General features: G+C 40.6%; 3 protein-coding genes across 7 annotated transcripts; 1 reads left to right on the top strand and 2 right to left on the bottom strand.

The window, feature by feature from the left end:
- Nucleotides 1-11,897: 11,897 nt before the first annotated feature.
- On the bottom strand, nt 11,898-26,487 carry MAPK1IP1L (mitogen-activated protein kinase 1 interacting protein 1 like). Of its 2 annotated transcripts, none has more exons than XM_004055201.5 (4): nt 26,319-26,487; nt 16,394-16,415; nt 14,773-15,480; nt 11,898-13,496 (listed from the first exon to the last, which is right to left on the bottom strand). In XM_004055201.5, the coding sequence occupies exons 2-4, from the start codon at nt 16,409-16,411 to the stop codon at nt 13,485-13,487; spliced, it is 738 nt and encodes a 245-aa protein (XP_004055249.1). In that variant the 5' UTR covers nt 16,412-16,415; nt 26,319-26,487; the 3' UTR covers nt 11,898-13,484. The 2 variants fall into 2 exon arrangements, with proteins under 2 accessions (XP_004055249.1, XP_063553922.1); XM_063697852.1 differs by lacking the exon at nt 26,319-26,487 and adding an exon at nt 16,922-17,652.
- A 2,146-nt stretch (nt 26,488-28,633) lies between these two features.
- Nucleotides 28,634-51,438, bottom strand: SOCS4 (suppressor of cytokine signaling 4). Of its 2 annotated transcripts, XM_019010144.3 has the most exons (3): nt 51,016-51,438; nt 46,493-46,621; nt 28,634-35,486 (listed from the first exon to the last, which is right to left on the bottom strand). In XM_019010144.3, exon 3 carries the CDS (start codon nt 35,394-35,396, stop codon nt 34,074-34,076), a length of 1,323 nt encoding a protein of 440 aa, XP_018865689.2. In that variant the 5' UTR covers nt 35,397-35,486; nt 46,493-46,621; nt 51,016-51,438; the 3' UTR covers nt 28,634-34,073. The 2 variants fall into 2 exon arrangements, with proteins under 2 accessions (XP_018865689.2, XP_018865688.2); XM_019010143.3 differs by lacking the exon at nt 46,493-46,621 and having other exon boundaries at nt 51,016-51,387.
- On the top strand, nt 51,373-141,034 carry WDHD1 (WD repeat and HMG-box DNA binding protein 1). Of its 3 annotated transcripts, none has more exons than XM_055361416.2 (26): nt 51,373-51,459; nt 51,686-51,778; nt 66,735-66,846; nt 70,059-70,210; nt 71,788-71,899; nt 72,142-72,192; nt 73,133-73,228; nt 78,311-78,403; nt 79,506-79,612; nt 79,854-79,995; nt 84,665-84,875; nt 88,954-89,141; nt 91,164-91,348; nt 92,999-93,240; nt 95,534-95,671; nt 98,702-98,858; nt 112,989-113,103; nt 113,777-113,908; nt 117,206-117,426; nt 117,524-117,639; nt 117,826-117,879; nt 122,742-122,779; nt 123,167-123,337; nt 124,674-124,807; nt 137,734-137,872; nt 140,513-141,034. In XM_055361416.2, the coding sequence occupies exons 2-26, from the start codon at nt 51,702-51,704 to the stop codon at nt 140,711-140,713; spliced, it is 3,384 nt and encodes a 1,127-aa protein (XP_055217391.1). In that variant the 5' UTR covers nt 51,373-51,459; nt 51,686-51,701; the 3' UTR covers nt 140,714-141,034. The 3 variants fall into 3 exon arrangements, with proteins under 3 accessions (XP_055217391.1, XP_004055246.1, XP_063553921.1); XM_004055198.4 differs by having other exon boundaries at nt 122,736-122,779; XM_063697851.1 differs by lacking the exons at nt 51,373-51,459; nt 51,686-51,778 and adding an exon at nt 52,765-52,989 and having other exon boundaries at nt 122,736-122,779.
- The last annotated feature ends 3,145 nt before the right edge of the window (nt 141,035-144,179 follow it).

The raw sequence follows: 144,179 nt of genomic DNA, 5'->3' as shown, positions 1-144,179 counted from the left end.
TTTATCTTAGGCCTATTCTATCTTTCTTTGTCCTAGGACAAAATTTTATCAACTCCTTTGTCCAAAGCTCAAATCCCTCGAGACTCATTCCAGGAAGCCTTCTCTTGCCGATTCCCCAGTCAGAGTAGTTGTTGGCCTTCGTGGACACAGGCTAATCTCTCATGTAATCCCAAATGAGCTGGGAAAAGCCGTGCTCTTTTAGAATATGAGGTATTCAGAGTTGCTAGTGGGCCTGAAACTCTGTAATGAATAGCTCATGTGTACTCCCAAAACCCAGCAAGAAGGAATAGTGCAGCTGTGGGCAGCCAGGAAGCAAGTCGTGTTCACAGGTATGTGGCTGACGTCAGTGCGGATAACTCATGAAAGCTGTTCCAGGGTGGAGCTGTTCTCTGGAATGTTGGGAACACAGCTACTCAGAGGTACAACTGTGACACTGGACTTCCTCCCCAGACGGGGCGCCTGCCTGCCCTTCATCTCTTGCCGAAACTCACTCACATACCCAGGCCTGGGGCTTGCGATTTTCCTAATCCATCCCCAAGGTGAGCTGCTTTCAAACAGGGTGTGGAATTGATTTGGAAATATGGCCAGGTGCAAAGTAGCGTGAGGTGAGGAGACAGATGTTCTTTTGGACTCTCTTTCTCCGAGACAGGTCTTTTTCTGAAGTGCCTTAAAATATTAATGGTGCCCTGCGTGATAAAGGGGAAAGAGCACGGCTCTGCACTCCACAGGCTGTGAATTTTTACCCCTTGCTTATGTTGTTGTGAGGACACAGTGAGTGTGAGTAAAGGCCTTGGGTAAGGGGCGGGGCTTATAGGGCATTGCTAAGGGAGAAAACAGAAAACAAAGCATGTGGGTGACTGTCTGAGACATCACTAGTGTTCAACAAATGGTAGCTGTTTCACTATTAGGTGCTCTTCGGGTGTACTCAGAGCAATCCGTGCCTCCTGCATCAGTAACATCACACCTGCCTATTTTTCTGTTTCTTCTGCTAAACTGTAACACTCTTGTAGGCCCAATACCTAGAAAAATGCCTTTCAGCTCCCATGATAAGCTCATATCTGATGTCGGGTGCCAACTGCTTCACATGGATGACTTCATTTAATTCTCGTAACCCTGTGGAGTTAGGCATGAGTGTAATACTCATTTTATTTTATTTTTTATTTTTTTGTGTGGAGTTTCATTCTTGTTGCCCAGGCTGGAGTGCAATGGCGTGATCGTGGCTCACTGCAACCTCCACCTCCTGGGTTTAAGTGATTCTCCCGCCTCAGCCTCCCGAGTAGCTGGGATTACAGGTGCCCACCACCACGCCTAGCTAATTTTTATATTTTTTAGCAGAGACGGGGTTGAAACCCCGTTGGCCAGACTGGTCTCAAACTCCTAACCTCAGGTGATCCGCCCGCCTTGGCCTCCCAAAATGCTGGGATTACAGGCGTGAGCCACCACGCCCGGCCCTCATTTTATAGCTGAATAAGCGAAGGCACCACAAGGTTAAGTAATTCAGCCAGTGTGATCTATGTAGTAAACAGTGGAGTCAGGATTTAAACACAGCTGGCCAGGTTCCAGAACCTGTGCTCTTTACCTCTGTTTTTGTTTGTTTGTTTGTTTTCTTTTGGTTTTTTTTTTTTTTTTTTTTGAGATGGAGTCTCGCTGTGTCGCCCAGGCTGGAGTGCAGTAGCACTATCTCGGCTCACTGCAACCTCCGCCTCCCAGGTTCAAGCAGTTCTTCTGTCTCAGCCTCCCAAGTAGCTGGCGCTACAGGCACGCACCACCACGCCCAGCTAATTTTTGTATTTTTAGTAGAGATGTGGTTTCACCACGTTGGCCAGGCTGATCTCAAACTCCTGACCTCAAGTGATCCTCCCACCTCAGCCTCCCAAAATGCTGGGATTACAGGCGTGAGACACCACGCCCAGCCTGCTCTCTACCTCTATACTACGCTGCCTCTGTCCTCACTCTAATTATGTTTTTCTCATTTTTCTCCCTAATAGCACAGTGAAAAATACCATCCCTATTGTCTTCCGTATTTGTGGGGCTATCTTTATTCTGTGATTCTCGTTGTACTGGCTCAACATAATGCTTTACACAATCGAATGCTTGACAATCGCCTCCCCATTGGTGCAGAGCTGGGTCTGGCATGCTGGGTTTATGACCCAGTTATGCTCTTTCACAAAAACATTTCTGGATGCCATTGTCAGACAGGACACTAGACTGAGTGGACTACTGGGAAGACCCTTTTATGCTCTTGTGTTCTAAATGACAGCCCTGTTTCCTAAAGTAATTGAGATTTTCAGTTATCAGCATAAAAGGAAACCATGGATGCTAGGCACAGCCTCGTGCTACTGTTACATGCCTCAGACATCAGTCACCACTGAAGTTAGGCTTGTCTGCCTCTCTCAAAGACAGTCTGAGTGAAACTGGAGTTTTCTTTCAATATTAGGTTCTCAGGTCCCATATGCTTTTAAAAACATGTACATTATATATGCAAGAGAATGACATATATTTGGAGTTAAATAAGTCAAATGAATACTCATGTATAGCCACCATCCCACTCAACTCAATAGAATATTACCAGAATCTCAGGCTAAGCGTGGTGGCTCACGCCTGCAATATCCCAGCACTTTGGGAGGCCGAGGTGGGTGGATTGCTTGAGCCCAGGAGTTTGAGAGTCCCAGCTACCAGAGAGGCTGAGGTGGGAGGATTGCTTGAGGGGAGGTCAAGCCTGCAGTAAGCCGTGATTGCGCCACAGCACTCCAGCCTGGGCAACAGGGCAAGACTCTTACCTCAAAAAAAAAAAAAAAGTGTGTGTTTGTGTGTGTGTATATATATGTGTGTGTGGGTGTATATATGTGTGTGTGTGTGTATGTATATCCAGAATCTATCCTCTCCCCACTGCGTCCTTCTCCCACTCCTCCCCCTGGCAATTCTAACATGCTTTTCATTATAAAGTATTAGCTGTTTGAAAGCGATAATTTTTCTGATGACTACTGTATATCAGATGTGATTCCTAAGTACTTTGTGTTATAAAAGGTGCTAGCAGCAAAAGAATATTCAAACTTGTATTTTGAAGTTTCATTTTCAGCGTGAACTGATACTGTCAGTGAGCTGCTTTCTATTCTAACTTTACAACCACAGTTCTGCAGCATAATAGTGTGCTGAGAACACGTGTCATTAAAATGTGGATGTGCAAAATTTTGCCACAAATTGGGGACATGTACTTCTGTGGCAGTGACTACCAGAATGTTAAGATGACCGGTGCTGCAGATGGGGAAGAGCAGATGCAAACAGCAGGAGTGAAGAGGTGACTGTAACATGAAGCCAGGGCCACAGATAGATTGTTTCCTGCAACACGTAAGAACTTCGCTGTGTAACTATGTGAGAGAACTTGGCCATGGCAGCAGATGCTCTCCTCAAACACCCTGATGAATACTAGTGTGGTAACACCTGAAGCATTTAATCCTTACAGGAGAGCCACAAGTTCTAGTATTCAAAAATGCACCTCAAGCACCAAAAAGTTGACAACTCTTACCTGGCCACTAGATATTTCTGAAATGATTTAACAAGTTTTTGCTATTTCCCTGCCATTCAAGTATCGTATGAAATAATAATTTCACTGTTCCCTAGTCCCTCTTTACTGTGAATTAGAAAGAAAACGTGTATGTCACCCCAGGGTTGGAGGAAATGAAATGTAATTCTATTACATATTTGGTAATATTTGTATGTAGCAGCCAGAGACCCTCCAAAATTGGACATAAGCCAGGCGCAGTGGCTCCTGCCTGTAATCCCAGAACTTTGGGAGGCCGAGGCAGGAGGATTGCTTGAACCCAGGAGTTCAAGACAAGCCTGGGAAACATAGCAAGACCCCATCTCTAAAATACAATAAAATGGACATAATTTTTGGAACTACTCAGTTTGTAAGGGGATTAAGTTGGGGGAAAAACTTAGGACTTTAAGGGCTTTCTGACTTGGGAGGGAAAAAGACATAATTGTGGCTGTGTGGCAGAAACCTTTGGAGAGATGCCCAGAAAAGTAGAAAGCCCTGTTCCAACCCTCTTTCTCTATCTAGCTCCTCTATCTTAGAAGACATGACTCCCTGTTCCAAGACTGGAACGTGCTTGCTTCTTGCCGTTGGGACTTACTGAAGATAATGTAGCTACAATTCAGTGACTTGGATATGGTTCTTCACCTTTATAAGATGCAGTATGAGTAGCAACCTAAATAATATAGTCATCTCTCAGTATCCACAGGGGATTGGTTCCAGGACCCTCCTGGGATACCAAAATCCACAGATGCTTGGGTTGCTGATATTAAATGGTGTCGTATTTGCCTGTAAACTACGCACATCCTCCCTTATACTTTAAATCATATCTAGATTACTTAGAATACCTAATACAATGTAAATGCTAGCACATAGTTGCTATATTGTATTTTACATTCTGTATTACTTATTGTTGTTTTCCTTCGAAATATTTTCCACCTGAGGTTGGTTGAATCCCCAGATGCAGAACCCACAGATACAAGCGGCCGACTGTATGTGAATGAAGGGGTAACTTCTACAGTAAAACATGTTTTTTAGGACAAGTTTTTTCTCTGAGGAAATAAAATCTTCACTGGTACTCTTTTTTTGTTATATTTAGGACAACCATGTGACTTATCACAAACACCAGGACACTTTTGTGGATGCAAGGGAGGTGCTTTAATAATTATACCTGGAGTCCGGGCGTGGTGGCTCACGCCTGTAGTCCCAACACTTTGGGAGGCCAAGGTGGGGTGGGTGGATCACCTGAGGTCAGGAGTTCGAGACCAGCCTGACCAACATGGTGAAACCCCGTCTCTATTAAAAATACAAAAACCAGCTGGGTGTGGTGGCGGGCGCTTGTAATCCCAGCTACTTGGGAGGCTGAGGCAGGAGAATTGCTTGAACCCAGGAGGCGGAGGTTGCAGTGAGCCGAGATCATGCCATTGCATTTCAGCCTGGGGGGCAAAAGCAAAACTCTGTCTCAAAAAAAAAAAAAAAAATTATACCTGGCAAACAGAAACCAGAATGATTCCAGGCCATATATCCAACTGGGACATATAACCACTTGCTTAGAGCACAAGGTTGGTGGTTAATAAATATTAGGATCACATTGTGTACTCCCTGCTCCCCCCGGCATGTGAGGTAAGAGCTAATCACATTGTGTAACATTTAATCCTTGATGTTGATCACCTAATTTTTATTTTTTTTTGAGACAGGGTCTTACTCTGTCACTCAGGCGTGGTGCCATCATGGCTCACTGCTACCTCTGCTTCTTGGGCTCATGTGATCCTCCCACCTCAGCCTCCCAAGTAGCTGGGATTATAGGCATGAGCCACCAAGCCTGGGTGATAATCTGATTTTTAAAAAAGGAATATTCATATAGAGCTACTATATTAGATGTGCATTGTTTGGGGTATGCTAACATACCTAGTGGATCTCTAGCTAGAGGGAATGAAGAATGTTTTTTCCCTCATGGTACTTTGAGCATTATTATGTTTATAGGTAAGGGAAGTGAGCACAGGAAGCTAATCAATTGCCGTAAATCACACACCAGAGCTGAGCTCAAAGCTCAAAATAAAAACTCTAAAAAACAAATTCGTGACCCAACACTGGTTTAAAAAGAAAAGTAAAAAATAAAAATACCAACTCTGCCCTGTGAATCCCCAGCAATTGTGTTGCTCGCTGAACCATGAAGGGCTGCCCTTTAGAATTTGATCACAGAGGCATCGGAGGTGGAGACTTATTACCACCTTTCAGACGAGAAATCTTATGCTGGGAAGCTGCTTTTCCTAGTTCGCACAAGTCCTCTTCATTCCACTTCTATAAAAAGCCCAAGTAAGAGTCCTAATCGTTAGTCATGCAGTTTAGTCTTTTTGTAGATTTGAGCATTCAAGAAAGGACGCAGGTGATTCATTAAGCTTAGTACTTGGGGTTTTTGTGTGTTGCAGTAACTAAGCAACAGTTAAGATATTTTAACTTAGCATGTCCTGCATTGGCACGTTTAAAAAAAGAACTGTCACGCCGTGCTTGGCAGAACCTCACTCTGACTCTTCCACACTCTGTGCAGTTCCTGTACATCTTGGCTGCCCATCCACTGCTAACAGAGACCTCTTCTGTCTCAGCTGCTCTGACAGCCTTGGCCTAGTGTGTGCCACTGCAGGGTAGCTGGATATCCATGTCTCCAATGACTGGTAACTGCAAAGGCTGGACCTGGAACTAGTGGTTTGATCATCCACTACCTTAATTCTCTCATTCACATTTTAAACCCACTCTTAACTGCTATACCGTTGAACATTAGCCTTTATGAAAACACAACTCAAGTTCTAGGTTAGCACTTGAAGAACTGTGATTATTCACAAAACCACGCATTTCAAACATAACCATTAGCTTTTTTTTTTTAACTGAATATCCGATGCAACTCACTAAATGAAGTGTGAGAGGTCTGCTACATAACATTCAATTTAGATAGATTTGATTGTCCAGATAGTTTTGGAAGAACTGCAGTACTAGATGCCTGAACAAAAAAAATAGAACCTAGTGGATAAACTCTAAGCCTTGATAACAGAAGCACTGGTTCATTATTTATGTGGTATGACTCTGGGAATTTAACCTCTAGACAGGATCTTGCTCTGTCATCCAGGCTGGAGTGCAGTGTAGCCTCTAACTCCGGGGCTCAAGTGATCCTGCCACCTTGGCCTCCTGAGTAGCTGGGACTAGAGGCACATGCCACCACACCTGGCTAATTCTTCAATTTTGGCTTGTGGAGATGGGGTCTTGCTATGTTGTCCAGGCTGGTCTCAAACTCCTGGCTTCAAATGATCCTCCTGCCCTGGCCTTTCAGTGTTGGGATTACACAGGCATGAGTCACTGCATATCTCTTTTAAACTTGGTTTCCTTATCTCTAAAGTGGCTTTTAAATCTACGTATCTTTAAGGAAAGCTAGACTATATGACCATTAAATAAAACGACAAGCTCTGACATAAAACATAATCAGAGCAAAACTTAAAATGTTCTATTTCCTCTTTTCTTACGTGAAACTAAGTATGGCTTAGAATCCCATATGACCCAATTCTATTATACTTGGGAACCTCTGACTATGATCTAAATAAACCTCAAGTAGCAGACATGGTCATTTATAATGGTAGTTTTTTAAAATTTAAAAGCAGCAAATCTGTCCCCTTCCTGAAGCAACTTATCAGTAAGGAAAATACACGAAGTGCAGAGTGGAACTGCTCTAGGGAAAGCAGGGAGAGACTAAGCGTTATAAGCTCTACTTGGTCCTCTCCTCAGGACTGGGAAAATCAATTTTCCCAAATGAGAGAAAAAAGTTTAAGTGCCACGAGGGCCAGGCATGGTGGCTCAAGACTGTAATCCCAGCACTTTGGGAAGCTGAGGCAGGCGAATCACCTGAGGTCAGGAGTTTGAGACCAGCCTGGTCAACATGGCAAAACCCCATTTCTAGTAAAAATACAAAAACTAGCTAGGACTGGTGGTGTGCACCTGTAATTCCAACCACTCGGGAGGCTGAGGCAGGAGAATCGCTTGAACTCGGGAGGCGGAGGTTGCAGTGAGCAGAGATTGCATCACTGCACTCCAGCCTGGGCGACAGAGCGAGACTGTCTCAAAAATAAGTAAAAGCCACAGGAATAAGCTCTATGAGATGACCCAAATCCTCTCCTGGCACTAGAATTCTATTGCATGCCTTATTTAAAATAAGTGAGCTAATATTTAGAATTCTATTTTGCTTTGGAGATCAGCTGCAAAAGGATTGGTGCTAAGAGTATTAATACGGTGATAAAAAAGGACTTGCCTGGGTCAGGTAACCCACGATAGCATGTTTGTCAGAGCAATGTCATCTCACAACAGGAAAAAAAGAAACTGGCCCTGCTCCAGAATGGTCTTATTATTTCACCATCCATTTCATAACTCCACTTTAGGTGAATACTTTCATGGGATATTGAATAACATATCAAAAACAATTTAAAATTTTACAGCTGCATTTTGTCCAATCCTAAGGCAAAAAGCAGAAATTCCTTCCAAAAGTAGCACTGCAAAGTATTCATTCATTCATTGCCCTACTGAAATTGGGAGTTCCAAGGAATGCCAGAGAAATCTCCTGTGGGAAAATGGTAAACTCCAAGTTTAATAATGTGACCCTCACTAAATGCGTAGCAGTTAATGATAAAAGTAGAACTATCTTTCATAACAGAAAGTGGGGGAGTGAGGGGAGTAGGGACAGACAGAGAAAGTTCCCTGACTTCATATTATCACATATGCAGATAATCTGGTTACCAAGAGTAGCCTAGCCTTGAAAGAAGAGAAAATCACCACAATGGACACCATGTTGCTGAGAGGGTTTGCGGAAGAAGGGTGGTTTTCAGACATCCTTAGTGAATGCAGGTCACATGCAAAGAGGTGTCTCAGGCCCTTTTTTCTTCGTTTTTGACAACAAATTTACAGTTAATTAGGCTCTGGACTTGCTCAGAGAAGCCCAGAATTGGGCCTAAAGAATAAAATAACATGAAAAATCTGTGAAACCATGAAAATACATTTTTTAAAAAAAGTTTCCAGGTATAATACACAAAAGCAAACAAGTTTATCTTAAAAAATATCAAGTATCACATCCATAGCCTATTCCTAATTATAATTACTTCTTAAAGCAACATTTGTCTTTGTTTACAAATACAGCAGCAGGTGATAAAACCTAGTATCTCAAACTGATTGCTTACAATTTATAATACAAACATATGTATATGTCTCAAATCACATTTTAGGCAGTTTAACTTAAAATGCATAGACAATTACATACATTAAATTTGTCATTACTGTCAGTGAAAAATCACAATTTCAAGAAGAAAATTACAACAAACTTTCATAGAGCACACATAAGAAGTCAAGTTCACTTAATGGCAACAAGTCAGTATCTGCTGATCAGTGACAGGCAGTGAAAGTGCCTTTATCCAGGGGTAAAGTGAAGAGGCAAACTATCCTGTTACTTTGCACACTTGAATTGTTGCGCTGATCAACACTACAATCTTGAAAAACATTAAATTCTTAAAAAAAAAAAAAAGGTATGCCACATGTCGCCCTTTAAGATGCCCAAAGGCTGGTTACAATTTCCACCAGTAGTGATCCTAACACGTTTATCTAGGTAAAACTAATAATGAATGGGTGTGCTAACAAATTCTGTAATGTTACTTATAGACTATGAGCCTCTCAAGGACAGGGATTCCCTCATAGCTGGCAAAGAACCTGGATCAAGGACATATTGTCTACTGAATAAATGACTCAGACGTTTTCGACAGCCAGAAGCTTGCCTGGCATTTACAAAATACTGATTATTTTATTGGCAATTTCTGTTTTACTTGGCAGAATTCTGAAAATAAAAAGTGTGTGTCTTCAATACTAAATATTGCTTTATTAAAATCAAATAGTCTTCCCTGAACGCCACCTACAACTTTCTATGCATAGTACAATATATCAGTGTGATTTATCTGAATTTAGGCTTATGCTTTTCAAAAACTTGAATGTCTGTGCTTAAGTTTTATTTCCAGGCTTTCTAACCTTGGCATTTGATAAAGCTAGCTTCTATCATTCAGGGTGAGAAAATTGAGACATTGGCACTTATTGTTTAGAACTGCAGGCAATTGACTGATATTCAACCCAGGCACAGTCTTGACAAAAACTGAGTAGAGCTTTTTTCAGCTACACAGTTTCAAAAGCTGTATATTTGAGAGTACCACAGGTAGCACTAATTATTTGTGGGGTAATCATGGGCAAATTGATTGGTTTTTTAGAAAATATCCCAATAGTCCATTGTGGTGGTGGGACTGACTGAGGCAAAATATATACTTTTCTCTGCCCTATTACTATTCTCTACTGAAGACAACCAACAGTAAAATGGACAAAGCAGTCAGTCCTTGGGTAATTAAAAAATGTATTGTCTATTTCTGAATAATCAATATATTACTTTACACAAAATAGGGCTGAGTCAGAGCTGTAAATGGTGTCTTCAAAAGCATGAAAAGATGAGAAAGCGGCAGGATGGGACAGACAAGCCAAGGTCTTTGAAGTGCTCCACTTGATTCTTGAGAACCGGGTGTGAATGAAGACCTAAGGTCTATGTTTTAATTTTTGTCTTTTTGGTTTCAACATTTCAAAACCTAAGATTCCAACTCCAAGAAACAGCATTCCTGAACACCTCAACTATTTCCATTAGATTTTATTTGAAAATTCTTCCTCTGAAGCCCAAATGTCAGCATATTCTATAATCTGTATCCCCCTCAAGACCAAATATACTTGCTAACAAGCAGTCTTTTCCATAAATCAATTTCAGCCTAGCACGTCTTGTTTTGAAAGCAACATTGTTCCCTTTTAAAAAGAAAAAAAGGTCACGCATGGTGGCTCACGCCTGTAATCTCAGCACTTTGGGAGGCTGAGGCAGGCGGATCACGAGGTCAGGAGTTTCAGACCACCCTGGCCAACATGGTGAAACCCCCGTCTCTACTAAAAATACAAAAATGGGTGTGGTGGCGGGCACCTGTAATCCCAGCTACTTGGGAGGCTGAGGCAGAAGAATCGTTTGAACCTGGAGGCAGAGGTTGCAGTGAGCCAAGATCACGCCATTGTACTCCAGCCTGGGTGACAGGGCAAGACTCTGTCTCCAAAAAAAAAAAGAAAAAAGGAAAAAAGCCTTTCTTGATGCTGTTCCCCATTTCTCCACTAAAACTCCTGCTTTTCTTAACTCCACACTGAACCAACCTGAAATATTTTGGCCCAGAATGCCAACAAGAATTGAAGAAAAGATGCTTTACAAAAATAACAATATAAAAGCAAATTCTATTATCCCTTTTATCTCCATTCTTACATTAAAAAAAAAAAAATCGGCCAGACGTGGTGGCTCACGCCTGTAATCCCAGCACTTTGGGAAGCCAAGGCGGGCAGATCACGAGGTCAGGAGATCGAGACCATCCTGGCTAACACAGTGAAACCCCATCTCTACTAAAAATACAAAAAAAAAAAAAAAAAAAAATTAGCCGGGCATGGTGGCGGGCACCTGTAGTCCCAGCTGCTTGGGAGGCTGAGGCAGGAGAATGGTGTGAACCTGGGAGGTGGAGCTTGCAGTGAACCAAGATAGCACCACTGCACTCCAGCATGGGCGACAGAGCGAGACTCCGTCTCAAAAAAAAAAAAAAAATCTCCCCCAAATACCAGTTGCAAAGTCCTTGAAAACAAAGGGAGTACAATAGCAGTATGATTTAGGGCACACTGGACAGTATGGGTCACTAGCAAAATTATTATACTTATAGGGAGTAGTAATCCCAAATTGTGTTCATGGCCCTTCAAATCCTTTAGCAACAGATTTTCTCCCAAAATCAATGGACTTCATAATTATAGATTCCCAAACCTGCTATCTCTTCTTCCTACTCAAATTATATTTGCTCCAGTGTTAAACTAAATACTGCTAATTTGTCAGCTTATCCCAATGTAGGACAGCCAAAATAACTGTAAGGAGAGCTATCTTTGTAGCCATCTCACTTTTCACATTACTTTATCCCTCCATGGTTAACTGACATTTTGATATCGATAATTCAAGCCAAAGCTACCTGCCTTGTAGACTGGGGGGGCTACTTCGACAACAGAGTTCAACAGTATTGTAGACAGCTAACACCTGTCCTTGAAGAGAAGTGAAAGAAAAAGCTAACAACATTCCGCAGTCTGAAAATATCTTAACAAATTAGTTTCTACTTTCTCATTTCTAAAAGCTTGAATCTATCATCTAGTTAACATAAGGGATGATTAAACACTGAATGTTCCTCTCAAAGGTAACCATTTTGCTTTCTTAGAAGGAGGTAGCTATCAAACCAAAAAACTGGCAGCATTTGGCATTCTTGACATTTTAATTAGAGCAGAAATAAACTACTAAATATTTTATTTCTAAGCAAAACAGAGCTCCAGCATAAATCCTGTTTGTCTGAGAAATTCACAATACATTTTAGAAATCCAATGGATACATTCAAAATGCTATCTAATAAATAACAAGGTCAGGTCTACTCCAAATCTAAGAATCTGATTTAAACATAAGGTGCCAAAAAACTACCAGGGCTTTTTTTTTGGTGGTTATAAACAATACTTGATATTTAAGCAACACAGTCACACTGCTTTAAACTTAGTTGCAGAGATCTACAATTTATTATTATTTTCAGTGTTAGAGCTAGAGGGTAATTTTTTCAAAGATGGCACTCAACTCCACTTATTTACCTGTCAACAAATACAGAACTGAACTGTTAGCCATAAGCACTTTACAAACAGACTCAGGAAACTATGCAGTAGACAATGACATAGCTTAACCAGACTCTGAAAAAGAGATACATATTTTGATTCACACTTGTACAAAGAGAACAGTCATGTCTGCATGACTTAAGGTTCCCTAAACACAACTGTTTTATGTTTTAGACCCCTGGAGTGTGCCAGTTTATCACATCAGGGAGGAATCAAGGGATGTGTGTGCTCCTTCTAAAGAACCAAGGGCAAGTGGGGTGGGGGTGGCTACAGGGAACGCTCTGGGCAAAAGAGCTGCCTCAGGTTTTTGTGGGAATGAAAATTACTTGTTGCAATTAAGCAATTCCTAGGGTTTATCTAGTTTGAGGTTCAAAACAAAGGAGAGAATTATTTCCTTCCTCGAGCTCTTCCCAAAGCAATATGCACATCTCATAATCAAATCTCAAGTAGTACAAAGAGATAAACAATTATCTAAAAATTTAATTTACATACATGTTGGCCTGGATTAAAAACAAAAAAGTTAGTTTCCATAAATAGCAGACTTTAGTGCTGTATGACCCAATGACTAAAAATAAAACCAGGAAGTTTTTACTAAAAGCTCAAGGATAAAAATGAACACTGGCTGGCTATTGAACTCCACATCTGACAATAATTACTGACAGTTTAAAAATGTATATCCAAAATACAACCTCAAGAGGACCAGGTTTATTTGTCCGACAGAGCAGCTCAAAATGTTGAGGCATCATTTGTTTGGATTATGATGGGTTATTCTCGAAGTTTATTTATTTAGAAGGGGAAAGTGATTATAGAAAAATACTTGAAATAATTTGCCAATGAAGTTGCAGATTCTAACAATAATCCACATCTTAGATTTTTAAGTGTGTAGTTTCATAGTTTAAACAAATTCTGTCAAAGAGCTATTCAATATACTTTATCACTTTAACTTTCCATGAAAACCAAATAAAAATCACATCTGAATGATTTACTTCTATGCTTTTATCTGATTGTATACATATGATGTACTACGCATCCAAGTACAAGAGGCAGTTATCTTCTCTGAGAGGTGCAAGAGTTGTTCTTTCATGAATGCCCTCTAATAGTGAAACCAGCAATTTTTATATATGCATTCATGTGCATATACATGTACTTCAAAAAGCAAAGCGTCATCTCTTCGTCCATTGTTAACTTAATGGTAAGACTGCAATAGAAAAAAGAAAAAGTCAACTTCTAGATTTTGCAAATGGAGTTTATTAACTCCTTACTGTGGCTTAAAGTAAATTTATTGCTTAATAAATCCAAACAGCGAGTCACATCATTTACTCTGGCATACACTTTGCAAAACAAGTATTTTTAGATAATATATATAGCAAGAAAGAAATTACACTAATGCAAGGAGGAAGTTTTAGGGGTACTTTAAAGATTTCTTTTCCTTTGTAGCTGGATTGGATGTTTGACTAATCTAATCAGAGATCTGACTAGTTATTTTCGTATTAAGAGTTAACATTTTTTTTTTTTTCCTGGCTGGGCATGGTGGCTCAGGCCTGTAATCCCAGCACTTTGGGAGGCTGAAGCAGGCGGATCACTTGAGGTCAGGAGTTCAAGACCAGCCTGGCCAACATGGTGAAACTCCATCTCTACTAAAAATACAAAAATGAGCCGGTGTGGTGGCACACACCTGTAATCCCAACTACTCAGGAGAATCGCTTGAACCTGAGAGGTAGAGATTGCAGCGAGCCGAGAGACTGCACTCTTGCCTGGGTGACAGAGCAAGACTGTCTCAAAAAAAAAAAAAGAGTTAACAGATTTTTTTTTTCCTAAGGAAAATTTTTACTCTGCGTTTGGATACTCTTTTGGCTTACCTCACAGGGGAAGTGGGGTACTTTTCCATTTGGTTATATGACCAAGGCAGGCTCCTCAACTAAGATGTTAACCCCACGCTGGCTTGTCTGACAGTAAAGCATAAAGCATTACATGTAACTGACAATAAAGAATAGGGGTGTAATCTTGAGCTCGAGAACTGCTTGAAAGATGAACATTACCTACTCATTGCCTTGGATTCTCTAAAAATCTACCTCTATCAAGCTAGACAGGTAGAGACTGCTTTTACTGAACTGTACTTTGGTGTGATGCTATAAAACAATACTGAGAAATAATAATAATAAAACAAAAAGCCCAATGAAATGAATCTCAGAGTTTACCTAAAGGGTGCTATTGAGGACACTGCTTACTACATTACAAAGTCTTTGGGGATCTTTGGAAAATTCTTCTTTTTAGCACAAGGAATACTTATAACAGTGCTTTCATCCTTTTAAATACTTTACCTGAAGGTTTGAAATTTACTCATTTAATATACACACACCCTCTTTTAAAAACTTAAAAGCCTTCTTAATCTTCCGTCCAAAACTGGGGAGAAACAATGTTTCAGTTGTGCTATGTACAATTAGTACACCTTAAATAACAAATTGAACACTCACATGGGGGCCACCAGGCATTGGTGGAGCACCAGAAGGTCCTGAAGGCACTTGGAAAGGATTACTGGGAGTAGGATAGAGTCCTGGTGTGGGATACGATCCTGTAGGGGCAGGATATGGTGCTGGTGGTCCCCAGGCTCCTGGTGGAACGGTGCCCCATGGAACAGGTGGTGCTGCCCCAGGGGCTTGGGGAGGAGGAGGAGCGGGATATGGGCCTGGAGATGGATATGGCATATTAGGGGTAGGATACTGCCCTCCCATTCCTGGCGCCCAAGGTCCAGAAGACATGGATCCCCATGGACCTAAAGGACCAGCTGCAGCTGGATCTGTGGGTGCACCATATGGTCTGGGTAGCTCTGGAAAGGGCATATTTGGTGTAGGATATGGCCCTGTGGGGCCAGGGCCTGGCACAGTTGGGGCTGGATAAGGACCACCAGGTGGGGGACATGATGGTCCGGAAGGAGGAAAGGGTGCTGGGGGTCCTGGAGGTGGTCCGGTGGGAGGCACGGAGGGATACATTCCTGTTGGTGCTGGTCCAAAAGGCACAGTGGAGGGTGTTGCACTTGGTGGGAGTCCAGATGGCACTGAAGATGGAGCACTCGGATTATTCCAAGGGTTGGAGCCTGGCCAGCCTTGAGGAGGTTGGCCAGGTTTTGTATTGCTCACAGCAGAGGTTTTGGCAGGGGAGTGTTCAGGTAGTGCATCTGCCAACTGAAATACAAAACAGATACGTCTTTCCTATCTAGGGAAAAGTTATATCAAACACCATTATAAACCCACAGAGAATAGTAACCTATAGGGCCAGGGATTATAAACCTCAAGAATATCTTCAAAAGCTAAGCTAGTCATTTAAAAAATACTCTATTTAACATAAACCTTGAGACGCTACTTTGCGTATCAACTTTACAGTGCAAATTCTTCAGAGAAACTCGTTTTCTAAATACAACTAATATTGTGCTTCACTTCTCTGCTGTATTAATATAACAAAATACAGTAATTAAGAAGATAGAACTAACAGTCAAGATATGGATTTGAATCCTGGCTTAACCTCAAAGGAGCTACATACTCTGAGATAGAGCCTCTTCAGTTTCAAAACTGTTTTAGGGTTAACTTGAGGCTTAAATATGACAGTTCATGTAGTACACTTTCACAGAGTGCCTGGTATATAATAATTTCTAATAAATGTTGGCTATTAATACTATGAGGGTAAAAGAGAACAATAGAAGTAACATCTTAAATTTTCATTTAAAGAAATACATATTTTCATAAATACAGGAAACATTTCCAAACATGCTATTATCTCAGTAAACTAAGGCAAATCACCTATCAAAATCTCTTTCCTACCCCCAAAGCCAAGAATCACAAAAAGCATCTCTTTTATTTATTTATAGACAGAGTCTCACTCTGTCGCCCAGGCAGGAGTGCAATGGCACGATCATGGCTCACTGCAGCCTGAAACTCTTGGGGTCAAGGGATCCTCCCAAGTAGCTAGGACTACAGGTGCACGCCATCATGCCTGGTTAAAGCATCTCTTTTAAGTGAAAAGATTTACGTAGCCCAGTTAGGACCATGTTGTTTTTCTTAAGAGATGAAAAACTTATCACAGATAAACTGATCAACTTACCGAAAATTCATCAGACATTTTCCTAAAAAAAGAAAAGAAATGAAGGAAGAAAGAAAAATTTCAAAATCAGTGTTCACCATTTCTTAAATATTCCTTAAGGAACTTTCTATGCATACATTATTATTACTTAAACGGAATCTTATTTATGTAATGTGTTTTTCTTTACATAGGAAAGTTTTCCATAATAGTTCATACAGCTCTATTAACTTCATCCCTTTTAATGGCTGCACATCATACAAAAATGATTTGCAATTTAATTTACATTCTTTTTGTAGCAGTATAAGTTGTTTTAAGTATGATACAGTGAACATCTCTCAACACTTCTTTGTTCGTGTGTGAGAATCTATCACCAGGAAAAAGCACTGGACATGGAATTTAGAGTCAACAGATAAATTTATCTAAAATCCATTTGAAAAGTCCATGCCAATTTACACTCATTTCTCTAACTCCTTTTACCACTGGATATTATTAAATTTATTGTTTATAATGACAATAGATATTAAAAATTAGTGTCTTATTTTAACTTACATTTCCTCGTCTTTTTTTTGGAGACAGGGTCTCATTCTGTCACCCAGGCTGGAGTGCAGTGGCGAGATAGATCACAGCTCACTGTAATCTTGACCTCCTGGGCTCAAGTCATCTTCTTGCCTCAGTCTCCCTAACAGCCGGTACTACAGGTGTGTGCCATCATGCCCAGCAAATTTCTTAAAATTTTAAAAATTTATTGCAGAGACAGGTGTCTCACTATGTTGCCCAGACCCGGTCTCAAACTCCTGGGATCAAGGGACCCTCCTGCCTCAACCTCCCAAAGTATTGGGATTATAGCCATGAGCCACTGTGTGTACTCCCAAATTTAAATTTGTTGATGTCCTGGAGTACTTTTACCAATTTTTAAATTGAAGTATAATTAGCACTCAACAAAATGCAGAGATCTTAAGTGTTCAGATTAACAAGCTCTGATAATTGTGTACGCCTCTATAACCACCCCAAGATACAGAACATTTCTCACTCCAGAAAGTTTACTCATGCTCTCTTCCAATCAACTGCCTTGCCTCATGGCAGTCAATTTTTGACTTAATTTTGCTTGTTCTTTGACTTTATATAAATAAAAGACTGTAGGTACTCTTTGCCTTTGATCATTTTATTACTCAGTAGCACATCTTTTTCTCTCACTGCTTTGTAAGATACTAAGCAGACTAGCTTTCATGTATGAGATTAAAATTTTTTGGCCGGGTGCAGTGGCTCACGCCTGTAATCCCAGCACTTTGGGAGGCCGAGGCAGGCGGATGACGAGGTCAAGAGATCGAGACCATCCTGGCTAACACGTTGAAACCCCGTCTCTACTAAAAATACAAAAAAACAATTAGCCCAGTGTGGTGGCGGGTGCCTGTAGTCCCAGCTACTTGGGAGGCTGAGGCAGGACAATGGCGTGAACCTGGGAGGCGGAGCTTGCAGTGAGCCGAGATTGCGCCACTGCACTCCAGCCTGGGCAACGGAGGGCTACTCCATATCAAAAAAAAAAAAAAAAAAAAAAAATTCTCCCAAATTCCTTTTATCTGTAGATCTCTTAAAGGGCATATTTTGGTTATACAAAAGTTTTAAATTTCATGTCATCAAATCTATCAATCTTTTCCCATACGTGGCTTCTGGATTTTGTGATATATTTACAAAGGCCTTCCCTACTCTGCCTTGCTTTCATATAGTATTTTTATGGTTTAACTTCTTGTTTAAAATCTTTAAATTCTTCCAAACAATAATTATCAACTATCTATCTTTTCTCAGCTAATTGGACAAGCTACCTTTACTACACTATACTGCTGCCATTTATAACTAGCATCTATCCAATATTTACCATGAAACATGGAACATGGTGGTGTACTGTGCACCACCTCACTTGGTAGCTCCAGAACCCAGATACAAATTTTATCTTCACCCCCAGTTTACAGCTGGAGAAGAGGAAGCTTGGCAAGTTAACTTGTTTAAGGTCCCAGAGCTAATGACAAAGAGAGAAGCAGTTCAAACCCAGTATGACTCCAGAGCTTAGGCTCTTAACAAGCAGGCTATAGAGCCTCCTTCATTTCCCACAGATATTGTGGACTTTATTCTTTTCTTTTTGAAACAGTCTTGCTTTGTTCCCTGGCCAGAGTGCAGTGGCACCATCATAAGCTCACTGCAGACTCGACCTTCTGGGCTCAATCGATCCTGCCCAGCTAGTTTTTTTGTAGAGATGGAGTTTCACCATGTTGCCCAGGCTGGTCTTGAACTCCGGAGCTCAAGTGATCTGCCTGCCTTGGCCTCCCAAAGTCTTGGGATTACAGGCGTGAGACACTGTGCCCAGCTGACTTTATTCTTTTCTACTGGTCTGCAACTGTACCATTCCATTTTAATTACAGAAGCTTTACAATATATTTTAAATAAACATTAATGTGAGTCACCCTACTGTCTTTTTTTTTTTTCAGATTTTCCTATGTATTTTTATTTTTTCCAGATCATTAAAAAAATTTAATGTGTTAGCATTCTGGTTGGAAATGTATTATATTTACAGATTAATCTAGGGGAACATCTATTTAAAATGTCAAATCATCTCGTTCAAGAACAAGGTATAGTACAGTCCCTCGGTACCTGAGGGAGATTGGTTCTAGGACCCCCATACTCAAATCCCAGGATGCTCAAGTACCTGATATAAAATGGTGTAGTATTTGCATATAACCTATGCACATCCTCCCGTATAAATCATCTCTATATTATTTATAATACTTAAAAGTGTGAATACTATATAATTATATTAGCTTATATTTTCTATTGTTATTTTTATTGTGTTTCCCCCAAGTATTTTTTTTTTTTTTTTGAGAAAGGGTCTCACTCTGTTGCCCAGGCTAGAGTGCAATAGCATGATGTCAGCTCACTGCAATCTCCATCTCCTGGGTTCAAGAGATTCTCCTGCCTCGGCCTCCTGAGTAACTGGGATTATAGGCACGCGCCGCCATGCCTGGCTAATTTTTTGTATTTTTAATAGAGACAGGGTTTCACCACGTTGGCCAGGCTGCTCTTGAACTCCTGGCCTCAAGTGATCCGCCCGCCTCAGCCTCCCAAAGTGCTGGGATTACAGGCATGAGCCACCGCACCCGGCTCCCTGAATATTTTCTACCCGCAAATGCAGACACAGAGGACTGTTTAGTTCCCGTCCTTTTCATGTAGTTTATTTTCTTTATCAGATCTCCTATATACATTTCTTTTAAGGGATTTCTGTTAAACTTTTCCCTGTGGTTGTAAATAGGCTCTTTTCTTCTATTGTATTTTCTAATTGTTCGTTCATATATGGGACAGGGTTTTAAAATTTTAGTCTACAGCAGGTCCTCGAAAGACGTTTCATTCAACTTTGTTTTGTTATAATGTTGATGAGAAGAAAAAACAAAAAGTCTCAGCTGAGGTCACTGTCTGTGTGAGGCTGGCTCATTCTCCCATCTTTATGGGTCTTCTCCAAGTACTCCAGTTTCCTCCCATATCCCAAAGATGCACATGAATGGATGTGTCTACACGGCCCAGTCTGTGAGTGTGGGTGTAGGTGAGAGCACCCTGTGCTGGGATGGCGTCCAGTTCAGGGCTGGTTCCCAACTTGGACTCTGAATTGCCAAGAAAGGCTCCAGCCATTGAGACCCTGAACTGGAATAGGGAGGCAAATAATTATCTTTTTATTAATCTTTCTTAAATGTATACACAGCTCACATTCATTCAATTTTTTTTTGAGACAGGGTCTTGCTCTGTCACCCAGGCTGGAGTGCAGTGGTGTGATCACAGCTCACTGCAACCTCGACCTCCCAGGCTCAAGTGGATCCTCCCACCTTAGCCTTTGAGTAGCTGGGACCACAGGCATGCTAATTTTTAAAATTTTTAGTAGAAATCATTTAAATTTTTTTTTTTTTTTTTTTGAGATGGAGTCTCGCTCTGTCGCCAGACTGGAGTGCAGTGGCGCGATCTTGGTTCACTGCAACCTCCGCCTCCTCAGTTTAAGCGATTCTCGTGCCTCAGTCTCCTGAGTAGCTGGGACTACAGGTGCGTGCCACTACACGAACTAATTTTTGTATTTTTAGTAGAGACGGGGTTTCACCATGTTGTCCAGGATGGTCTCCATCTCTTGACCTTGTGATCCGCCCACCTTGGCCTCCCAAAGTGCTGGGATTACAGGCGTGAGCCACTGCGCCCAGCTCATTTAAATGTTTAATACTAGAAGTGTTTTGGGTTTTATTTAAAAGTTTAGTGATGTTTTTGTTACCAGAAATATGCCATAGGAATTTAACTCTTCTTTATATTAATTAACCTAGGGTAGGAAGCATCATTACTGACTTATTTTATTTTTCAAAGTTTCTCACTTGATTCTCTGGGATTTCCAGATAAAAAATACGCCATTTGCAAAAAATAACTTTCCTTCTCTAATATTTATGCATCTTTTCTCTTTTGCACTTGCTAGGACTTAAATAATGAAATGTTGAGTGATAGCGGGCACAGAGGTCTTGCTCCAACTCTCCTGGGAATGCTAATGTTTAAGTATGATTCCCATTTTTAGTTTGAGATTTTAAAAAATTACATTATTTTTAATTTATGCCTATGCTATTATTTATTCCTATTCTGTTAATAAAGAAAGCAAGAAGACATTAAATTCCCTCAAAAGACTTTTCAGTATCTAATGAATTGATCTCATGCTTTTTCTCCTTTGACCTATCAATACAGTATTAACATAGAGCCACCTTTGTATTCTTAGCATCTTATTTCTAATTATGATTTGGTTATCATGAGGAAAGGACAAGAACATAAAGGACAAGAACCCAAGCCCATCCCAACTGCTATATCCTTTTTATTCAGAATATCAAAAAACATGGCCGGGCGCGGTGGCTCACGCCTGTAATCCCAGCACTTTGGGAGGCCGAGGAGGGCGGATCACGAAGTCAGGAGATTGAGACCATCCTGGCTAACACGGTGAAACCCTGTCTCTACTAAAAATACAAAAAATTAGCCGGGCGTAGTGGCGGGCACCTGTAGTCCCAGCTACTCGGGAGGCTGAGGCAAGAGAATGGCGTGAACCCAGGAGGCGGAGCTTGCAGTGAGCTGAGATCAAGCCACTGCACTCCAGCCTGGGTGACAGTGCAAACTCCGTCTCAAAAAAAAAAAAAAAAAAAAACAAAAAAACCCACATACAACCCATTCCCATGTTAAGGTTTAACGTCAATCACATCACACAATAAAATTTTTAGGACTAACAGTGTAGAAAATATACGGTAAGTTGTAAGGCTAACATGCTTTTTAAACAGGGTTAGCCTTTCTGAAATAGAAAATGATTCTGTATCAAAGTTCATATTAATTCTGGAGTTGAGAATCAAAGTAAACCAAATGGTCTTGACTGTTCAGGTTTTCAGAATTATACAGTTACCTAGTCATGGAATTACATAAATTATTCTACAAGTTAATAATACTCAACTGATTCACAACACTACTTCAAAATTTTAAAGTTCAAAATCCAAGTCTGGAAGATAGGGGAGGTGCTAGAATCTTGTGATTAAAAAACAAAGCCCTAAGCATAGGAATTAGTAACAAGTTCTGTTCTACAGCACTGTCTTAGTAAAGTGACCAGCCCTCCATTCCTAGAATAAACAGCATTCATGTTAGGGTGATCCCCCCTTATCCGTGGTTTTAATTACCTAAGGTCCGAACATATTAAATGAAAAATTCCAGAAATAAACAATTCGTAAGTTTTTTGTTTTGTTTTTGAGATGGAGTCTCGCTCTGCCACCCAGGCTAAAGTGCAGTGGTGTGATCTCGACTCACTGCAACCTCCGCCTCCCAGGTTTAAGTGATTCTCCTACCTGAGCCTCTCAAGTAGCTGGGATTATAGGCACGTGCCACCACGCCCGGCTAATTTTTAATTTTTGGTAGAGATGGGGTTTCACCATGTTGGCCAGGCTGGTCTCAAACTCCTGGCCTCAAGTAATCCGCCCACCTCAGTCTCCCAAAGTGCTGGTATTAGGCATGAACCACTGCACCTGGCCAATTCCTAAGTTTTAAATGGGGCAAGAGCATGTTCTGAGTAGCAAAATGAAAGTTTGCACCCTCCTGCCTAGGACGTGAATCATCCCTTTGTCCAGTGTATCCATGCTGTATACGCTATCAGCCCGTCTTGGTTATTAGATCTAAAACATGGTATACTTAGGTTTCGGCAGTGTATATAGACTTCAGTTTCAGGGATTCATTGGGGAGTCTTGCAATGTGTCCCCCTAGGATAAGGGGGAACAACTATAATTGGAAGCATTCCAATTTGTTCTTTGGAGAATACTTTCATTAGAAAAGGTGAAAAACAGTTGGACATGAACGTTTCAATATGAGGAGAGTTGCAGAACATAAAAAGTTTAGGTTTTCTAAAAAGCTATTCTAAGCCGCGCTTGGTAGTGTGCACCTGTAATCCCAGCTTCTCAGGAGGCTGAGGTGGGAAGACCGCTTGAGGTCAGTAGTTAAGAGACCAGCCTGGGCAATATAGTGGCACTCTGTCTCAAAAAGAAAAATAAATAAAAATATAAAGCTATTCCAAAATATCTGAATCATCGCTAATTATTAAGATGAGGCCAATGTAACCTTGAACTCATAAAAACAATTTATACTCAAGAAAGGCTTTCTTTTTTATTCTTTTTGGAATAATCTAAAGCTATTATTTCCAAAACTTTGTTACCATTTTATAGCATGATCCACCCATCATCTGAAAAACAATACTTTTTATTCTTTGAATAGCAAGAATAGTAATTTTAAAACAGTACAAAATGTCTTTTGACACACATTAGAAAAGTAAAACATAACATTTTTGGAAACTCTCATGGCAGGGTAAAAATCATGGGTCAGGGAGGAGGGTGGTTAAGAAGAGTTGAACTCCATGAATTACCAGTGGAGTTCATGGATATTTCAGACAGCCTTCAAATTGTGATGGAGTGATAAACAGTATGGGACTACACAGTGATGAAATCCGGACATCAATCCTTTTGACGGTATCTTTTGACAAAAAACTTCTCAATAAGAGACCATTTTCCATCTGTAGAAGTTATAATTCCTGCCCACTGCACAGAAAATAGTAACACACTTAATCTATAAAGTGCTATATACATGTTAGATATTTGTTAGGCGAAATTAAGCGAAATCAAAATTTTTGGGTTGATTTGTTTAGTATGGGGGGATGATATGTATCGTACTGAAAATATAAATTAATGGCCGGGTGCGGCGGCTCAAGCCTGTAATCGCAGCATTTTGGGAGGCCGAGGTGGGTGGATTACTTGAGGCCAGGAATTCAAGACCAGCCTGGCCAACATGGTAAAACCCTATCTCAACTAAAAATACAGAAAATTAGCTGGGCGTGGTGGAAGGCACCTGTAATCCCAGCTACTTCGCTTCGGTAGGCTGAGGCAGGAGAATCGCTCGAACCTGGGAGGCGGAGCTTGCAGTAAGCGACTCCGTCTCCAAAAAAAAAAATATATATATATATATAAAAATTATAAATTAGAATACATGCTAGTTTTTAGTATTGGCTCATTTATCTGATTATGTTCCATTTTTTACATTTGGGCAACTCAAAAACGGGGGTTTTGAAATGCTCAAAAATCTGAAACTTTTTGAGTGCCACCATGCCGCTCAAAGGAAATGCTCATTAGAGCATTCTGGATTTTGGATGCTCAACTGGTGTAATATAAAAAAAATCCAAAATCTGAAACACTTCTGGTCCCAAGCATTTGGGATAAGGGATATGCAACCTGCAATATTTCTTGGCATTTAGTTATATACTTATTGGAACATATGTGCCAAACAATGTGTTGGCCTTTAGAGAAATTATAGTATTACATGGAGATTCCTGAGATGTGCTGTCTTTTGCAGTCCATAAGGACCATAAGGAAAGAGCCGGGAGTAGAGGGCGGTGAAATGGGCCCTAGGGAAAGAAGAGCAGTTAGTGTAAAAACTGGGAGAATCTCTGGGGAGGTATAAGCAGTACAGCTGGGTTAGAATACAGCGAGAAAGGGAAGGGGTATGAAAGTCTTAGCAGAGCGACCTTAGACGAGGGTTTGAATTATTTCACTAAGAGTCGGCTCATCTGAATGAACCCGAACTATAAAGAACAGGCCATACTATTTGTAAAAAGCACACAGTTTAAAAAACAAAACAAAACAAAACAAAACTAGGCCAGTAATGTTGCGAGGAACTAAATGGGACTCTGTCCAATCAAGTGCCTAAAAAAATAGTGCTTGGGTGGAAAACAAATACCAAATTCTCTTTTCTTTGTATGTGGACATCTAGCTTATAGGTAAAAGAGTAAACGCAAAAGTATGATTATCTAGCTATAACTGCAGCTCTTCACTGGTTGGTTCGGCCAGAGTTGACAAGTCCAACTCTCCAAACTTGAGGCAAAGGAAGATCGGAATCGTACCCACATCACAGATTTGCTGTAAAACTTTTAATAAACAAATCTCTTAGTCGCTGCCTGGAATATAGCAAAACCTCAACAAATATTAGCTTTTATGATGCCTACTTTTAGGTCCATAAATCTTTATCTGCCCTTCTCAATCCAGAGACCTCTGAAAAACTAAACTTTCCCAAGTTTGGCACAAAACTTACATGGTGGCAAAATGTGACCTGAAGCTATTTATAGTTTCTATTCGCCCCCACTTAGAATGAATGTTCACATCTATTGCTGCAAATATTAATGTTGGATTATGGGGTGCCCCACTCTGCTGGGGGTGTTATCTCTCGTCTAACGTTGTCTTTCTAAAAAGATGAAGATAAAATCCAAGTATTTTTGAATTCAAAACAGACTAGCTTCAAAAGTTTCAGTTAAGAGACTGGGGATGGATTTTACCCATTCCGCCTGGAGTGAGGAAAAGAACATTCCAATATTTGCAATTCACTCCAAGTTTCTGAAGCAAACTCGCTTTGCATTGTGGGCTCAGAGATGCCAGCATGAAAAATTTCTATTCTTCCCCCAAAGAACACCAGTGAACAAAGAACTTATGAAATGTTTCTGAAGGCTACCTTTGCCTGTAATGAGGGTTCGTTTTCAAAACAGACCTTTACAACCCCCAGGTGTGTATTTCTCTAGTAGTAAAACTAAAAAAAATTCTTGCGGTCGAGTGAGCCTGGCTTCATGCTTTAACAATGGAATCTTTACCTATTAAAAGCTGTACTCTTGCTTTTCAAGGTAAAGAGGAAAACGGTCCAGCTATGCATACGCTATCGCAGGTATGTGCTCCTCAGTCCTAAAAAAGGAGATCACTGAATTCTGCCCTTCTCGTGGTTTGCCCTGGGTATTCATCTAATGTATCCGTGAGCAATTCCTCTAGTAAGTCATAACCAGAACGTTGTCACACTGCGGATTAACAAGCGCCCGAGACTCTTGTAAGAATCTTTTCAGGCCTTTCCCTTTTTATTAAAAATTAATGAATGAGTGTAATAGGGTGGGGGTAGAGGGGAAATCGGGGCCAAGGGGCGCGAGGCCGGCAGCCGTTTAGGGACGCACGAACAAAGGGAGTCCGGGATCAACCGGAGCGAACCGGCCTCCGAGCGGGTCGCGCCCGCCGGGAAGGGGTGGGGGAGGGGCCGGCCCGCGCCCGCCCCGCCCCGCAGCCAGGCCTGACGTCAGGCGCCCAGAAACCCGTCGGGCGCGACGTCAGCGGCCTCCGACACCTTCTCCCTGGGGGGCGATCCCCAGGCAGCCCGCAGCGTGGAAGGCGACCGATAGAAACGCTTACTCCCGGTGCCAGGCAGGCGACCACGGCCCGAGCACTGGACGTGACTCGATGCACCTCGGTCACCGCGCCCGCTTCCCGCTTGGCCGCGCCCGCGGGCTCCGCAACCCCAGCTCCCCGATTCCCCTTCACGACTCCCACTAGTACCGAAGCAGCCTCACCCGGCAATATCCGAGACCGCAGTAGGGTCTAGAAGCGGCGATGGGTCCGAGGGACTGGGCCCTGAAGACGCGGGCGCAGCCTGACTGACGGCAGCTAGAGCAGCGGCGGCAACAGCACCAGCAGCGCGCGGCTCCTCCTGGCGCCGGAACAGGAAGCGCCGAGCGCACCGCCTCCGCCCGCTCTCCCCCTCCCCTCAGGCCGCGCCGCGTGCGCCTCCCGCAGGCCCCTGGCGGTACTGCGGCCCGCCAGGCCTAGGGGGATGGGCTCCGCCTGGCGCCGGCCCCGGGCCGCTTTCCCCTGGTGGGCGGGCTGAAAGCTCCCAGAGTTTCCGGAGTTCCGAGGACTCGGAGGAAACGCCAGTGGCCGCCGATGTTCACGGCTTCCCGGCGGAAATTGCTAACTTGTCTTGAGTTGCTTGAGGGCTGATTCTGGATTCCTTTTGCTCAGCGGTTTTTACAGCTAGGCCTCGAAGGAGGCTGGGTATGGACGCGGTCTGATTTCGGCCTGACCCGAGGACTCAGATCCTCGGGCCAAAAGTGGGGAGAGGGAAAATATTAATACAGGAAACGGAAGACGTTTGCAAATAGCTTGACAAATTGATATTTGCTTTCTTTGTAGATTTTTCCTCATCAATGCCTCTTCTCCCATGTTCTTTTTTGTTGTTTTTGAGACAGGGCCTCTGTCACACACGCTGGAGTGCAGTGGCGCGATCTCGGCTCACTGCAACCTCTGCCTGCTGGTCTCAAGCAATCCTCCCATCTTAGCCTCCGAGTAGCTGAGACTGCAGGCATGTGCCACCACATCCGGCTTATTTTTGTGTTTTTGATAGAGATGGGGTCTCACCCTGCTAGCCTCAAGCGATCTGCCCGCTTCGGCCTCCCAAAGAGCTGGTATTACAGGTGTGAGCCACCGTGCCCAGCCGCCATCTTCATTTCTGAATAAACATTACCTCCTGTGTCAGGCACAGATGACATGACCCCAGTCAAGGAACCTACTAACTAGCAATAAAGATGTCGTGATAATTATATGGTGTGCAAAATATATACATATATGCAATATACTTTTTTTTTTTTTTTTTGAGACGGAGTCTTGCTCTGTTGCCAGGCTGGAGTGCAGTGGCGCGGCGCGATCTCGGCTCACTGCAACCTCCGCCTTCCGGGTTCAAGCGATTCTCCTGCCTCAGCCTCCCAAGTAGCCGGAACTACAGGCGCGCGCTACCTTGCCCAGCTAATTTTTGTATTTAGAAACGAGGTTTCACCGTGTTGGCCAGGATGGTCTCGATCTCTTGATCTTGTGATCCGCCCTCCTCGGCAAAGTGCTGGGATTACAGGCGTGAGCCACTGTGCCCGGCCAATATACATTTTTTAAGATATAAAAATGTCCTAAAAGTATGTGGTACACTTGCATCTTGCTTTGTGTAAGGCATGAGTGAGTGGGTGGCCATTTAACTATGAACTTGTTTAAAGGAAGACATCCCTGGATGTTTTCCACAGCACACACAATTCTCACACTGAAAAAGGGGCAACAGAGGAACTTCAAATACCTAAGCCAAGAGTCTTATTTTTGGGTAAGGGCACACAGGCCTATGGAAAATTACACGACTTGGTGTGGACCTAGCCTGTCCTCACTGGTGACAGTGACTCAGCAGTGCCTTGAGCCATGCTGAAACCTGAAGCAACAAGAAATCAGTAATCTGGTCAGGTTTGATTTGAAATTTGGTATCTTGCTCATCATAGGCTTTTTTGCATCAATTCAGATATTACAATATTGCACCGAAACATTGTCTTCCTTAGTCGTATAGTCAAATATTTGTCCCTAAGTGCCTCACCATACCCTAGTCCTGGCGCTGTGTACCAGTAATGGATAGCCTCCAACTTTTCCTTGCCTGCAATCAGCCAGGAACGCTGAGCACGTTGGAGGGGTCTAGATCTAGGCCATTCCTGTCCCTGTGGGCTTGTCTACAGGCAACCTTTGCTTGGGAACCAAGTCCTCATCTAGCGGTCTGAAGATGCACTTAAGTCCGAAGCTCCCCTACTCAATCCTTCCTTCTAGGTGTCAGACTTTCAGTGTGGTATGAAGAATTCCCCACCTTCTGCTCCCTTCTCTATCTTTCTAGGTGTTTCACTCCAAATAAATCTCTTGCACTTCTAATCACATTTTGGCACCTGCTTCTGGAAGTCCCAAACACAAAAAAACTAAAAGGAGTGTATTATAAATTAGAAAATATGTAAGAATATGGGTTTCTCTATCTTTTTCAGATTCTAAGTTGAATGTGTGAAGTAAAGACTATGTTTTTAAAATAAAACACAAAGCCTTTGGATTTTACATAGGAAGTTTTAATTAAGTAGAAATGAAAATTTATCCAGATCAATTTATTTGAACTTACATCCAAGAAGAAACATTCAACTTAAGGATTAGAAATAAAAGTGGCAATTGTCTACTTCTTTTGTGGTAAGGAATAGATCATACAAGCCTGACTGACGAGAGTAATAGCTTTGTGAAAACTGTATATTCGAGTACATGTGAACTCATACTTGGCTTATACAGAATTTATCCAATTCTAGCAAAGTCAGCATAATTTAAATAAACCTCGAGTTTTACACCATGGCTCTCAAGTCTGAAAGCTTAGATTTGATTATAACCATGGCAAATGTGATTATCTTTATTTTCTGAAAACGTAATCAACTTTTAAAATAAGTTAAGCAAACATCAGTTTTACACAGACCATATGAAGGGTAGGAGGAAACTGCAATTGTTCCTCTAATTGCAGAGCCTAAACCATAAATTCAAATTGTACTGCTATCTCTACTGTTAAAACAAGTCAAGAAAGTCTTTTACAGTCTAAGAGAAGTGAATGTAATTATGCAGCATCCACTACAAAGAGATTTTGAAAACCTATCATCACGTTAGTACTCAATGGCTGTACAGCAATTATTTTAAAGTATGCTCCCAGGGTCACCTCTTGCTGAAGAATTAACCTCCAGGAAGTCGAGTTACAAGTATCACCTGGGCCGGGCGCGGTGGCTCACGCCTGTAATCCCAGCACTTTGGGAGGCCGAGGCGGGCGGATCACGAGGTCAAGAGATCGAGACCATCCTGGCTAACACAGTGAAACCCCGTCTCTACTAAAAATACAAAAAATTAGCCGGGCGTGGTGGCGGGCGCCTATAGTCCCAGCTACTCGGGAGGCTGAGGCAGGAGAATGGCGTGAACCTGGGAGGAGGAGCTTGCAGTGAGCCGAGATTGCGCCACTGCACTCCAGCCTGGGTGACAAAGCAAGACTCCGTCTCAAAAAAAAAAAAAACAAAAAACAAAAATACAAGTATCACCTACATTTTATAGGAAATAAAGGCAAAGATTTAGGACTGAGTCATCTGTTCAAAATTAGAAAGTAAATAAAAAAATAGACTTTGGTTTTATTTGAAAATCCCTTTCTATTGGGTTATATCCATTAATCTACATTTCAACTTCCAAGCCAATCTATTTTAAAAAGTTACCTCCATTTTGTGTCCAATATCTTACTGTATTAGAATAGTACAGGTAGACTCTTGCACTGCTCATTTCTAGTAGGCCATTAATAAAGAAAAGAAAAACCTTTGTGCTTTCTGTTCTTTCCTTAAATTAAAATGTAAAACTGACTTTTTTCCCCAAAGTAGAAACAGTAGTTTGCTTGACGAAAAATCTTTTATTCACTTGGGCATTACATTACCTAACATTACACAGGCTATTTTGCTTTTAAACATTGTTTTCCTTGTGTTGTCTCCAGGAATCTCTTATAATTTTGTCTATTTTCCTGTGAAATTTGCTTTACCAAAATGAATGCGTAAGCTGTTTATTGGATTCTGACAATAGCTAAAAGTGACAAGAAATATTTTAATGAAAAGTAAGCGTAAGAGTTAGATCTTGGCCGGGCACAGTGGCTCATGCCTGTAATCCCAGCACTTTGGGAGGCCGAGGCGGGTGGTCACCTGAGGTCAGGAGTTCGAGACCAGCCTGGCCAATATAGTGAAACACCATCTCTACTAAAAATACAAAAATTAGCTGGGCGTGGTGGCACACGCCTGTCATCTCAGCTACTTGGGAGCTGAGGTAGGAGAATTGCTGGAACCTGGAAGGCAGAGGTTGCAGTGAACCGAGATTGCGCCATTGCACTCCAGCCTGGGCTGACAACGGCGAGACTCTTGTCTCAAAAAAAGAGATCTCAAGGTTTTTGTTTCATAGGAAGGAAGCTCTCTATTGCGTGGATCTATAAAATGATCCAAACTTCAGAGACAGGAAGCTGATAACTGGATTTATCTTCTTAATGGCTTTGGCTCATGAATAAATGATAATGGTTTATGTGTTTTTCTTATAAAAAGAAATGGAATTTGTATACCGATAGGAGTCCTACTTGCCACATTTGTTCTACTTATTAAGGGATTTCTAATTACTGAGACATTCTTTATATTATTTATAATAAGAGGTCAAAACTTTAACTGAAAGCCATTCTTTGACCACAGTTGGCCATTAGCTGAAATTCAGGAAATAGCACAGGTTTGATCACCAAATCAATAAATCTAGCCACAGGCTGACTAAAAGCTTCCTTTAATCTTCTTCCTATTAGGTCTTCCTTTAAATTAAACCATTCCCTTCATGAATTATTTAAGTGAATGGCATGGTTATAGAAAGATCACATATAACTCTATACAAAAATGCTAAAGGAACCTTAAAAAGTCCATTCAGCATACTTCAGGAATTATACTATGAATCAAGATGCTGTAGGCTTAGAAAAAAATGGGAGTGGGAGTATGTCCTGTAAAGCTTCAGAGAAAAATAGAAAAGTCAAGTTTATTTCCTGATTAGCCCAGGATGATTCCCAAAGCGCAGTTAAGTGTCTGGTCCAGACTAGCTATTAGCGATTAAGTAGTTTCTTTTCACTGTCAAGGCTTTTCCCTGAGGTAATGCCTAAATTCCTAATTTTAATATTTGATCTTATTTCTCTTAGCTCCATCCTCTCACCAATAAGCTCTCCACATTTCCACCATGCTAAATGCTTTCTCAACTCTGGAATTTACACTGTTCAAATCTTCCCTTTGTTCAACAGTTACAAAATTTTACACAAATTTATACATTCCCACATTGTTCCTCTCAAAATTTACTCATTTATATAGTGCAATCAATATATTGTTTACATTTTATATAGGTTAGTTTCTGAATACTGTATGTTCTTCCAAATGTATCCTTACAAAGACACAGAGGAAGGGGGTAACCTTTCTGAATTCCAATTCCTTAATGTTTTAAAAAAAATTATTACTCTTTTCTTTTCCCTTAAACAATTCCCTTCTCAAGTCTTTATGTATCTACTTTCCAAACTTCTTTTCACTGTAGCAAATACCAAAGGAAAAATAAAAATCATTTCAGAGTCAATGAATCTCCTCCCTGCTCTCATTTATTAGATCAACTACTTCAAGGCTACATATGTGGCAGTACTTTTTAAGTGTTAACAGCTGTTAATACTTTGAAGTTGAAAAAATAAAAAAGCCAGAGAAAACATATCACAAGCAATCAGTTTGAATTATATGAAAAGGTACTTAGATCTTGACTTTCATATAAATACTAATTTTAACACTATAAAAGACAACATAATTATATATCATTTTTCTTTATAAAACTACCCCTTAACAGAATATTTGTAAGCTAGTCATCCCTTAGGTTTTTCTGTACTGATAAAAAGTTATTTTTAAAAGAAAAAATATTTAAAATAATTGTTTCACAGAAACAGAAAATCTTATCAAATTCTGATAAAAAACTATAATCATGGGTACTCTTACCACACTATTTTCTTTCACCAAAGATGGATATTTAGGAAGTGGTATATTGGTTAATAAGATAAGCTTCTCAGTGATCTACAAAAGCGCCACAATAAAGATGAGGTAGTATGAGACTTTTCTAACCCTGTAAAAGGTAAATATCGTCTTTAGAAGAGATATTTATCCTGACATTGGTGTTATGATATCCTGAGCCTCATCACTGCTAAGAGGTGCCATTTTTGTAGCTACATCTCATTGAGACTAAGACAATCTTGAGATCACTGAGAAAAAAAAATGCTAAAAGATAACGGTAATAGAGATTTTCCTTAATTTTGTAATAATTACTAAAAAATTATTTTAAAGCTATTATGGAAAAATGCCATTTTCATGTTAACAGAACTGCAAGATAGGGAAATGCTACTCACATAAAAGCAACAATAATGAAGAAATATTTGTTCTAACTTGGAAGTTTATGAGTCAAATTTCTTTCAATCTAGGTAGAAGCAGTTTCCTAATATAGCTAAACTAGCATCAAGAAATCAGTTACGATATTAAAAATGTCAATGTGTACAAAGGGTTAGACAGCTCACCAGAAGAAAATTGTCTATCTACCTTTATTATTCATTGATTCCTTAAAAAAAGAAGATAGGATACCACTCCATTTATTTTTACTAGTTACCTTGGGCTAAAGATGTTTCTAAAAACGTTGCCCTGTTTCTGGGACAGTAAATTTAAAATATCACCCCTTTTGTCCAGTACTGTTCTGTATGGTGTAAGTCATGTAGCTGTCAAAAGGCTTTCTTTTTTTGAAGCCACATTAAAGACTAAGTTAATTCTGAAAATAGGGATAATTATTTGGATCTTGTAGATCAAAAACAATATTAAGCTTCCTGAATACTGAGCTCCGTGTTTATTTCTTGAATCTTTATTCAAATTCAACTTAAAGTAATGAAAAACTACTTAGGTACTCTTTGGTTACCAGTGGAAATTTGTGGCTGCTAATACATTGTGGAATTTCCCCAAAGTAACAGCTCAGAGTTTCTATAAAAGGGCTAAGTAGAAGCAACAGTTCATAAGCTAATACAGAAAAACCCCACAATTACTTTAGCACTTTAGTAACTACTAGCTACTAATAGTGTTATCATTATTTTCAAAGCTTCCAATGAGAAAGGAACAAGATTTATGTTTTGAAGATGGTTTAGCTCTTACAGGTTGAGAGAAAGACCTATTCAGGAATGACAGATGATCCGGCCACATTGTAGAAGAGTAAGTGCACCTCCAGAATGATATGTTTCCATTTGATTCTCATTGACCAGATTAATCAAATGTAGTAATCCTGCTTTAGAGTTAATATTTAAAATAAAAATACACCAAGTTTGACTTGGTTTTGTTACCTTTAACATCCCTATTAGTAAGTTACAAAAGTCAATAACATTAGTATGAATGGTGAATTACAACATTCAGCTTTACTGAAGAATATCAAACTCAATGAAAAGGGGGACAGGGGACTATATTTTATATATAATACTACTAATGGCATAGATTAACAAAATATTTTACATGTAGGAAAGGACAAAAGATTACTTTTAAAGAATAGTATGAAATACACAATATTCAAATGTGTTTGCAATGCCTACCAAATTTCAAATGTGCCTGGATCATGTATAAATTAAGGAAAGAAAAAAGGATCATGTATAAATTAAGGAAAGAAAAAATGTAAGTATACAACCTACACGGTAAAAACAAAAACCAAACACCTGGTTAAAAATACCTATTTAAGCTCTAGTGTATAACCTTAAACAATTTGTGTATCACTAAAAAAATGGATTTATTAGTAAAATTTAGGGCAGAGATTTTATTTTGGACACCACTGCCTTTGTAGAAAAATCCAAAGTGGCATAAAAAGAAAAATAAAATATTAAAAGAAAAAATATATATTATCATTCCCATGTTCCTATCCTGTTATTAGCATTGCTGTTCTGGTGCATCAATCCTGAGTACTCTAACTTTTGATTTATAATGATATTCCTTCAGATATAATTTCATAGAAGAAGGAATTGGAAGGGCATCGATGCCATCGTAAGTTGTACAGTTACAAATAACTGTTCTGCATATATGCTGCAGGGAAAAAGGGAAAGTCCGAATTAAGGGAGTGGATAGAAGTGGTTCAAAGAACATACAGGCGCTTGGGTCCTTATAATGTTCTAGGAGCCCAGTAATGTCAGGAGAATGGAAGACACAGGGGTCATGTGCATCAAAGCTAAAGTTGTGATTCCACTGTTCAATTCTAGCATGAAGAGAACGACTATAGCGTCTAAAACTAACAGAGAATAAATAGTCTTCCTGTGCTGAGTCTCGAAGTAAAAAGGTACCCTCTGGTTTTCCTTCCAGTAGTGCTTCGGCTGCATATTTATCCATCACTCCCCAGTAACATGGGTTGTTATTGATCTGAAGGAGGTCTGGTACAAGACAGTGGACATAATCAATCTGCGTGTGGTATTTAGGAGGTGTTTCCAACTGCAGGATTTCATCATCCAATTCCCATTTGGGTTTGTTTCTTTTTCTGGAACTTGTGCAAAGTGTTAGAATTTCATCATCGGAATCCATATCACTATCTTCTATACTGTTATTTGAAACCAGGTTCATCACAGAGCCAGTCATAGGACCTTCTCTACACAAAGCACTGTCGGTGGTTATGACACAGGGCTGAACATTAGTATGTGAGAAACAGTTTATATTTTCTTCCATATTTCTTCGTTTTAGCTGACCATCCCTCAATTCAGTCTGAGACAAGTCTGTGCTTACCCATTCATCTGACTTGGAATTTATAGGAGCAGTGTGTCGTTTAATAAAATGCCACCTAAAGGCTAAATCTGATCGTGGTGGGAAAGGACACTTATCTAACATGAGTTCACTGATATGAATTTTCCTTTTAGACGGAAGCCCTGAAGAGTGCCGACTACTACAATTCTTTATTGGAAAACACTGCCCCACGGCATCTTGCAGTTTCTGTTTCAGAGATCGGCCTAAAAATCGATGCCCACAGGAATGATCTAAGTCCAACTCAATGGATGAACAGCTGTGCTTCCTTTCTTGGTTCCTTAAAGACACTTCGGTTTTCTCTATACCATTCACTGTCTCAGCATCTGAATAACTCTCACTCTTTTTTGACCAAGATAACTTCTTTCCACTCCACACATAACCGTCTTTTCTGTCGGCACTTCTGCTCCGACTAGTTTTGGGCCTTACATCTACATTTTTACTAATATTTTCATTATTTTCTGCCATGTTAACAAATTATCCAGATTCTAATGTTATAAATACTGCTTTTTCAATTTTTCCAGCAGGAAGTGTCTTCTGGGTACTTTCTGGATGTATCTAAAGAAAACAAAAAAAAGTCATTAACCATTTGTCATCTACCTTGTCTAGTTTACATATTAAGCTTCAATTAGACACAAGAGGGAAAAGCACAGTTAGTACATGAAAAAGAGATGTTGGAAGGGAGTCCCAAGACACTTTGTTCCCACTTAAATAACATGCTATATATTATATAATATACATGATAATTTAATAGTGCCATAGAGTGAAGAGTGAGTTCCTTTCTCATAGCTAATTTTCAGTGTGGATAAGAAAAAGCCAAGCCTCCTCTATCAACCATAATAAATGCTCAAATGTGAATAGTTTCTAGTCTTGAAGTATATCTTATGCTCATCTCTCCTTACCATAGTTTTCTTATTTCACAGCAGACCAGTGAATTATTTGTAGGAGACAGACACAAATCTATGAGCTGGTATTTGAGAACTACTACCCTACATAGTTCCTTCACCTTCTTCTCCCTATTTCCTTTCCTACTGATTAAAATATGAACAATTTTAAGTTGTAAAGCTGTAAGAATTTATTAAATAAACAATCACCATTGAACAGCAAAAATGCCCAGTAAGCATTCCCAATACAGTGTTTTAAACTCACTTCAATAATTAGTCAACTTTACCATTAGTCTAGGCAATTTTTAGAAAATACAAAATTGATAAAAATTAGCCATTTTAAACACATACTCCTTTGTATTCTTGATAATTTGAAAACAAGCAAATAAATTTCTATAAGGCACTGCCTTTCCTCTGAAGTTGGTAAAACATACTAGAATTTGCAATGTAAAATACCGAGTTTCATGAAGACTAATGATAATGATTGTTTGTAAATGGAATTTACTTAAGTATTCTTATGCGGAATAAGATTTAGGGTTGCCAGGTGAGGTGGCTAACGACTGTAATACTAGCACTTTGAGAGACTGAGGCGGGCGGATTACCTGAGGTCAGGAGTTCATGACCACCCAGCCTGGCCAACACAGTGAAACCCCATCTCTACTAAAAATACAAAAAATTAGCCAGGTGCAATGGCGCATGCCTGTAATCCCAGCTACTCGGGAGGCTGAGGCAGGAGAATCGCTTGAACCCAGGAGGTGGAGGTTGTGGTGAACCGAGACTGCGCCACGGCACTCCAGCCTGGGGGACAGAGCGAGACTTCATCTCAAAAAAAAAAAAAAAATAGATTTAGGGTTGGCTGGGCATGGTGGCTCACACCTGTAATCCCAGCTCTTTGGGAGGCTGAGGCAGGTGGATCATGAGGTCAGGAGTTCGAGACCAGCCCGGCCAACATGGTGACACCCTGTCTCTATTAAAAATACAAAAATTAGCCAGGCACAGTGACGGGTGCCTGTAATCCCAGCTACTCGGGAGGCTGAGGAGAACTGCTTGAACCCGGGAGGCAGAGGTTGCAGTGGGGTGAGATCGCACCTCTGCACTCCAGCCTGGGTGACAGAGCAAGACTCTGTCTTGGAGAAAAAAAAAAAAAGATTTACGCCAGGAACTTGGGGAAGGGGTCCTATAATCTCAAATATTTTACAAATGAAAAATAAATTTTGCAACAACAAAAAAAATCAGTCATACTCAACAGTCTGATATGATTGTCTGATTATGTCACAGGAAAATTTAAAAATCCCAACAATCAAGTAAATGTCTACAGACACTTGAATCCATTTTCAAAGTAGTGGATTTGAAATAAGTATCTATATTAGAAAATATGACTGTCAAGTGTTTAAAAGTGTGAACTAATAATAAAGACTTGCCATATAAAGAACTCCATTTCTAAGGCCAGGTGCAGTGGCTCATGCCTGTAATCTCAGCACTTTGGGAGGCCAAGGTGAGTGGATCACCTGAGCTGACTTTGGGACCAGCCTGGGCAACATGGCAAAACCCTGTCTGTAACAAAAATACAAAAAATTAGCTGGGTGTGGTGGCGCACGCCTGTGGTCTCGGCTACACAGGAGCCTGGGAGGATCGTATGAGCCTGGGAGGCAGAGGTTGCAGTGAGCCATGATCGTGTCACTGCACTCCAGTCTGAGTGACAGAGTGAGACCCCAGTTCCAAAAAAAAAAAACCATCTGGTGATTATAGTTATTATGGTCAGCCCTCCATATCCATGGGTTCTCCATCCTCAGATTCAACCAATTGTAGATTGAAAATATTCGAGGAAAAAATCCCCAATAAATTAAAAGCAATACAGTATAATAACTCTTCTTTTTTTGAGATGGAGTCTCGCCCTGTCGCCCAGGCTGGAGTGCAGTGGCACGATCTCGACTCACTGCAAGCTCTGCCTCCCGGGTACATGCAATCCTCCTGCCTCAGCCTCCCGAGTAGCTGGGACTACAGGCGCCCACCACCACGCCCGGCTAATTTTTTGTATTTTTAGAAGAGACGGGGTTTCACCGTGTTAGCCAGGATGGTCTCGATCTCCTGACCTTGTGATCTGCCTGCCTCGACCTCCCAAAGTGCTGGGATTACAGGCGTGAGCCACTGCGCCCAGCCTATAATAACTCTATATAGCATTTACATTGTAGTATTATAAGTAATCTAGAAATGATTAAAAGTGTTTGGGAGGACATATGTAGGTTATGTGCTAATATCACTCCATTTTATTTTAAGGGATTTGAACATCCATGGACTTTGGTATCTGCAGAGGTCCTAGAACCAATCTCCCTTGGATACGCAGAGACAACTGTATTTTGATTTAGTGTGCTCAATGATATATAACCATTTAAGATCTTTAAGGAAAAGTATTTCTTATCTAATTTTGAAAGAAACTTCATCACTTAGCACAGCCAAAATTGTATTCAACTGCCTGCTTTGGCTGTTCATTGACTAAATTCCATTGAACAAAAATTAGAAGCAACAAGATGGGCTGAAGAATATGAAGAGTCACTTATTAATAAGGTTTGAAATGCTTGGCACTTTTATTTACTAAATGAACTTCACTTATGAGTGTGACCTCTAGTCTTGTCTCCTTGCTACCTCTAAATTGTGGCATTTCTTCCTTCACTTCCATATGAGAGCTAAGCTCTCTACCTGTGTTCTTTTTTTCTTTTTCTTTTTTGAGACGGAGTCTTGCTCTGTTGCCTGGGCTGGAGTGCAGTGGCACGATCTCGGCTCACTGCAAGCTCCACCTCCTGGGTTCACGCCATTCTCCTGCCTCAGCCTCCAGAGTAGCTGGGACTACAGGTGTCCACCACCATGCCCGGCTAATTTTTTTTTGTATTTTTAGTAGAGACGAGGTTTCACCATGTTAGCCAGGATGGTCTCGATCTCCTGACTTCGTGGTCCGCCCACCTCGGCCTCCTAAAGTGGTGGGATTACAGGCATGAGCCATCGCGCCTGGCCTCTACCTGTGTTCTTGATGACATTCTCACCTTTACCAAGGCCCTACTTCAATTTCTCTCTCAAACTTCTTGCTACCTTCAAAAACAACTAAGTCTGCTTATAAAATGTTTCAGTGATTATTATAATGCTTTCTTGGTCGTAACTGTTCCCATTTCTACTAAATTCATTTTATTTTTTTAAGACAAGGTCTCTATTGCCCAGGCTGGAGTGCAGTGGTGCAATCATGGCTTGCTGCAGCCTCGACCTCCCAGGCTCAAGTGACTCTCCTGCCTCAGCCTCTGGAGTAGCAGGGAATACAGGCACGTGCCACCATGCCAGACTAATTTTTAAAATTTTTTTGTAGAGACAGAGTCTCCCTAGGTTGCCCAGGCTGGTCTTGAACTCCCGGGCTCAAGTGAAAGTGCTGGGATTACAAGCATGAGCCACTGAGCCCAGCCCTAAATTTCTCAATGAGTAGTGTAACTTAATTTCCCCTCAAGATGAAGACAGCTTTTTGGTTTTTTCTCATTATAAAACAAAAATTACTCCAGTCAGAAAATGGCTGAGTAAAAATCTTTTTGCCCCACCCTTCTCTCAGAAGTCAGTCCAAACAACAAGAAAATATGAGAAATAAAATCACAAACCTCTTCTTCAATGAAATGAACAGATATCTATAACCTGAGTCATAAAATAGAAGTACAGAAAACGAATGAACAATAACTGACTCAGCAGCAGAGATGCAGGTGACAGACATCAGGCACAGAGGTAACACAGATAAGACACAAGCCAACAGAGCAGGTACAATTCAGGACCCACAGGCACTGGGTGCTACAGAAAGTCTGGGTGGAGAACAGGGTGGAACATGGGGAGATAAGTTGAAATTCTGCCTAAGAGCAGGTAGATTTCTCAGTTTCTTATCCACATTTAGAGGAGATGGGACATTTATTATTTGGAGAAACTGAACTAGGTGGGCTCAGGACTTTAAATACCAGACACAGCAGAGGTGAGGGGAAGACTGGGCCTAAAAAACAGAAACAAAGTAAAAGTTCCTTGTTCTCTTCTGCCATCCAGCTCCCAGAACTCCAGCAGCTAGATTTATACCTCCCTAACAGAAGAGTGGCAGATACTTTCCTGGAGAAAGAGAATGGCCAAAGAGAAAAGATCTGTCAAAGCTGATAGCTGGGAATCCTCCAATAAAAAGCTAGAAGACCACCCAAGCATACAGTGAAGCACACATATCCATAGGCCCTGGCTACTCACACACAGCTTCCAGGCAACATAGCTGTACACTCTAAACTATGAAAGAACACTCCTGGGTTATCAGACTTGATATGGTTTGCCTGTGTCCCACCCAAATTTCACTTTGAATTGCAATAATCCCTATGTGTCAACGGTGCAGCCAGGTGGAGATAATTGAATCATGAGGGCAGTTTCCCCCATACTGTTCTCATGGTAATAAGTCTCTTGAGATCTGATGGTTTTATAAATGGGAGTTCCCCTGCACAAGCTCTCTTGCTTGCCACCATGTAAGATGTGACTTTGCTCCTCATTCACCTTCTGCCATGATTATGAGGCCTCCCCAGCCATGTGGAACTGTGAGTCAATTAAATCTCTTTCCTTTATAAATTACCCAGTCTTGGGTATGTCTTTAATAGCGTGAGAACAGACTAATATAAGACTTTTGAGGAAAGCTTCTAACATATATGAAATAACAAAATATACAGAATTTGGAGAAAGCAATAACCATGGAAAGAGTAGAAACTAAAATTGACTTACTTCAAGTCAAGAAAAGATATTACAACTATGAATAAGTAAGATGGTATAAAAAGGAGGTGGGGGCCGGGCACAGTGGCTCATGCCTGTAACCGCAGCACTTTGGGAGGCCGAGGCGGGAGGATCACCTGAGATCAGGAGTTTGAGACCAGCTTGGCCAACACGGTGAAACCCTGTCTCTACTAAAAATACAAAAGTTAGCTGGGTGTGGTGGCAGGCGCCTGTAATCCCAGCTACTTGGGTGGCTGAGGCAGGAGAATCGCTTGAATCCGGGAAGCGGAGGTTGCAGTGAGCCGAGATTGCACCCCTGCACTCCAGCCTGGGTGACAAGAGTGAAACTCCTTCTAAAAAAAAAAATAAAAAAAATAAGAAAAAAAGAGGTGGAGACAACTAGAATAAGAATTTTTTTGGAAATTAAAAATATGATTGTTAGGCCAGGCACGGTGGCTCATGCCTGTAATCCCAGGACTTTGGGAGGCAGGTGGATCATCAGGTCAGGAGTTCAAGACCAGCCTGGCCAAGATGGTGAAACCCTGTCTCTACTAAAACTACAAAAATTAGCTGGGCACAGTGGTAGGCACCTGTAGTCCCAGCTACTCGGGAGGCTGAGGCAGGAGAATTGCTTGAACCCGGGTGGTGGAGGCTGTGGTGAGCCGAGATCATGCCACTGCACTCCAGCCTGGGCGACAGAGTGAGACTCTGTCTCAAAAAAAAAAAAAAATATGATTGCTAAAATATTTTTTTTTTTTTTATTGAGACAGGGTCTCACTTTGTCACCCAGGCTGGAGTACAGTGGCATTGATCTCAGCTCACTGCAACCTCTGTTTCCCAGGGCTCAAGTGATCCTCCTGCCTCAGCCTCCCAAATAACTGGGACTACAGGTGCATGCCACCATGCCTGGCTAATTTTTGTATTTTTTTGTAGAGATGGGGTCCTGCCATGTTATCTAGGCTGGTCTTGAACTCCTGGGCTCAAGTGATCTGCCCACCTTGGCTCCCAAAGTGCTTGGATTTTCAGGTGTAAGCCACTGCACCTGGCCTGAAATAAAATATTCAATAGAAAAGTTCGTGGGTATGCTTAGGAACTAATACAGCAAATAGGAAAAAATGGTTAACTACACAGAAAAGACAAGAAAATTAGAGATTAATATAGGCATTTCACAGAAAACAACAACAAAATGGACGGGAGAAATTATTAAAGAAACTATATTAGAAAATTTCCCAGGAATGGCCAGGTGTGGTGGCTCAAGCCTGTAATCCCAGCACTTTGGGAGGCCGAGGCGGGTGGATCACCTGACGTCAGGAGTTCTAGACCAGCCTGGCGAACATGGTAAAACCCCGTCTCTACTAAAAATACAAAAATTAGCTGGGTGTGGTGGCAGGCACCTGTAATCCCAGCTACTCGGGGGGCTGAGTCAGGAGAATCACTTGAACCCTGGAGGCAGAGGTTGCAGTGAGCCAAGATCATGCCATCGCACTCCACCCTGGGGGACCAAGATCATGCCATCGCACTCCACCCTGGGGGACAAGAGTGAGACTTCATCTCAAAAAAAAAAAAGGTTAGAAAATGTCCCAGGACTAAAGGACAGGCACCTCCATATTGAAAGAGCCCACTCAACATCAAAGTACATTATTCTAATTTTAGAAGCCTAGAGATAAAGAGGAGATACTAAGTCTTTCTGAGAAGGAAAATTCATGCTCACCATGGAAAACCCAAACTAGGCATAAAGTTATAAGGAAAAAGTAAATATATCCATAATCCCACCACCCAGCAGTAACCACTTTAACATTCTCAGTATCTCTATATATGTATATGGATGGCAAGGATGCATTCCCACAGCATAGCGGCGGCAGGCATTAGAAACATGGTTTGAGTCCATAAGAAGGCACGTGACTTTAATATTTTGCTAATGTGCTCGTGTCCGCATTTTTTTCTTTAAATCATAGCCATATGGTAAATTTTCTATTTTGTTATGTTTCTCTTTTATTCATGGGCATGCAGTGGGTGTTTCTTGGAAATGGCCAATTTTTATTAAAATATTTCTGGAAGGAAAAAAAAAAAGAAACATGATTTGAGTCCAGTTTCTGTTTTGTGCTAGCCATATAACCTTGAAACATCAGTGCATTCACATGTAAAATGGAGGTACTAATGCTATCTATTTCACTGGGCTGTTGGGGATAAAATAATGCATGTATTCAGCTCAGGTCCTAAATGTATTAATTACTCAATATATGTTAACATATATGTTTATTTTTTTCTTTTTGTTTTAAAAAGAAACAAAGATTACATATGTTGTTTTGTTAAAGCACCCAAGCCAGTCTTATTGGCTTTACAGTTTTCTTCATAATGAAGAAATCACAGAATACCTCTGTCTCTAGTGCAGTGTTACTACAAGGTAAAGAGATTTTCATGAGCAAATATAATTTTCAGGAGGAAAACTAATGTTTCAAAGTGAAAAAGGATCCATATGTCAGATACAGGTGAAACTCATAGACCATGAAGTTACAGAACAATTTGACGTCTTCCCCCAAAGAACAAGTGTACACGCTAACAAAACAGGTTTTCTTTTGCAAGACTCCCAACTTGTATGTTACAGGTACCAGTCAATCAAGTGTATTTGGATTTTAGATTAACTGTTTTTACGTGTGCTAATGCTGTAGATGTCCATAAAATAAAGTGAAAAATATCACTGCCCTAGTTGAGTTTTCCACACGTTCACCTGTACTTAAAGAGCTAATGCAGGCCAGGCGCGGTGGCTCATGTCTGTAATCCCAGTACTTTGGGAGGCCGAGGTGGGTGGATCATCTGAGGTCAGGAGTTCGAGACCAGCCTCGCCAACATGGCAAAATCTCCTCTCTACTAAAAACACAAAAATTAGCCAGGTGTGGTGGCGTGCACCTGTAGTCCCAGCTACTTGGGAGGCTGAGGCAGGAGAATGGCTTGAACCTGGGAGGCGGCGGTTGCAGTGAGCCAAGATTGCGCCATTGCACTCCAGCCTGGGCGACAGAGCAAGATTCCATGTCAAGGAAAAAAAAAAAAAAAAAAAAGAGAGAGAGAGAGTTAATGCAATGAAAACTTTTTTTTTTTTTTTGAGGTGAAGTCTCACTCTGTCGCCCAGGCTGGAGTGCAGTGGCGCAACCTCTGCTGCCTGGGTACAAGTGATTCTCCTGCCTCAGCCTCCCAAGTAGCTGGGATTACAGGCACCTGCCACCGCGCCTGGCTAATTTTTGTAGTTTTTTTTAGTAGAGACGGGGTTTCACCATCTTGGCCAGGCTGGTCTTGAACTCCTGACCTCGTGATCCACCTGCCTCGGCCTCCCAAAGTGCTAAGATTACAGGCATGAGTCACCGCGACTGGCCTGAAAACTTTCTGATTAGTTACTGTTTTGTATCTATCTCAGAATTAGAGCTTTATATAAATTTTGCGTAGCTATTCTTTTGCTAGAGAACTGTTAAGTTCATGCTCAAGAAGTCCTACTTTTATAAAATGTTATCTTTTGCCCCATCAATATATGATCCAGAATGTCATCAGATATTTTAGTCTTCAAAGTCGGAAGAAAATTTTTCTATTTATATTTGTCTAAAACATACAAAAACTAATATTAGTACTAAATATGGTTGATAATGTTACCATCATGCATTGTCAGATGGTCATTTGTCTGTGCTGTTCCTAAGAGAAGAATGGGAGTTCCAAAAAGCTGACAAGTTATGGCAGCCAGCCCTCTCCATTTCTTTATTAACTTTCAGTGTACTGTTTATATCTTTTTGTTTGTTTGTTTTTGAGACAGGGTCTCACTGTCACCCAGGGTGGAGTGCAGCAGTGCGATCTCGGCTCACTGCAACCTCCACCTCCCAGGTTCAAGTGATTCTCCTGCCTCAGCCTCCCCAGTAGCTGGGATTACTGACATGTGCCACCACGCCCAGCTAATTTTTGTATTTTTAGCAGAGACAGGGTTTCACCATGTTGGCCTGGCTGGTGTTGAATTCCTCGACCTCAAATGATCCACCCACCTCAGCCACCCAAAGTGCTGGAATTACAGGCATGAGCCACCATGCCCAGCTTTACTGTTTATATCTTACTAGAATATTTCGTGGATTGTATTATTTTAAATAAGAGAATCTTTAAAATATTTTGTAATGAGACATGACCATAGAAGTTTTATAACATGCAAGGTCTGCTAATTATCTCAAGACAAACTACTTACATAAGTTGTTGAACTTTTAAGAGGAGTTGTGCATTTTTCTTTTACAAAATAACAAGTGTTCTAAATTTCATAACCATTACTGAAATAACAAGTGGCTCTCAGAAGCTACTTAGCAGATAGATATATTTTTTAAAAACACATACATTTAATCATTCACTTTTCGGCATAGGTAACATCTTAACAATTACTGAGAAAGTAACTGCTTAAAAAATAACTGTGTGCTATGGAGAGATCTTATTAGAAAAAAGATGTTTAGAATTTCTTTCACCATTATTTGATTCTGTTACAAAAAAATGAGAGAAGTCTATCAAACTTTCATATCTTTATACTTAAACACATATAAAGAGAATTTTCTAATCTCTTCCAGAAGCTTCTTTGAACCAAAATTCTAAAATATAAAAAAAAATCATATTGCTTTCAATAAAAATAACTTAATTTTAGTGAGAGAAAAATTATTTTTAGTTATGAAGACTAAAGATTAGTTTTTTGAAATTGTGCTTTCGTATCTTGTCCATACATGTAAAATCTGAATGTAAAAAAAAAGTGTAGGGTTCTGAATCCGAACAAGTTGTTCCAGATAGCCTATCATTAATTCTTAAAATTTTATAAAAACTTTGTATAGGGCCGGGCGCGGTGGCTCACGCCTGTAATCCCAGCACTTTGGGAGGCCGAGGTGGGTGGATCACGAGGTCAGGAGATCGAGACCCTCCTGGCTAACACGGTGAAACCCCATCTCTACTAAAAATACAAAAAATTAGCCGGGTGTGGTGGTGGGCGCCTCTAGTCCCAGCTACTCGAGAGGCTGAGGCAGGAGAATGGCATGAATCCAGGAGGCGGACCTTGCAGTGAGCTGAGATCGTGCCACTGCACTCTAACCTGGGTGAGACTCCGTCTCAAAAGAAAAAAAAAAAACTTTGTATAAATGATGTAGAAGAAGAATAATAAGGTGGCTTTACCAACAATTTTATGTGACACAGAAATCAAAGATGATAGTTTGAAAGATGGTGACAAATCAAAGATCTTTGACTGTAGCTGCAAAAAAGCTTTTTAAAAAGAAGGTGAAAGAATCACTTGGGAAAAGGCTGCTTTGGCTCTTGATTCAATAATTAATTTTTTACGAAGGCAGCTATGTTACATTGCCCTGGGGAGTACAGAATGACATCTTTTTTTTTTAAGTCATATTTCTTAATGAGCAAAAAGCAAATGTTTAAAAAGCAAGTTTATATAAAAGCCTTCTCAAGAAAACAAGTACCCAGATTCTGCCACTATTTGGTCCCAGGTTCTACCACAAATTACAATGACAACAATAACAGAATGAGTGCCCATTATGTCAGTTTTCATTAAAAAATATTTAAATAACATTTAGTAATACTGACTAAGGCTGAGAAGGTGATTTTAATTCAAAATTTCTACAGGAAACAATTCAAATCCAATAATTAAAAGGATAAGCTTCATTTATCTGGAAATTAATTAGTATCCTCTATGATGTAGGATAACAGCATTATTGCATACGTTAATTATTCATTGAACTACTTATGTCTACGATGCTGACATACATCTAACACCACAAGTAATGTAAATACTAAATTGAAATAAATTTGATCCTATAAAGAATAATTCAGTATACTACATTAATAATTCACAAATATATTATTATTCTGGTAGTAATTAAGCCTGGGGACTTTCCCTACGAAATTCATGATTCCAAAGTTTACCTGCCATCATGTGCCCAAAAACTCCTTGAAAGCATTCTGATCATAGTCCTTGATATTTGAGTTGGATTCTGTAGAAATACTTAGGTTCCACAAACGGAAGTCACTGGAGAGCAGACAACAGATGAACTCCTTGGAATGTTAAGAAAAAAATCTGAAAACAGGTTTGTTTGTATGGGAAAATATCTGACCTAAAAAACAAATGTTTTCTCATTACAGAAGCAATACAGGTTCATTTTCCAGTAAATATTTTAAAGTATCTCCTTTTTTCATGCTACTGAGCCAGGGCTCATGGGACTTAATGGCAATTTTCTAAAAAAGAATCATTGATTTGGTAGCACTACACCCTCCTTTCCCTTTCTCCCCACTTTTTCCATGCTTTCCTAATTATAGTTTGCTTATGTCACTTTTCCCCACTCTGTACTCTAGTGGACACTAGTTCTGAAAGATGTTAACACATATTCTGGAGAAAAAAAGGTTCTCTTGTCAAATAAGTTTGGGAAATGCTTCTTCTCTCAAAGATTACAGTGCATATTTAGCAAACGTTCCCAGGAGATCCTTCAGTAAAGAAATCTGCAGAAACCATAGCTTCCTGTCTTTACTTTGCCACAAATCCTTTTGTGGAAGAAAGTTTGGGGAAACATTAATGGGCTAATCTGTTAACATCAGTGTACATTCCCTAAGCTTATTAGCTAAAGATAAGGAGAGAGGTCTAGGAACCCATCACTGAAGAGGCTAATCTAGAGTTAAGAAAGCAGAAACTATGAGCTGGCAGTACCTGAACTTCTAAAAGCAGAAGGAAGATTAACAGAATTTAAGAAACAGAATATTTAAGATATAATACTGAACCATTTTATGGAATAAATTAGATTGAACAGATTTATTTTTTTTTCCAATCTGTAATTTGTTATGATAAAAACAATATATGCTCATTGTATAATACATGGACCATTCAGAAAAGTTTAAAAAGGAGGGGGAAAAAAGCTATAATTCCATTATTTAAAAGCAAGCAATTTTGACATTTTGGCTTATTTCCTTGAATTCTTTTTTCTTGTGAGACCAATTAAGCATAAAGAGAAAATTTTAAAGTTTTAAAGATCTGTAAAAAATTAACAACCTACACTGTTTTTCACTATACCATATTTGAAAATAAACATGGTGAAGATGAAATAGCATGAGCTGCTGAACTGTCAAATGTGGGCTACAATTCAGACTTTGCCACTTACTAGGTATGTTACCTGGTTTAAAAAAATCTAATTTAGCTTAAGTTCTCCCACTGTAAAATCTGGATAATGCCAGCTACCTCATGTTTTTACTGCCAGGAGTAAAAGGTATGAAAACAACATACACTGAACTTAATGAAAAGAAATATTAACTGCTTCCTGGTATTACTCAGAACTTTTCATGTTAGAAGAAGTACATTTCTAAAAATGAGAGGTGGGAACACTTTTTTTAAAGAACACTTTTTTTTTAAGAAAAAGGGGAGAGGAAACAAAGGCTATATGTAAGGCTAGAAAATCTGCACAAAAACGTGCCTCAGAAATCTGAAGTCAAGGAGGCTCTTCCATTTCTGAAATATCACAAAGCACTTTATATTATTCCTGATGTTAAATATATTATTTTTAAAAAGTTTTAAATTCTTTAAAACAAAAAATTGTAGTTTTTTAGAAGCTAACTTAGTAAATAGATTTAAGTAGAAACAGGCAAAGATTTTTATAAGATTGTATTATATTTTCTTCACTGCTTTATAACAATTACATATGCTTACAATTAAGGTTGGGTAACAAGTTTTACATACAAATTAGTAAAAGGTGACTCTAGACTTTATGTTTTACTAAATTCTAAGTTTTGTGGCAACAGCTATGATTTGGAGAATCAGTGTGGTAGACTACCTTGGACTAGGTGAAAGACCTGGGTTCTATTTCTAGCTCTGACATTTTGCAGGTGTGTGACTAGATAAAGACTAGATAAATCACAACTTTTCTGTTTTTCTATCTATATAACACTGATTATCTCATCTTGCTGTAGTAAGGATCTAGTGTTAATGTAATACAAGAATCAAATACTCGCTGTCTTTAGCCAGGGGAACTGGATGGCTGGGAGTATGAGTAGGAGGACAACTTTTACTGTATTGCCTTTTATATCATATTAAGTATACAAACAGACAAGTACTATTTACTCCAAAATTATTAAATAGGCTAGTAAGTTTCAGGACACATTTGGAAATATAAAAATCTTCACATTTCTAAAGTGCCTTCAATGTTTCTTTTTTCAATACTTTGGTCTCCTCGGCTATTGTTACACTCTTCTAGCCTTACCTTTCACAAGATTAATCATTTTTACACCAAGTACATATTTTACTAGAAAATAATTTTTTAAACTCCTTCCATAAGCCAATACTGATATACCCTCTTAGATAAATCCTGTAAGATCACATGATTTTATATAGGTAATACCATCATTGGTAGAATGGCAATGTACCCGTTTTCTCACCCAATTGCCCTTGGGAGCAAAAATATTTGTGAGTCTAAGGGTAGTATGAGTGGTTACAACACAGCAAAGCTAACTAACCATCACTGCAATTGAATCTGTGACTTTGGCATCATTTTCAGTCAGTTCATTTAGCCACCCACACCTATGAGATAAGCACTGTTAATGACAAATAACTACATTTGGAAAATTTTTGATACTCATATCAGTGACACAGCTACACTGATTTCTTTTTAAAAAACTATGTTATTTTAACTAACTAGACAATTTTGCTAATATTTAAGTTATACATCTTTCATTACTGCACTATCATCTTGATCATATTGTTTGAATGTCTATTTCCCTCAGCAAGACCATAAACTCACTGAAGGTATTACAATTTGTAGCCATTTGACTGAAACAAATGGAATTGTGAAAACATGATACTAGCAAAAACAAGAATACATTTTTTAATATTTGAAAAATTTACTGGATAATTATTTAAACAAATCCTACTTTAAACAAAAAACACTAAATACCCACCCAAAGTACCCCTTTAATAACATGAGATATTAATAACAATTACTTTTATACATCCATGAGTATCTCCTATATACTCTAACAATGCGACGGAGGTAGGTGTCATCTCCATTTTAGAGATGAGGAATTCGATTTTCAGTAAAGGAACATATTCAAGGTCACACAATGTGTCAGTTAGAATTAAAACCCAGGACTGTTGAACTCGGAGGCTCAAGCTTTTACCATACATGCAAAATCTGCAAAGAAAATTCTTCTTTAACCTACGAATCAAATGGCTTGATTGATAAGAGAAAATGACAGATGTGTGGACACCAATCATAGTCTCATGGGTATTACAGATATTATAGTGAAGGCATTTTGTAGCTATAACTTGTTCCAATTTGCAGATTCTTCTTATGCTGAGCTCTGAATAGTACTAACCAGAAATCTCACCACGCTTTATTCAACATAGAGACGAATATTATGAGAGTTCATCTTGAACTCTATGTACTGTAGCCAATGAAATATATTGTTACTTGAACGAAAAAATTTATAAGCCAGTCTATCCAAAAAACAAATGATCTCCAAAAAAAAAATTAGGTCACTCAGAAAGCATCATCTCTGGTACCACTGCTCTTTCGGGAGATCAACAGTGGGTTATTTTTCCACAAATCCCAAGTTGTTTTTAAGCCAATCATTCTTCCTCTTCATTCATATACAAACCTCAGCGTCTAGCAAGGCTATCTGGAGCTCTAGTACTAAAAACAACGCCTCACACAATGCCACCCACGGTAAGAACACGACGGTTTGCCTGTGTGTTTGCAACTTTTCACAATGGAACTAGATTGAAAAAAACAATAGGGAAACCTCTTCAACAGAAAAACGTCTCAGGTAATAAAATAAATGTGATTGATACTGGAAGGTATCACAGAAACGCAGAAAAATTCTCAAAAATAAGTACAAATGAAAGAATATCATTCTGAAGGTTTTCATCACAGGCTGCTGTACCAATATGGAGAATGAAGATACAAGAAAAGCATAAACTTAAACTTAGTGGCCAAGACTTTAGCAGATATTGCATGGATCAAATGTAAGTACTCAAGGCTACTAAGTTATAACTCTTCTTTTGGTTCTAAATATTCACTTCAGTAAACTTTAGGTGGGATCTGAATAGAGAACACAAGTTACTTTCTTCATAACGGATATATAGAGTCGCAAAGAATAAGCATTAATTGAGCATTAATTAATTATACCTCCAGGTACCAAGAGAACCAACCGGAACAGAAATTAAGTCATTCCTCCTTTATCTCTACAGAAGCGACAAGGTGAGGGCACGAAGGATGCCAAGATTAGAGGCTCAGAAGATCTCGCCTTCTTTTCCAGAGAAGATGCTCAAAGATCTGTCTGCTAACTGGGCCCCAAGAAGAGACCGGATCCTTTTAGGGATCCGGATATTGTTTCCTCGGAGGAGAGCCTGGAGGGCAGGAACAAGACCCCGGCCTTCGAGGCCAGGCAGCGGCCACCCTTCCCCCACTCACCTCCCGGAGCGCAGCTTAACTGGGGTTGTCCGAGTAACTGCTGCCATCACCATCGCCATCAGTCTGGGCGCTTGCTTAAGTGGAGAGGGGAGGCCCAACCACTCCTGCACCTCATGTAGGTCTTACAAAGCAGATGCTTTTCTGCCACCCCCAACCCCGCTTCGGCGTTCCGGTCCCAACCCAGCCGTCACGGTCATCGCCTCCGCCGGTTCCCTGGGCGCCGCCACCACTTCCGTGTTCAGCTCCCTCCCTTCCTCCCTCACTTGCCCGGGCAACCGGCTAATTTCCACGCGGAGGGCGCCGCAGCTGACGCCACCACCCGGCGACCTCTGTCGGGACCTGCGCTGGGCGTGGGCGGGTCGGCGCAGGCGCAATGTGGTGAGCGAGCCGAAGCGCGGGAAGCGGCCCTTGTGGATCCTCAGTGGCGGAGGCTCGGTCACCCGGGTGAGTCCCCACTCCGGCTGCCCGCGTCCACCAAGGAGATGCGTGTTCCCTTTCCGGCTTATTGTCTGACAGACCCTCTGCCTTATCCCGCTGGTGTCACTCGGGTGGGGGAAACCGGGCTGCGGAGAACGGGCCCTGGAGGAGACTAAGCTCTCTTCCTATCCCTAGCCTCGCTGCTTTTCTCTCTTTTGAAATAATAAGACTGGCTTTTATAAAACATTTTCAGGTGGGTAAAGGAAAAGATGCCTGCCACACGGAAGCCAATGAGATATGGGCATACAGAGGGACACACGGAGGTCTGTTTTGATGATTCTGGGAGGTAAGGTTCTTTGAGAAACAGAACGTTTTAGGTGCAAATGTTAAAACATTTATCCTTAAACTTTATATGTGCAGTCAGCTGAAAATGACTCATGCGGATAGAGGAATAATGTTGAAATCTAAAATGGCACACATATTTCTTTAGATTTATTGTTTGATTCGGGCCGTCATGGTAGTTGTAGTATATCGACAAAGTTATCATCGTACTTCCAGAGGAGTTGGAAAGATGCGAGCTTCTCTCCATATATTTTCCCCTTCCCTGCATCTTACATTATTAATTTTGTCAGATCACTAGATAATGCCTACCTGTCAAATTCGGTGGCCTGTTCTGTTTGGAATGATATCCTTCCATGCCTTTAGCGATGCTATTTCCTTTTTTGCTTATTTTTTTTTAACTTTTTGACGGCTTAAAACAATTTTTTCCTCTGATTCCTAAACTATAATATTTTCCTACGGTTATTCTGGTCCCTTTTATCTTTCCAAGTCCCATTCTTATGCACTACTGCTCGATTGCACGGCTTCCACTGTCGCTTCTATGTTGATTGATTCATTGAAAAAATACTTGTGTGTCTCTTTTGCTGGGGACTAGAGATAGAATAGAGCGAACCAGACACAGTCTTTTCCTCCTTTGAGCTTAAGGTCTTTTTGGATTGACAGGCATTGAACACAAATTAATCACAAAAATAAATGTGTATTTACAAACAAGTAATATGTGCAGTCATAAACATGTATGAGGAGAAGCTCATCTAGTTAAAGGAGTCAGGGAAGGCTTCTTTGAACAAGTGTTTCTTGAGACGCCATCTGAAGACGGAGCAGGCATTAAGCAGTATAAAGAGATGAGTGGTGGTGGCGGTGGGGTGGTGATGTTGGCATGGTAAGCAGAGGCAATACTGTGTGTAAAGGCCCAATGGGGCCAGGGATCATGGTATGCTCAAAGAACTGAAGGAAAACTAGCCTTACTAAAATGTGGAGAGTGATGCAGAGTTTAGTGAGAGATGAATCTGTGAAGTTAGGCAATGGATGTCCTATCCAAGACCTTCTGGACTTTATTAAGGAATCTCGTTTTATCCTAAAAGCACTGAGAAGGTATTAAAGGCTTGAAGCAGAGAGATGTGATCAGATTTGTTTTTGAGAAAATGCATGGAGGATGAATTGGAAAAGGAGCACTCATGGATGCAGAAAGACTGTTAGAAGATACCTGTATTAGTTTGGGTAAGTGTGATAGAAGCTTGGACTAGAGTAAACATGGGTGTGTAGAAAAGAGGATACATTCAGGAAATATTTAAAAAGATAGTCAACAGGATGGATCAGATATTAAGGATGGAGAAAGAGGCAACAGGGATAACGTCTACATTTCTGAATGTTACAGTTGAGAAAGTGATGCTTCCACTTGCAAATAACAGGAACACTTGAAGAAGGGTGTATTTCAGAGGTAGAGCTGTGGGTGGAGATTGAGTTTGCGTTTGGATGTGATTATTGTAGGATTTCTTTGAGATATTCAACTAGAGGGATAAAGTAGACAGTTGGATAAATGTGTCTCAAGCTCAGAGAAAAATGTGAGCTAGAGATAGAAATATACAATTGACCCTTAACATGAATTTGAATTGTGTATGTCTACTTATACGTGGATTTTTTTCAATACACATATTAGAAAATTTTTGGCAGTTTCTAACCATTTGAAAAAACTAGCAGACAAACCATGTAGCCTAGAATTATGGAAAAATTAAGAAAAAGTATGTCATGAGTGCATAAAATCTATGTAGATACTAGCATATTTTATCATTTACTACCATAAAATACACACAAATCTATTATAAAAAGTTAAAATGTACTAAAACTTAACACACACAAACATTTCCAGACCATCCGTAGTCAAGAGAAATGTAAACAAACATAAAGATGCAGTGTTAAATCGTCACTACATAAAATTAACTGTAGTGTATACTGTATTACTGTAATAATTTCATAGCCACCTCCTGTTGCTATTTCGGTAAGCTTAAGTGTTGTATCTGCTTAAAACACTGTATGAGGTTGTATCTGCTTAAAACACTGTATGATGCTCATGAGCAGTTTGTCTCTCCAGTAAATTGCCTATCTCAGTAAAAAGACATCTCTGGTGGTTCTCATATATTTTTCATCATGTTTAGTCCAATGCCGTAAACCTTGAATAACACCATGGGAATCATATGAAGTGCCACTAGTGATGCTGGACATACTCCTAAGAAGCAGACAAAAGTCATGACATTAAGAGAGAAAAGTTGAATTGCCTGATATGTACTGTAGATTGAGGTCTGCAGTTGCGGTTGCTCACTATTTCAAGATAAATGAATCCAGTGTAAGGACCACTGTGAAAAGGAAATTTGAGACACTGTTACTGCAGCTATGCCAGCAGGCATGAAAACCTTGCACTTTTTGTGAAATAACTTTATCTTGTATTGAAAACGCAGCTTTTATGTGGGTATAGGATTGCAATAGAAAGGCATAGCTATAGACTCTAATGTGGTTCCAGAAAAAGTGAAGTCATTATCTGACAACTTAAAGTGAAAGGTAGGTGAAGGATCTAAAGCTGGAAAGTTTAATACCAGCAGAGGATAGTTTGATAATATCAGAAAGAGATTTGGCTTAGAAAATGTCAAGATGGCCGGGTGTGATGGCTCACACCTGTAATCCCAGCATTTTGGGAGGCCGAGGTGGGTGGATCACCTGAGGTCAGAGCATGCCCAACGTGTTGAAACCCTGTCTCTACTAAAAATGCAAAAAATTAGCCAGGCACAGTGGCAGGCACCTGTAATCCCAGCTACTCAGGAGGCTGAAGCAGGAGAATCACTTGAACCCGGGAGGTGGAGGTTGCAGTGAGCCAAGATTATGCCATTGCACTCCAGCCTGGGGATCAAGAGCAAAACTCCATCTCTTTTTTTTTTTTATTTTTTTTTTATTTATTTTTTTTTTTTTTCACTTTTGTTTTTTTTTTTTTTTATTGATCATTCTTGGGTGTTTCTCGCAGAGGGGGATTTGGCAGGGTTACAGGACAATAGTGGAGGGAAGGTCGGCAGATAAGCAAGTGAACAAAGTTCTCTGGTTTTCCTAGGCAGAGGACCCTGCGGCCTTCCGCAGTGTTTGTGTCCCTGGGTACTTGAGATTAGGGAGTGGTGATGGCTCTTAACGAGCATGCTGCCTTCAAGCATCTGTTTAACAAAGCACATCTTGCACCGCCCTTAATCCATTCAACCCTGAGTGGATACAGCACATGTTTCAGAGAGCACAGGGTTGGGGGTAGGGTCACAGATCAACAGGATCCCAAGGCAGAAGAATTTTTTCTTAGTACAGAACAAAATGAAAAGTCTCCCATGTCTACCTCTTTCCACACAGACACGGCAACCATCCAATTTCTCAATCTTTTCCCCACCTTTCCCCCCTTTCCATTCCACAAAACCGCCATTGTCATCATGACCCGTTCTCAATGAGCTGTTGGGTACACCTCCAAGCCGGGGTGGTGGCCGGGCAGAGGGGCTCCTCACTTCCCAGTAGGGGCGGCCGGGCAGAGGTGCCCCTCACCTCCCGGACGGGGCGGCTGGCCGGGCAGGGGGCTGACCACCCCCACCTCCCTCCTGGACGGGGCGGCTGGCCGGGCAGAGGGGCTCCTCACTTCCCAGTAGGGGCGGCCGGGCAGAGGCGCCCCTCACCTCCCGGATGGGGCGGCTGGCCAGGCGGGGGGCCGAACCCCCACCACCCTCCCGGACAGGGCGGCAGGCTGGGCGGTGGGCTGACCCCCCCACCTCCCTCCCGGACGGGGTGGCTGGCCAGGCGGGGGGCTGCCCCCCCACCTCCCTCCCGGACGGGGCGGCTGGCCGGGCGGGGGGCTGACCCCCCCACCTCCCTCCCGGACGGAGCGGCTGGCCGGGCAGAGGGGCTCCTCACTTCCCAGTAGGGGCTGCCGGGCAGAGGCGCCCCTCACCTCCCGGACGGGGTGGCTGGCCAGGTGGGGGGCTAACCCCCCACCTCCCTCCCGGACGGGGCGGCTGGCCGGGCGAGGGGGCTCCTCACTTCCCAGTAGGGGCGGCCGGGCAGAGGTGCCCCTCACCTCCCGGACGGGGCGGCTGGCCAGGTGGGGGGCTAACCCCCCCACCTCCCTCCCGGACGGGGCGGCTGGCGGGGTGGGGGGTTGACCCCCCCACCTCCCTTCCGGACGGGGTGGCTGGCCGGGCGGGGGGCTGACCCCCCCACCTCCCTCCCGGACGGAGCGGCTGGCGGATCAGAGGGGCTCCTCACTTCCCAGTAGGGGCGGGCAGAGGCGCCCCTCACCTCTCGGACCGGGTGGCCGGCCAGGCGGGGGTCCGAACCCCCACCTCCCTCCTGGACAGGGCGGCAGGCTGGGCGGTGGGCTAACCCCCCCACCTCCCTCCCGGACGGGGCGGCTGGCCGGACGGGGCGGCTTGCCGGGCGGGGGGGCTGGCCCCCCCACCTCCCTCCCGGACGGGGCGGCTGGCCGGGTGGGGGGCTGACCCCCCCACCTCCCTCCCGGACGAGGTGGCTGCCGGGCGGAGATGCTCCTCACTTCCCAGACGGGGTGGCTGCCGGGCGGAGGGGCTCCTCACTTCTCAGGCGGGGCGGTTGCCGGGCGGAGGGGCTCCTCACTTCTCGGGCGGGGCGGTTGCCAGGCAGAGGGTCTCCTCACTTCTCAGACGGGGCGGCCGGGCAGAGACGCTCCTCACATCCTGGACGGGGCGGCAGGGCAGAGGTGCTCCCCACATCTCAGATGATGGGTGGCCGGGCAGAGCCGCTCCTCACTTCCCAGATGTGATGGCGGCCGGGAAGAGGCGCTCCTTGTTTCCTAGATGGGATGGCGGCCGGGCAGAGAGGCTCCTCACTTTCCAGACTGGGCAGCCAGGCAGAGGGGCTCCTCACTTTCCAGACTGGGCAGCCAGGCAGAGGGGCTCCTCACATCCCGGATGATGGGCGGCCAGGCGGAGACGCTCCTCTCTTCCCAGACGGGGTGGCAGCGGGGCAGAGGCTGCAATCTCGGCACTTTGGGAGGCCAAGGCAGGCGGCTGGGAGGTGGTTGTAGCGGGCCGAGATCACGCCACTGCGCTCCAGCCTGGGCACCATTGAGCACTGAGTTAACCAGACTCTGTCTGCAGTCCCGGCACCTCGGGAGGCCGAGGCTGGCAGATCACTCGCGGTTAGGAGCTGGAGACCAGCCCGGCCAACGCAGCGAAACCCCGTCTCCACCAAAAAAATACGAAAACCAGTCAGGCAGGGCGGCGCGTGCCTGCAATCGCAGGCACTCGGCAGGCTGAGGCAGGAGAATCAGGCAGGGAGGTTGCAGTGAGCTGAGATGGCAGCAGTACCTTCCAGCTTCGGCTCGGCATCAGAGGGAGACCGTGGAAAGAGGGGAGAGGGAGAGGGAGAGGGAGAGGGAGAGGGAGAGGGAGAGGGAGAGGGAGAGGGAGAGGGAGAGGGAGAGGGAGAGGGAGAGGGAGAGGGAGAGGGAGAGGGAGAGGGAGAGGGAGAGGGAGAGGGAGAGGGAGAGGGAGAGGGAGAGGGAGAGGGAGAGGGAGAGGGAGAGGGAGAGGGAGAGGGAGAGGGAGAGGGAGAGGGAGAGGGAGAGGGAGAGGGAGAGGGAGAGGGAGAGGGAGAGGGAGAGGGAGAGGGAGAGGGAGAGGGAGAGGGAGAGGGAGAGGGAGAGGGAGAGGGAGAGGGAGAGGGAGAGGGAGAGGGAGAGACTCCATCTCAAAAAAAAAAAAAGAAAGAGAAAAGGTCAAGATGGCAATAGAATCAGCTTCTGCTGACCAAGAGACAGCAGATTCCCAGACACCATTACGAAAATCATTGAGGAGAAAGGACATCTGCCTGGACAGGTTTTTTGTTTGTTTGTTTGTTTTGTTTTTTTGAGATGGAGTCTAGCTGTCTCCCCGGCTGGAGTGCAGTGGCGCGATCTTAGCTCACTGCAACCTCCACCTCCTGAGTTCAAGCGATTTTTCTACCTCAGCCTCCCGAGTAGCTGGGATTACAGGCGTACACCACCACACACAGCTAATTTTTATATTTTTAGTAGAGACGGGGTTTTGCCATGTTGGCCAGGCTGGTGAACAGGTTTTTAATGTAGACTAAAGTGCCCTATTCTGTGGAGGGAAAAATGCCACAAAGGACATTTATTAGTAAGGAAGGAAAGTGAGCACCAAGATTTAAGGCAGGAAGGCTAACTCTAATGTTTGGTGCAAATACAATCAGATTTGTGATCAGAACTGCCATTATTTATAAAGCTACTAACCCCCGGGCCTTGAAGGGAAAAGATAAACTCCAGTCTCTTAGTTGTATAACAAAAAGACCTAGACAATGAGAACCTTTTTTTCTGGATTGGTTTCACTGATGCTTTGTGCCTGAAGTCAGAAAGTATCTTGCTAGTAAGGGACTGCCTTTAAAATTCTTTTAATGTTGGGCAATGCCCCTGGCCACCCAGAATACCATAAGTTCAATACTGAAGGTGTCAAACTGGTATACTTGCCCCCAAACACAATGTCTCGAATTCAACCTCTAGATCAGGAGTTCATACAGGCCTTTACAGGCTCATTACATAAACTAATCTATGGAAAGGATTGTCATTGCTATGGAAGAGAACCCCAGTAGAGAGAACATCCTAAAAGTCTGGAAGGATTATACCATTGAAGATGCCATCATTGTTATAGAAAAAGCTCTAAAGGCCATCGAGCCCGAAACAAATTCCTGCTGGAGAAAACTGTGTCCAGACGTTGTGCATGACTTAAGATTGACAGCAGAGCCAGTCAAGGAAATCATGAAGGAGATTGTGGGTATGGCAAAAAAGATAGGGAGCGAAGTAATTTCAAGATATAGACCTTGGAGACATTCAAGAGGTAGCAGACATGGCTGGGCGCGGTGGCTCACACCTGTAATCCCAGCACTTTGGGAGGCCCAGGCAGATGGATCACTTGAGGTCAGGAGTTTGAGACCAGCCTGGCCAACATGATGAGACCCCAGTCTCTACCAAAAACATAAAAAATTGGCTGGGTATGGTGGCACACGTCTGTAATCCCACACTCCACCTTCTCTCAGGAGGTGGAGGTTGCAGTGAGCTGAGACTGTGCCGCTGCACATTCCAGGCTGGCCAACAAAGCAAAACTCTGTCTCCAAAAAAAAAAAAAAAAAAGGAACGCTAATAGACACTAAACTGAAGAGTTAGCAGAAGACAATTTGATAGAAATGAGTTCTTCCTAACTACTGCCAAGTGATAAGGAAGAAGATGTAGAAGAAGCAGTGCCAGAAAACAAATTGACTTTAGGCAATCTGGCAGAAGGGTTCTGATTATTCAAGACTGCTTTTGACTTATTTTACAACGTAGACCCTTCTATGTTATGAGCACTGAAACTAAAGGAAATGGTGGAAGAAGGATTGGTACTGTATAGAAACATTTTTAGAGAAATTAAAAAGGAAAAGAGTCAGACGGAAATTATGATGTGTTTTTATAAGGTCACACCAAGTATGCCTGCCTCTCCTGCCTCCTCCTCTACTTCCTCCCACTCTTCCACCTCTGAGACAGTAAGACCAGCTCCTCTTTGTGTTCCCCGTCAGCCTTCTCACTGAGAAGACGATAAGGATGAAGACCTTTATGATGATCTACTTCCACTTAATAAATAGTAAATATTTTTTCTCCTCTTTATGATTTTCCTGATATATTTTTTCTCTATATTACTGTATTGTACAGATACAGTATATAATACATAGACAAAATATGTGTTAATTGTTTATGTTATCAGTAAGGCTTCTACTCAACAGTAGGCTGTTAGTAAAGTTTTAGGATAATCAAAACTTCTATGTGGATTTTTGACTGTTTAGGGGTTGGAACCTGTAATGCCCATGTTGTTCAAGGGTCACCTTTACATCTTTAGCTGATACCTTCCAGAGTTCAGGATTGAGGTTCTGGCTAAGAATATAAATGTGAGAATTGTCCTTATAATATTTATTACTGTGAACTTGGATGAAGTCACCTAGGGAAGGAGTACATATAGGTAAGAAAAGAGGTTCAAGGGTACTCCAAAATATTCAGAGATCAAGTTAAAGAGGATCCAGCTAAGGAGACTAAGAAAGAGTAGCTAGAAAAGTAGAGAACGGAAAGACAAGAAGGGTGTTTAGAAGCCAAATGAAGTGTTTGAGGAACAGGAAATAATAGACTCTGTCAAATGATCCTGGTGAGTCAGGTTGAAGACTGAGAATTCACCATTAGATTTAGCAATGTGGAGGCCATTGGAAAGTTTTATGGAATGGTAAGAATGAAAACCTTGAAGTGGATTCAAGATAATGGAAGGGGAGGAATTTGAATTAGTGAGGTTGACACTACGTGGTTTTGATTTTGTCTCTAGTACCAGTGGGGTATAGAAAGTAATCAGTCACTACTTAAGAGGGCTGAAGAGGAAGCAGTGACCCCAGAAGAATGACCAGAAAGAAAGCTGAGTATATAGAGATTTTGCTGGTGCCTCACCATGAACCTCATGAGACTCAATGATTAAGAGTCAAGAAGAGGTGGTCAGATTAGGGAAGGAATGTTGCTCTCTGAGGATAGAGTCGAGGTAGTAAGAAATGCGTTGGTAATCATTGACTCCTTGAGGTTATGTCATAAAGTAGATGAAGTCTTGATATAATTAATCTTCATGCCCAGACACTGATAGCGGATTTCTTTTTTGTTGAGATGGAGTCTAGCTCTGTCGCCCAGGCTGGAGTGCAGTGGCACGATCTCGGCTCACTGTGACCCCTGCCTCCTGGGTTCAAGTGATTCTCTCTCCTCAGCCTCCCAAGTAGCTGGGATCACAGATGCCCTCCACAACAGCTGGCTAATTTTTGTATTTTTAGGAGAGACAAGGTTTCGTCATGTTGGCCAGGCTAGTCTTGAACTCCTGACCTCAATTGATCCACCGGCCTTGGCCTCCCAAAGTGCTGGGGTTACAGGCATGAGCCACCACACCCAGCCTTACTCTTTATTATTTTAAAGTAAATCCCATACATCTTATAACTAAAATCTAGTTTATTGGGGGTAGAACCTAGTAGAACAAAGCTTTAGCAAGAGTCATGAATCAAAAAAGAGAAGGCACAAATAAAATAATATTAGAGATAAAAAAGGTACAATATAGGCTTCAAAATACGTGAATACATTGACACCCTTATGCCAATAGTTTTGAAAATTTGAAACAAAGGTTTAATTTTCTAGGAATATGTAAATTAACAACTTACCCAGTTTACCTAAGAAAAAAATAAAAATATTTATTTACATTGATTATCCAAACATTAAACATATGATCTAAATGTTAACATATGTAGGATAATCATTTCTGGTACATATTTATGTGCTTTAATCAGTTTCTTAGCCTGTCTGTCCCATGGTATTGCTGATATTTTTCTGAAAAATATATTTTTAATACAGTGTTATTTTAATTTTTCTCATAAAAAATTAGCTGTAGCCTTGTTTAGAGTTGCATTTTATGCTGAATAAATTTGAAGTTAAACCTTCAATTCTTTTCTTTTTTTTATTTGTTTGAGTCAGAGTTTCACTCTTGTTGCCCAGGCTGGAGTGCAATGGCACCATCTCGGCCCACTGTAACCTCTGCCTCCCAGGTTCAAGCAATTCTCTTGCCTCAGCCTCCCAAGTAGCTGGGATTACAGGCATGTGCCACCATGCCTGGATAATTTAGTATTTTTAGTAGAGATGGGGTTTCTCCATTGTTGGTCAGGCTGGTCTCGCCTCCCAAAGTGCTGGGATTACAGGCGTGAGCCACCATGCCTGGCCTAGACTATAACATTTTTTAATGAGAAAAATGTTAGGTTCTAAGGTACTTGGCAGGCTCAGAGCAAATTCTACTAGCTGGGAGAGTCATAATTTTTAAGAATTTGTTTTAATTGAAATGGGTAAATACTTCAGCCTCAGTATTTTTATAGGTTCTGTCTTTTTATCTCCATTCAGGGTACGCTTCTTCAATAATAGGGTCTTCACTGTTTTTAAGGACAAAATTCATCAAGTTGTCTATGATTCTTTTGGATGTTTCACAGATTTTAAGCCTACTCTTTTATTTCATTCTGGCACAGAACATAAATTTATACAATTAAAAATAGGAGTTCTATCAAAAGATTCTTCCCACAAGTCAAGATATTCCAAAGTACAGTTACAGAATTTTAAAATGAAATCATTCACCATTTCAGCTTTTCATGTACAATTTGTTCAATTCTTATTTGCTTTTGTAGGGATAAATTTCAGTGTCTTCCTGTGCATAAGTTTTGTTTTCATGAATTGCATTTCACTAAAAGCTTCAAAAGCTTAAGTGTAATGCTTTGATTAAAGATGTCTGTTTTCAACTAAATGCAACTAAGATTTAGAGGACTTGTTTCTAATAATAATAATACCATTATTACAGTAGGACACTTAGGTTGTTTTACAGAGTCGCTCCTCAAAGGCTTAAAGATTTTAAAAACCTAATCACTCCAAGCAGAGGGAGAAAGTATGTCCTGCAATGCTAGTATTTTTTGTGTATTTAATTAACATTGGTTTGTGCGCTGCTGAGGTGGGAGGATTGCTTGAGGCCAGGAGGTCTAGTAGTTTTTCTGTATATCACATTGATTTGTGTGCAGCTGAGGTGGGAGGATTGCTTGAGCCCAGGTCAAGCTTGCAGTGAGCCGTGGTAGGGCCACTGCACTCCAGCCTGGGCAACAAAAACAGAAACAAAACATGTTTTTTTCAAAAATTCTGTTGTTCAGCAATTCTAGATATAAATAAAATCTGAAAATTTGACAAGTATGGCTTTTTTGTTGGTGTGTTATCTTGCAGCTCATTTGGATAGAATCATGAATTGTAATTCCAAATTCAAGTACTTTTGTGTTTCACAGATTTCCTAATATAGTAAGAACATTGATTTTTCTGGCTGGGTGCAGTGGCTTACGTCTGTAATTCCAGCACTTTGGAAAGCTGAGTTAGGCATATCACTTGAGGTCAGGAGTTCGAGACCAGGCTGGCCAACGTGGTGAAACCCCATCTCTATGAAAATACGAAATTTAGCCAGGTGTGGGTGGCGCGTACCTGTAATACTAGCTACTTGGGAGGCTGAGGCAGGAGAATCACTTGAACCTGGGAAGTGGAGGTTGCAGTGACCCGAGATGGTGCCACTGCACTCCAGCCTGAGCAACAGAGCAAGACCCTGTTTGAAAAAGAAAAAAAAGGAATATTGATTTTTCCTACAGCACTGTAGAAAACAATAAAATTAATATGTAGTTATTTGATACAATAAAGGATAAAACCATTTAGAAGAATGTTTAGACTACTCTAAAAGCACTTCTTTCACAGGACTGCTGAACTCTATTTCCTGCCAAAGTTTGTATTTGTATTACTGTAAAAATTAAGAATTTTATCATTAGTGTTAAACTTTTCAAATAAATTTAGATAGAATCCCCACTGATGTCAGATATTTCACTTTCAGCAGAATGAGCTTCCAGAAGATTTACTTTGTTTCCATGAACTGAAGAGTAAACTAAACTATTATTGGAATTAATACGGGTGATTTTCTATTTAAAACTCCTGATGACATTGATATAATACTTTTATCATTTAACTGTTTGAAAGTTCTTTTGCTGTCTATGGCCATACCACCCTGAACGCACCTGATCTCATCTGAAAGTTCTTTTGATAATGGAGACAATACATTAACAGTCACTTCGCTTTTTATGCTTGCACCAGAAAACTTGGAATGAAAAATGAACAAAATTATTTTAGAACAACTGACATTTCTTTTAATGCTGCACTGTCCAATACAGTAGCTACTAGCCACATGCAGCTATGTAGGTTTAAATCAATTAAGGTTAACTTCGTTAAAAAGTCAGTTTGTCTGTCACATTAGCCACATTTCAATTGCTCAGTACCAGGTATAGACCATTTTCATCACCTCAGAAAGTTGTTTTGGAGAGCACTGAGTTCTTAGCAAGAATCATGCTTCACAAGATATAAACTCACCTTCTGCAGGAGTAGAATCACAGTTTTTAGGCAGCCTTCTCAAGATAACTACTAACTTGAATAGATACTGATGCTTCTTCGGGACTTTTTTCTCGTCTAATTTTCCTGTGGTTGGTGTTATCACTATAGTATGACTGTAGCCCCGTGGTAAATGTCAACTAACATTTTATTCAAGTTATATTTTCATTATCAACTTTCCTGAGAAGAAGAAATTTAGTATTTAATCTTTTATTAAATACGTACTTGATATACTTTTTTAGCTCATTACCACTGAAAGGGTTGTGTTGGTTTTCATTTTTTTCCCAAAATTTCAAAAGTATAGCAATCAATAAAATTAATATGTAGTTAGTTATTTGATACAATAAAGGACAAAACCATCTAGAAAAACATTCAGACTACTCTAAAAGCTCTTTAGAAGACTGCTTAACTCTATTTTCTGCCTTTATTTCTTATTAATTCTACTATATTTCACTATAATTTTCCATTGGTCCCACCAACTGCCACCTGTAACTTTGTACATCTCCTCCAGTGCATCTGCTGATACACCAAGAAGCCCATCGGGGCTGGGTGCGGTGGCTCATGCCTATAATCCCAGCACTTTGAGAGGCCGAGGTGGGTGGATCACCTGAGGTCAGGAGTTCGAGACCAGCCTGGCCAACATGGTGGAACCCCGTCTCTACTAAAAACACAAAGATTAGCTGGGTGTGGTGGCGCACGCCTGCATTCCCAGCTACTTGGGAGGCTGAGGCAGGAGAATCACTTGAACCCAGGAGGCAGAGGTTGCAGTGAGCTGTGATAGCACCACTGCACTTCAGCCTAGGTGACAGAGTGAGACTCTGTCTCAAAAAAAAAAAAAAAAAAATTCCATCGGAACAAAAACGTGAAATACTTCTCTCATCACCATTGGGACTGAAAGAAGTAGCTATCCCTAGGGTTTTATGTCTGAATCCATTCCGTTTTTTATTGAATGCCTCACATGTCCCCGAAAGGATTTGTTAGTCACATTGCATCAGGAAAGGGTAGGAAAAGGGGAGATAGCTTATCACTAGTCATTTTACAGATTTAACCATGTGTTATGTATGTTATGTTACCAAATGAGACCATGGCAGAAGCTGGAAGTACAAAGAAGAGGTCTGCCAAACCCACCCTAGCCTTTTTTTTTTTTTTTTTTTTTTTTTGAGACAGTGTTGTGCTGTTTCCCAGGCTACAGTAGTACGATCTCGGCTCACTGCATCCTCTGCTTCCTGGGTTCAAATGATTCTCATGCCTCAGCCTCTGGAGTAGCTGGGATTACAGGTGTGCACAGCACTATGTCTGACTAATGTTTGTATTTTTAGTAGAGTCAGGGTTTTGCCATGTTGGTCAGGCCCCACCCTAGCCAATTTTGATGCAACTAATACTAATATGTTTTAAAGTGAAAATTCCTGGACAATGCCAGGCCAGTTGGACACATAAACCAGGAGTATCCCAGGCAAACTGAGACTTATGGTCCTCCTATCTACTCTCTATAGAAGGGAGCCTAACCACCTTACTCTGGCATTAAGATTATTCTAAATAGGTGACCTAGACTTCATTTTCCTTTTCCTTTCCTGGCTTGTCTGCTCCAGGTAAACTCCCCCGTGCTGTATTAACTATATTTTTTTTCATGTGGTTTTCTCTGGAACTGCCCTTGTCACCAGTCTTAGCATATCTAGTCCTGCTTGTTCTTTGACTTGCCAGTGTAAATACCATCTTTCTTATGAACCTTTTTGATTTTCCCAGGTGAGAATTAATCTTTTTCTTTTGAACATCCACAGCTGTTTATATAGATTTTTTTTTGCTGTTTATTATATGTTATTTTTGTATTTTATTATATACATTATATTTTGTGTTTTTATTTGCTTTTTTGTATGTGTGTAGATAGGGCACATACTAAATGAGTAAAAGCATTTGGAAGATAAGTTTAAAACAAGTTATGATAGATACAGATGGTTATTTGAAACACGTTTGGATAGTTGAGCTCATACATCTATTCATTTATTAATTCAACAAACATTTATTAAGGTTTCTGTCAGAGACTGGTTTGGTGCTAGGGATACAATGGTGGACAAGGAAGATACGGTCCCTATTGTTGCAGATTATATACCCATCTTTCTTACATTCTTACAAATAAATAATTTTATGCTGGCCAAGCATGGTGACTCATGTCTGTAATCCCTTGACTTTGGGAGGTCAAGACAGGCAGATCCCTTGAGCCCAGGAGCTCAAGACCAGCCTGGGCAATGTAGGGACACCCTGTCTCTATTAAAAATAAATTAGCCAGGCATGGTGGCATGCGCCTGTAGTCCCAGCGACCTGGGGAGCTGAAGTGGGTTGATCACTTGAGCCTGGGAGGCAGAGGGTTTAGAGAGCTATAATCATGATACTGCCTAGGCAACAGAATGAGACCCTGCCTCAAAATTTTATAATTTTATGCCAAAGAAGAACTAGAGTATTAAACTCATCTTTTATTTTATAGAAGGAAATTAGCACTTAATTTTTAAAGTTTAAGTGTATAAAATGAGAAAAAATACTGGCTAATGTCTTCATTTTATGAAAAAGCGGTAAATATAGAGGTAGCATTCCAAAAAACGAATGTATATGAAACTAGGTGACTTTTTTTTTCCTTGAGATAGAGTCTTGCTCTGTTGCCCAGGCTGGAGTGCAGTGGTGCCATCATGGTTCACTGCAGCCTTGACCTCCCAGGCTCAAGTTATCTTCCCACTGCAGCCTCCCAAGTAGCTGGTACTACAGGTACACGTAAGCATGCCTGGCTAATTTTTTAATTTTTTGTAGAGACTAGGTCTCTCTGTATTATCCAGGCTAGTCTTGAACTCCTGGCCTCAAGCAATCCTCCCACCTTGTACTCCCAAAGTGCTAGCGTTATAGGTATGAGACACCATGCCCGATGACTTTAATTTGTGTCTTTTCTTCACAGTTTTATTGTGACTTGTGGAAGTGATGGTGATGTGAGGATTTGGGAAGACTTGGATGATGATGATCCTAAGTTCATTAATGTTGGAGAAAAGGCATATTCATGTGCTTTGAAGGTAGTAAAAACAGTTATATCAATTGATATGAAATGATACTGGCATGTGATTTTTATGCTTGAGTGAAAAAATATTTTTGAATATAGATATACCTTTGTTTATCTCATGAAATAATATTTTAAAATGTATGATAATGCCATAACTTGCCCCACCAATTTTTTTTTTTTTTTTTTTTTTTTTGAAACAGGATCTTGCCATGTTGCTCAGACTGGTCTCAAACTCCTGGGCTCAAGCAGTCCTCCCAGTTCAGCCTCCCGGGCAGCTAGGACTGTAGGTGCATGCCACCATACCTGACCACCCCAAAATTTGTGGTTTATTAAAAGTGATTAATGGACATGAATGGTGAACCAATTAAAATAAATGCAGGAAAATAATACTTCCAAGAAAGGTTTAAATGTTCCCTTTTTTCCTTTAAGGGAAAACTCAGTGGTGTTTTTAGCTCACTGCTATGATTTGAATGTGTTCCCCTAAAAGCATGTGTTGGAAACTTAATCCCCGACATAACAGTGGTGGGAGGTGGGGTCTACTGAGAAGTAATGAGACCATGAGGGCTCTGGCCTCATGATTGGATTGATGCCACCATCTCAGGAGTGGGTTCATCATAAAAGGATGAGTTTGATCCTCTTGCTCTCCCTCTCGCCCTCTCTTTACCTTTCCAAGATGGGATGATGCAAGAAGAAGACCCTTGCCAGATGCCAACCCCTCAGTCTTGTAGTGTCCAGCCTTCAGAATCATGAGACAATAAATTTCTGTTCATTGTAAATTACCCAGTCTGTGGGATTCTTATAGCAGTACAGAACAGACTAAAACACCTACTGATTCAGATAACTTAAGGAATTGTTCTAGAAAACGGGAATGTTTCATTAACTTTCCCAATATATATTCATATGTGTTTCTGATGTTTTGTGTAACACAAATATGGGAATGAGATGTAGGTTACTTGGAGAAAGAAGACTTATTCAGAAGGACTTTGGAAATTAATTATCTATAAACCCCTAAGCTTTTTATTCGTGATGACTTTTAACTTGAGTGTATTGTGTTTAGGTAGAAAAATCTTTCCACAGAATTCATATTTTTTCCAAACCCAGGTGCATTTAAGGTAGATAAGATGATGTTTAGATATTCTTTTTAAAATGATCATATATAATTGGAAAATGCATTCCCAGAAGAAAAAATGTAAATGACCAACATACATTAAATGTAAGCTAAATCTTACTAGTAAGCAAAGAAATGCAAATTTTAAAATTGGATTTTTTTTTCCCGCATAAGATTGGCAAGGATGAAAAATATTGCTAATCCCAGTAATAGTGAGGGCTTTGAGAAGTAAGTATTATCATACACAGTGGCTGGATGCATAAGTGAGAAACTTTTTTTTTTTTTTTTTTTTTTTTTTTTGAGACGGAGTCTTGCTTTGTCGCCCAGGCTGGAGTGCAGTGGCGCGATCTCGGCTCACTGCAAGCTCCACCTCCCGGGTTCACGCCATTCTCCTGCCTCAGCCTCCCGAGTAGCTGGGACTACAGGCGCCTACTACCACGCCCGGCTAATTTTTTGTATTTTTAGTAGAGACGGGGTTTCACCGTGTTAGCCAGGATGGTCTCGATCTCCTGACCTCGTGATCCGCCCGCCTCGGCCTCCCAAAGTGCTGGGATTACAGGCGTGAGCCACCGCGCCCGGCCGAGAAACTTTTTTTTTTAGAGCAAATTGATACTGTGTATTAAAATTAGAATGTACACAGTCATTTCTGGCTATTTTCAAGTTTATGTGGAAAAGGATAGTAAAAGCACAATTCATAGCAATAGCAAATGTCAGAAACAATTGAAGGGTCTTTCAATTGAGAAGTTATTTTATAAATTTTGGTAGAGCCATATAATGGAATACTATGCAGCCATTATGAAAGTAGGGTATCTATTTTCATCAGAAAATATATTTATAATAAGTTGAAAATAAGTTTACAATAAGTCAAAAAAAACGAGATTCAGAACAGTTAATATAGTGTAGTCTTATGTTTGTGAAAATAAATAAATACATATATATACACACACACACGAATATAACAAAATTAAGAAGACTTAACCCCAAAATGTTAATGGAGATTAATTCATAAAATAAGGAACTCACCCTCTGCTCAGGATACTTTTTTTTTTTTTTGAGACAGAGTTTCACTCTTGTTGCCTAGGCTGGAGTGCAGTGGCACAGTCTCAGCTCACTGCAACCGCCGCCTCCTGGGTTCAGGTGATTCTTCTCCCTCAGCCTCCCAAACAGCTGTCTGCCCACCACCATGCCTGGCTAATTTTTTTGTAATTTTAGTAGAGATGGGGTTTCACCATGTTGGCTAGGCTGGTCTCGAACTCCTTACCTCACGTGATCCACCCGCCTCGGCCTCCCAAAGTGCTGGGATTACAGGTGTGAACCACCACACCCAGCCCCAATACTTTGATATTGTCATTTTTTTCTGTTCAGTGAGCATGTACTGCCTTTGTATATGAAGAAGACTGTAAAGGAGGAAAAAGTAAACATGGTCTTATATTAGTTTACTAAGGGTGCTATAACAAATTGCCACAAACTTGGTGGCTTAAAACAACAGAAAATTATCTCACAGTTCAGAAGGCAAGAAGTCTGAAATCAAGGTGTTGTCATGGTTGGCTCTTCCCAAGGCTCTGAGGGAGAATATGTTCCATTCCTGTCTTCTGGGTTCTGGTGGTGTGGCAATCCTCAACATTCCTTGCCTTGTAGGTATATCACTGCAGTCTCTGGCATGGATTCTGCATTTAGACTTTACTCTAAAAAGACATGTGATGTGTCTTTTGTTGTGGAAACATAGGGCAGTGGCCATCGTGGCCATGCCTTCTGATGCCTTCTTCTCATTTTGAGACTAGCTCTGTTTTCTCTGAAAAGCTCTCTTGAGTCTCCTTCCTTTTTATAACACTTAGGATCCATAGAAGTACTATTCAAACATTTTTCTTACCAGAAGTAAAAGAAAAATTAGAGGCTAAAAGATAGGCTGCTTAAGGTAGAATTAATTTTTCTAAAGCTAGCAAATTTTTCTTGCTAATGCACATTCCAGCAAAGTTGTACATTTAGTGATAATTTTTCTCTTGATATGAACTAGATTTTTACGGTTTTTTGTTTTTTACCAGATTTTTAACTATGGAGAGACTCCCAGTCATTTGGATTTGTTTTGCTAATGTTTCTTACCTTAATTTTTCTTTTAGAATGGAAAATTGGTCACTGCAGTTTCTAATAATACTATTCAAGTCCACACATTTCCTGAAGGAGTTCCAGATGGTATATTGACTCGCTTCACTACAAATGCAAACCATGTGGTCTTTAATGGGGATGGTACTAAAATTGCTGCTGGATCTAGGTAAGGCTCTTTGACATCAGAAAAGGAAATAATGTTAGAACAAAAGGCCTTGTTTATTTGTTTCAGGGTAGTGTTTTCAGGACTGTGACTTAATTTTTTGTTGTTTGTTGTTTCTTCATATATTCTTTTATCTAGTAAAGGTTTTTGAGGACAAACTTGGGCTTCTTTTTGAATTGAAATATATTGCTTTGGCCGGGTGTGGTGGCTCACGCCTGTAATCCTAGCACTTTGGGAGGCCAAGGCGGGCAGATCACCTGAGCTCAGGAGTTCAAGACCAGCCTGGCCAACATGGCAAAACCCCGTCTCTACTAATACAAAAAATTAGCTGGGTGTGGTGGCGGGTGCCTGTAATCCCAGCTACTCGGGAAGCTGAGGCAGGAGAATCACTTGAACCCAGGAGGCAGAGGTTGCAGTGAGCCAAGATGGTGCCACTGCACTCCAGCCTAGACGACAGAGTGAGACTCTGTCTCAAAAAAAGAAAAAAAGGAAGGAAATATACTGCTCTGCAGATGGGCAGATGGCCTATTTTATAATACTGAAAGCATAGCTTGATGGAAAATTAAAAAAAATTATTTTAGGGCTGGCGTGGTGGCTCATGCCTGTAATCCCAGCCCTTTGGGAGGCCAAGGTGGGCAGATCACCTGAGGTCAGGAGTTCAAGACCAGCCTGGCCAACACAGTGAAACCTCGTCTCTATTAAAAATACAAAAATGAGCTGGGCATAGTAGCGGGTGCCTGTAATCCCGGCTACTCGGGAGGCTGAGGCAGGAGAATTGCTTGAACCCGGGAGATAGAGGTTGCAGTAAGCTGAGATCACGCCATTGTGTTCCAGCCTGGGCGACAAGAGTGAAACTCTGTCTCAAAAAAAAAAAAAATTATTTTACTTAGAACTTGGGCTGTACAGTCAGAATATTTTTGAGTTTCTCTTGATGCTTCTTTGTCACAGGAAAACAATATAGTTGGTTGAATTGCTGAGGTGAAGTGAAAGGTATAGTACTTTTAAAAATGGTTGTAGCTATAATTAGATTAGCAAATAATAGAAGCTTAAGATGTAACTAAAGAAGCCATTTAGGAAGTGTTTGTATTTTAGCATAATGGGAAATCTTGACTTGTGTTTTCAGCATATTTATAGAGCAAAACTAAAAGGTAAGCCATTAAATTTGGGTGCCAAATTTTATAAGTTGCCATAAAGATTTTGTGATTTTGAAATACTTGGACAGGCGTAGTGGCTCATGCCTGTAATCCCAGCACTTTGGGAGGCTGAGGTGGGCGGATCACAAGGTCGGGAGTTCAAGACCAGCCTGACCAACATGGTGAAACCCCATCTGTACTAAAAATACAAAAATTAGCTGGGCATGGTGGTGCACACCTGTAATCCCAGCTACTCGGGAGGCTGAGGCAGGAGAATCGCTTGAACCTGGGAGGTGGAGGTTGCAGTTGAGATCGCACCACTGCACTCCAGCCTGGGTGACAGAGTGAGACTCCGTCTCAAAAAAAAAAGAAATATTTGGATCATAGCTTTTAGGAAAGGCCTTTGTGTTAGCATTTATTCATTTGAGTTACTCTTTTTGTTCTTAGTGATTTTCTAGTCAAAATTGTGGATGTGATGGATAGCAGCCAACAGAAAACATTTCGAGGACATGATGCCCCTGTTTTAAGTCTTTCCTTTGATCCTAAGGACATCTTTCTGGTAATTATTTTTTCCTTCTCTTTTTGTGTTTTTCCTGAATATGTTTAAAAATATATTTCCTACTAACTCTCTAAAAAATTTTCTGCTAACTCTAACTTTTCAACCTTTGTTTTATTCAGTAAGAGAGTTAGCAGGAAATTTCACCCAGTTGATAAAAGGGCTTTTTGATTTAATTAATTGAACCACTTTCCATGTAGTATTATGGCTATGACTATAGAGAAATGTGTTGTTTATTCCTGCAGGCATCAGCTAGTTGTGATGGATCTGTCAGAGTGTGGCAAATTTCAGATCAGGTAAACTCAGCAATTTAAATTTAAAGTTTTTTGCCCATTTCTGTAATAAATTGTTATATGTCGTATTACTGGGCCAAATTAATAATTGCTTTTCTTTGGAATTTGTTTCTTTGGTACCATTAAATACTGTTTTTGTGATCAAAGTCCACAGTATTCTAGTGCCAAATAAATACGTTGAAGACTAATTGCATTTTTACCTAATCACAAGGGGAATGATAATCTTATATTTAACTTTTTAAGTTTTGTAAATGAAGGGAATAAATTCAGTTATTTTATGTTTACAATGTAATGCCCATGCGTTGGGCCTTGGGTTAGATGGTTGGGGATAAAAAATTATGGGTCACATTTGATTTGGAGAGTCACATATACAATTTATTCAAATGCAGCCTAATAAAGGTTTTAAAGGAGATATGAAATAAGGTGTTCTCCAGATTGACAGAGGGAACAGTTAAGTCTGCCCAAGGCAATCCAAGATGGCTTGGCATTTCTAGAGAGAATATGAATGTAATTGACTAGAGAAATATCCTCCACAAATATGCCTTAATATCCACAGTTCCTTCCCTTCATTCTTGAGCTATTTAAAAGAAGCGACTTTGACACTTTAACATTTTATAGTAGACCATTGAAGTTTTATTTTTGTAGTCATTCTAAGAATTTCACATATTGGGGTTTTGTGTATGTGTGTATGATTATTCAGTGAGTATATCATTTGTTTATTCTGCACAGAAAATACTCTAGTTATTTAAGATTTGTACTCTTCATACCTTTGAAGGACTTAAAGCAGTTTAGGTATATCAGATATTATTATAATTAAGGTGCATTAAGTTGCATTTTTCTGAGATATATATTAATTTGAAGAACCTTTAAATATATTCAGTTCTGCATATATTTTGGGGGGGATTTTCATAAAGGAAAGAAATTTTCTTTTTTTACCAATTAGACATGTGCTATTAGTTGGCCACTGCTACAAAAATGCAACGATGTGATAAATGCAAAATCAATCTGCAGACTTGCTTGGCAGCCAAAAAGTGGGAAGGTAAGTGATTCTTATTTTTCTCTTCTTTTTTTTTTTTTATTAGAAACGGAGCCTCACTCTGTCTCCCATGCTGGAGTGCAGTGGCGCGATCTCGGCTCACTGCAACCTCTGCCTCCCAGGTTCTAGCAATTCTCCTGCCTCAGCCTCCCGAGTAGCTGGGATTACAGGTGCATGCTGCCATGCCCAGCTAATTTTTTGTATTTTTAGTAGAGAGGAGGTTTCATCGTGTTGCCCAGGCTGGTCTCGAACTCCTGAGCTCAGGCAATCCACACGCCTCAGCCTCCCAAAATGCTAGTATTACAGGCGTGAGCCACCGTGCCTGGCATGATTCTTATTTTTAACCTTTGTTTTATTCAGTCCTTTTCAACTTTGAGTGTAAGAATAGTTTTTTTAATTACTTTTTAAAAATTTGGATTATAAATTTTAGAGTACCAAGCCAAATAATTAGTATTGAAATGCTTTAAGAAACATTTGAACTTTTTCAAGATTTATTTTGAAGTATAAATTTTGCATGAATGAATTAATTTTATATTTTTGTTCACATTCATGCTTAATGGAACAACTCTGGAGACAGTCTTATTATGTCCATTCTCACCGTTAGTACCTAACATTTTGGAGGTACTAACTGATACAGTTAGACAACAGAAAGATATGAGAAATTTGAAAGAAAGAAAGAGAATGTTCATTATTTGCAAATGAAATGTTTGTATATGAGTAAATCCCAAGAAAATCTACTGGGGAAGAAAATCATTACTACTAATAAGAAAATTTAGTAAGGTAACTGGAAGCAAAATTGTTTGTATACAGGATTGTTATACAAATACAGGATTGTTATCCTGTATACAAACAATAGCTATTTAGAAAGCATGTAGGAAAAATAATGCATTTACTTTTAAATTGAAAAAGATACAGTAACAGGTTAAATGTACAAGAAATGTGAAAGATCTATATAAAGAAACTTTTAACATGCTACCAAGAGAAGTAAAAGAAGACTTGGATAAATAGAAACATATATTCTTAGAAAGGAATTATTTGATATGAATAAAGATGTCAGTTCTTCCCTAAATTAATCTATAGTTTTGATAACATTCACATATAAAACAACAGCCTGTGTGTGGTGGCTCACGCCTATAATCCCAGCACTTTGGGAGGCTGAGGCAGGAGGACCGCTTGAGCTCAGGAGTTTGACACCAGCCTGGGCAACATAGCAAGACCTCGTCTCCACAAAAAAATGAAAATTAGCCAGGTGTGGTGGCACATTCCTGTAGTCCCATCTACTTGGGAGGCTGAGGCAGGAGTATCACTTGAGCCCAGGAGATTAAAGCTGCAGTGGGCTATGATCCTGTCACTGTACTCCAGCCTAGGCAACAGAGCAAAACCTTGCCTTAAAAATAAAATGTCTCATCTGAAGCCTCTAAGGAAAAAAAAAAGAAAACAAAATAAAATAAAGTACCAATAAGATGTCTAGGAGGACCAAATTGAGCTGATTCTAAAGCCCATGAGGGCTTTCTGTACTACCCAGAGAAGGATCCTTATGATGTTGTTCTGGATTCCCATCGTAACTTAAAGGGAAACTTTCACAATGTCTAGAACCTCGATGTCCTGCAAATGAAGGAGGAGGATGTCCTTAAGTTCCTTGCAGGAGGAACCCACTTAGGTAGCACCAGCTTTGTCTTCCAGATGGAACAGTACATCTATAAAAGGAAAAGTGTTGGCATCTACATCATAAATCTGAAGAGGACCTGGGAGAAGCTTCTCCTGGGAGCTTGTGCCATTGTTGCTGTTGAAAACTCTGTCAATGTCAGTGTCATATCATCCAGGAATACTGGTCCGAAGGCCATGCTGAAGTTTGCTGCTGCCACTGGAGTCACTCCAATTGCTGGCTGTTTCACTCCTGGAACTTTCATTAACCAGATCCAGGCAGCCTTTTAGGAGCCACAGCTTCGTATGGTGACTAATCCCAGTGCTGATCACCAGCCTCTCACAGAGGCATCTTATGTTAACCTACCTACCATTGCTCTGTGTCACACAGATTTTCCTCTGTGCTACGTGGACACTACCATCCCATGCAACAACAAGGGAGCTCACTCAGTGGGATTGATGTGGTGGATGCCGATCCAGGAAGTTCGCATGCGTGGCACCATTTCCTGTGAGAGGTCATGCCTGATCTCTACTTCTACAGTGTTCCTGAAGAGATTGAAAAAGAAGAGCAGCCTGCTGCTGAAAAGGCTGTGACCAAGGAGGAATTTCAGGGTGAATGGACTGCTCCAGCTCCTGAGTTCGGTGCTCCTCAACCTGAGGTTGCAGACTGGTCTGATGGTGTGCAGGTGCCCTCTGTGCCTATTTAGCAGTTCCCTCCTGAAAACTGGAGTGCTCAGCCTGCCACAGAAGACTGGTCTGCGGCTCCCCACTGCTCAGACCACTGAATGCATAAGAACAACCACTGAGTGATCTTAAGCTGTTCTTGCACGGGCTCTTAAGCAACATGGAAATAAGGTTGATGAAAAATAAACATTGGGTCGGGCTCGCTGGCTCATGTCCATAATCCCAGCACTTTGGGAGGCTGAGACAGGTGGATCAGTTGAGGCCACGAGTTCAAGACCAGCCTGGGCAACATGGCGAAACCCTGTCTTTACTAAAAATATAGAAATTAGCTGGGCATGGTGGCACATGCCTGTAATCCCAGCTACTTGGGAGTCTCAGGCATAAGAATTGCTTGAACCCGGGAGGCGGAGGTTGCAGTGAGCCGAGATCGCAATACTGCACTCTAGCCCAGGTGATACAGCGAGACTCTATCTCAAAAAAAAGAAAATAAACGTTGGTTTCTAAAAAAAAGGGAAAGTCCATGTGGAAAATGAAAAGTTTTGAAAAAGAAAAGTGATGCAAATAATTCAGTCAGATAATAAAACAAAGTTATGAGAATTATAAGTTTGTTATTGAGTTATGAATAGACACATACCTGTTAAAGAGATAAATAGAACCAAATGTATATGGAAAGTTAGTGTACATAAAGGTAGAGAAAAGGAGATTTAGCAAATGTATTAGCACAAGGATATGAATACCAGGAAGTGGGAATCTTTGAGGACCATCTTGGAAGCTTGCTTCCACATGATGAGTCTATATATAGGTATTTACTATTTATTATTTCAACTTTTCTATTCTTTTGAAATTTTTCAGGAAATAAAATTAATAAAGTAGATTGTATAAAAAGTGAATAGTTTTGCATGATACAAAATATTAGTCACAGTACAAATGACAAACTGGGGAAGAAAATTTGAAACAATAAAACAGAGCTAATTTCCATAGTGTGCAAAGTATTCTTACAAATCAATAAAAACCCATTAGAAAGATGAGCGAAGACATGAGCAGACAGTGTACATAAAAAATATACAGTTGGTAGCTGGGCACAGTGGCTCACGCCTATAATCCCAGCACTTTGGGAGGCTGAGGCGAGTGGATCCCCTGAGGTCAGGAGTTCGAGACCAGCCTGGCCAACATGATAAGACCCCGTCTCTACTGAAAATACAAAAATTAGCCAGGCGTGGTGGTGTGCACCTGTAGTCCCAGCTGCTCGGGAGGCTGAGGCAGGAGAATTGCTTGAACCTGGGAGGCAGAGGTTGCAGTGAGCCGAGATGGCACTACCTCTCTCCAGCCTGGGCAACTATATATATATAGAGAGAGTTTGTTTTTCTTTCTTTTGTATACATATATACACAATTGGCTTTTAAAATTATTTTTTCTTTCCTTTTTCTTTGAGACATGGTCTCACTCTGTTGCCCAGGCTGGAGTGCAGTGGCATGATCACGATTCACTGCAACCTCTGCCTCCTGGACTCAGTTCATCCTCCCACCTCAGCCCCCAACCCGAGTAGCTGGGACTAGAGGCACGCGCCCACAATGGCTGGCTAATTTTTTTATTTTTTGTAGAGACAGGGTCTCATTATGTTGCTCAGGCTAGTCTCAAACTCCTGAGCTCTAGTGATCTGCCTGTCTCAGCCTCCCAAAGTGCTGAGATTATAGGCCTGAGCTACCACACCCAGCCCATGTGAACTTTTAACAATGTACATTCTAGATTAAAGTGATAATTGAGCTCAAGGAAATGTAGTATGTATTTTTTTCTTTGCTTGCAAAAAAACCTAATTTAAAAATTATTTAAAATAAAGTTTTTATTATATGTTACTAATCCTTTTTTGGATAATCATGGAAAGAATACACAGTTTTATTTTTTCTACTAATCAGTTTCTTTAGAATAATGCATAAGAAGATACATTTCTTGTTTTTCAAGATATTTGAAGGATTCTGTCTTTATTTTCCTCAAACAAATGGGAGGAATTTTTATATCAGAAGGACCTAGATTCCTTAAGAAGTAGTATTGAAGGTCAGGCATGGTGTCTCACGCTGTAATCTCAGCACTTTGGGAGGCTGAGGCAGGAGGATCACTTGAGGCCAGAGTTCAGTATCAGCTTGAGCAACACAGCGAGACCCCATCTCTACAAAAAAACAGGAAAAAAATTAGTTGGGCTGTAGTCCTAGCTATTTGGGAGGCTGAAGCAGGAGGATCCTTTGACCCCAGGAGTTTGAGGCTCAGTAAGCTATGATCACACCACTGCACTCCAGCCTGGGTGACAGAGCAAGACTGTCTCTTGGGGGAAAAAAAAGTAACCATATTAAAAGTACTAGTAATTACAAGTTCTCCATTTTTTGGGTGCAAGCAATAGAGTGATCGCCTTTATTTTTTTCTCTTCCCATGACAAATTATCACCTATTTTTTGCTTATTGAAGTTTTAAGTAATGTTCTGAGTTTCATTAGTTGCCAATTAAAATACAGATTTGTGCCTGGCACAGTGGTGTATGCCTGTAGTCCCAGCTACTTAGGAGGCTGAGCCAGGAAGATCCCTTGAACCCAGGAGTTAGAGACCAACCTGGGCAACATAGTGAGACACCGTCTCTTGAAAACAGAAACAATAAAAACTAATTTGCTTTTATGTCTTGTAAATATATCTGAATGAATTTTGTGCCTTTTTCCTTCTTCAAATTCAATTTAATGTAAACTTTTGTTTACGTTGTTTATGTTTTCTAATAGTTACTGGCAATTCCTGTGGAAAAATCTGTTAAGCTATATAGAAGAGAATCTTGGAGTCATCAATTTGATCTTTCAGATAATTTCATCTCTCAGGTAGGTTTTACAAAGTGACACTTTCAGTGGGCTATAAGGAGCAGTTAATGCGTAGTTTGCCTGAATACAGTTGCAGTTAAATATTATTGGAATGGAAAACAACTCCTGGCTGTTGTATGTGGTCCATCTTCTAACAGCTCATCCTTTCTTCATTTGATCAATAACTGGTTACTAAATAGGTCTTTGTTATAAGAAGTCAGATTTAACCCTTGCATAGTATTAGAACAAGTTGTTCTAAAATGGTCAGTAGTTAGCCTTTATTGTTAAGTGAGTTTCACTGAGACTTGTGATCATGGACTCTGAAATTTTAGAGGAAGAAAGGTTGTTGGTCTGTTTTCTCTGTCTCTTACATGCGTAGATATTTACAGTTAAGGAAATGTAAGCCCAGTAGGTCAGCAATGGCTTACTAAAGTTCACTTCACTTACTAGTTTTCTTCATCTTGATTGTGAATGCTAAGAGGATGTCTTGAATTGTCTCTCTTTCTAGGATAATAACATTTTTTAGGTTTTGCTTTGAAAATTGTGCCAGTGGCTGGGCAGAGTGGCTCATGCCTGTAATCCCAGCACTTTGAGAGGCTGAGGCAGGAGGATTGCTTGAGGCCAGGAATCCGAAACCAACCTGGGCAACAAAAGAAGACTCCATCTCTACAAAAAATACTAAAAAATTAGCTGTGTGTGGTGGTGCATGCCTGTAGCCCTAGCTACCTGGGAGGCTGAGGCAGGAGGATTGCTTGAGCTTAAGAGTTGAAAGTTGCAGTGAGTAATGATGGTGCCACTGCACTGCAGCCTAGGTGGCAGAGCAAGACCCTGACTCTAAAAATAAAATAAAATTGTGCCAGTATAATTTTTTTCATGATAAAGTAATAGCTGGTAGTGATACTTGAATGTTATTGAAAAGTGAGGTTAGAAAATAAGCAAACTTTGTCTTGTATCGAATATAATTAGAAATAATATAGAACAGGGATATAAAAATTTGAATTTGGTTGATTGCCCTCCAAATTCTTGAAAAAAAAAATGAAAAGAAAATTGAATTTGGTAATAAAATGAGTATTTAGTTTGAAATTTTACAAAATCATTATTTATTAACTGTTTTTCTTTACAGACCCTCAATATAGTAACCTGGTCTCCCTGTGGGCAATATTTAGCTGCAGGTAGTATTAATGGTCTAATCATAGTTTGGAATGTGGAGACCAAAGACTGCATGGAAAGGTATGATTTAGTGTATCTTTTGTCTCTTCTTTGCTCATCTCTATTAGTTTTGTATTTGTTTTATTTTGAAACATTTCAAATTTGCCATCAGATTGTCAGAATGAAAATATAATTAAATTTATATTATTTATAAATTATTGTCAAAAGTCATTTATTCTTTCCTAACTAAAATTTACCTAAAGAAATGTACAATTTATATTTTTCTTGACAGTATTTTTAGAACCTACTTTTTAATTTTTAGGGTGAAACATGAGAAAGGTTATGCAATTTGTGGTCTGGCATGGCATCCTACTTGTGGTCGAATATCGTATACTGATGCAGAAGGAAATCTAGGGCTTCTAGAGAATGTTTGTGACCCCAGTGGAAAGACATCAAGCAGTAAGGTAAAAGGGAGTATGGTACAACAGTTTCTTCAAAATGTTTCTGTGATCATATGGATTTGGAAGACACCACAAACTGCCTTACTTTCTTGGAAAATTACCTTTCATGTTACTATAGTAGATGCTGAGTAGTAATCTATAGTAAGAAAACTTCTTACTTGTTCAACCTGATGTCTCCCAAGTGTATTTTACTAAGAAACTTTTTTCTTTCCATATAATGCCTTTCCAAGGAATACCTTTCATTAAATACTATTTTGTATCAGGTCTCAGTTTGGCCTGCAAACTGTTTCTACTCTGAATTAGCCTTAACTCTTAGAACTACCTATACACCTCCTCTGCTTAGTCAAACAGCTTTACTGAGCAACTTTAAACAGGCACCTTGTTTTATACCTTCTTGCTTTTGTTCATTATTCACCCTGCCTGGCAGATGTACCTATTTATATTCAAGTCTTAGTTTAGACTTCTGGTTACAGATTGCAGACTTAATACATGCATTTATATCTGTCCCTCCTGAAACCCCCACAAAAACTATACTAAAGGCATTTTCTTAAATGCATAATCCCATAAGGTTAAAGAAGACAGTTGAAGGGATGATTATAAAAATAATTTTGAGCTCAGCTGCAGTGACTCACACCTGTAATCCCAACACTTTGGGAGGATTGCTTGAGCCCAGGAGTTTGAGATCAGCCTGGGCAACATGGTGGGACCCCATCTCTACAAAAAATTAAAAAATAAAAATTAGGCAAGTGTGGTGGTGTGTGCCTGTAGTTTCATGCTCCTACTCAGAAGGCTGAGGTGGGAGGATCACTAGAGCCCAGGAGGTTGAGGCTACAGCAAGCTGTGATTGTGCCACTGCACTCCAGCCTGGATGACAGTAAGACCGCATCTAAAAAATAAAAATAAAAAAGTGGAGGCTAGAAAATAGAAGGATGATGAGAAACTCACTTCAGCTTCTCAAAAAGTTGAATTCTAAAACTGTAGTTTCTGGAAGTTGAGGTGCTACTCAGTTTGCTTCACTGAATCCCCAGAGATTCAGAATTTGGTAGCACTAGGTGCTTCTAGAAGTGGGGCTGAAAACAGGAGAGGTGATTTAATAAGCACATAGAGTGTTCTAGTCTCAACATCTGTGTTCAAAGCAGGGTACCTGCCCTCCCCCATCTTCACATGCATTCTGGCAGAATGTTGGAGATTTGTTTTTTTAGAAAAGAGGAAATAGACTGTCCTTGGTCTAGGGACACTGGTTACAGTTGAGTGGTCTTGGGTAAGGGGGAAATACTGTACTGAAAACAGAGGATTAAATGAAAGATTAGATACTTGAATGTTGAAATGACCATCTCACTTCTACTAGGTTCCCAGAACATTGTCAGCCATTCTTATGCGTTTCAGGCAGGAGATTGGAAAAATCATCTTTGGGGAATTTGTCTAAGAGAAAAGACGTAAAGAGAGAGTTTCTTAACTCCAGGGAAAACAAAAAGTTGTAAAAGAAAGGAACAGTGATCATAATATACTGTATGTGTAAAAAGATAGGAATAATGCCAACCACTTGGGGTTATTGGGAGGATTAAGTGAATTATGTATAGTTAGAACAGTGTCTAGCACACTTCATAAGTTTGGCATACTTTATAAGTGTTGGCTATCATTTTTATTATTCAGCCATGAATAGCATTTACATGATCTTAATAACCTAAATACTGTATATTGATTGAACCACAAGGAGGATATATCTATCTATATTGGGAGAATTGGGGTTGGAGAATAGTGTACATGCAAGCATGGCGGTTGGGGTGGTTGTGAAAGGGTACCAGATCCTCATCTGCCATAGATGGAAGTTAATAGGATCTGTTAAACACAATGATTAAAAGTGAAAAAAAAAATTCTACTAGAATATGATTTACAGGTATGGAAGAAGTAGCAAAGAAACAACTAAAAGAGCTGGAAGGATTTATTCTGTAGAGAAGTAAGTTGGGGCTGTGGAGAGGACTGTTTTCATAGCATGCCTTGCAAAACTGCCCAACTAATATATATGCATGTGTAACATTGGTAAAAACAAAAAGTGAATTAAGAAAAAAAATTTTGGCTGGGCACGGTGGCTCACGGCTGTAATCCCAGCACTTTGGGAGGCCGAGGCCGGTGGATCACCTGAGGTCAGGAGTTCAAGACCAGCCTGGCCAACATGACGAAACCCCGTCTCTACTAAAAATACAAAAATTAGCTGGGCTAATTTGACATCTGTGAACATTTTATCGCCTTCATCATAAATATGAGGCACAGTCCCCCATTAAAAATTTTTTTTTCTTTGAGGCAAAGTCTCCTTCTGTTGGCCAGGCTGGAGTGCAATGGTGGCTCCCTGCAACCTCCGCCTCCTGGGTTGAAGCGATTCTCCTGCCTCAGCCTCCCAAGTAGCTAGGATAACAGGCACCCACCACCACGCCCTGCTAATTTTTTGTATTTTTAGTAGAGATGGGGTTTCACCATGTTAGCCAGGCTGGTCTTGAATTCCTGACCTCAGGTGATCCACCCACCGCAGCCTCCCAAAGTGCTAGGGTTACAGACATGGGCCACCGTGCCTGGCCTCCCCATTTTTTTTTTTTTTGAGACGGAGTTCCGCTCTTGTTGCCCAAGCTGGAGTGCAATGGCGCGATCTCGGCTCACTGCAACCTCCGCTTCCCGGGTTCAAGTGATTCTCCTGCCTCAGCCTCCTGAGTAGCTGGGATTACAGGCTTGTGCCACCACGCCTGGCTAATTTTTGCATTTTTAGTAGAGAGGGGTTTCACTGTGTTAGCCAGGATGGTCTCGATCTCCTGACCTCGTGATCTGCCCACCTCGGCCTCCCAAAGTGCTGGGATTACAGGCATGAGACACCACGCCCGGCCTCCCCATTTTTTTTAATTAGAAAATCCAAAAACAATTTTTTGTCAGCTTGAGTACACAAACTTTTAGGACTATAAATGGAATGGTTGAATATCTTCTTATAGCACTTAGTTATTAATTTACTCATATCAAGTATTTTTCAATGTATGGATTTAGAAACACTTTTTCATCTCATTTTATTAAACATCAGTTTTCAGAGCACAATTATGTTTACTTCCATTTAAAAGGTTTATGAGGGTCTGGGTACGGTGGCTAACGCCTACAATCCCAGAACTTTTGGAGGCCGAGGTGGGTTTATCACCTGAGGTCAGGAGTTCAAGAATAGCCTGGCCAACATGGGGAAACCCCGTCTCTACTGAAAATACAAAAATTAGCCAGGTGTGGTTGTGTAGGCCTGTAAACCCAGGTACTCAGGAAGCTGAGGCAGGAAAATCACTTGAGCCTGGGAGATGGAGTTTGCAGTGAGCCAAGATCACGCCACTGCACTCCAGCCTGGGTGACAGGGTGAGACTCTGTGTCAAAAAAAAAAAAAAAAAGGCTGGGCGCTGTGGCTCTTGCCTGTAATCCTAGCACTTTGGGAGTCTGAGGCGGGTGGATCACGAGGTCAAGAGATCAAGACCATCCTGGCCAACATGGTGAAACCCCATCTCTACTAAAAATACAAAAATTAGCTGGGCATGGTGGCATGCGCCTGTAGTCCCAGCTACTTGGGAGACTGAGGCAGGAGAATCGCTTGAACCCGGGAGGCGGAGGTTGCAGTTAGCCGAGATCACGCCACTGCACTCCAGCCTGGCGACAGAGTGAGACTCCACTCTGTCAAAAAATAAATAAATGAAAATAAAAAGTTTATGATATAATACTTTTTAATCTGTTAATGGTGTTCTCATTAGACTTTTATACCAAACTATAAATTTCCATTGGCTTAACATTTGTAGTTTTTATAGGAGTAACTTGGGATCTTTGCAGTGTATCTGCTTACCATTTCACTTTTTGAAATGATCTAAAAATTTATTTCTTTTGAGACAGGGTCTCACTCTGTCACCCAGGCTGGAGTGCAGTGGTGAGATCATGGCTCACTGCAGCCCTGACCTTCCAGGTTCAGGTGACCCTCCTACCTCAGCCTCGCAGGTAGCTGGGACTATAGACACATGCCACCATGCCTGGCTAATTTTTTGTGGAGATGAGGTTTCATCATGTTGTCCAGGCTGGTCTCGAACTCCTGAGCTCAAGGCGTCCACCTGCTTCAGCTTCCCAAAGTGCTGAGATTACAGGTGTGAGCCACCATGCTGGGGCTTTATGTAGAATTTCTTTGCCTTCTTTGTTTTTCTATTGGTTCTATCACTTTATTTTTATAAGTATCAAAACACTAACTTTAACTGAGATAATATAAAGAAAATGTATCTTATGCAGTATTTTGTTCAAAATAAAAGTAAATGAGAGACTGTCTTATAATATGACAGACTTTATAGGGACTTTATCATATTAATATCACTTCTTTTCTAGGGAATGACTTCTGAGGAATAAAATCTTGTTTTATATTTTGGCATATACAGTATTTGTTTACATGTCAGTCCCTATACTCCCATCCCATCCCCAGACTACAAGGCATTTGAAATAAGGACTGGGTCTTATTGTGTAAATATAAATACAATTCTCATAAATACATTTACTAATTATTCTTATCTGTTCAGTGAGTTTGCTGCTTGGTAGAATTTATAGGTGCATATTAAAAGTTTACCTTTTTAGTAATTTTTTCTAAATCATTCACTTTTACTTTATAATTTGTATTAATTTGTTCAAGGTATCTAGCAGAGTGGAAAAGGATTATAATGATCTTTTTGATGGAGATGATATGAGTAATGCTGGTGATTTTCTAAATGACAATGCAGTTGAGATCCCTTCTTTTTCAAAAGGGATTATAAATGATGATGAGGATGATGAAGACCTCATGATGGCTTCAGGTCGTCCTAGACAGCGAAGTCACATCCTAGAAGATGATGAAAACTCAGTTGGTAAGAATTTGACTTTGTGCATGTGATTACCCTGTTGATTAATATTTTAGATTTTTTATTAACACTATTAAAGTCATTATTGAATTTGTAGAATGTAGCTTAAGTGGTGCTTAGAGGAAATTTTATAGCATTAAATGACTTTGTTAAAAAGGGTTTCAAATCTATAATCCAAGCTTCTGCTATGGCAGACTAGAAAAAGAGAAAACTAAACCCCAAGCAAATAGAAGGAAGGAAATAATACAGAGCAAAATTCAATAAAATTGACAACAGAAAACCTATAGAGAAAGTCAATGAGACCAAAAGCTGGTTCTTTGAAAAGATCAATAAGGCCGGGCACGGTGGCTTACGTCTATAATCCCAGCACTTTGGGAGGCTGAAATGGGCAGATCACTTGAGGTCAGGAGTTCAAGACCAGCCTGGCCAACATGGTAAAACCCTGTCTCTACAAAAATACAAAAATTAGCTGGGTGTGGTGGCACGTGCCTGTAATCCCAGCTACTCAGGAGACTGAGGCAGGAAACTCACTTGAACCCAGGAGGTGGAGGTTGCAGTGAGCCGAGATCGCGTCAACTGCATGCCAGCGTGGGCAACAGAGCAAGACTCCATCTCCAAAGAAAAGAAAAGATCAATAAAATTAATAAATATCTATCGTGGTTGATCAATAAAGAGAAGACACAAATTACTAACATAGAGAATGAAAGAGAGGTGGGCCATCACTATAGATCTGTAGATTTGTGCTATCCAATATATAGTAGCCACTAGCCACATGTAGCTGTTGAGCACTTGAAATGTGGTTAGTTCAAATTGAGATATGTTATGAGTGCAACCGGATTTTTTTTTTTTTTTTTGAGGCGGAGTCTCACTCTGTCACCCAGGCTAGAGTGCGGTGGTGTGATTTTGGCTCACTGCAACCTCCGCCTCCTGGATTCAAGTGATTCTTGTGCCTCAGCCTCCTGAGTAGCTGGGATTACAGGCATGCGCCACCATGCCTGGCTAATTTTTGTATTTTTAGTGGAGATGGGGTTTCACCATGGAGTGCAACCAGATTTTGAAGACAATATGAAAAAAAGAATGTAAAAATCTTGGGAAATTTTTTATATTGAGTACATGTTGAAATGATAATATGTATTTTAAATGCACTATATTATTAAGATTATGGCTGTTTCTTTTTACTCTTTAAACTTTAGAAATATTAGAAAATTTAAAATTACAGCTGTAACTCACATTATATGTCTGTATGGCAGTGCTACTATTAATATCAAAGGCCTAATGGCAATATTATGAATAACTTTGTGCCCATAAATTTAACAACTTAAATGAAATAGACGAATTTTCTGAAAGACACAAAGTACCACTGCTAACTCAAGAAGTAATAGATAACCTGAATAGTATTGTATCTATTAAAGCAATTGAGATTGTAATTTAAAATCTTCAAATAGAGTGCTTATTGTAACAACTTACATGCTGCAATAACACTTGAACATTATCAAGTAAAATGCCAGTGTGCAGTGCTATAGAACAGCAGTCCTCAAATGTTTTGGTCTCAGTAGCCTTTATACTCTAAAAAATTTTGAGGACCCTTCTGAGAGCATTTATTTATATAGAGTTACGGCTATCGTCATTTACATATTAGAAATTAAAATTCAGAAATTTAAAAATATTTATTCACTTAAAAATAACATTAATAAACTCACGTAAACATGAATAGTACTTTTTTATGAAAAACAAAAAAAAAATTAGTGAGGAGTGGCCTTGCAATCTTTGTAATGTCTATCATAGAGGACAGCTGGATTCTCTCATCTACTTTTCTGGATTAAGTCTATTGCTATACATTGTTTTTGTTTGAAGTGTGTAAAGAAAATTTAGCCTCACATAAATATGTAATTTGAAAAGGGAGAAGTATTTTAAGAAATCTTTTAATAACACATTCAATTAATTGTGGATATTCTTTGATGTTGCACCAAGACTCAGAAGATGATCGTTTCCTAAAGATTACTTGGAAAGTGTAATCTGAAAACTTCAGTGAACTCTTACGGCTCTGTTATGTTAAGATTCATTGGTCTGGCTGGGAATGGTGGCTCACACCTGTAATCCCAGCACTTTGGGAGGCCCAGGCAGGAGGATTGCTTGAGGCCAGGAGTTCAAGACCAGCCAGGGCAACATAGTGAGACCTCCTCTCTACAAAAAACTTTAAAAATTAGCCAGGTGTGGTGACATGTGCCTGTAATCCCACCTACTTGGGAGGCTGAGGTAGGAGGATCTCTTGAGCCTGAGAGGTCGAGGCTGCAGTGAGCCATGATTGCAACAGTGGGCTCCAGGCAGGGTAACAGAACGAGACCCTGTCTCAGAAAAAGACAAAACAAAATCAAAAAATTCATTGGTCTGACTTGAATGTTGAATGGATTTTTTAAAATCATGTTTAATTTTGTAACATAGGAATTGATAATATTGGTTCACTGAAGTTTATAGATCTTCTTTATACTGACACTTTTTATTATCTAATATAAATTATTTGTTTTTGTTTTTAATTAATTATATGTTGTTCTTAATTAATTAATTTTTTTTTTTAGAGATAGCGTCTTGCTCTGTCACCTAGGCTGGAGTGCAGTGGTATCATCACACCTCACTATAACCTTGAACTCCTGGGCTTAAGCAGTTCTCCCACTCAGCCTTCCGGGTAGCTAGGACTACAGATGCATGCCACCATGCCCATCTAATTTTTTATTTTTTATAGAGATGGAATCTTGCTTTGTTGCCCAGGCTGGTCTTGAAATCCTGGCCTCAAGTGATATTCCCTCCCCAGCCTCCCAAAGTGCTGGAATTACAAGCGTGAGTCACAGCACCTGGCTGTAAATTATATCTGCTAGTGTTGTTACCAATCTCATCAGTAGTTTCTAAGTATTAGAAAGTTGTGAAGCTCATAATGGCAAATAGAAGCTTTCCAATATCTTAATTTTTAATTGAAAGCTCAAATTTCTTGTTTTTATTTTTTGAGAGGGAGTCTTGCTCTGTCACCCAGCCTAGAGTGCAGTGGCACGATCTCGGTTCACTGCAACCTCTGCCCTCCGGGTACAAGTGATTCTCCTGCCTCAGCCTCCTGAGTAGCTGGGATTATAGGTGCCCGCCACCATGCCCGGCTAATTTTTGTATTTTAGTAGAGACGGGGTTTCACTATGTAGGTCAATCTGGTCTCGGACTCCTGACCTCAAATGATCTACCCACCTTGGCCTCCCAAAGTGCTGGGATTACAGGCTTGAGCCACTGTGCCCAGCTCTTTTTTTTGAGACGGAGTCTCCCGGGTTCAAGTGATTCTCCTGTCTCAGCCTCCCGAGTAGATGGGATTACAGGCATGTGCCACCATGCCTGGCTAATTTTTGTATTTTCAGTAGAGACAGGGTTTCACCATGTTGGCCAGGCTGGTCAACGTGGAACTCCCGACCTTAAGTGATCTGCCTGCCTCGGCCTCGCAAAGTGCTGGGATTACAGGTGTGAGCCACCGTGCCTGGCCTGAAAGCTCAAATGTTATCATTGGCAACAAATTCTGCCAGTTATTTTTTCTTAATTGATAGGCTCACTTCATTCATTTACAAGAAAATGTTTGCCAAAGATCCAATTCTGCATAACCATAGTTTATCTGGCATGTGTTTTTTAAGTAAAAGTAGTGTTGTATGAAAAAAAATCACTTAGTTCAGCTTACAACTCAAACAATTGCATAAGTGCTTTTTTTCAAGACAACCATCACACTTCTCATTTTAGCACACAGAACTTTAAAAAAAAATCTGTGTAAGTGTCAAGATTTAATAAAATTAATATTTTTACTGCAAGTGAGTAGTGGTTAACAATGCAGTAACGACTAATACAGTTAGGTGCCACTGCCTTGATTGGTGCCAAGGCACCAGGAATTTTACCCACCATTGCTTTTGCACCATCACTGCATCTCTTTAACACAGTGAAAGAGGCAAACAGCATGTCAGTGTCATTGAATATGAATGAAAAAGTTACTAGATTCCATAATGCTTTCCTTTTTCCAAATCATTGGTATTCGTGATTCCCTTAATTATGATCCTTTGTGTTGTAGATATTTCAATGCTAAAAACTGGTTCTAGTCTTCTCAAAGAGGAGGAGGAAGATGGTCAAGAAGGCAGCATTCACAATCTACCAGTTGTAACATCCCAAAGGCCATTTTATGATGGACCCATGCCAACTCCCCGGCAAAAGCCATTTCAGTCAGGTTCTACACCGTTGCATCTCACTCACAGATTCATGGTAAGACTTGGATCTACACTTAACTTCTTAGTAGGTTTTCAGCACTTTTTTCTTACTATAGTTAATTTTTTTGGATAAAACATATTTTTTAAAACTTTGATTAAGTAGCCTGGAGCACTTTGGTTGATTACAGTTTTGTGGTTGGTTTATTTTATGGTTAGCTCACAGTTTTAATCTTGTTTCAACCTTATTGAAAATGATGTTAAATAAAATTCTGCTTTCCAAAATGACATTAAATGAACATAAGTAAATATTACTATCTTGCAATATTTCTTGGCCATACTTTCAAACCTTATTCTTCATAGTCGTTGTTACATAGAAGATTATACTGACTCCAAAACACTAGTAAGGAGGTGCTTTCTTAGAAGGCAACTACTAGTATAATATATTAGAAGGTGGCAAGTACTATGGGGGGAAAAAGTCTGCCCATTTTCCTCACTCTACCACCCACCAGAATGTAAGCTACACACGGATAAAGATTTTTGTTTTGTTACTGATATGTTCTTAGGATTTGGAACAAGGTATGATACAGTACACATTAAATATATATTTCATGAATAGACAAAATGAATATATTGGCTTTTTGCCTTAGATTTGAGTTCTTTTTTTTTTTTTTTTTGAGACGGAGTCTCGCTCTGTTGCCCAGGCTGGAGTGCAGTGGCACAATCTCTGCTCACTGCAAGCTCCGCCTCCCAGGTTCACGCCATTCTCCTGCCTCAGCCTCCCGAGTAGCTGGGACTACAGGTGCCTGCCACCATGCCCAGCTAATTTTTGTATTTTTAGTAGAGATGGGATTTCACCATGTTAGCCAGGATGGTCTCAATCTCCTGACCTCGTGATCTGCCCTCCTCGACCTCCCAAAGTGCTGGGATTACAGGCGTGAGCCACTGCGCCTGGCCTGAGTTCTTAAAAAGTTTAGTTTTTCTGTGTTGGTTATATGATGTTTTCCATTCTGAGGATTTTGCCTTTTTAAAAGTATAGGCCTGGCATAAATTTGAAGAGTATAGGCCTGGCATAAATTTTTATGTAAAGATTAAGGGTGGTGATTAATATTAATAAAACTTTTTATTGCTATCAGTAGTCATCAAGTCATAGGTCTTAATTTTTTTATTAGTGTCAATATTTTATTTATAGTTATGTTAAATAAAATATTGGCACTAATTTTATTAGAAACTCTAGGGCCTAGTGTGAGCCTATAATGGACATCAGTGGAAGATAAGTTTTCCAAGTGGTATCAATTTATGTTGCCTCTGCCGGGCGTGGTGGCTCATGCCTATAATCCCAGCACTTTGGGAGGCCAAGGTGGGTTGGTCACTTGAGGATAGGAGTTGGAGACCAGCCTGGCCAACATGGTGAAACACCCTATCTCTACTAAAAAAATACAGAAATTAGCTGGACCTGGTGGCATGCACCTGTAACCACAGCTACACAGGAGGCTGAGGGAGGAGAATCACTTGAATCCAGGAGGCAAAGGTTGCGGTGAGCCGAGATCATGCCACTGCACTCCAGCTTGGGTGACAGCAAAACTCTGTCTCCAAAAAAAAAAAAAAATTGTTTTCTTAAAATATATGTATTTTATCATAGAATAGTCAGGAAAAAAGTCTGTTGTTATTTGCATCCATATTTGTAAGAAAACTCAATTTTTGAAATGTTTCTTTTGAGGAATTTAATGGTTTGGTTGTTCAAAGGACAACCGTAATGTGCTTTTAAAGTAACAGTCATGAAATTTATTTTTAAATATTATTAAATACTCTATTTGCTAATTAATAAGTATATATGTATCTTACTCTCACCAAGGAAATAATAAGTAATTGTAGCTCTGGTATTATGACTCCTGTCAGAAACTATTTAGAGATAGATAAGATGTAGTAACTCCCAAAACCTAAATCTTAATACAAATTTAATTATAATATTTGTTATACAAATTTAATTATAATATTTGTTAATTTGTACTACTGTGGCTTACTGATTCTAGGAGCTTCAGTTTTTCTCAGACTTACTTTTAATCTTACCTGTTTGTAGGTGTGGAACTCTATTGGAGTTATTCGCTGCTATAATGATGAGCAAGACAATGCCATAGATGTGGAGTTCCATGATACCTCCATACACCATGCAACACACTTATCAAACACTTTGAATTATACAATAGCAGATCTTTCCCACGAAGCTATTTTGTTGGCATGTGAAAGCACTGATGAACTAGCAAGGTAAACTCAAGATTATTAGGAAGAATTTGGCACTGTTGAACTGTTAGATACAGTTGTTGAAATTAAAGACAAAAAGTTAATAAAACAAAATTTATTTTTTGTAATATGAAATTTCAGAAGAGTTTGGTACAAACACCAGCACACCCAAAATACCTCAGAACATATGTCTGTTTTTGCCGTAATGATTCCCTCATTACATGCTCTAACTACATAGCAAAATGACATGGCATGGTTAGTAATGCAAGAGATGGGATTTTTTTTTTACATTGTTAAGTGCTTTTTTTTTTTTTTTTTTACTATTATAAGAGTAATATACATTCATTGTAAAGAAAAAAAAACCAGTATACAGTATAGAAGTTTCGGAAAATGAAAACTCCTCCCAGAATTCTACTCTCAGATATAACTGCTATTTACAATTTGATATGTATCCTTCCAGATTTCTTTCTATTTGAACCTCCCTTATTTTAATTTACTTTATTGAGATGTAATTTATTTACAATAAAATGCACCCATTTGATGAGTTGACAAAGGTGTATATACACAGATAACCCCTACCACAATCAAAATACAGAATGTTCTTTATCACCCGAAAATGTTTTCTTATATCCCTTTGCAGTTAGTTCAACCCTAGCCTTGGCCAACTATTAGTCTAGATTTTTGTCACTACGTCTTTATCACCCAAAAATGTTTTCTTATATCCCTTTGCAGTTAATTCAACCTGAGCCTTGGCCAACTATTAATCTACATTTTTGTCATGATGGATTAAATTTAAAATCTCTCTTCGAGAAAGGAAAAAAAAAAATGGAAAAACAAACCAAAAAATGTACTAGTCATCCGTTTGCTTTTTCTACTTAATATTTTTTGGATGTTTACATGTTTTGATAAGTAGGTAGGTAAATAAATAGGTAGATAGATGTCAAGAAAAAATTATGATGGGAAAGCAATGGGTGCAGAATGTTTTTCTTTTCAAAAGAAAAGAAAATATTTTTTCAGCTTTTTGTTAATCAAGAGATTGCCCTCTCTTGATCCCTTCTTCAGCTGATTATAGTACTGATACACTTCATGGATTTTACTATCTTCTATGTGATTTGAAATTTGTATCCTTCAGGCTGGGCATGGTGGCTCACGCCTGTAATCCTGGCACTTTGGGAGGCCAAGGCGGACAGATGACCTGAGCTCAAGAGTTTGAGACCAGCCTGACCAACATGGTGAAACTGCGTCTCTACTGAAAATGCAAAAATTAACCAGGTGCGGTGGCACCCACCTGTAGTCCCAGCTACTCGGGAGGCTGAGGCAAGACAGGAGAATTGCTTGAACCTGGGAGGCGGAGGTTGCAGTGAGCAGAGATCACGCCACTGTACTCCAGCCTGGGTGACAGAGCAAAACTCCATTTCAAAAAAAAAGAATTTGTATTTAATAATAACTTACATATATGTATGTGCAAAGAAAAAAGGCTGGAAAGATATCAATATAGTTCATTTTAAGGGTATTTCATAATTTTTTAAAGCAACTTCTTATACTAGTGTATAATAGGAAGTAAACTATTTGGTTTTGTTGTTGAACATCATGATTGCTTATATATATATATATATATATATATGTAAATATCATATGAAAGTTTGATTGTTTCTGTCTTGTTTTAATTTTTAGCAAGCTTCACTGCCTGCACTTTAGTTCTTGGGATTCAAGCAAAGAGTGGATAATAGACTTGCCTCAGAATGAGGATATTGAAGCCATATGTCTCGGTCAAGGATGGGCTGCTGCCGCTACTAGTGCCCTGCTTCTTCGATTGTTTACTATTGGAGGGGTTCAAAAAGAGGTATTCAGCCTTGCTGGACCTGTGGTGTCAATGGCAGGACATGGAGAACAGCTTTTCATTGTTTATCACAGAGGTAGATTTTTTTCAGTCTTTTATGACTTGAAGTAAAATGGAAATTACTTGAGCTTTTTTGCTGTTTTTGTTACTCTTTTTGTCTTGGATTATATACTTCCTTTTGAATCAGTGTAATCTTTAAATGTAGATAATTTTGTTGTGTTCACTAGCAGCAATGAAAATGAAAATGTTTCTTAATAGAACTATATTATAGAGAGAATTCCAAGGTGGAATTTGGTTAATTACTTCCATGTCTAAATCTTACCATTTTGGCAAGCACGACCAGAGAACTTTCAGTGTTGAAATTCCACAAAAATAACTCCTAGTAGGAAGGGTCAAAACAACTCTGAATGTGACACTTTTTAAAAGCTGCTGCCTCCTTTTTCCTCCCCTCATGTCTTTCTTGAGTCCCCGTCACTATGCTAAGACTGGTCTTACCAAGGTAACTGATAATCTCTGTGCTTTTTAAAAAAATAATTCCATTGAAAATACCTTCTTCTCATGACTTCTGTGACATCATACTTTCAATATTTTTCCTCACTGGCAGCTCCCTTTTTACTTTTTTGTTGGCTCTACCTTTTAGCTGGAGTGTATCCCCTTTTTCTCTACTACTCTCTAGGTCAGGGTCTTTCAGTCTTTTTGTCTGCTTTGCCACAGTAAGAAATAGATTAATAGATTCTGGACCAGGTGGGGTGTGGTGTGGTGTGGTGTGGTGTGGTGGCTCACACCTGTAATCTCAGCACTTTGGGAGGCCGAGGCGGGAGAGTTGCTTTAGCCCAGGAGTTCAATACAAGTCTGGATAGCAATAGCAAGCCCCTGTTTCTATTTTTAAAAGAAAAACAGAAGAAAAGAAATATATTCTATATAACTGTTCTATAAATATCTGCAAATGTAACTGAAATAAAAGTCTCCTGGACAATGTTTACTCTTTGATTTCAGTTTAAATTTTTTTATTTCATTTTTTAAAATGCTAGTTGCAAATTAGAATTGATTCCATGACTCATAGGTCAAAATATGCAGTTTAAGAAACCACCCTGGGGAATTTTATCATAATCCATCGCTTTAAATACATCTCAGTGTCTATGACTTTTAAGTTGATAGCACCAACCCTACCCTCTCCTTGTGTCTCCAGACTTACACATCCAGTTGCCCAGTTGAAATCTATTTAGAGTTTGGACAGACATTTCAGACTTAATTTGCTCACAATAAAAACTGATTTTTTTCCTTCCAAGCTTGCTTCTTATGTAGTTTCCCCATCTTAGTAAATGGCTTACTAACAATCTAGTGGCTGAAGCCAAAAATCTAAAAATTATCCTCGATTCTTCTCTTTCCATTTCCCCTGCATCAACTCCAACAGTAAAATTATGTCATCATGGCAATTCTATGGAATAACACATTCTAAATTTGTCTCTTTTCATTTCTTCTGCTAATACAACCTGGATGTCATCTCTTGGACTGTCATAGTAGCCTCCTAACTAGTCTTTTAGCTTCAGTTCTTGCCTTCCACAGTCCATTCTCCACAGAGCAGCCTAGGTGATCTTTTAAAAATATAGATCATGCTCCTCTTCTCAAATCCCTCTGACTTTCCTTCACTTTTAGAATCAAAGTCAAACTTCTGATAGCTGTCAAGGTAATCTACTGATCCCGTATAATCTGACCTTTGCCTGCCTCTCCAACCTCATCTCTTACTGTTGTTTCTCATTACCATGTTCTGGCCATACTGCCTCTTTGTGTTCTTTGAGCCCTCCATTCTTCCTACCTTAGGACTTTGCATTAGCTGTTCCCTCCATCCACTTCCGTGTTCCTTCCCCTAATGTTTGCATGGCAGGCTCCAGCTTGCAGTTCATGTCTCAGCTTAAACTTTACTTTCTGAGAGGCCACTTCTGACTAACCAGTCTAACAAACCACTCTGACATTCTGTATCACAGTATTTTAACTTTGTGATAATTTTTTTGTTCTTTTTGTGTTTTTTAATTTGTCTTCTACCTGAAATTTGAATTTAATAAGAGCGGTGACTTTGTTTATTGCTGTAGCCCCGGTATCTAGGCCAGTGCTGGCGTGTAGTAAGCTCTCTGTAAATATGTCTTGAGTGAATAAATGCCCACTTATAAGGACTTTATGTGAAGAGTCCATGTAACATCTTACTGTGTTTCTAATACCTGAATGATGCCTCAGTTAGATGGGTTATTCATAAAAAGTAGTGCTAGTCAGTCTAGTAATTTACCACAAAATCAATTCACAGAAAATAATTTAGACTGCATTATAGTTGGATAACCTTTGATGCCTGATTTATATTTACATTTTCTCATTAGGTACAGGATTTGATGGGGATCAGTGCCTTGGAGTTCAACTGCTAGAGCTGGGGAAAAAGAAAAAACAAATTTTGCATGGTGACCCTCTTCCTCTTACAAGGAAATCCTACCTTGCATGGATTGGGTTTTCAGCTGAAGGCAAGATAAATTTGTTTAAAAAAAACAAGTATAATATAAAGTGTTAGATATTCTTCAAGAAGAAAATTATTTCATTGTTTTATTCCTAATTAATTTAAGAATAAATTATCTCTATTTTATATTTTAAATTTCTATTTTAATATGTTGGCAGAACTGGGAGCTGCAATCTTTAGGCAAGGTAGCCATTGTTTTATATATAAGATCTTGTTTTTATTTTTATGTTCTTTTAAGACAGGGTCTGGCTCTGTTGTCCAGGCTGGAGTGCAGTGGCATGATCTCGGCTCACTGCAACCTCCACCTCCTGGGCTTAAGCCATCTTCCTACCTCAGCCTCCTTAGTAGCTGGGACTACAGGCATGTGCCACCATGCCTAGCTAATTTTTGTATTTTTTGTAGAGACAGGGTTTTGCCATGTTGCCCAGGCTGGTCTCAAACTCCTAGGCGCAAGTGATCCACCCACCTTGGCCTCCTAAAGTGCTGGGATTACAGGCGCGAGCCACTGCACCCGGCTAAGAGCTCTCTTCATGAGAATTCTCATTAGAAAACTTATAAAGAGGGAAATATATTTTTCTGAAAGTATTAAATAGCAAGGAGGTGATACAAATCAATAATAAGTTGTGTCTTTTCCAGCAGATCATACAGAAAACTTAGAATTTTCTAGAGCTTCACTGTTTACTACAATAACTAGTATGTGTGTCTGTTGAGCACTTGAAATATGGCTGAGATGTGCTTGTATGTGTAAAATACTCTGGATTTTGAAGACTTAGCATGAAAAAAAGATACAAAAATCAATTTTTTTACGTTGATTACATGTTAAATGATAATATTTGAGATATCTTCAATGAAATAAAATGTATTATTAACATTAACTTCATCCTTTTTTTCTTTAAAAAAAAATTTGTTTTTGGCTGGGCATGGTGGCTCATGCCTATAATCCCAGCACTCTGGGAGGCCGAGGCAGGAGGATCACTTGAGCCCAGGAGTTCAAGACCAGACTGGGCAACATAGCGAGATCCCATCTCTATTTAAATTTTTTTTTTTTTTTAAGGAATAAATTAGGAGTCTTGCTCTGTTGCCCAGGCTGGAGTGCAATGATGCGATCTCGGCTTACTGCAACCTCTGCCTTCCGAGTTCCAGCAATTCTCCTGCTTCAGCCTTCTGAGTAGCTGGGATTACAGGCTTGTGTCACCACACTCGGCTAATTTTTGTATTTTTAATAGAGACAGGGTTTTGCCATGCTGGCCAGGCTGGTCTTGAACTCCTGACCTCATGTGATCCACCCGCCTCGACCTCCTGAAGTGCTGGGATTACAGGCGTGAGCCACCGCCCCCAGCCTAAATTTTTTCACTTAACTTTTTTTTGTTGTTCAGATACATGGTATGTAGCCATTTTTTTTTTTTGTTAATGTGGCACTAGGAAATTAAAAATTACACTTGTGGCTCACATGATATTTCTTTTGGATAAGTGCTATTTTAGACCAAATTCTAGAGGCTTATGACAGATGATTTGAAAGACACTGAGGAGTACCTTATTTTATTTTATTTGTTTTTGTGTTTGTGGTTTTTTTGACGCAGAGTCTCACTCTGTCACCCAGGCTGGACTGCAGTGATGTGACCTCAGGTCACTACAACCTCTGTCTTCTGGGTTCAAGTGATTCTCGTACCTCAGCCTCCCGAGTATCTGGGACTACAGGCACATGCCACCACGCCTGGCTAATTTTGTATTTTTAGTAGAGATGGGGTTTTGCCATGTTGGCTAGGCTGGTTTTGAACTCCTGGCATCAGGTGATCCACCTGCCTCAGCCTCTCAAAGTGCTGGGATTACAGGAGTGAGCCACTGCACCTGGCCAGGAGTACCTTATTTTAAATCACCTGTCATCTCTGTCTCATGGGGACTTAAATATTTCTCTTTTTGGAGATTCATGTTCTTCATTTACATTGCTGGAAACTCCACTTTGTCTTTAAAATATCAACCATTTCTAAATGTGTTTCCTATTAGTCATTCAGGCTTTAATAATATGAACCATTGATAACTTCCATTTGTATAGATTTTTTTCTCCCAAGTACCAATTAGATCCAGACCCTGCGGAAACTAATGTTTGCAGAGTAAGGGGGGTGTGAAGCCACAGATAAGAAAAGGGATAATCAGGTAATTTGCCACAGATTTCCTGAGTTGGAAGCAGAATAGGTGGAAAACAAGAATGCTTCCCTGTTTTACGAGGTAAGAATTGCTTACCTAGTAGTTGGGGACAGAATAGTGACAAGGCCAACAAAAAGAAGAGAGAGGAAGAAGAGTACTAAAGATAAATTTCATAAAGATCACCTTGTATCAGATTTTGGTCATTTTTCTAAATGTTTCTCAAGCGGGAGCCTTCTGATTCATGTTTAATTTTTTACTAAAATTGGCTTTAAAATTATTATTGGCCGGGCGCGGTGGCTCACGCCTGTAATCCCAGCACTTTGGGAGGCTGAGGTGGGTGGATCACAAGGTCAGGAGATTGAGACCATCCTGGCTAACATGGTGAAACCCCGTCTCTACTAAAAATACAAAAAAAAATTAGCTGGGCGTGGTGGCGGGTGCCTGTAGTCCCAGCTACTCGGGAGGCTGAGGCAGGAGAATGGCTTGAACCCGGAAGGCGGAGCTTGCAGTGGGCCGAGATTGCGCCACTGCCCTCCAGCCTGGGTACACAGCAAGACTCCATCTCGAAAAAAAAAATAATAGTAATAAATAAATAAATAAATGAAATTATTATTATCTTCCAGCAGGTGGCATAGTTTTCACTGAAACTCAGTTTTTTCACTTTATTTGTAAATTTTAGTCATATCAAATCCAATGTTTTTTCTTTTTTTAGTTAGGTCTTACTTTATATGGTTAATGAAATTTTACGTAATAATCTTAGATTATTTGCTTCTGTTTTGTGTTTTGCTTTTGAAAGCAAAGTTGAATCCTTGGTATGTATAATATATTTGAAACAGGGTTCCTTTAACAACATGTAGCTATGTCTCCAAGTGATTTTTCTGTTGGTGTTTAGGTACCCCTTGTTACGTGGATTCAGAAGGAATTGTTCAAATGCTTAACAGAGGACTTGGTAATACGTGGACTCCTATATGTAATACAAGAGAGCACTGCAAAGGAAAATCTGATCACTACTGGGTGGTTGGTATCCATGAAAATCCCCAGCAACTAAGGTGGGCTATTAAAAGAAGTCTAAAGTTGACTCTTTTTTAAAAGTATTTTGAAATTCTTTTTATGAGGCCCTTTAAGTGTATTTGTCTTTCATCTTAGTCCAATTACTTGCTTTCCATAGTCACTAAATTAGGAATTTGTTCATATTCACTCTGAAGTTTTCAGTCACTTGCTTCACTTGAAACATGTTGAACAAAATAGAAATAATTAGGATGACCTTACCATCATTTCAGCCACACAGGGAGAGGAATTCTGATTAAGCATGGCATTTCACCTTTTATTACTGTCTTTTATTTTAATAAAATCACAATAAATATAAAAGTTAAAGTGAAAATAAAACTGAATATATATTCAATTGAGAATTGAAATATACAATTAAGCTGCTTTTTGAGATGTTTTGCTTAATTATTGTAATAGGAGGAAGGACTAATAGAAGACGGAGTCTCGCTCTGTTGCCCAGGCTGGATTGTAGTGGCGTGATCTCAGCTCACTGCAAGCTCCGCCTCCCAGGATCACACCATTCTCCTGCCTCAGCCTCCCCAGTAGCTGGGATTATAGGTGCGCACCATCACGCCTGGCTAATTTTTTTGTATTTTTAGTAGAGAGGGGGTTTCACCGTGTTAGCCAGGATGGTTTCGATCTCCTGACCTTGTGATCTGCCTGCCTCGGCCTCCCAAAGTGCTGGGATTACAGGCATGAGCCACCACGCCCAGCTGAATTTTTTTTTTTTTTTTTTTATGTGGAGTCTCACTCTGTCACCCAGGCTGGAGTACAGTGGCGTGATCTCGGTTCACTACAACCTCCGCTTCGAGTTCAAGCTATTCTTCTACCTCAGCCTCCCCAGTAGCTGAGATTACATAGGCATGTGCCACCATGCCCAGCTGATTTTTGTATTTTTAGTAGAGACAGGGTTTCACCATGTTGGCCAGGCTGGTCTTGAACTCTTGACCTCAAGTGATCCACCTCAAGTGATCCACCCAAAGTACAGGCATGAGCCACCGTACCTGGTCCTGGACTAATAGTATTTTATATTGATCCGTGTGCACATTAAAGTTTGGGAAGTACTGCTGCTGGCATATGTATAAAATGATACATTGGCTGGGTGTGGCATGGGATTTCTTTTTGGGGTGATGAAAATGTTCATAAATTAGTGTTGATAGATGCACAATTCTGTGAATATACAAAAAACCACTGAATTATGTCTTTTTTTTTTTTTTTGAGACAGAGTCTCACTCTGTCACCCAGGCTGGAGCACAGTGGCCCGATTATGTCTCACTTCAGGCTCACTTCAGTGACATCCTGGGCTCAAGCGATCCTCCCACCTTAGCCTCCCAAGTAGCTGGGGCTACAGGCACGCACCACCACACCCAGCTACTTTTTGTAGAGACAGGATTTCACCATGTTGCCTAGGCTGGTCTCAAATTCCTGGGCTTAAGGGATCTTCCCGCCTCGGCCTCCCAAAGTGTTGGGATTACAGGCATGAGCCACTGTGCCTGGCTGAATTGTATACTTACCATATGATATGGCTGGTACATTCTCTGTGAACTCAATATTATATGAATCATATCTTGACAAAGCTGTTAAAAAGGATGAGGACACTATATAATGATATAGAAAAATCTGCAAGATGTGTTAAGTGAAATAAATACCATTTGTGTAAAAGTGGGGAAAGAATAAGAATATGTAATTGTATTTGCTTTACATACGCAAAAGAATTCCTAGAAGAATGAAAAGGAAACTAACAATAATAGTTACCTCACGGAGAGAAACTCAGTGGATAGTATAGGAGACTTTTCTCTGTATTCATTTTTATACTTTTTGAGCATGTAAATTGAGCATGTAACTTTGAATTACTAGTTCAAAAGTTAAATAAATTGAATTTTTAAACAAAGCAGCAATTCAATAAACTAAATCAGATAAGGCCAGAAGTTAAGTTCAAGAAGACTTCTTAATTTGGCTACATGGAGGTTAACGGTGACTCTGATAAAAGTGATAAAATGTTAAATTCCAGATTGGGGTGGGCATGGGAGGTAAAGAAATGAAAGTAGAATATGTGGATAACTCTTATCAAGAAATTTGACTATTGGGCCAGGCGAGGTGGGTCACGCCTGTAATCCCAACACTTTGGGAGTCCAAGGCGGGAGGAATGCTGGAGGCCAGGAGTTTGAGACCAGCCTGGGCAAGATAGTGAGATCCAGTTTCAACAAAAAAAGTTTTTTAAATTACCCAGGCATGATGGCACGCACCTATAGTCTCTGCTACTTGAGAGGCTAAGAGGGGAGGTTCACTTGAGCCCAGGAGGTTGAGGTTACAGTGAGTCATGATCACACCTCTGCACTCCTGTCTAGGCGACAGAGAACCTATCTCAAAAAAAAAGAACTTTGGTGTGAAGAGGAGCAAAGATTTGGGGTGGCACCTAAAGGAGGATAAAAAGTCTTTGAAGGGATTTTTTAGCTTAGGTGACTCTATAGCATTTTTGTAATCTTTTGGCAATGAATTTAGTAAAGAAGATAAGATTGATAATTTAAAAGGAGCCAATGAAAGGAATGAAAAAAGAAAAAAAAGTAGTAGCTTTTAGATCACCTGTCTAAAATAGGAAAATAGACATTTCATCAGTTCTGGAAAGGGAAAAAAATAGGCACAAATGCAGATAGATTTGGTAGCCAAAAGGTAACAAATTCCTATCTTCTGTTTTTGGCTTCTGTTTTGTTGGCAGATCATGAAGCAGAATTCAGTTATTTCTGGAGACAGTGGTTGGCGTTGTGGGATGTTTGAGAAGAAAAGACATATAGTCTCAGAGGATGCAAAATTGAATTAGTAGAGAACTACAGAGGAATTGGTGGTTATTTCTGTGTGTTTTGCCTTTACAGTTGTAATCACTGAATATTACATTCTAAATATTGACATATTTAGTATCAGAAGAAGTATATTCATTAACGTTTTTTTTTTTTTAGAGCCAGGGTATCACTCATTTGCCCATGCTGGAGTGCAGTAGTGCAGTCATAGCTCACTGCAGCCTTGAATTCCTGGGCTCAAGTGATCCTGGCACCTCAGTCTCCTGAGTAGGTAGAACTACAGGCACAGACTACCACACCTGGCTAATTTTTAAAAATATTTTGTAAAGATGGCGTCTCACCATCTTGCCCAGATTGACCTCTAATTCCTGGCCTCAACTGATCCTCTTGCATCAGCCTTCCAAAGTGCTAGGATTATAGGTATAAGCCAGATGCCAAGCCACATTCACTATTTTTAGTAGTTCTTATAGTGTAGGTTGTTCTCAGTGATTTCTTGCATGTCCATTTTCAGGAATCTAGTTAGTTTAGTAATTTGAATTAAAGAATTCACAGTCTATCTTAATAGTAGGTTAAGGTTTGAACCTATGAGGATTTTTACTATTCTGCCTAATGCTTATTCAAGTAAGATTATTCATTTTGTTAGTGAATGTCATTATCTTAAAGAGGTATATGAAATTATTTATTTGCAATATATGAAATTAGTCATCTGCAATGAATAATTTTGCTTCTTCATTTCATTTAATATTACAAGTATTTCATCAATTGCAGGCAGTTTTCACACGCTTAGTAATTTATCCAGCTGGCTTTTTTTTCTTACATGCTTTTTTTTTTTTTCCACACAACCCTTTGGAACACATTTTTTACTTGCTTTTTATTTAAGATTTGTAAAGAATTTTAACTTGTTAAAAACTACGATAATTACAGCTGGTAACATTTAACTGTTATATTCAATAATGGATAAAGAAATAATGGACTCTAAATTACAGCTTTTACACTTAGAAGGATTTTAGAAACCATCTATACTAGTAGCTCCTAACATTTTCAAATATAAGAGCCCTTTTTATTTATTTATTTAGAAACAGGGTCTCCTTACGTTATCCAGGCTGGACTTGAACAAGAGTCCTTTTTTAAATGTTGAACAGTTCATGCCTCCAAATAATAGTAGCTCTAGTAGCTCTACATTTAGTATCAGCTAATAAAGAATATTTCTTTATTGAGACACAGTCTCATTATGTTCCCTAGGCTTTTCTTGAACTAACCTCGAGTGATCCTCCCACCTTGGCCTCCCAAAGTGCTGGGATTACAGGCATGATAACATAAGCTTCTGTAGACCTGAAAATTTTATTTTAATATAAAATTGTATTTACAAATCACGTTATCTGCATACATGTGAAAATTTTAGTATGTAAAGTGGAAACTATTTTTGTATTTGGTCTACAGACAATTCATGGTGCTTGTGTGCATTCCTAGATGCTTTACAATAGCTCAGCAGCCCTACAGGAATAAAAGAATGGGAACTACCAAGTTCTTTTGGTCTATTTGCTGTCTCTCTTCACCCCCAGCACTTCTCCCCAATTTTTACATATGAGAAAACTAAAGTCCAAAAAGATTAAAGTAATTTGGTAGAGAGTACACATCTATTTATTGGCAAAAAAAAAAAAAAAAAAAAAACCTTATTTTTTTGTATTAAAATATAGGAACAAAGGAAGTTAGTTGATAAGTAGATTGAAAGAATAAATACTTCTCCTATAAAGATCAGCTTGTTGTAGAATAATTGAATTACTGAGGGGAATCTTATACAGTAGGCATTTGAAGCACTGAGAAGATACACTAAAAAATCTGTTGATAGAAATGTATTTATTTGTATATTACGTGATAAATTGATAACTGCAGACTGTTTTCATATTTTCATATTTTCCTGGCTTTATGCTGGAATAATAAACTTGAATAAGAATATTTTTCTTTTTTTTTTTTTTGGTACACCCTTGTAGAACATTTATTTATTTATTATTTATTATTTATTTTTTGGTATATAGCCTTAAATATTTTTCAAAGATTGGAAGCTACACTTCTCAGTATGGCTTACTGTACTTTTCACACCAGTTTTGCTTAACATGTTGGCATATTTAGAGATGATTCATTTCCTTTCTGTGGATAGCGGTACGTGGAAGTTTGGGAAATAAAATTCTGCAATCACTTTTTTAGTAGCCTGCTGTTGTGTTTAAAGAGCCTTACCTATTCTGGCTAGCAAGAAATTCATCTTTGGCCAGGCTTTGTGACTCACAGCTGTAATCCCAACACATCGGGAGGCCAAAGCATGGGGATCGCTTGAGGTCAGGAGTTTGAGGCTAGCCTGGGCAATGTAGAGAGACCCTGTCAGGCATGGTGGTACATGCCTGTAGTCCCAGCTGCTCGGGAGGCTGAGGTAAGGGTATGACTTGAACCCAGGAGTTCAAGGTTATACAGCCCCTGTACCCCAACCTGCGTGACAGGAGACTTTGTCTCTAAAATAAAAAGGAAATAAAGAAATTCATCTTCATATTTATTTGCATTTTTAATGCCTCTGTTTGCTCGCATTGTTTGTGATAAAGATAGCAAATCACATGCTTCTCTGGAAAGCCAATGTGGCCTAGTGGTCCAGAGCTCGAGCTCTCGAGTGACACTGCCTGCTTGTGGTATCCTGGCTGAAATCCTCGTTCAGTAGCCCTGGCTCTGTGCCACTGTTTCCTCATCTCTAAAACCACAGTGTACCCATTTCACAGAATTTCTGTGAAGATGAAGTGACTTAGTGATACCTCATTCTTTATTCTTTTAACTTTAAATGCATTTTCTAACCCAACTCAGTAGTATTTATGCTTTCTTTTTGTTCAGAGATCCTTTAAAAGAAAGTACATTTTGTGAAAAATAATTTTTAAAAATTCATTTGAGAGCCTGCCACATCGGTGCACACCTGAATACCAGCTACTTAAAAGACAGGGGCAGGAGGATCACTGGAGTCCAGGAGTTTGCAGACAGCCTGGGCAACAGCAAAACCCCGTCTCTTTTAAAAAAAGCATTAATTTAAGTCAATATAAAATTTTCCTATTTTCCTTTAATTATGAATATGAGGCTGGGTGCAGTGGCTCACGCCTGTAATCCCAGCACCTTGGGAGGGCAAGGCAGGCAGATCACCTGAGGTCAGGAGTTTGAGACTAGCCTGGCCAACATGGTGAAACCCTGTCTCTACTAAAAATACAAAAATTAGCCAGGCCTGGTGGCGGATGCCTGTAATCCCAGCTACTTGGGAGGCTGAGGCAAGAGAATCGCTTCAACCTGGGAGGTAGAGGTTGCAGTGAGCCGAGATTGTGCCACTGTACTGCAGCCTGGGCAACAGAGGGAAACTGTCTCAAAAAAAAAAAATTATGAATATGAGAAATTACTGATCTGTATTAATGTCATCCCTGCCCCCTTTGAGCTGAACTTCAGTTTACCAAGTATTGTTTCTTCTAAAGATTTTTTCATGACACTACTGGTTAATACATAACTGAGAGTTAATAAATTTTGCTGTGTTACAGTCTAATTTGCTCTCTACCAACAGAGACCATCTTTCTTTTTCTGTTTAGTTTTTCAAAACTCTTAAGAGTTATTTAATGTGCTTGAAAACTAGACATTTTTCCTAGTTGTGTTCACTGAATTAGCATTTGTTATAGTACCGACTAGATGTGCTATACCACACAAAGATAAATGAGGCTGTGGCCTGGAAGAGGTAGGCTTGTAAAGTCATTATGCTACTCCCAAATAAGTGCTTTAAAAGAGATGTGAGCAAAGTCCCCTCAAATGCAGAAGAGAGTCCTGTCCAACACAGAAGAAAAAGCAAAACTTGCTGGCTGGGGCAAGGTTAATCTGGACACTGGACCTAGTTTTCTCCAGTTTGGCATTTTTATTTATTTTTTCGAGACAGAGTCTCATTCTGTCACCCAGGCTAGTACAGTGGCACAATCTCATCTCACTGCAACCTCCTCCTTCCAGGTTCAAGTGATTCTTATGCCTCAGCCTCCCAAGTAGCTGGGATTACAGGCATGTGCCACCATGCCCAGCTAATTTTTTGTATTTTTAGTAGAGACAGTGTTTCGCCAGGTTGCCCAGGCTGGTCTTGATCTCCAGAGCTCAGGTGATCTGCTGGCCTTGGCTCCCAAAGTGCTGGGATATTACAGGCGTGAGCCACCACGCCTGATTATTTTGGCATTTTTAAACTCTTTCTTTAATACAACAAACAAAAACAAAAACAGGTTTTGTGGTCAATTTGAAAACAAATTGAAGTAATTTTTTTTTTTTGAGACAGAATCTCTCTCTGTTGCCCAGACTGGAGTGCAGTGGCGTGACCTCAGCTCACTGCAACTTCTGCCTCCTGGCCTCAAGCGATCCTCCGTCCTCCGCCTTCCGAGTAGCTAAAGCTACAGGTCCATGCTGCCATGCCTAGCAAATTTTTTGTATTTTTTGTATTTTTTTGTAGAGACGAGGTTTTGCTATGTAGCCCGAGCTGGTCTTGAGCTCCTGAGCTCAAGCGATCTGCCTACCTCAGCCTCCCTATGTACTGGGATTACAGGCATGAGCCACTGTGCCCAGCCACTTTTGTCTTTTTAGTAAAACAGGTTTTTCGTTGTTTTTTTTTTTTTTAAATTCCTCTTCCAGGTGGTTTATGCACATAGTTTCCAGGAAACTCCGTTGTCATCAAAACCCACCAAATTAGCAGTTTAAATGTGTTTGTTTTTTCCTTGAATTCTTCTATGACGGGGATATTTAACAGAGAGAACATCTTTTTAGTTGAAGTCTCTAAAGCTAAGGAAAGGATAAAAAAAATGCGAATTGGTGCTCTGCTTTGATGTAAATGTGGCTTAGAAAGTAACTGTTAATAAAATCCTACTCAGTATTTCCTTTTTCTTTGTGATAATTGCTTACTATGTGTAAATCAATAAAGTGAGCTGTAAAATGTTTTTAAACAGGACATTTTAGAAAAAAATGTTTAGGCAATTAACATTTCTCCCAGTGTTTCTTCTAATTTTGTTAATGTACATATATATGTACCTGGACTCATCTTTTGTGAATGCACATGCTCTTTTTCATTTTGCATGACTAGTAAAGTAGTGATTCTTGTAAATAGAGATTTATGACAGAATTGACACAAGATTCTTTCAAACTTGAGGTATTCACACTGCCACCTCATACTGTGTGGTGAAAACTAGATTTTTTATAAAATCATAAAAGGAGAGAAGGAAGAAGTAAGTGAAATTGTATGTTCAAAAAAATTGGAACCCTAAAAACATTTGTATTTTTATTGTATAGTCAGAAAAAAAAGAAGGGAGGGTATTTGAATCTCACAAGAAAGGGGCCTGAGTAGTTTGAAAAATAATACTAGACATTGTCACTTACTTGTTTTCTAATTACTCTAGTGGGCATTTGATAATACTGGAAGATATTTATAAAATTTTTAAACCCTAGGGTCTAGCTTCTACTTAGTATCTCCCTTCAAGAATGTCCTGATTAAAAGGCTATACTATAAATTAAGTGGATGGTTATTAGTAAGCATTCAAAAAGAGATTTCGTCTTTTTAAATGACTTTATGAAAATATGAAATTTGCCTGTGGTATTTATAGTGTGCAGTCATGGTTTTCCAGTGCTTTTCTAATAAATAAATCGGAGTACATAAGTTGAAAGAGTTCTATATATATAAATCATTCTGTGATTAATTAATGCTTTTTAATAAATCAGTTGCGAGAGCACTACTCATGATGGGCGTGTTTGAATGCCTTATATAGACTACTCAGAACAGGTTTAGACAGTCTTCGCCCCGTTGACCTATTACCATATTTATCAGAGTAGATATAGATTATAGTCTTTCTAATGATAGTGGATGTTCTGCTTCACTCTGACCAATATCTAATAAACACTTAACCTATATTAGGCATTTCACCATCTTTCTGTCTCTCTTTTTTGGAATGGAGTCTTGCTATGTTGCCCAGGCTGGTCTCCTGGCTTAAGTGATACCCTTCTGTCTCAGCCTTCTGAATATCTGGGATTACAAGTGCCCACTACCATGCCTGACTTTTTTCTCTTTTTTGACAACTCATACCGACAGTACTAAGAATTCCCAAACTGATGGATGAAAGTGAATATGCTTCATTGGCTTTTTTTGTTTGTTTTTTGTGACATTCTTGCTTTATTGCCCAGGCTGGAGTGCAGTAGCGCAATTTCCCAGGTTCAAGAGATTCTCGTGCTTTACCATCCCGAGTAGCTGGGATTACAGGCGTTCACCACCACACCCAGCTAATTTTTGTATTTTTAGTAGAAATGGGTTTTCACCATATTGGCCAGGCTGGTCTCGAGCTCCTGGCCTCGAGTGATCTGCCTGCCTCACCCCTCAAAGTGCTGGGATTACAGACATGAGCCACCATATCTGGCCAACTTTTTTTTTTTTTTTTTTTTTGTGAGACCGAGTCTCACTCTGTCTCCCAGGCTGGAGTGCAGTGGTGTGATCTCGGCTCACTGCAAGCTCCGCCTCCCGGGTTCACGCCATTCTCCTGCCTCAGCCTCCTGAGTAGCTGGGACTACAGGCGCCCATCACCACGCCTGGCTAATTTTTTTAAATATTTTTAGTAGAGACAGGGTTTCACTGTGTTAGCCAGGATGGTCTCGATTTCCTGACCTCGTGATCCACCCGCCTCGGCCTCCCAAAGTGCTGGGATTACATGTCTTGCCATGTTGCCCAGGCTGGTCTGAAACTACTGGGTTCAAGCAATCCACCCACCTCAGCCTCCCAAAGTTCTGGGATTATGGGTGTGACCCACCGTTCCCAGCCTTGTATGTCTTCTTTTGAAAAGTGTCTGTTCATGTCCTTTGCCCACTTTTTAATGGGGATATTTGTTTTTTGCTGCTGATTTTTTCTTAAGCTCCTTGTAGACTCTGGATATCAGATCTTTGTTGGATGCATAGCTTGCAAACATTTTCTTGCATTCTGTGGGATGTCTTTTTTTTTTTTTTTTTGAGGCAGAGTCTCATTCTGTCACCTAGGCTACAGTGCGGTGGTGAGATGAGATCATGGCTCACTGCAGCCTCGACTTTCTGGGCTCAGTGATCCACCTCAGGATCTGCAAATGTCTTTCCATTTGTTTGTGTCATCTATGGTTTCTTTCAACAGTGTTTTGTAGTTCTTGTAGAGATCTTTCACCTCCTTGGTTAGATATATCCTAGGTATTTTGTGTGTGTGCATATGGCTATTGTAAATGGGATTGCACAAGACTACAGGCACATGCCACCACACCTGGATGATTTTTTAATTTTTTTGTAGAGACAGGTCTCCCTTTGTTGCCCAGGCTGGTCTCAAACTCCTGGGCTCAAGTAATCCTCCTGCCTTGGCCTCCCAAAGTGCTGGGATTACAGATGTGAGCCATTGCACCTGACCTGTTTACTCTTGGTAGTTTCTTTTGCTGCGCAGAAGCTCTTTGGTTTAATTAGGTCCCACTTGTCAATTTTTGTTTTTGTTGCAATTGCTTTTGTGGACTTAGTCATGAAATATTTACCAAGGCCAATATCCTGAAGGGTATTTGCTAGGGTTTCTTCTGGGATTTTTATAGTCTGAGGTCTTACATTTAAGTGTTTAATCCATCTTGAGTTAATTTTTGCATATGGTGATAGTTAAGGGTCCAGTTTCATTCTGCATGTGGTTAGCCAGTTATCTTAGCACCATTTATTGAGTAGGGATTCCTTTCCCAGTTCCTTGTTTTTGTCAGTTCTCTCAAAGATCAGTTGGTTGTAGGTGTGTGGCTTTATTTCTGTATTCCCTATTGGGTTCCACTGGTCTGTGTTTCTGTTTGTGCACCAGTGCCATGTTCTTTTTCACTAGCCTTGAAGTAGAGTTTGATGTTGGGTAATGTGATGCCTCCAGCTTTGTTGTTTTTGTTTTAGATAGCTTTGGCTATTTGGGCTCTTTTTTGGTTCCATATGAATTTTAGAATAGTTTTTTCTAATTCTGTGAAAAATGACATTGGTAATTTGATAGGAATAGTGTTGAATCTATAGATTGCTTTGGGGAGTATGGTCTTTTTCTTCTTTCTTTTTTTTTTTTTTTTTTTTTTTTTTTTAGTTGCTGTGACTTCGATGCAAACCAAGATTGCTGCAGACACAGTATGGTCATTTTAATGATATTGATTCTTCTAATCCATGAGTGTGGAATGTGTTTCCATTTGTTTGTGTTATCTGTGATTTCTTTCAACAGTGTTTTGTAGTTCTTGTAGAGATCTTTCACCTCCTTGGTTAGATATATTCCTAGGTATTTTATGTACATGTATGACTATTGTAAATGGGATTGCATACTTGATTTGACTCTCAGCTCGAACATTATTGGTGTATAAAAATGCTACTGATTTTTGTATATTGATTTTGTATCCTGAAACTTTACCAAAGTCTTTTATCTAGGAGCCCTTTAGCAATTCTAGGTATAGAGTCATATAGTCAGTGGAGAGATATTTGACTTCTTTTCCTATTTTGGTATCTTACTTGATTGTTCTGGCTAAGATTTTCAGTACTCTGTTAAATATGAGTGAAAAGAGTGGCCAACCTTGTCTTATTCCAATTCTTAAGGGTAATGCTTCCAGCTTTTGCCCATGCATATGGTGTGGTCTGTGGGTTTGCCATAGATGGCTCTTTTATTTTGAGTTATGTTCCTTCAATGCCTAGTATGTTGGAGGTCTTTATTATGAAAGGATGTTGAATTTTATCGAAAGCTTTTTCTGCATCTATTGAGATGATCATGTGGTTTTTGTTTTTAATTCTGTTGATGCAGTGAATTGCATATATTGATTTGCATATGTTGAACCAACCTTACATCCCAGGAGTAAAACCTACTGGTTGTGGTGTATTAACTTCCTAAAGTACTGCTGGGTTTGGTTTGCTAGTGTTTTGTTGAGGATTTTTATATCTGTGTTCATCAAGGATATTGGCCTGTAGTTTCTCTTTTTGATGTGTCTTTGCCAGATTTTGGTATCAGGATAATGCTGGCTTTATAGAGTGATTTGGAGAGGAGTTGGTATTTTGGAATATTTTCAGTAGGACTGGTACCAGTTCTTTGTGCATCTAGAATTCAGCTGTGATTTTTCTGGTCCAGGGCTTTTTTTGGTTGATAGGTTTTTTATTTATTACTGATTCAGTTTTGGAACTCATTGGTTTGTTCAGAATTTCTGTTTTTTCTGAGTCAGTCTTGGGAAGTTTTAAGTTTCCAGGAATTTATCCATTTCCTCTAGATTTTCTTTGCTGTGCAGAAGCTCTTTAGTCTAATTAGGTCCCACTTCTCAGTTTTGGTTTTTGTTGCAATTGCTTTTGAGGACTTTCTCTTTCTCTCTCTTTTTTTTTTTCTTGAAACGGAGTCTTAATGCTGGGCGCGGTGGCTCACAACTGTAATCCCAGCACTTTGGGAGGCCTAGATGGGCAGATCACAAGGTCAGGAGATCGAGACCATGGTGAAACCCCGTCTCTACTAAAAATACAAAACATTAGCTGGGCGTGGTGGCGGGCACCTGTAGTCTCAGCTGCTTGGGAGGCTGAGGCAGGAGAATTGCGTGAACCTGGAAGGCGGAGCTTGCAGTGAGCCGAGATCGTGCCACTGCACTCCAGCCTGGGCAACAAAGCGAGACTCCGTCTCAAAAATAAATAAATAAATAAATAGAAACAAGGTCTTACCTAGGCTGGAGTGCAGTGGCATGATCATGGCTCACTGCAGCCTCAACCTCCCAGGCTCAATTAATCTTCCCATCTCAGTCTCCTGAGCAGCTGGAGCTACAGATACACACTACCACGCCTGGCTAATTTTTAAAAATTTTTGTAGCAATTGGGTCTCATTTTGTTGCCCAGGGTGGTGTCAAACTTCTGACCTCAAGTGATTCTCCCACCTTTGCCTCCAAAAGTATTGGGATTACAGGTGTGAGCCCATTTCCTCTAAATTTTCTGGTTTGTGCACATAAAAGTGTTCATAATAGTCTCTGAGGATCTTTTGTATTTCTGTGGAATCAGTTGTAATGTCACCTTTGCCATTTTCTGATTGTGCTTATATGGAGCTTCCCTCTTCTTTTCTTTGTTAATCTAGCTAGGAGTTTATCGATCTTGTTTATCCTTTCAAAAAATCAATTTTTTTTGTTTTATTGATCCTTTGTATGGATTTTTTTAGTCTCAATTTTGTTTAGTTCTGCTGTTATTTTAGTTATTTCTTTTCTTCTGCTATCTTTGGGGTTAGTGTGTTCTCATTTATCTGGTTTCCCTAGATGCAATGTTAGATTGTTAATTTGAGATCTTTCTAACTTGATATAGGCGTTTAGTGCTATAAACTTTCCTCTTAACATTGCTTTTGCTGCATCCCATATATTTTGATATGTTGTGTCTGTTTTCATTTATTTCAAAGAATATTTCAATTTCTGCTTTAATTTCATTGTTTATTCAAAAGTCATTCTGGAGTATGTTGTTTACTTTCCATGTAATTTGTGTGGTTCTGAGAGTTCCTCAGTATTGATTTCTATTTTTATTTTACTATGGTCTCAGAATATATGCTTGGTATGATTTCAATGAAAAAAAATTTTTTGAGATTTGCTTTACGGCCAAGCATGTGGTTGACCTTAGAGTATGTTCCATGTACAGCTTCATCAGCATTTATCTTGGTGATAACATGGATTCCATGACAGGTATTAATGGTACAATTTTTATGTTTTAAAAGTGGTAGTTTGCTAAGGAAAATATGAAGAGAGCTGATTTCACTTTTAGTGGTTGTCATTTAATAAAGTGAGATGTGAGGTTGGGCAGGGTAGCTCACGCCTGTAATCCCAACACTTTGGGAGGCAAAGGCTGGAGGCACACTTTAGCCCAGGAGTTCGAGTCCAGCCTGGGCAACATGGCAAAACCCCATCGCTACTGAAAATACAAAAGTTAGCCAGGCATGGTGGCATATGTCTGTAGTCCCAGCTACTTGGGAGGCTGAGGTGGGAGGATTGCTTGAACTTGGGAGGCTGGGGCTTCAGTGAGCCGTGATCACACCACCATGCTTTAGCCTGGGCAACACAGTGAGACCCTGTCTCAAAAAAAATAAATCAAGTGAGATGTGAGAAGGAATTTTTCTATTCTTGAAATGCATGTAGGGATAGTCTTTATGCCTAGTCAAGCCTAAAACACTTTTTTAAAAAGAGATATTTGTTATATATGATTAAGGCAGCTATTATAATATTACTATTCTAAGTTACTAACTTTTGAAAACTTTTTAAATTTTGTAGTTTTTATGACATATTATTAAATTTTTATGATGGAACTTTTCTTTACTGACAGGTGCATTCCTTGTAAAGGTTCTCGGTTTCCCCCAACCCTTCCACGCCCTGCTGTTGCTATATTATCTTTTAAGCTTCCTTACTGTCAGATTGCAACAGAGAAAGGACAAATGGAGGTATGTGGAAGTCTTACCTTGACACTTTGAATTTGATAATACAGCACCTGTGATACATACACTTTAAAATTATCCTGATGGCCAGTATTGAATATTCATTACTGTATAATTACATAAATAGGGGTAGCAGGGAGGGAAGAGGACTGCTTGGGATCACCAGGCCACCTGATTGCCATCACTGCTTCCAGGGACTTTGTCTACAAAGTAAATGGGTGTGACTGTCAGAGACCCACTGGGGAAAGACTTACTCTCAGGATGCGGCATGTCCCTGAGAAGAAGTGCCTCCATACATTTTGTGCCATAGCACCTGGCTTGCCTGACCCTAGTCCTAGCCTTGTGTCATCAAAAGTCATTTGAAATCTTGCAGTTAGTTATTCTAAATAAGAAACAAGTTAGCTTTTAAAAAGCTTGTTTACCAAATTCTCTGAGCACTAATTATGATAGCTAGGAAACTGTTTTAAATGCTGTATTCCTCCTCAACTGCCTTTTTTAAGGATAGGGGAAAAAGTTAAGCGGTAGTATCACACTAGAATTTAAATTGTAAAATAAACTTATAGAAAGGAGGAGTTCAGAACATATTTTATTCAAAAACTGGTATCTTAAGATAAATATTTAACGCTTGCCTCATATTAAGGTGATAGTTGGCCTTAAGCAATTTTATTCGCTTTTATAGGAGCAATTTTGGCGTTCAGTTATATTTCACAACCACCTTGATTATTTAGCTAAAAATGGTTATGAATATGAAGAGAGCACTAAAAATCAAGCAACAAAAGAGCAACAGGAACTTTTAATGAAAATGCTTGCGGTGAGTAAAATAAATATACTGAAAACGTTAAAGTTAAATGCTTTTCTATAGGTTGAATTTCTTAAAGGTCTGTGCATTAGGACTAAGTCCCACAACCTAAGATTCTTAAGTTTTTTGTTGTTGTTGTTGTTTTTTGTGCGACGGAGTCTCGTTCTGTCGCCCAGGCTGGAGTGCAGTGGTGCGATCTCGGCTCACTGCAACCTCTGCCTCCCGGGTTCACGCAATTCTGCCTCGGCCTCCTGAGTAGCTAGGATTACAGGCGCACACCAACACGCCTAGCTAATTTTTTTTTTTTAAGTAGAGATGGGGTTTCCCTATGTTGGCCCGACTGGTCTCGAACTCCTGACCTCGTGATCTGCCTGCCTCAGCCTCCCAAAGTGCTGGGATTACAGGTGTGAGCCACCACGCCCAGCCATTCTTAAGTTTTATCTGGTGGTGTTTTCCCTTGTAAAGTTCTATCTTCTAGTTGGTCTTGCAGTTAAAATTTTTTTCTTTTTTTTTTTTTAGGCGGAGTTTCGCTCTTGTTTCTCAGGCTGGAGTGCAGTTGTGCAGTCTTGGCTTACTGCAGCCTCCACTTCCCGGGTTCAAGTGATTCTCCTGCCTCAACCTTCCGAGTAGCTGGGACTACAGGCGTGTGCCACCATGCCTGGCTAATTTTTGTACTTTTAGTAGAAACAGGGTTTCACCACATTGGTCAGGCTGGTCTTGAACTCCTGACCTCAGGTAATTCACCTGCCTCGGCCTCCGAAAGTGCTGGGATCACAGGCATGAGCCACTGTGCCCAGCCTAAAATAAATAAAACACTACCTTGTAGCTAAGATCATGTGCAGGAATAAACATCTCTAGGGCTACTTCCCTTTTGCTTTTGCCCATCAGTCTATGTTTTAACGGGCTCTCAAGGTAACTGAGAACCACTGCTCTAGTTTCTGTTATTATTTTACAAAGTTTGAGTGTATACTGTTTTTTAATCTCCAGGGTTGGGCAATCTTAAGAACTTTGATCAGGCTTTTAGATATGCCTGCCTTTTGTCATCCTCTTTGAGTTAGGCAGCTGTGTGTGATGAAAATTTATTTGTGACCAGTGGCCAGGTTTGGTGTCTAGAATATTTAAGTACATTTATCTTTGGAGCAGGGTGTCTTAAAGTTCCTGTGCTTGTGTCCCCACTCAAGGTTGGTTTATGGAGAGGAGTATAGTATCATTTCTTCTCTATTTGTCTTACACTAGACTTTATGCCCCAGAGGGCAGAGACCTGCTCACTGCTGTATGCCAGGTACTGACATGGTGGCTTAACACATAGTAGACCTCAATATTTGTTGACAAGAGTGAATGGTCCAGACTTTTAATTTTAAAATTGGAGAAAAAAGGTTCTTAGAGAAAAGTGGTATATGAGACCACAGAGCAAATTGCCACTCTTGTCTCCAAAAGGTAGTACTCACTACTGTCACTTTTATGCAACATGGCCTTAAGTTTGGTATTAAGAAAACTCAGTTTATTGTAGAATAAGTTTTATTCCTTTTATAAAGTGTTACTTGTGGTCCAGGAACTAGTAGCCTTTTTACTTTATACAACACATATAAGGAAACATATTTCATGTATTTGCTATTTAGCCTAGAGGAGCTTTTCCCTGTGGCAGTGTTTCTCATATCAAAAATACCAGGGGACTCATATCAAAGATAGCAGGGCAGGAGGATATCTTGAGCCCAGGAGTTCAAGGGGATTGTTGAGTTCTTCTTTAGCATTCCTGGCCCCCTGGTAAATGCCTTTAGTTCAGCATAGTCACTGTGGAAACCAGACTATTCCTTTTTATTTCTTTTTTTTTTTTTTGAAACGAAGTCTCGCTCTGTTGCCCAGGCTGGAGTGCAGTGGCGCGATCTCTGCTCACTGCAAGCTCTGCCTCCCAGGTTCACGCCATTCTCCTGCCTCAGCCTCCCGAGTAGCTGGGACTACAGGTGTCCGCCACCACACCAGCTAATTTTTTTGTATTTTTAATAGAGACTGCGTTTCACCGTGTTAGCCAGTATGGTCTTGATCTCCTGACCTTGTGATCCACCCGTCTCAGCCTCCCAAAGTGCTGGGATTACAGGTGTGAGCCACTGCGCCCGGCTTCCTTTTTATTTCTAAATGCCCCCTGAGGCAGTGTACCATCCCGATTAAGAAGTACTGATTATAGATAAATGATACTAAAAATCTTGAAAAGGGTATCCAGGTGAATATCTGAAGCTTTTGTGCTGATGGATCAGACATGGAATATCTAAGTAAGAAAATAGTTCTAATACACTATGAATTAGGAGACCCTTAGTAATCTTCAAAATACCAATTTTTCTCAATTTGTTGTTTTTCTTTTTTGTATTTTTTAGAGACAGGGTCTCACTCTGTTTCCCAGGCTAGAGTACAGTGGCAAGATTGTAACTCACTGCAGCCTCAACCTCCTGGGCTCTAGTGAACCTCCTGTCTCAGGCTCCTGAGTAGATAAGACTGCAGGTGCATGCTACCACGCCCAGCTAATTTATTTTTTGTAGTTATAGGGTCTCACTGTGTTGCCCAGGTTAGTCTCAAACTCCTGGCCTCTAGCAGTCCCTCTGCCTTGGCCTTCCAAAGTGCTAGGATTACAGGTGTGAGCCAGCACACCTGGCCCCGTTGATTTTTTTTTTTTTTTTTTTTTTTTTTTTTTGAGACAGAGTCTTGCTTTCTCGCCCAGGCTGGAGTGCAGTGGTGCAATCTTGGCTCACTGCAACCTCCACCTCCCGGGTTCAAGCGATTCTCCTGCCTCAGCTTCCCAAGTAGCTGGGATTACAGGCGCATGCCACCACGCCTGGCTAATTGTGTTTTTAGTAGAGACGGGGTTTTGCCATATTGGCCAGGCTGATCTCGAACTCCTCACCTCATGATCCACCCATCTGGGCCTCCCAAAGCACTGGTATTACAGGCGTGAGCCACCGTGCCCAGACTCCCCCTTGAATTTTTTAAACAAATTTCTCAATTTTCTTGCAATTAGTAGCTTAAAGTGGTATGTTATATTTCATCAAATCCAAGCCACTGTTTATTGCATAGTGCGCCATTACTTTATTCATTTAAGCCATGGAGACACAAAAATGCTGCCAAACTGACCCACCATTAATTGTAATTAATTGTAATTCCAATTTCAGAGATGTTAAAACTTGTAAAAATGTGCATGTTAGAATTAGGGAGATAGAGTAGCTAGAAAACTATTGTCTCAGTTTTACTAGTAGTGTCAGTATCTTTAAAAAGTTTTACTTGATGTTATTTGATCTTTTTTCCCCCCCCTTTTTGGATTAGCTTTCTTGTAAACTGGAGCGAGAATTCCGTTGTGTGGAACTTGCTGATCTAATGACTCAAAATGCTGTGAATTTAGCCATTAAATATGCTTCTCGCTCTCGGAAATTAATACTGGCTCAAAAACTAAGTGAACTGGCTGTAGAGAAGGCAGCCGAATTGACAGCAACCCAGGTGGAAGAGGAAGAAGAAGAAGAAGATTTCAGAAAAAAGCTGAATGCTGGGTAAGAAATAATTTAGTTGTTTGAATTTTCCTTTACTGTCTGAATGTTAAGTTGGTCTTTGCATAGTTCTTTATTGAATAATGTTATTTTCTCTTAGTTACAGCAATACTGCTACAGAGTGGAGCCAACCAAGGTTCAGAAATCAAGTTGAAGAAGATGCCAAGGACAGTGGAGAAGCTGATGATGAAGAAAAACCAGAAATACATAAGCCTGGTGAGATACATTTTCAAGCCCATAAATGATGAGAACTATCATGGATGTGGCTTTTCCCATTTTGCTTAACTGAGGGAAATTGAATACTCATACTTTTTTTCAGACCTCTTTGCTATCTGGTTGTTGTATATTGAGGATGACTTTATTTTCCCCATTTACATTATATTGCTTTATTTTAATCTGTAGGACAGAACTTGTTTTCCACAAGTACAAATTCCTCTGATGTTTCAGCTAAGTCAGGTGAGAAATATTTATAAATTTGTAATATCAAGGAAATTCTGCAAGTCGTCTGCAAAGTGACACATCTACGCAAATACACCTTAACTCTTAAGGCCACTTTTGGTGTGTGTGTGTTTATGTTTTTGTTTTTTTAATCTCAGATGTTGTTTGTGAAGCTATGGTCATTTAACAAATGTTTATAAAATGCCTATTGAGTGTCAGGCATTTTACTTAATGGTGGATACAGAAGTCAAACAGACATGCGTGGTTGATCTCTATTTTAATGCTATTTTAGCCCAGCTGAGAAGACAGATGTTGAAGACAGATCTAGGTATCACTGAGGAAGCATGCAGGATACTGGAGAAACAGTTAAAAGGAATTGAAGGCTGGGCGCAGTGGCTCACGCCTGTAATCCCAGCACTTTGGGAGGCCGGAGTGGGCGGATAACGAGGTCAGGCGTTCTAGACTAGCCTGGCCAACATGGTGAAACCCCATCTCTACTAAAAATACAAAAATTAGCCAAGGCTGGTGGTATATGCCTGTAATCCCAGCTACTCGGGAGGCTGAAGCAGGAGAATCGCTTGAACTCAGGAGGCGGAGGTAGCAGTGAGCCGAGATCGTGCCATTGCACTCCAGCCTGGGCAATGGAGTGAGACTCCATCTCAAAAAAAAAAAAAAGGAGTTGAAAATAGTTGCGTACAGGGAGTGGGCCTGGGGGATAGAGAAGGTTGAAGTAGGGCACTGCTGGCCCTTTTTTGGTGGGGAGCATAAACCTTATAGTACCATTTGACTTTTTAAACTGTGGACATATGTTACTTTGATTTTAAAAAATTAACTTAAAAAACATGTAGAATATGAAAAGAGCGTATGACACATAGCTGTCATCTAGCCAGTGGTGGAGGATGGGTAGGGACTTCAAGGCAGGCCTCATGGAGTGTTTACAGCAGAGACCTGAAGGATGAATAACAGTTAGCAAGGCAAAGGTGCATGGGAACAGGAGCAGAAGAGAAGCATTTGGGCTTAAGGAACAGTATGTGTGAAGTGAAGGCTGCAAAAGGGTGGTGTGAAAAGCTCAGAGAGCAAAGAGAAAGTGGTGCTGAAGGGTTTCAGAGTGATGGGCAGGAGCCAAGTCATGCAGATCTGTGTAGGCCATATTAAGGATTTTGGTCTTTTTTTTTTTTTTTTTTAATAGAGATGGGGTGTCACTCTGTTGTCCAGGCTTGTCTCAAACTCAAGCAATTTGCTCACCTCCACATCCCAAAGTGTTGGACCTGCAGGTGTGAGCCACCACACCCGGTCAGGATTTTGCTCTTTATTCTAAGGTCACTGAGAGACTGTTGTAGGTTTTAAGCAGAGGTATAGCATGGCACACTGTGCTGAAGAAGAACAGATAATAGACTACTGGCCAGGTGTGATGGCTCATGTCTGTAACCTCAGCATTTTGAGAGGCCAAGGTGGAAGGATCACTTGAGACCAGACGTTTGAGACCAGCCTTGGAAACAACGAAACCCTATCTCTACAAAAAGTAAATAATAAAAATATTAGCCAGGCATGGTAGTACACACCGGTAGTCCCAGGTATTTGGGAGGCTGGGGCAGGAGGATATCTTGAGCCCAGGAGTTCGAGGGTGCGGTAGGCTATGGTTGCACCACTGCACTCCAGCCTGGGTGACAGAGCAAGACCCTGTATCAAAAAAATAAATAGGCCAGGCGTGGTGGCTCACGCCTGTAATTCCAGCACTTTGGGAGGCCGAGGCAGGTGGAGCACTTGAGGTCAGGAGTTCTAGACCAGCCTGGCCAAAATGGTGAAACCACATCTCCACTAAAAATACAAAAAAAAAATTAGCCAGGCATGATGGCTCATGCCTGTAATCCCAGCTACTCGGGAGGCTGAGGCAGGAGAATTGCTTGAATCCAGGAGTGGGGAGTTGCAGTAAGTGGAGATCACACCACTGCACTCCAGCCTAGGTGACAGAGTGAGACTTCATCTAAAATAATAATAATAAGAAGTAAATAAAAATTAAAAAATAAAGAGACTACAAGCCGGGCGTGGTGGCTCACACTTGTAATCCCAGCACTTTGGGAGGCCGAGGAGGGTGGATCACGAGGTCAGGAGATTGAGACCATCCTTAAGAACACAGTGAAACCCCGTCTCTACTAAAAATACAAAAAAATTAGCCGGGCATGGTGGCAGGCGCCTGTAATCCCAGCTACTTGGGAGGCTGAGGCAGGAGAATGGCATGAACCCGGGAGGCGGAGCTTGCAGTGAGGTGAGATCATACCACTGCACTCCAGCCTGGGCGACAGAGCAAGACTCCATCTCAAATAAATAAATAAACAAACAAACTACAGAGGCAGTCCAAATGAGATTGAATAAGGGCCTGAGCTAGGGTGGTGATGGTGATGTTAGAAAGAATGGGCAGAGTTGGAGAGCTATTTCTGAAGATGATGATGAGAGTGTAGGAGTTCAGGGCGTAAAGAGTGATTCTCAGTTTCTTGTAATAGAAGAAAAACTTAAGCACATTTGAATCTTGAAGGATTAATTTGAACATTCAGTGATTCATGAATCAGGGAGGCACCAAACCGCAAGGGGCTAGCACTCTGCCAGGAGAGACAAAAGGGGAAACTTTTATAAAGTATTTTCAGAAACGAGATAAATAAAACAATTTTTATTGGCTAGATGGAAAGGTTTTTTTGTTTTTTTTGGTGGGGGGCTGCGGATACAGGGTATCTTGCTTTGTCACTCAGACTGGAGTAGAGTTGGAGTGCAGTGATGCAGTCCTAGCTCACTACAGCCTTGAACTCGTATGCTCAGGTGATCCTCCTGCCTCACCCTACTGAGTAGCTATGACTACAGTTGTGCATCACCATGCCTGGTTAATTTTTTGTGTGTACTTTTTGTAGAGAGAGTAGCTTGCTTTGTTGCCGAAGCTGGTCTGGAACTCCTGGGCTTAAGTGACCCTCCTGCCTTAGCCTCCCAAAGTTTTCGGATTACAGGCACAAGTGGCCATGCTCAGCTAGAAATTTCCTGCCTGCCTGCCTGCCTGCCTGCCTGCCTCCCTCCCTCCCTCCTTCTCTCCCTTCCTTCTTCCCTCCCTCCCTCCCTCCTCTTCCCCCCCGCCACCAGGGTGTGACTGTCATCCAGGTTAGAGTGCAGTGGCGTGATTATGGCTCACTGCAGCCTCAACCTCCCAGACCCAAGCGATCTTTCCACCTCAGCTCCCAAGTAACTGGGACCACAGGCATGTGTCACCATGTCTGGCTAGTTTTGTTTTGGTTTGGGTTTTTTGTTTTGTTGTTTTTTGTTTTTGTAGAGACAGGGTCTCCCTATGTTACCCATGCTAGTCTTAAACTGGGCTCAAGCAGTCCTCCCTCCTCAGCCTCCCAAAGTGCTGATATTACAGGCTTGAGCCACCATGCCAGGAAAGCTCTTAATTAGAGATTAGTTTGTTAACACTGGCTTGAGTACTTGAGTGAATGATGGTGCCATTTCCTAAGTCAGGAAACACTAGAGAAAAGCAGATTTAGAGAGGAAGATGATGAATTACTGTAAGGTGAGTAGAATGTCGTGAAGACAGATATTTGAATCAGGAGCTCAGGGAAGTGTTTTGGTCAAGAGATACAAAGTGAAAATCATTGGCATAAGTATAGCAATTTAAGCCATGGGCATGGGTAAGCAAGCATTGGGGGAGAATGTAAAGCAAAAAGAAAAATGAGCTTAGGCCTAGGGAATCTCCAACATTTGAGCATCAGGTAGAGGAGGAGGAGGAACGAACTATTGGAACACAATGAGTCCACAGGTCCAGAGAGGAAGGAACTAAGTCAGGGAATGCAGTATCTCAGAAGTCAAGAGAGGACAAAGTGTCAAGAAGTAAGGAACAGTCAGCTATGTGGGATGCCACTGATAGAGCAAACAAGGTGACTGAAAGGTATCCACCAGATTTGACCATGTAGAGATCACTGAGGGCCTCAGCAAGAGGAGATTCTGTAGGGTGGTAGAGCTGGAAGTGCTATATTGTATGGAGGAATGTATGGGTGGTGAGGAAATGATAATAGTGTCAACAGCTCTTGGAAAAATTTGGCTGGATGATCGGGCGCAGTGGCTCATGCTTGTAATCCCAGCACTGTGGGAGGCCAAGGCAGACGGATCACCTGAGGTCAGGAGTTCAAGACCAGCCTGGCCAACATGGTGAAACCCTGTCTCTATTAAAAATACAAAAATTAGCCGGGCATGGTAGCAGGCGCCTGTAATCCCAGCAACTCGGGAGGCTGAGACAGTAGAATCGCCTGAACCTGGGAGGTGGACTTTGCAGTGAGCCGAGATCACACCATTGCGCTCCAGCTTGGGCAACAAGAGCGAGACTCTGTCTCAAAAAAAAAAAAAATGGCTGGATGGAGGAGGTGACAGAAAATGGTGACTGGAAGGAATGTGGGGTAGAGAAGGTTTGTTTTTTGTTTCTTTTTAAGTTGGGAGACTTTAGGGGCCAATAAATAGGGAAAAGTCAAAGATGTAGGATGTCAAGAAACTTGATAGGTCAGGTTTTCTGACAAAGCAGGAGGGCATGGGATGCAGAACACAAGTAAAGGGATTACTAACCTTAGCTCAGACGAGCTGCCACTCTTCCACAGTAACAGAAGATAAAAGATCTGTACATACTGAATATGTTTCATAGTGGCACGTTGGGGTAGTTCACATTTAATAGCTTTTATTTTGGCTTAGAAGTAGGAAAGAGGATATCTGTTGTTAATAGTTTTGAAAAGTTGCAAAATACATTTGTTTTCATTTAATGGGGATTAAAATATTCTGTCTAGTATTATAGATGTCAGAAGTCATCTATTTTCTACCATTATTAAGCAAGGGTTTCTTTTTTGTGAAAGGTGCAGTTACCTTTAGCAGCCAAGGACGAGTAAATCCCTTTAAGGTAAACTCTTCCAAGTGATGTTTTATATTATTTAAATACATTTGTATACAAAGAAATATTTCCAAATGATGAGATGACTCTCCCCAGACATGGAGGCATGAAAGACTGATCTGTGTGGAAACAGAAGAAAGCAGCACTTGGGCTGAGAGTTGTCTTTTCTACTTACCTTCTAAGTACCTATGGTTTTGAAAGATACCTCTGTCTTTCTTGGGGATGTGGTATTTGGGAATATATGTATCATTCTTAATTTGGATTGTACCAAATGTATTTAGTTCTAAAGATGAGATGCCAATACAAACTTAACAGAAATTTCAAGAAAAAATAAGTCTCTTGGGATTTTATTTTTCTTCTTTAAACATAAAGTGCTAACACTAGTTTGCTCTTTAGGTATCAGCCAGTTCCAAAGAACCAGCCATGTCAATGAATTCAGCACGTTCAACTAATATTTTAGACAATATGGGCAAATCATCCAAGAAATCCACTGCACTTAGTCGAACTACAAATAATGAAAAGTCTCCCATTATAAAGCCTCTGATTCCGAAGCCGAAGCCTAAGCAGGTACTGTTTCAGCTACCCTCATCTGCAGTAAGCAGCATGGGATCTGTTTGTCTTCAGTTTTGTTCACTGTTTCAGATATAGGATAGGAGGTTCTGATTGTTTACAATTGTCTTACTAGGGAAGTGGGTTAAATTCTGTTTTTGCAGCTAGGCACAGTGGCACACACTTGTAGTCCCAGATACTCAGGAGGCTGAGGTGGGAGGATCACTTTAGCCCAGGAGTTTGAGTCCAGTCTGGGAAACATAAGAGATACCCCATCTGAAAAAAACAAACCCCAAAACAGTCGTGTTTTTTGTTTCAGAATCACTCCCTGTTCTGCCTCGTGAGTTGTTACACACTGTGTAGCAGATCCTGACTTCCAAGATCACTATCCTGCTCCCCCTGTCTTTTTTGAGACAGAGGCTCACTCTGTCACCCAGGCTGGATGGAGTGCAGTGTCAGGATCTCAGCTCACTACAGCCTCTGTCTCCTGGGTTCAAGCAATTCTCATGCCTCAGCCTCCCGAGGAGTTGGGATTACAGAGGCCTGACACCACGCCCAGCTAATTTTGGTATTTTTAGTAGAGATGAGGTTTCAGCATGATGGCCAGGCTGGTCGCAAACTCCTGGCCTCAAGTGATCCACCCACCTCAGCCTCCCAAAGTGCTGGTATTACAGGCATGAGCCACCGCACCAAGCCTATCCTGCCCCTCTCCTTGTTTTTATAGATCACTTTTTAAAAATATATATACTCAGACCCCAGAAGCTCAGACATTTATCTGTATTTTTATTAAAATCACCCAGATAGTTCTGATGTATATTCTTATTTAATAGTGGCTGATATTGTACATGGCCCTAATTTCTCCTTGTTCTGAGTCCTGATTTTTCCACTCTGATAAGTATTTGATCCCAGATTAGTCATTGGTAAAATAGATCTATTGCTTATCTTTTCTATTTCATATAATTGTATTCATTTAGAAAACATGGAATTTAGGCCAGGCGCGGTGGCAGGTGCCTGTAATCCCAGCTACCTGGGAGGCTGAGGCAGGAGAACCACTTGAACTCGGAGGGTGGAGGTTGCAGTGAGCCGAGATAGCGCCACTGCACTCCAGCCTGGGCAACAGAGTGAGACTCCGTCTCAAAAAAAAAAAAAAAAAAGAAAACATGGAATCTGAAGTGTAGTTTTTTGGTTTTGCATGTGTTTGCCTATTTATTTACAACTGAGAACACCAGATTTCACGTGTTAGTATAAGAATTCACAATAATTATAGATGTTTCTTCACATTTTTCAGAACTTGCTTATAAAACATATAAAATCATACTAAATGTTATTGCAGTATTCATGTTTGTTTTTATAGGCATCTGCAGCATCCTATTTCCAGAAAAGAAATTCTCAAACTAATAAAACTGAGAAAGTGAAAGAAGAAAATCTTAAAAATGTATTATCTGAAACCCCAGCTATATGTCCTCCTCAAAACACTGAAAACCAAAGGTCAGTACATAGAGAAATTTAGCATGCAGTGACCAAGTAAAAAGTATACAGTAGCAGCAATACAAAATTATGCAACGCTGTTATTCCTTAATACAAATAATACATTGGCATTGGTAGTGGGCATTCTGGACACTTGTGACTATAAGGAAGCCACAAATATTAATGTCTATTTATAATTATTAAAATATGCTTTCATAAATTGTATATTTTTAAATTGTAGATATATTTTATTGGGACATTATATTTTGTAATTAATTTTTTGTTTGTTTTTAGTTTAATGGGGAGAAATAGCAAAAGATACAAAAAGAAGAGTGATAATAAGTAGTTTCATCCAACTAATTACTGTCTCCAAAAACAATCACTGCAACAAGTTTCTTGTGGAACTTTCCAAAATTATTCTATTTATGTGCAAATACGTATTTGTCTATTTTTTGTTTTACACATTATTCTGTACCTTACTTTTTTAACTTAACAATAGCTTTTATAGCTTATTTTATATTACTACATAAAGAACTTCTTTATACTGGCTGGGCTTGGTGGCTCACGCCTATAATCTCAGCACTTTGGGAAGCTGAAGCAGGCGGATCATCTGAGGATGGGAGTTCGAGACCAGCCTGACCAACATGGAGAAACCCTGTCTCTATTAAAAATACAAAATTAGCCAGGCATGGTGGCACATGCCTGTAATCCCAGCAAATTGGAAGGCTGAGGCAGGAGAATCACTTGAACCCAGGACACGGAGATTGCAGTGATCTGAGATCACGCCACTGCACTCCAGCCTGGGCAACAAAAGCGAAACTCTGTCTCAAAAACACAAAAAGAACTTCTTTATACTATAGCAGGGCTATCAGAAAAAGTAAATACATAAATGGATGGATAGAAAAATAAGAGCTTTAATCTTTGTGTGTCCATTGAATAGACATGTCATAGTTCATGTAGTTCTCTATTTGTGGACAAAAGATGGTTACCGATCTTTTGCTAGTACAGACAGTACTGCAATGAATAATTTTATATGAATAACATTTCTCCCAGATGCATATATAGCTATAAGATGGATTCATGTATGGTTCAAGTTAATCTGCACTTATAATTCCAATGCCAGATTGTTCTGCATTGATGTTGTATCATTTTATACACCTTTAGCAATATGAGTATTCCTATTTGCTCATATCCTCTTTGTCCACAAACACAGTATGTTACCTATTTTCTTGATCTCTACTATGCTGGATTTCTTTGTATTTATTTATTTTTTTTGAGACGGAGTTTCGCTCTTGTTGCCCAGGCTGGAGTGCATTGGCACAATCTCGGCTCACTGCAACCTCCACCTCCCAGGTTCAAGCGATTCTCCTGCCTCAGCCTCCTGAGTAGCTGGGATTGCAGGCATACGCCACCATGCCTGGCTAATTTTATATCTTTTTTTTTTTTTTAATACTTTAAGCTCTAGGGTACATGTGCACAACATTCAGGTTTGTTACATATGTACACATGTGCCATGTTGGTGTGCTGTGCTCATCATTTACATTAGGTATATCTCCTAATGCTATCCCTCCCCACTTCCCCCACCCCACAACAGGCCCAAGTGTGTGATGTTCCCCTTCCTGTGTCCAAGCGTTCTCATTGTTCAGTTCCCACCTATGAGTGAGAACATGCGGTGTTTGGTTTTTTGTCCTTGAGATAGTTTGCTGAGAATGATGGTTCCCAGTTTCATCCATGTCCCTACAAAGGACATGAACTCATCCTTTTTTATGGCTGTATAGTATTCCATGGTGTATATGTGCCACATTTTCTTAATCTAGTCTATCATTGATGAACATTTGGGTTGGTTCCAAGTCTTAGCTATTGTGAATAGTGCCACAATAAACATACGTGTGCATGTGTTTTTATAGCAGCATGATTTATAATCCTCTGGGTATATACCCAGTAATGGGATGGCTGGGTCAAATGGTATTTCTAGTTCTAGATCCTTGAGGAATTGCCACACTGTCTTCCACAATGGTTGAACTAGTTTACAGTCCCACCAACAGTGTAAAAGTGTTCCTATTTCTCCACATCCTCTCCAGCACCTGTTGTTTCCTGACTTTTTAATGATTGCCATTCTAACTGGTGTGAGATGGTTTCTCACTGTGGTTTTGATTTGCATTTCTCTGATGGCTAGTGATGATGAGCATTTTTTCATATGTCTGTTGGCTGCATAAATGTCTTCTTTTGAGAAGTGTCTGCTCATATCCTTCGCCCACTTTTTGATGGGGTTTGTTTTTTTCTTGTAAATTTGTTTGTGTTCTTTGTAGATTCTGGATATTAGCCCTTTGTCACATGGGTAGATTGCAAAATTTTTTCCTATTCTGTTGGTTGCCTGTTCACTCTGATGGTAGTTTCTTTTGCTGTGCAGAAGCTCTTTAGTTTAATTAGATCCCATCTGTCAATTTTGGCTTTTGTTGCCATTGCTTTTGGTGTTTTAGACATGAAGTCCTTGCCCATTCCTATATCCTGAATGGTATTGCCTAGGTTTTCTTCTAGGGTTTTTATGGTTTTAGATCTAACATTTAAGTGTTTAATCCATCTGGAATTAATTTTTGTATAAGGTGTAAGGAAGGGATCCAGTTTCAGCTTTCTACATATGGCTAGGCAGTTTTCCCAGCACCATTTATTAAATAGGGAATCCTTTCCCCATTTCTTGTTTTTGTCAGGTTTGTCAAAAATCAGATGGTTGTAGATGTGTGGTATTATTTCTGAGGGCTCTGTTCTGTTCCATTGATCTATATCTCTGTTTTGGTACCAGTAGCATGCTGTTTTGTATAGTTTGAAGTCAGGTAGCGTGATGCCTCCAGCTTTGTTCCTTTGGCTTATGAGTGACTTGGCAATGCGGGCTCTTTTTTGGTTCCATATGAACTTTAAAGTAGTTTTTTCCAATTCTGTGAAGAAAGTCATTGGTAGCTTGATGGGGATGGCATTGAATCTATAAATTACCTTGGACAGTATGGCCATTTTCACGATAGTGATTCTTCCTATCCATGAGCGTGGAATGTTCTTCCATTTGTTTGTGTCCTCTTTTATTTCATTGAGCAGTGGTTTGTAGTTCTCCTTGAAGAGGTCCTTCACATCCCTTGTAAGTTGGATTCCTAGGTATTTTATTCTCTTTGTAGCAATTGTGAATGGGAGTTCACTCATGATTTGGCTCTCTGTTTGTCTGTTATTGGTGTATAAGAATGCTTGCGATTTTTGCACATTGATTTTGTATCCTGAGACTTTGCTGAAGTTCTCTATCAGCTTAAGGAGATTTTGGGCTGAGACGATGGGGTTTTCTAAATATACAGTCATGTCATCTGCAAACAGGTACAATTTGACTTCCTCTTTTCCTAATTGAATACCCTTTATTTCTTTCTCCTGCCTGATTGCCCTGGCCAGAACTTCCAACACTATGTTGAACAGAAGTGGTGAGAGAGGGCATCCCTGTCTTGTGCCAGTTTTCAAAGGGAATGCTTCCAGTTTTTGCCCATTCAGTATGATATTGGCTGTGGGTTTGTCATAAATAGCTCTTATTATTTTGAGATACATCCCATCAATACCTGATTTATTGAGAGTTTTTTAGCATGAAGCGTTGTTGAATTTTGTCACAGGCCTTTTCTGCATCTATTGAGATAATCATGTGGTTTTAGTCTTTGGTTCTGTTTATATGCTGGATTACGGTTATTGATTTGCGAATGTTGAACCAGCCTTGCATCCCAGGGATGAAGCCCACTTGATAAGTTTTTTGAAGTGCTGCTGGATTTGGTTTGCCAGTATTTTATTGAGGATTTTTGCATCGGTGTTCATCAGGGATATTGGTCTAAAATTCTCTTTTTTTGTTGTGTCTCTGCCAGGCTTTGGTATCAGGATGATGCTGGCCTCATAAAATGAGTTAGGGAGGATTCCCTCTTTTTCTATTGATTGGAATAGTTTCAGAAGGAATGGTAACAGCTCCTCCTTGTACCTCTGGTAGAATTTGGCTGTGAATCCATCTGGTTCTGGACTTTTTTTTGGTTGGTAGGCTATTAATTATTGCCTCAATTTCAGAGCCTGTTATTGGTCTATTCAGAGATTGAACTTCTTCCTCGTTTAGTCTTGGGAGGGTGTATGTGTCCAGGAATTTATCCATGTCTTCTAGATTTTCTAGTTTATTTGCGTAGAGGTGTTTATAGTATTCTCTGATGGTAGTTTGTATTTCTGTGGGATCAGTGGTGATATCCCCTTTATCATTTTTTATTGCATCTATTTGATTCTTCTCTCTTTTCTTCTTTATTAGTCTTGCTAGCAGTCTATCAATTTTATTGATCTTTTCAAAAAACCAGCTCCTGGATTCATTGATTTTTTGAAGGGTTTTTTTTTTGTGTCTCTGTCTCCTTCAGTTCTGCTCTGATCTTAGTTATTTGTTGCCTTCTGCTAGCTTTTGAATATGTTTGCTCTTGCTTCTCTAGTTCTTTTAATTGTGATGTTAGGGTGTCAATTTTAGATCTTTCCTGCTTTCTCTTGTGGGCATTTAGTGCTATAAATTTCCCTCTGCACACTGCTTTAAATGTGTCCCAGAGATTCTGGTATGTTGTGTCTTTGTTCTCATTGGTTTCAAAGAACATCTTTATTTCTGCCTTAATTTTGTTATGTACCCAGTAGTCATTCAGGAGCAGATTGTTCAGTTTCCATGTGGTTGAGCAGTTTTGGGTGAGTTTCCTAATCCTGAGTTCTAGTTTGATTGCACTGTGGTCTGAGAGACAGTTTGTTATAATTTCTGTTCTTTTAGATTTGCTGAGGAGTGCTTTACTTCCAACTATGTGGTCAATGTTGGAATAAGTGCAATGTGGTGCTCAGAAGAATGTATATTCTGTTGATTTGGGGTGGAGAGTTCCGTAGATGTCTATTAGGTCTGCTTGGTGCAGAGCTGAGTTCAATTCCTGGATATCCTTGTTAACTTTGTCTCGTTGATCTGTCTAATGTTGACAGTGGGGTGTTAAAGTCTCCCATTATTTTTTCTTTTTTTTTTTTTGTTTTTGTTTTTTTAAGACATTTTTATTTTTATTATTTTTTATTTTTTTTATTGATCATTCTTGGGTGTTTCTCGCAGAGGGGGATTTGGCAGGGTCATAGGACAATAGTGGAGGGAAGGTCAGCAGATAAACAAGTGAACAAAGGTCTCTGGTTTTCCTAGGCAGAGGACCCTGCGGCCTTCCGCAGTGTGTGTGTCCCTGGGTACTTGAGATTAGGGAGTGGTGATGACTCTTAACGAGCCTGCTGCCTTCAAGCATCTGTTTAACAAAGCAGATCTTGCACCGCCCTTAATCCATTTAACCCTGAGTGGACACAGCACATGTTTCAGAGAGCACAGGGTTGGGGGTAAGGTCATAGATCAACAGGATCCCAAGGCAGAAGAATTTTTCTTAGTACAGAACAAAATGAAAAGTCTCCCATGTCTACCTCTTTCTACACAGACACAGCAACCATCCGATTTCTCAATCTTTTCCCCACCTTTTCCCCTTTTCCATTCCACAAAACCGCCATTGTCATCATGGCCCGTTCTCAATGAGCTGTTGGGAACACCTCCCAGACGGGGTGGTGGCCGGGCAGAGGAGATCCTCACTTCCCAGTAGGGGCGGCCGGGCAGAGGCGCCCCTCACCTCCCAGATGGGGCGGCTGGCCGGGCGGGTGGCTGACCCCCCCCACCTTCCTCCCGCATGGGGCGGCTGGCCGGGCGGGGGGCTGACCCCCCCCCCACCTCCCTCCTGGACGGGGCGGCTGGCCGGGCGGGGGACTGACCCCCCCACCTCCCTCCCGGATGGGGCGGCTGGCCGGGCAGGGGGCTGACCCCCCCCACCTCCCTCCCAGACGGGGCGGCTGGCCGGATGGGGCAGCTGGCCGGGCGGGGGAGCTGACCCCTCCACATCCCTCCCGGGCGGGGCAGCTGGCCGGGCGGGGGTCTGACCCCCCCACCTCCCTCCCGGACAGGGCGGCTGCCGGGCGGAGGGGCTCCTCACTTCTCAGACGGGGCGGCTGCTGGGCGGAGGGGCTCCTCACTTCTCAGACGGGGCGGCTGCCGCGCGGAGGGTCTCCTCACTTCTCAGACGGGGCGGCCGGGCAGAGACGCTCCTCACCTCCCAGACGGGGTCGCAGCCGGGCAGAGGCGCTCCTCACGTCCCAGACGGGGCGGCGGGGCAGAGGCGCTCCCCACATCTCAGACAATGGGTGGCCGGGCAGAGACGCTCCTCACTGCATCCCAGACGATGGGCAGCTGGGCAGAGACGCTCCTCACTTCCTAGACAGGATGGCGGCCGGGCAGAGACGCTCCTCACTTTCCAGACTGGGCAGCCAGGCAGAGGGGCTCCTCACATCCCAGACGATGGGCGGCCAGGCAGAGACGCTCCTCACTTCCCAGACGGGGTGGCGGCCAGGCAGAGGCTGCAATCTCGGCACTTTGGGAGGCCGAGGCAGGCGGCTGGGAGGTGGAGGTTGTAGCGAGCCGAGATCACGCCACTGCACCCCAGCCTGGGCACCATTGAACACTGAGTGAACGAGACTCCGTCTGCAGTCCCAGCACCTCGGGAGGCCGAGGCTGGCGGATCACTCGGGTTAGGAGCTGGAGACCAGCCCAGCCAACACGGCAAAACCCCGTCTCCACCAAAAAAATATGAAAAACAATCAGGCATGGTGGTGCACGCCTGCAATTGCAGGCACTTGGCAGGCTGAGGCAGGAGAATCAGGCAGGGAGGTTGCAGTGAGCTGAGATGGCAGCAGTACAGTACAGCTTTGGCTCGGCATCAGAGGGAGACCGTGGAAAGAGAGGGAGAGGGAGACCGTGGAAAGAGCGGGAGACTGGAGGGAGAGGGAGAGGGAGAGGGAGAGCAGTCTCCCATTATTATTGCGTGGGAGTCTAAATCTCTTTGTAGGTCTCTAAGGACTTGCTTTATGAATCTGGGTGCTCCTGCATTGGGTGCATATATATTTAGGATAGTTAGCTCTTCTTGTTGAATTGAATTGATCCGTTTACCATTATGTAATGGCCTTCTTTGTCTCTTTTGATCTTTGTTGGTTTAAAGTCTGTTTTATCAGAGACTAGGATTGCAACCCCTGCCTTTTGTCGTTTTCTATTTGCTTGTTAGATCTTCCTCCATCCCTTTATTTTGAGCTTATGTGTGTCTCTGCACATGACATGGGTCTCTTGAATACAGCACACTGATGGGTCTTGACTTTTTATCCAATTTGCCATTCTGTGTCTTTTAATTGGAGCATTTAGCCCATTTACATTTAAGGTTAATATTGTTATGTGTGAATTTGATCTTGTCATTATGATGTTAGATGGTTACTTTGCTCATTAATTGATGCAGTTTCTTCCTAGCCTCAATGGTCTTTACAATTTGGCATGTTTCTTCAGTGGCTGGTACCGGTTTTTCCTTTCCATGTTTAGTGCTTCTTTCAGGAGCTCTTGTAGGGTAGGCGTGGTAGTGACAAAATCTCTCAGCATTTGCTTGTCTGTAAAGGATTTTATTTCTCCTTCACTTATGAAGCTTAGTTTGGCTGGATATGAAATTCTGAGTTGAAAATTCTTTTCTTTAAGAATGTTGAATATTGGCCCCCACTCTCTTCTGGCTTGTAGAGTTTCTGCTGAGAGATCAGCTGTTAGTCTGATGGGCTTCCCTTTGTGGGTAACCCAACCTTTCTCTCTGAACATTTTTTCCTTCATTTCAACTTTGGTGAATCTGACAATTATGTGTCTTGGAGTTGCTCTTCTCGAGGAGTATCTTTGTGGGATTCTCTGTATTTCCTGAATTTGAATGTTGGCCTGCCTTGCTAGGTTGGGGAAGTTCTCCTGGATAGTATCCTGCAGAGTGTTTTCCAGCTTGGTTCCATTCTCCCTGTCACTTTCAGGTACACCAAACAAACGTAGATTTGGTCTTTTCACGTAGTCCCATATTTCTTGGAGCCTTTGTTCGTTTCTTTTTACTCTTTTTTCTCTAAACTTTTCTTCTTGCTTCATTTCATTCATTTGATCTTTGATCACTGATACCCTTTCTTCCAGTTGATTGAATTGGCTACTGAGGCTTGTGCATTCGTCACGTAGTTCTCGTGCCATGGTTTTCAGCTCCATCAGGTCATTTGAGGACTTCTCTACACTGGTTATTCTAGTTAGCCATTCGTCTAATCTTTTTTCAAGGTTTTTAGCTCCTTTGCGATGCGTTCGAACTTCCTCCTTTAGCTCTGAGAGGTTTGATCATCTGAAGCCTTCTTCTCTCAACTCGTCAAAGTCATTCTCCGTCCAGCTTTGTTCCGTTGCTGGTGAGGAGCTGCATTCCTTTGGAGGGGGAGAGGCGCTCTGATTTTTAGAATTTTCAGCTTTTTTGCTCTGTTTTTTCCCCAATCTTTATGGTTTCATCTATCTTTGGTCTTTGATGATGGTGACGTACACATGGGGTTTTGGTGTGGATGTCCTTTTTGTTTGTTAGTTTTCCTTTTAACAGTCAGGACCCTCAGCTGCAGGTCTGTTGGAGTTTGCTGGAGGCCCACTCCAGACTCTGTTTGCCTGGGTATCAGCAGCGGAGGCTGCAGAACAGCAAATATTGCTGAACAGCAAATGTTGCTGCCTGGTCATTCCTCTGGAAGCCTCGTCTCAGAGGGGTACCCGGCCGTGTGAGGTGTCAGTCTGCCCCTCCTTGGGGGTGCCTCCCAGTTAGGCTACTTGGGGGTCAGGGACCCACCTGAGGAGGCAGTCTGACCGTTCTCAGATCTCAAACTCCGTGCTGGGAGAACCACTACTCTCTTCAAAGCTGTCAGACAGGCACATTTAAGTCTGTAGAGGTTTCTGCTGCCTTTGTTCGGCTATGCCCTGCCCCCAGAGGTGGAGTCCACAGAGGCAGGCAGGCCTCCTTGAGCTGCGGTGGGCTCCACCCAGTTCGAGCTTCCTGGCTGAGGCTGCCGCCTTGCAGTTCAGTCTCAGACTGCTGTGCTAGCAGTGAGTGAGGCTCCATGGGCTTGGGACCCTCTGAGCCAGGAGTGGGATATAATCTCCTGGTGTGCCGTTTGCTAAGACCATTGGAAAAGCACAGTATTAGGGTGGGGGTGACCCGATTTTCCAGGTGCCGTGTGTCACAGCTTTGCTTGGCTAGGAATGGGAATTTTCTGACCCCTTGCGCTTCCCGGGTGAGGTGATGCCTCGCCCTGCTTCAGCTCACACTCAGTGTGCCACACCCACTGTCCGACAAGCCCTAGTGAGATGAACCTGGTACCTCAGTTGGAAGTGCAGAAATCATCGCTCATGCTGGGAGCTGTAGACTGAAGCTCTTCCTATTCAACCATCTTGGAACTGCTTAATTTTGTATCTTTAGTAGAGACAAGGTTTCTCCATGTTGGTCAGGCTGGTCTCGAACTCCTGACCTCAGGTGATCTGCCCACCTTGGCCTCCCAAAGTGCTGGAATTACAGGTGTGAGCCACCACTCCTGGCCTTATTTTTAATATATCCGTTAAATTTTAAAAGTCACAATTTTGGCCTGGCACAGTGGCTCACGCCTGTAATCCTAGCACTTTGGGAGGCTGAGGTGGGCGGATCACTTGAGGTCAAGAGTTTGAGACCCAGCCTGGCCAACATGGTGAAACCCCATCTCTATTAAAAATGCAAAAGTTTGCCAGGTATGGTGGCTCGTGTCTGTAATCCCAGCTACTCGGGAGGCTGAGGCAGGAGAATCACTTGAATACAGGAGACGGAGGCTGCAGTGAGCCAAGATTGTGCCACTGCACTCCAGCCTGGGCAACAGAGTGAGACTCCATCTCAGAAAAAACAAAAAGAAAAGAATAGTCACAATTTCATTTTTACCATAATATATCTCATTTTTCTCATGCTGAACAGTCCAGGGAGAAAAGTAATAATAAAGTATATCTTATTTTCTTAATGACTTTATGTTAATCAGTTTGAGGTAGTGGCTGTGGTTTTCACATTTCCTGTTTTGTTCTGAATTTAATTTAGGTCTTAAACAGTGAAAATTTTATTTAAGAAAATTGATAGGCCGGGCATAGTGGCTCATGGTTTTTTTTCCGCTTAACACCTTTTTTTTTTTTTCTTTTTGCTCTTGTTGCCCAGACTGCAATGCAATGGCACAATCTCAGCTCACTGCAACCTCTGCCTCTGGGTTCAAGTGATTCTCCTGCCTCAGCCTCCTAAGTAGCTGTGATTACAGGCATGCACCACCATGCCCGACTAATTTTGTATTTTTAGTAGAGACGAGGTTTCTCCATGTTGGTCAGGCTGGTCTTGAACTCCTGACCTCAGGTGATCCACCCGCCTTGGCCTCCCAAAGTGCAGGGATTACAGGTGTGAGCCACCATGCCTGGCCCGCCTAACACTTTTTTTGAGACAGTCTTGCCCTGTCACCAAGGCTGGAGTGCACTGGTGCAATCTCAGCTCACTGCAACCTCCACCTTCTGGGTTCAAGCGATTCTCATGCCTCAGCCTCCTGAGTAGCTGGGATTACAGGTGTGTGCCACCAAAGCCACTAATTTTGTTATTTTTTGGTAGAGATGGAGTTTGCCACGTTGGCCAGGCTGGTCTCAAACTCTTGGCCTCAAGCGATTTGCCCATCTCGGCTTCCCAAAGTGCTGGGATTAGAGGTGTGAGCCACCACACCTGGCCAAGCCTAACACTTTGGAAGGCCACCATGATCAGATAGCTTCAGCCCAGGAGATTGGAACCAGCCTGGGCAATGTAGGGAGACCCCATCTCTACCAAAAGTTTTAAAATCAGCCAGGTATGTGTGGTGGCACGTGCCTGTAGTCCCAACTGCTTGGGAGTCTGAGGCAGGAGGATTGCTTGAGCCCAGGAATTTGAGGTGGCAGTGAGCTGATTATACCACTGCACTCCAGCCTGGGCGACAAAGCAAGACCCTTTCTCTTAAAACAACAACAAAGAAGATTGATAATTTAATTTTTCATACTATCAGTTAGTTATACAAAAAACTTACTTTTGAAATTTTAAGGAATTACCACTATTGAAACTAATATTTTGTCACAGATGTTGATATACTTAATCAGAAATGTCCAGTTTTAGCCAGGTGGCTGTGCACTCTTGTAGTCCCAGCCACTCAGAAGGTTGAGTCAGAAGGGTTGCTTAAGCCCAGAAGTTTGAGGCCAGACTGGGCAACATAGTGAGACTCACGTCTCTTTAAAAAACAAAGAAAGAAATGTTCAATTTTGGTCTTCTTTTTAAAAATAGCTGTTTAGAAGTAGAAGATTGCAGGCCGTTAGGTAGACTTGTGACATTGCCTCAAGTTTCATTAAAATGGGTCTTCATTAATTTTTGGAAATTCAAGAACCTTTGTTATACCTTGATTTTTACTTGTTTTGATTTGTTCTGTTATTTTTCTGGAAATCGGTTTATGTTAAGATTACTTAAAATTTGCATATTTTCAGAAATTGGGCAAGTGGTTATGGTCATACTAGTAATTTTTTAATAAAAATTTTTTTAACCTTAAAAAGTTTAGACTTGTTATTTAGGATTCATTTAGGTTCAGCCTGGTGAGGGGCGTATAGCTGCTGGGTTAAACATAAGAGACTCTGGGCCAGGCACAGTGGTTCACACCTGTAATCCCAGCACTTTGGGAGGCCGAGGCGAGTGGATCATGAGGTCAGGAGTTCAAGACCCACCTGGCCAATATGGTGAAACCCTGTCTTTACTAAAAATACAAAAATTAGCTGGGTGTGGTGGCGCATACCTGTAGTCCCAGCTTTTTGGTAGGCTGAGGCAGGAGAATCACTTGAACCTGGAAGGTGGAGGTTGCAGTAAGCCGATATGGAGCCACTGTACTCCAGCATAGGGGAAAGAGCGAGACTCCGTCTCTACAAAAAAACATAGACTTTGGAGTCAAATTGCCCGGTTGTTGAATCCCAGGTCTGAGTTTTACTGTTTGTGTAACCTGGGATAGGTTATTTCACGTCTCTGAGCCTACCTTTTCTCACTTACGGAATGGAGATAATAATTGTATCCATCTCATAGTGTTATTGTCATTTAAACGAGGTACTATACATAAAGCTTTTAGAGTAGTGCCTAGTAGAAAGTGATCAGTAAATGTTAAATATTTGCATTAAACCTTCACTTGTGTGACTTAAAGACTATTTGTGTCGTGAGTGGAATCTAATGAAATGTACAAATGTGCTGTGTCCGTGCTTCACCTAATGCTGATGCAGGTCAGCTCTGAGAGCAAGGGTGAGGCAATGGGAAAGGGGCTTGAGAAAAGTCGTGAGGAATTCAAATAGCTGGTTTGGGGAAATAGAAAAAGAGCCTACCAAGGACATGTGGTAGGCCACAAGGGCTAAGTGAGGTTGGAGACCTTGAGCCTGTCAACATTCATTAAAAAGTTGAAAGTACAGAGTTCATGGTTGCTGCACTTGGAAAATACAAACGTGACTGATCCTTTTGAATTGACCTTACAAAGGATTTTCCAGTTCATTGATCCTGCAGTCTCCAGGCAGTTTAAAGTAATATGAGGCCAGGCGCGGTGGCTTATGCCTGTAATCCCAGCAGTTTGGGAAGCCAAGGCGGGCAGATCACGTGAGGTCAGGAGTTTGAGACCAGCCTGACCAACATGGTGAAACCCCATGCAAAAAATGAGCCAGGTGTGGTGACGCATGCCTGTAATCCCAGCTACTTGGGAGGCTGAGGCAGGAGAATCGCTTGAACCCAGGAGGCGGAGGTTGCAGTGAGCTGAGATCGCACCATTGCACTCCAGGCTGGGTGACGGAGTGAGACTCTGTCTCAAAAAAAAAAAAAAAAAGTAACATGAATTAACAAGTGTAACTGTGTCTTCCTTACTTTATATAATAGATGTCAAAGACTTATGATTGATTACTAACTTAAAATCATGAGGCACTTTAAACTCTGTCTTAAGGATAAAATGTTTTCACATAATTGTGATTTTAGGCCAAAGACCGGGTTCCAGTTGTGGTTAGAAGAAAATAGAAGTAATATTTTGTCTGACAATCCTGACTTTTCAGATGAAGCAGATATAATAAAAGAAGGAATGATTCGATTTAGAGTATTGTCAACTGAAGAAAGAAAGGTAAGGATAATTGTGCCGAGAGTGAGATCTTAGTGAATTCCCAAATTTAAAAAATTCTTATAGAAATGCCTTTTGGCTGGGTATGGTGTCTTATGCCTGTAATCCTAGCACATTGGGAGGTCGAGGCGGATCACTTGAGCTCAGGAGTTCGTGACCAGCCTGGGCAACATAGTGAGACATCGTCTTTAATAATAATAATAACAACAACAACGATAATAACAATGATGACAACTAAAAAAAAAAGGAAAAGCCTTTTTCTGTTTTTGGAAATTGAATACATCCACCAAACTTTTTAAAGAGGAAAGTAAGTGCGGATATATGGTAATATGGATATGTAGTAATTATTACGTAATGGTGATGGGTTTTTTGTTTTGTTTTTGTTTGAGGCAGGTCTTGTTCTTTCACCCAGGCAGGAGTGTCGTGGTGTGATCATGGCTCACTGCCACCTCAACCTCCTGGGCACAAGCAATTGTCCTCTTTTTTTTTTTTTTTTTATAGAGACAACCTCTCACTGTGTTGCCCAGGCTGGATGGCTAATTTTTTGACGGTTTACTGTTTTAATCTCTATAAGTTCCTGTATGTTTTAAGTTAGGAGAATACCCTAAGAAAAGATGCATTTGTTAAAAATCAAAAGTGTCAAGCTGAGTTCATTGGCTCAAGCCTGTAATCCTAGCACTTTGGGAGGCCAAGGCAGGAGGATCTCTTGAGCCCAGGAGTTTGAGACCAGCCTAGACAACATAGTGATACACCATCTCTACAAAAAATTTAAAAATTAGCCTGGCGTGGTGGACACACCTGTAGTCCCAGTTACTCAGGAGGTTGAGGTGGAAAGATCACTTACTTGAGCCCAGGAGGTAAAGGCTGCAGTGAGCCGTGATTGTGCCACTGTACTCCAGCATGGGTGACAGAGTGAGACTGGGTCTCTAGGGGGAAAAACATTAATAAGTAAAAATGAATTCACATTTTTTGAATACAACTTTGGGGTTCTTGCAAGCAGAATTTTTAAAAATTGTATCTACTTACACATTAAATACTACATGAGACTATTCCTTTTGGGAAAAAGACCGGTGTTCTGTTCCGCCTTTCACATGGAAATTAGGACAGGTGGCTGGCTTGCTTCTGATGAACTTCTGCCATGTGAAGGAAGGAAGGCACAATCTCTCAGTTAGAAGCAGAAGGAATGTGTGTGGTGTACCAGTTAAATCCTCAGGTTTCACTTCCCCAGGAATGGCAGGGCGCAGCACAGGCGCCTAGTAACGTAGATACTTGCTTTGGTAAATTGAGTTTTATGAAAAAGGTGTTGCGTAATGAGGAAGCCAGAAACTGGTTTAAACACCTTTAGCATCATTTAGAACCTCATTTACAATTTTATGTTTCTCATTGTTGTTCAATAAAATGGCATCTAAATAAATAAGACTTTACACTGCAAAAGAGGAAGAGACTTGGCAAAGGCTGTGATTGTGTTTTTGAATACTTAAAAATGTAATCAGTATTTTTAAGGTAAACCCTAAACATTTACTTAAATCCAGTTTGTTAATGTGAGAAATTCTACAGCTTGAAGAGCCCTTGAAATGGCCAGGGAAATAAAGTAGGAGTGGGGAACTATTATAGATTAAAAGAGATTTAAGAAAAAGATGAAATGAATGGACCTTGTCTGGCTCTTGCTGAGTGAATAAAAACCAAACCCCAAAGAATATATACTCGTTTATATAACATTCCTGAAATGACAACATGATCAAGATGGAGAATAGAGTAGTGGTTGCCAGGGGTTGGAGTCGGAGTTGGGGCTTGGGGAAGAGGTTCTGTATTTTGACTGTGGTGGTAAACAAACAAACCCACAATAAAAGTAAATACATACATACACTCAAATGAGTAGAAGTAAAGTGGGATTGTTTCAATGTCAGTTCCCTATAGTTGTGATTGTTGGGCTATAGTTTTGCAAAATGTTACCACTGGGGAAAACTGGGTCAAGGCTACACAGGATCTTTCTGTATTATTTCATACAACTGCTTGTGAAACTGCAATTATCTTAGAATAAAAAGTTTCATTTTTATTTTTTATTTATTTATTTATTTATTTTTTGAGACGGAGTGTTGCTGTTGCCCAGGCTGGAGTGCAGTGGTGTGATCTCAGCTCACTGCAGGCTCCACCTCCCAGGTTCACTCCAGTCTCCTGCCTCAGCCTCCCAAGTAGCTGGGACTACAGGTGCCCGCTACCATGCCCGGCTAATTTTTTTGTGTTTTTAGTAGAGATGGGGTTTCACTGTGTTAGCCAGGATGGTCTCAGTCTCCTGACCCCGTGATCCACCCACTTCGGCCTCCCAAAGTGCTGGGATTACAGGCATGAGCCACTGTGCCTGGCCAAAAGTTTCATTTTTAAATAATACTGCAGTTATAGTATTTTGCAACTAATATGATTAATGTAAGCAAAGCTTAGATTGAGATATAAAAGTAGTGTAAATCTTTAATGTGCTCTGCATTTAAGTAATAAAAGATTTGTTAACAATGAGAACACTTAATTCAAGTGCTAATTATTCTGCTTTATATATAAAAATATTACCTGGAAAAGTAAATAAATCATTTACTTCTTATTTGTTATTTTCTAAAAATCTTTTCTTTTCACTCCTGCCATTTTACAAAGGTGTGGGCTAACAAAGCCAAAGGAGAAACGGCAAGTGAAGGAACTGAAGCAAAGAAGCGAAAACGTGTGGTTGATGAAAGTGATGAAACAGAAAACCAGGAAGAAAAAGCAAAAGAGAACCTGAATTTGTCTAAAAAGCAGAAACCTTTAGATTTTTCTACAAATCAGAAACTATCAGCTTTTGCATTTAAGCAGGAGTAAAGGAAGAAAGTGACCCTAGGAAAGTAATGGATTTTTTTTTACTCATCTTTGAATATAGACTCAAGTCTTTGGGAAACTCATTATATTAAAGAGTTTGAAGCAACTGTTTGTCTTTATAAGATAATGTAGTAATTATATTGGTGTAGGTAACAGGACATATGTAAAAACTATCATCTTTGCAGATTACTCTGCCTCCAAATGCAGGGCCTTTCAGAGATGCATTGTGATTGTAATTACTGAGTTGAAGCCCCAACCAATTTGAATTTGTTTCTTAACCTTGAAAAATCATAAAGCCAAGGTATTAAAACCTTTGTGCATTAATACCTTCTAGGGGTTTGGTTCATTTGGTTTTTGTCATGTACAAGGAAGGACAATAGTCCTCTTTCCAAGTGTGTTAGCATAGACTTCTCTATATGTTTCTACTAGACCTAGGGGATGACGTCTTTTAATAATATTGGCCCTAAACATGTAAATAATCTTGTAGGTGAGACTTTTTCTTTTGTGTTTCGGAAATTTCTTCCTATGTGGCTTTCAGTTGTCTGTTTGTATAGCGTGGATTTTTTTGAGGTAAATGAAACTTTCTCATTTGTATATTTGGCTTGATATGGTCTTAATATTATCTTTCCACGAAATGGATATATTTCTAGAAAATATATATTTACTACCATAATTTCTACCACCACCCCCATTTTGCTCTGCATTACACACAGTAGAGAAGAACTGAAGACACTGCTGTGACAGTATTGCAGTCCAAGGCATCATGTGCTCCTGGTGGGATACTCTGGTTATCAACATCAACAGTACTTTCCTGAGCAAGACTTTGAAGGCCTGATAAGAGGGCAAAGTTACGGAAAGTATTTAACTCTTATTTTATATTGAACAAACAAGGTTTAATCATGTCATACATTTTTGGTTTTCTAAGCGGAGACTAATACAAATGCAGCCACATAAAGGCAGTGTACTGGGGGTGGGAGGGAAGGAAACAATCACATAAAATCAGCTGACTCAAAATTGAGGATAGTTAATAGGTTGAAAGGGAAAAAGTATGTTGAAAATTTAGACATAAATGAACCAAGAATATTCCTTATCTCGTGATGATTAAAGTTAGGAAGACATACATTTTTTATTTTTTAATTAGTAGCTGCTATCAGAGACATTATAGCACAGTGGTTATAAGCACAGATTCCAAAGCCAGATTACCTAGGTTCGGAGACCCACTTCTCTACCTACTACTAATAGTTGGGTCATGTTGGGCTGGTAACCCAAATTCTAGCCTTCATTCACTCATCTGTAAAATGGATATAATGATAGTACCTACTTTATAGGTTGTTATGAGAATTGAATGAAATGAAAGCCCTTAGTTTCTGACACATAGTGATCTTTTATATAAATGTTAGTTACTATTCTGATAATGATGATGCTGTTGGTTATTTCATCTTGCTTTGTCATTAGGTTTTATTCTGAATATACAAACTAATTTTGATTTCAAGATCTTAAGTAAAGGTTTATTTATAGTACATTGGAAAGCATGTTTGTAGACATGTATTTTGTGTTTGGTTCCTCAACTTGCTTTGTATATATTTTATAATACTAGGTTGTTATAAAAGTAAAAGCAGTTTCACCATTTCAGTGGCAAAAACCGCGATTACTTTTGTGCCAACCTAATGCTTAAGGATATAATTTGTGTATGTTGTATTTCAGATTCATAGCATCCTGATAATACCAAGGATTTACAAAAGGGTTTTTAATTCCCTACTTTTTTTTGGCTGAAGGAAGGTTTTTGTATTGACTTGGTTTAACTTACAAATCAGAGCTTTGAAACCAAGAAACATTATCCTTATTTCTCTGCTATATAATAGTAAACCTGTTTTTTTCCAGTGTTCTTTTTTTTTTTTTCCAGAGAATTGGGACTGAATAGTATGAAAGTGAAAATGGAAATAAATTAATTATTAATCATCATCATATCAATAATATTGCCTACTTGAGCTTACTGTATACTATAGAAAATTGACATATACTTAATTTTATTCTCCAAAAGCAAAAACTCCTCAGAGGAGGTTACTTTACAGATTTATTTCGGAGAACAAGTGAATAGGCACTGGGGTTATGTGCAACTCTGGGGACTGTGCTATGATCTATAGCCTCTCATATCTGTATAGCAACCTGGGGTGAGTCACTGTCACTAACATGGAACAGATGCCAGGTAGTCCCTTTGGACAAAAGGATGAGGCCCATCCATATAGAAAGCATCTTAATCAGTGACTGTCTTATGGGCCCTCTTTGTTTCCCATCTGTTTTATTATCAGAATATATAATTTTCCCCCAAGTTTTCATCTTGAATCTCTCAAACCTACAGAAAATTTGAAATTTGACAGTAAGCACCTGTATATCCTTCCTCTAGTTTGTCTTATTGTTGACATTTTATCATGTATGCTTTATAGACAGGATTTTTCCTGAACTATTTGGAATATGCATATACTTCATCCCTCAGTACCCAGCATGTACCCTAAGAATAAAGATTTTCTTCTGCATAATTACCATGCCATAATTACTCCAAAGAAATTTAACAGATGATATTATTACGTAGCCTGTATTTTATAATAAAATTTCCCTCAAAGTGCCGTTAGCCATTTTTACCCCCAGTTTAGGATCCAATAGAGAATCATGCATTGTATTTAATTATTAGAGGTAAATACTTTTTTTTTTTTTTTTTTTTTAAAGACAGGGTCTCTCTCTGTCACCCAGGCTGAAGTGCAGTGGCACAGTCACAACTCATTGTAGCCTTGACCTTCCTGGGCTCAGGTGATCCTCCTGCTTCAGCCCCAAGTAGCTGGGAATATAGGCAAATGCCACCACACCTGGCTAGTTTTTGTATTTTTTTACATAGATGGGTTTCACCATGTTGCCCAGGCTGGTCTCAAACTCCTGTGTGTGTTTGTTTGAGACAGTCTTTCTGTTGCCCAGGCTGGAGTGCAATGGCATGATCTTGGTTCACTGCAGCCTCTGCCTTTTGGGTTCAAGTGATTCTCTGGCCTCAGCCTCCTGAGTAGCTTGGATTATAGATGTGCGCCACCATGCCCAGCTAATTTTTGTGTTTTTAGTAGAGAGACAAGGTTTCGCCGTGGTGGCCAGGCTGGTCTCAAACTCCTGACCTCAAATGATCTGCCTGCCTCGGCCTTCCAAAGTGCTTGGATTACAGGTGTGAGCCACTGCTCCCGGTCCCAAGCTTAGAATTTGAAGGATGGCCTGTGCCAAAATGGGTAGAAGGTGGTATTCTGGGATTGACACTAATTTCTACCCACTTTGGGACTGTATTATAAAGGAAAAAAACTGATGGAATAGGAAATAAACATAATGGAATTAAAAAAAAGCCAAAAGTTGGTCTTTTGATAGATTAATGAATTAGAAAAATTATGTCTGCTTCATCTGAAAAGTCAGGATTGTCAGACAAAATATTACTTCTATT

Source organism: Gorilla gorilla, chromosome 15 (genome assembly GCF_029281585.2).
Source record: "Gorilla gorilla gorilla isolate KB3781 chromosome 15, NHGRI_mGorGor1-v2.1_pri, whole genome shotgun sequence".
Taxonomy (NCBI): domain Eukaryota; kingdom Metazoa; phylum Chordata; class Mammalia; order Primates; family Hominidae; genus Gorilla; species Gorilla gorilla.
Note: the sequence above shows the minus strand (reverse complement) of the source record. Positions and strands in the feature narration are given on the sequence as shown.

What these genes read in the sequence shown, in the direction of transcription:
- MAPK1IP1L (XM_063697852.1), bottom strand. Translation starts at nt 16,956, where the DNA reads ATGAGACCCTGTCTCCAAAAAAAAGACGAGGAAAT. An exon ending in CAAAAAAAAGACGAGGAAAT is followed by an intron (nt 16,416 to 16,921) that starts GTAAGTTAAAAT and finishes TTCTTTTTTTAG; the next exon opens with GAAAATGTCTGATGAATTTT. An exon ending in AAATGTCTGATGAATTTTCG is followed by an intron (nt 15,481 to 16,393) that starts GTAAGTTGATCA and finishes TTTGTATTTCAG; the next exon opens with TTGGCAGATGCACTACCTGA.
- SOCS4 (XM_019010144.3), bottom strand. Translation starts at nt 35,396, where the DNA reads ATGGCAGAAAATAATGAAAATATTAGTAAAAATGTAGATGTAAGGCCC.
- WDHD1 (XM_004055198.4), top strand. Translation starts at nt 51,702, where the DNA reads ATGCCTGCCACACGGAAGCCAATGAGATATGGGCATACAGAGGGACAC. An exon ending in TGTTTTGATGATTCTGGGAG is followed by an intron (nt 51,779 to 66,734) that starts GTAAGGTTCTTT and finishes TTTTCTTCACAG; the next exon opens with TTTTATTGTGACTTGTGGAA. An exon ending in TTTTAATGAAAATGCTTGCG is followed by an intron (nt 113,909 to 117,205) that starts GTGAGTAAAATA and finishes TTTTTGGATTAG; the next exon opens with CTTTCTTGTAAACTGGAGCG.